We start from the raw sequence: 113,392 nt of genomic DNA, 5'->3' as shown, positions 1-113,392 counted from the left end.
GCGAATCAGTTCTCTCGCTAAATTCGCTAAAAAGACATGCACGCGAAAAAGACATGTTTTACAGTATTGTACTGATTAGAAAAGTAATTGTCTTTTTACTTTCAAGTAACCCATATGGATAAAAAAATGAAGAAAAAAAATTCATTTTTTGAGTAGCGTAAAATGTTAAAAGTGTAAAATTTGTAAGAATGGAAGAACAATTCTTTTCTCAACTACTTATTACCCCATCAACATAGGTTAAGTAAGACAACATGTATCAGATCAGAATGTACGTGTGTGCCACAGAATAAAACAAATTGTTTTGAAGTAGGTTAAATTCACAAGATTGAGATGACAGAATATTTGGCACTTTGTAGTTGCATGTAGTCTAGACTGGATTTACCTGAGAATAAGCAACATTCTAACATTTCATATATTACGCACTTTAAGTGTAATCCTACTTTTTCTAATACTTGTAATCACCAGAAAAGTTCACTCTGATTCAAAATTTAAAGGCATTTTGGACAATAATGAATCATCCCCACTAGTAATAATCGTATGCCATGTTTAAAATTAAGAGAAACTGGATTCAGAATTCCCCTTGATAGTTAGTATATGCCTTAAAAAGGGGCAACGATGTGGGCATTGGCGCATCTTCCGAATCCGAATTGAAAATTACTTGTGGGTTAGTGAATGAAGACCATGGAATGTTTAAATATTTGTGCAAACTGTGTTTTAGTAAACTGACAAAACTGTCAAAACTGATAACATATCGACTTGCCCGATCCGGTCGTCGTTGCCAAACAGTCCATATGGACTGGTTTTAACAAACACACCATTTTCCCCAGATATAGCACTAAGCGCTTTCCTTTGATGGTCAGTAAGCTCGTTCACAGAGACAAACCTAGCAACGGTTCATTTATTCCACCATTTTAATTTTACCAAGTAATATGTCGTTTCTTTCGTGAGTTCTGATTGGGTAATGCAAATGAGCCCAAGTGAATCGTATAATCGTTTGAGCGCGTGCGACATGGCACTGACGCTGCAGGTTGCCGTCCTTTCTACACCGATCTGACGAATATATCGTGCAAGGCGTTTGCTCAAATCATAGATCATGTCAAAGCCAATCGCTGGTCAGCACGTTTTTTACGGTTATAATAAATCGTTTTAGTGATTACTTTACTAAATAATGATAAATGAAATATTGTAGAAACAAAGTTGCGTAAAAATGCAATCAGTTTATGCTGTTAGTTCCTGGTTCGAAAGGTTCTATGCGTTCAAGGACGCTCTATTTCAAGCTAGTTGAAACTTGAAATTACGCGGGAAATTTCAAACTCAAATTTTATTATCGTTATTGTGTATTAGTTTATGCTGTTTAAAAAATTAATTGTATGACATAAATATTTCACTCACTAAACAATATAAGGCCTTTTAGCATGATTCTACCTTGACGAATCACTGCTATAATAAACCTCTGAGCACAGAACAGTATACTGTTAGTATTGAGTATTTGAAGGAAGATCTAAGATGATAAATCATGTAAATGTATTATATAGTATGAAGTTATTATGAGAATTCCACAAAATATAAATGAAGACAGTATGGAAATCATATCAATCAATTATACCGTAATATTAGCCTTGGGAAGATAATTTAGAGAGATAAGTGCAACATTTCATGTCATATTACCATGGCATGTCATTAAGTTAATTGAATTGTATGTGTAAATGTCTCACTGGTGATTAGACTTTTCATCACCAGACATTCTCGCCCAAATTATTCTGTACTTTTTTTTTTATAATTGTTCAATATTTCTGGAAATGAACCCTAATTTTGAACCAACAGGAATTTGGGTCAATTTTCAGTTTTTACTCAAAACATTGTGCTATTTTCTTTTCTAATCTTATGAAGGAAAGTGCGTACTATAAACAGGACTGAGTGGTGAAAAAGTTAAAATGCGGTTTTAAAAAAAAAAAAAAATTATGTGAACCTACTAAATTAGTTTTCAGTGAACACTCTTGTATGTTTTCCTTCAAGCCCCTCTCTAAAATTGTTATGTCAACTCTTAAACACGTGTTGTCACTACATCCAAGTGAAATCATGTAACAATTCATACTTCGTAGGTTAGTTAAGTGTTCAGAAGCAGAAATCAAAACCACATTGCATGTTGTTGTTTTAGGATGTGTTAGATTAAAGTTATGATGGGCATATTGTACAGTCCAAGCGTAACCTAACTTTTAGTTAGCTCAGTTTACTTTTAAAACAGCCACCTAACTAATCTGCATAAATATTTTACTATGTGTATAAAATATATCATTTTAACATGATAATACGCCCAGGAACATAGGTTAGGACGGAAGTATGAGGAGGGGGAATATGGCGGACAGAAAAATATGCTTAAATGAAAAATATAACATGCATGAAGAAAAAATAAGGTCAACTGAAATTCTTTTTGAAAAAATAAGAGTGTGAATCTGGAAAATGATATGACTTATCGATATTTCTCCTATTTTATCTGGGCGTATCCCTTTGACGGTTATAGGGAGATTACTGTCTCGTTTTCCTGCCTGGTCTCAGATTAGCTCCCCAAACTTAGTTTTAGACACTATTCAATTCGGGTATAAGATTTCCTTTTTAACTACACCTACAGGAATAATCAGAATAATCTGTCGGCAAAGCGTAATGCCGGTTTTGTTCAGCAGTCTATTGCAGATTTGCTTGTTTTCACTGCTATTGAGAAGAGTATTGTGCTTTCGTTGTGTGTGACCCACTTTTGGTAGCAACGAGCAGCAAAGGCAAGATGCGTTTAATTCTGTAATAAATTATCTGTAATTTTGTTTAATTTGCTATGCCTTTGTTCCTAGAGCAGGTCGCCCCCTAGAGTCCACTTTATATTTATCTTGTTTTTTCACAGCACCATCAGCCATTTTGTTGTTTCCTCCGTGCTCTCATCAGTCACAATTCTGATTTTACACAACATAAATTATCCTCCAATGTCTCAACGTCCAAAAAGAGTTTGCAAGTCTTGTCAAATTCCACTGGTGCAACACATCGGACCTTCAGGAAGAAATTGCAAACAAAACGCTGGTAATCCTTTCAATTATCAAGTCGACAACACGGCAAGTTACTCGAGCAAGTCACGTGATACCCATGACGTCACACCAGCTACTCTTTCCAAAGAGCCAATTCTTTCCCAGACTCGGAAACGAATAAGTTGTTGCTATGCTACAGACCATCGCTGCAATTGTGTTTAATTTGCTATGGCTTTGTTCCTAGAGCAGGACGCCCCCTACAGTTCATTTTTTTGTGTTTTCATGTACAGCGCCCACAGCGGGCTTGTACAACATCAGTCAGCCATTTTGCTGTTTCCTCCACGCTCTCGTCAGTCACATTTATTTTACACAACACAAATTATCCTCCAATGTCTCAACGTCCACAAAAGAGTTTGCAAGTCTAGTCAAATTCCAACACATCAGACTTTCAGGAAGAAATTGCCAACAAAACGCATGTAATCCATTCGATTATCAAGTCGACAACATGCCAAGTTACTCGAACAAGTCACGTGATACCCACGACGCCACACCAGCTACTCGTCCCAAAGAGCCAATTCTTTCACAGACTCTTCTGATTCAGACAAAGATCAACATGCTATGCTATAGACCGTCAGATTGGAAAATGACAGGTTACAGTTAGAAATAGAGCTAAATGCAGAAATTCAACTTGAACTAAACATGTTACTGGACAAATCGTGTTCATGCAGGTAAGTGTAGATAATATTGCTCTACTGAAAACGTGGGCTCTTTACACAGCAATGGAACAGTGACTGCTTAGTACTTTGAGCCTGTCGAAAGCCGCCACTGGCGAACTTCGGTTTTGGAATGCAAATGCACGTAGCTTGCAAGGTGGCACATACGTCACGCAACAAGGTATATTTAGACGCCTCAAGCGTCGCATTCGGGGTTATGTTGTCGAGTATGGTGATTCTGTCATCCACAGTATGTGAGACACAGGTGAGAAAGTTTGCAGTTGAACTTGCAGGCCGTATTCAGAGATGTGATCAGCGGCAATACACACCTGTTGTCAGATCACATTATTAAGTGGTTTCACAGACAACCAGAATGTCGTGTCTATTGTACACAATGAGAGTATGAAACCTAATTTCCAAGATATCGCGCCCGTTTTGCCATTCCCGTCTAATTGGAATGGATACCGAGGGAGGCTAATGCAAGTGCAGACTATATTAGTGAAACTATCGACTCGGATAATTGGTCAATTAATGTAGATCTATTTAATGATTTAAACATTCCTTTACCATCGACAGGTTCGCCTCTTCATACAATTTAATTCTCACTTTCGGCGCCCTCATACGGAGGGAGTAGACACATTTACACAAAATTGGTCACGGAAAACAGTTGGTTACTCCCTCTCGTTCATCTTATTTGACCGACCCTTAGGTATATGCAAATGTTTGGGACCAGGGTTTACCTGGTAATTCCGCCATGGAGATTGGCTTATTTCTGGTCGCTACTGTGTCCAGATGGTTCACATTTTCTAAGCTTCGTTACTGACCCACTGGACCTGCCAACATGGTACAGTACTTTCGTTGCTAGCAGAGGGGCTTACACCGTCTTCGGTGGTAAGCCGTTATTTTTCTACATGCTGTCACTTCTTTGATTTTGGATCTAAAGTGAGATACGGCCCACTGGGTTTTGTTCCAGCTAGGCAGGGCGTTGTTCTGAATGCGTCCGAGCTACATAGGTAACATTCCGGTATACGCGAGAAGCGACCGACCAGATTTCGTATTCTATGCTTGTGTTAAGAAGAACCATTCGTTCTCGGCTCGATCTGCCTGTTGGATCCACAGTAGCCTTTAAATGATTCACGATACTGAATAAGCCACTAGTGCAGTCCGGAGTTTGTCAGTAGTTAAAGGGCGGCAGTCGTCGTGCTTCGTCTTGTTCGATATGGGACTCATAGCGACGTATACAACGCGTGTAAAATACATTGTTTATTTACATTAAATTCGAACACGCGCTGCGCGACGACCACCGCGCTTTAAGGAAATTTGACCACCCAGAGGCTGTATACCTGGCGTCCACGTTAAAGAGTGGGATACTGACCGCCAGAGCGGACTCCACGGTGTCACCAAGTTGCATTGATGTTGTCATGACGATGCTATGGGGCGACGCCCTCAGTGGTGGAATTCACATGCCGTCATGACAACGCATGCAAAGTATTAAGACTATTGGTTGAACTATTAACGCTGTCGATTATAAAAATGGGGGGTTCTAGCGTAATAGGAGAAAAGAGGAACGGGGGCATATGGTGACAATTGAAGTTGTAATAAATATCTGGCTGTACTATACTACTCATGTCCTTATGACTGAATGGTTCGTATAAGTGTCGAGCGATCCTACTGTACCACTCACTGCCTTGCGAGTTACCCATTCCCCATTACAACCACTTCCCGTATTTTCAACCTGACGAGCCATCCACCTATAACAACCCTGATAGACAAAACCCGCATTGTTTACAACGGTTAAAAGTTACACGTATGCATTCAGGTGGGCTAAGTTTGCTCAGGGCAACGATTTTCCAGTGTTTTCTGTTCAGCTCGTCCACTTTCTGCTGTATCTGTAGAGTTTTAATTGAGGGCGCCCTTCTCAGTGCTAAAACGTACCAGGCAGTGTGTCGAAGCATACAACGTTCAATGCATACATAGCCTGGTTAGGGTCCCACAACCACCACCAATGAAAGCATTGTCGAGTCCGCAAAGCGACTGCTCGGCAAACCAGTTAAGAAGAAGTTGCCTGTATTAGATTCAATGATTGACAGCCTTGTCGAACTCATTAAAACGTGCCTTTGCTTGACATCAGAGATTTGTGTATATTTTTACTCGCATTTGCGGGTTTCTTTCGATACAGTGACCTCGTGACCATTAAGTAATCCGATATTGTTTTTATTGAATCGCATATTCGTATTACGATTAGAGCTAGTTAGAATGTTAAGTATAAACAGGGCAGCGTGGTAAATATTGCTAGCATTGGTAATTCTACTTGCCCAGTAGTAAAGTTGATCTAGTATCTCAGTGTCGCGGGTATCCCTGACGTGTCAGATTATTTTATCTTTAGACCGTTATTTTTAGGGTTGTTACTCTTTAGTTCATACAAACAAAATGATTAGCTATTCACGAGTAAGGGAAATTATTAGAAGCAGACTGTCATTCGTCAGGTTTCTGCACGCAATTAACTAATTATTATTATTTATTAATTAATAATTCACAAATTATTTACAAATTTAAAATGACCATCAGACACCCGATTAGCCAATCGACAGTAATATGACGTCATAGTAAATTGAAATTAATATTCATGAGTTGGTTCATCGCCATCTGATCGACCATTACGTCTTTGTACCATTTTATGAAAAGACAAAATTAATTCTTGTTTCAACAATCAGACGTTCCCATACTCAGGTCGGTTCACAACCCATTAACAAAATATTGAGCGGGGTAGATGCACCAATTTCCAAATCGTTGCATATAAAATCATGGACTATGATGATTTCATTTTCATCCAAAAATGCGACATTGGTGACGTCATGCTAGGAATGCCGGGTAAATAACTTATATCGCTTCTTCGCTTTAGAATTCATGGTTATTTTCAACTTCGTGGACGTTCTACGCGTAACTACAATACGATGCATTTACTACACTGTCGATGTCTTTCCTCTCAGGCTACCACTGCACATATATTCAATTGTTCGTCATTTCCGGGTATCATAATTGATATGAGTTATTATTACGCGATAACAGGGCTTGGATGTACACTTTATTATTGCACACATTCCGTCTTGCACTGTTATCATGTAGACGTTGACAGCGAGTCGTAATTCATTCCCTAAATATAGTTATACTGTTGATTTTCCCTGGCAGTGTTAGCAAAGCCATGTTGTAAACACAACACACTTAAAAACGTTTCATCTTATCGTTTGAACCAACAGCAATAGACCCCAATTATATTTGTGTGTGCTGGATCGGCTGTGTCATTTCATTATATACAATGTACAACAATGAGGCTGATGTTCTTGTCAGTCCATTTAACCTTGCATCAATGGTGCAAGTATCAAGTATACTATATTAAGGTATGGGTGTGTGTCACAGGGTCATTTCTCAATAACTTCACTTCACTAATTGTTGGAGTGTACATTTTTACAGTTTAATTAAGTTTAATTAGTTTGGCCAGAGATGGCGCTGTATTTGACACTGGGTGTAACTAACCCATCCGAAAATGAAACCTTCCTGAATAAATTAACTTGTCACATGGCGTGAAACAAAAGGATCACTTCTCCCTGCTGCCTGTCACAGTTAACATCCTGAGAAGTTTGTTGCCAGTTCCTCATACTTTTGGCTGGAAACCCCATGGTCAACTACATGTGCTTCTACCAACTATAGTATTCTACATGGTGAAGTCGCCATGTCTCCATAGCTGTGCTGCAACTTGTTTGTAAAACCGTCATCGAGACAAAATTCCTAGGAGATTGTCAAACCACCATCAATACATTAAATCGTGTGATTCAACGAACACTGTGCATGGAACTGAGTCACTACAAAAGCTAAGTAGCCTCTGACGTTGCACTGTTATTTCTACGTTACTGCGTTCGTAGTTATGGTACAGTGACTGATGTTAACAATCTACAAGTGACGGCATAAAACGTTATTTACTTGTATTTTCAGATTATGTACTGATTAAGTTATTTAGAGCATTAACCATGGTTATTTGCGTTTAAATGATAATGTAATTGTTGCTTTAATTATTCGTGTTCAAACTTGATGATTTGCATTACAAATATTATTTGAGATTATTCTATATTAAATATTTCGTTGACCACATATACTTGTGTTTCTTGAAGTGCGTTCATGTTTGTTGCGGGTGTGCGTGTTCTATCCCAAAGTTCTACCCTGGCATTACTGTGTATGATCATATATCAGTATCAATATATCTTTACATTGTGTATTTTGGGGTAAAGAACCCAACCACAAGGTCGGCGACTGTACTTTATTTTGGCCATTGTATTTCTGTATTACGTTTGGCGATTCTACCACACCATAATACTTCACCGTATAATTTACCTTGTGACACTGTGATACCAGCTAGACAATCATTTGCATATTATTATATGATTTATCAGCGCAGAACCGTAAAATCACGTTTTTTTCATTACTAAAAAAAAAGTGAAATAGCGGACTAAAAGGTTGTCATTCGTCCCTATATCTAGTTAATACCCAAGGTGTCATGTAATGTATGTATAATTCAGCTCACGACGACACTTGTATCAAATCCCTCAACGATCAGGATCTAATGTTGACTTGACTAGAAGCTTATACAAAACAGACTTTGATAAAACTGTCAAACAAATTGGTGACTAATTGAACTGACTGTTAGTGTTAGGGTTGGATAGTGAATCAGACATAATTAAGTAAGTAGATTTGTATATTCGTCCAAGGGTTAATAAACAATCGTGGCCAGTGTTTTGACAGTAGATATGTATTTGCGTACATACCGTATATGGAAGTGAAAGTTGTCGGTGTTATATTTTACTAAATCAGCTGGTAGCTGACGTGTGGACTGGAATATACATTGTAGTGTGGACCTCGGTATTTGAATACAGGCGTTTCTGTGTGATAAGATAAAAAGTACATACATACTACTCTTTCGCTTTCGCTTACGGCAGCTTTGTTACGCGTTAATGTTATATGCAAATTTTAACGCGCGATGTAGACACGCCCTATTATAGTAAAATATCCCAATGGTTGAAACGTGCCAGGATAACATCAACCCGTAACAAAGTTGTGATAAAGGAAAGAGTGGTATAAACTAAGATAAGTGATTACTTCAAATCGATATCAGGAGGGGGGGGTGGTAAAAGAGAAATTATATAACATTTTATTATTTAATAATTTATTAAAATACACAAGTTTGTCCAACTCCCTGTGGTTGAAACAATACTTTCTCAATCTTTGTATAAATTACATTGTAGACATGTGTCTAGACTAGTAATGCCGTGTGTATGCGAGTAAATTTTATGTCCCACACACGAAACTTTGCTATTTAGAGACTGCCGGTCCTAATAGCGGAAACACGAAACAATATTAATACATCTTCACGCACGTGTGACATGAATAACAACCAATAGAATTGCAACAATTCTTTGGATACACAACGTCTATAAATGTCTGATGAAGTGCCTTGTTTGTCAGTCAAAAAACGCTGCACATCGAATTCTACTCCGATTTCTCTGAGCAAGACGACTGCATCAACGATACGAATAATGTTAGGCTTACTGGTGATACTCATTGTTGGTGGTTTTGCCGTAGCAGATCCAATAAAGGTAAGTTTACAATAAGTATTTTGGTCTACTAGTAGTTATCACCGCATCACATCAGTTATCGCAGTTATCACAGTCGTGTTGCCGCGTCCTGTTCGATGTGGGACTCGTAGCGACGTATACAACGCTAGTAAAATATATTGTTTATTTACATGAAATTCGAACACGCGCTGCGCGACGACCACCGCCGCGCCTTAAGTTCCGCTGTTACATTTGAAATGTGCGCGCTTCATGGATTTTGCCGTAAATGTTCGATAGCACATAACTCCGCCGGTAACCAGGGAAATTAGTGTATAAATTCACACCCACCCATTCTCGCAAAGATATTATACTACGCCAGCTCGAGTGTTGTTTCGATCATGTTTATTTAGTGATGGGTGTATCGATGTTGCGTTTTGAAGTTCGTGAAATGTAAAATTTGAGAAACCGCGTTTTTTTCATCTGTACGCCAGTAAGTTAGACACAGTATATTGGATAACATATTCTTACCCGTACGTAATGTGTCGGATACTTCCAGAAAGATCATACAATTACTTTGTTCAACTGTTCAAGTCTGTTCAACTTATGGGTAGTGCCCACATTATTAAGTCTAGTATTTTGAAGTGCGTGCGTGCGTGCGTGCGTGCGTGCGTGCGTGCGTGCGTGCTTCTCCGTCTGTATCTCAGACATGCCTGGACCAATCGCATTCAAACTTCACAAACACACCCCGTATCTTGGATATACCGGTATATGCACGTTCAATTTTCGATACGATTCAAGAAGGCCGGACGGCAGCCATTTTAATGTAACAAAAATGATCCAAATTCAGTATTCTGGCAATTTCGGAACTGGATCTTGTCGAGCGTGGAGGGATTTTGCTCAAATTTCGTACATACATTGGGCATCATGAGGCCCACTCTCCCTTGCAGAGTCTTCGAGCTTATGTCCGTAGGAGCCACAGGTAGCCTCAACTAGACTCTGCCACAGCGAAAATTTTACACCAAAATTGTTGTTACATAATGAATTCATTTATTTTTACTTATATCCTAAGCTTCCGTTGAAAAAATAGTGTGTTATTTAAAATAAATATAATCAAATATTTTGACATTCAGTGCTAAAATCTTTTCAACATGTTGATATATTGAAAAAGTAAATCCTGCAGTAGGAGACGTACACGTGAATCGTCAATTAAACATAGAGTGCGTTCACGCCGTCGCCTCAGTGACGCGGGTACCCCGCGCCTGCCCACTTTTCGTTGGCATGCTATGTGACGTCACAGCTGAGGCGACTCGGGGCAGTTCTTACTACCCGTGCTTGCAGAGCCGGGGAAGTTTAGACAAAAAAGATAGCGAACGACGAAATCGATAGGTAAAAAGGTGCAACTGGGCGTGGTTTCAGAATAAATTTAATAAATTTTACATGAGTTTCGCTCGCATAACAACGGACAAATACAAACACCCTTTCGTTGCCACGGTCACTATTGCCACGTTGCTTAGTGCATTCACAGGTAGCGACGAGAACGCACTCATTGCCTAACAAAAAGTAGATCCGGTAATTAATATTTAAATTAACCTGTGGCACAGACGAGTGGGGCGTTCCCTGCCGACTACCTAGCTTAGTGATAAAAGGCCCATAGTCAATGCGAAGGAGAATGCATGGGGCCTTGACGCACATCTTCAGATTGGATTCGAATTGGCCGATTGACGGCCATTTCGTTTTAAGAAATTCTGTTCCGGGATCATATCTGGCATGCCCTGGCCGATCAAGTTCGGCATTTCTATAAACATTATGTCACACGTATATTCGTTTGAAATGGTAGCAACTATTATATAGTTAAAAATCATCAAAAATCGAGCATTTTTTAGCTTGTAGTTTTTTAATATATACAAGTAATATTCATGTTCTTGACCATTCACGTTTAAACTCGACTATATTGATTTAAACACAACTATTTGTTTTGATAATTAATGTAGAGTGTAATGCAATTACTTGTTCTTAATGGAATTGATATTGTCTATAGTCTAAAAGCTAATATGTGAAGTCATTGTGAAACATTACTAAAACAGTGTGTATATTGGATTGTAAGGTACAGCATGAAAAGCCCCACCGAGCAACATGTTTGTGTGAATTTAGTATGTAAGACAGATTTACATATAATTGTATGAATTTAGTATGCAAGACAGATTTACATATATTCATGTGAATTTAGTATGTAAGACAGATTTACATATATTTGTGTGAATTTAGTATGTACGACAGATTTACATATATTCATGTGAATTTAGTATGTAAGACAGATTTACATATATTTGTGTGAATTTAGTATGTAAGACAGATTTACATATAATTGTATGAATTTAGTATGCAAGACAGATTTACATATATTCATGTGAATTTAGTATGTAAGACAGATTTACATATATTTGTGTGAATTTAGTATGTAAGACAGATTTACATTTATTTGAGTGAATTTAGTATGCAAGACAGATTTACATATATTTGTGTGAATTTAGTATGTAAGACAGATTTACATATATTCATGTGAATTTAGTATGCAAGACAGATTTACATTTATTTGAGTGAATTTAGTATGTAAGACAGATTTACATATATTTGTGTGAATTTAGTATGTAAGACAGATTTACATATATTCATGTGAATTTAGTATGTAAGACAGATTTACATATATTTGTGTGAATTTAGTATGTAAGACAGATTTACATTTATTTGAGTGAATTTAGTATGTAAGACAGATTTACATATATTTGTGTGAATTTAGTATGTAAGACAGATTTACATATATTCATGTGAATTTAGTATGTAAGACAGATTTACATATATTTGTGTGAATTTAGTATGTAAGACAGATTTACATATAATTGTATGAATTTAGTATGCAAGACAGATTTACATATATTCATGTGAATTTAGTATGTAAGACAGATTTACATATATTTGTGTGAATTTAGTATGTAAGACAGATTTACATTTATTTGAGTGAATTTAGTATGCAAGACAGATTTACATATATTTATGTGTATTTAGTATGCGCAAAAGGTTTACATACATTTGTGTGAATTTAGTATGTAAGACATCTTTACATATACTTGTGTGAATTTGGTATGTACAACAGATTTACATATATTTGTGTGAATTTAGTATGTAAGACAGATTTACATATATATGTGTGAATTTAGTATGTAAGACAGATTTACATATATTTGTGTGAATTTAGTATGTAAGACAGATTTACATATATTTGTGTGAATTTATTATGCAAGACAGATTTACATATATTTGTATGAATTTAGTATGCAAGACAGATTTACATATATTCATGTGAATTTAGTATGTAAGACGGATTTACACATGTTCATGTGAATTTAGTATGTAAGACGGATTTACATATGTTCATGTGAATTTAGTATGTAAGACGGATTTACATATGTTCATGTGAATTTAGTATGTAAGACAGATTTACATATATTCATGTAAATTTAGTATGTAAGACAGATTTACAAATATTTGTGTGGATTTAGTATGCGCAAAAGGTTTACATACATTTGTGTGAATTTAGTATGTAAGACAGATTTACATATATTTGTGTGAATTTAGTATGTACGACATCTTTACATATATTTGTGTGAATTTAGTATGTACAACAGATTTACATATATTTGTGTGAATTTAGTATGTAAGACAGATTTACATATATATGTGTGAATTTAGTATGTAAGACAGATTTACATATATTTGTGTGAATTTAGTATGTAAGACAGATTTACATATGTTCATGTGAATTTAGTATGTAAGACGGATTTACACATGTTCATGTGAATTTAGTATGTAAGACGGATTTACATATGTTCATGTGAATTTAGTATGTAAGACAGATTTACATATATTCATGTGAATTTAGTATGTAAGACAGATTTACATATATTTGTGTGGATTTAGTATGCGCAAAAGGTTTACATACATTTGTGTGAATTTAGTATGTAAGACAGATTTACATATATTTGTGTGAATTTAGTATGTACGACATCTTTACATATATTTGTGTGAATTTAGTATGTACAACAGATTTACATATATTTGTGTGAATTTAGTATGTAAGACAGATTTACATATATATGTGTGAATTTAGTATGTAAGACAGATTTACATATATTTGTGTGAATTTAGTATGTAAGACAGATTTACATATATTTGTGTGAATTTAGTATGTAAGACAGATTTACATATATTTGTATGAATTTAGTATGTACGACATCTTTACATATATTTGTGTGAATTTAGTATGTACAACAGATTTACATATATTTGTGTGAATTTAGTATGTAAGACAGATTTACATATATATGTGTGAATTTAGTATGTAAGACAGATTTACATATATTTGTGTGAATTTAGTATGTAAGACAGATTTACATATATTTGTGTGAATTTAGTATGTAAGACAGATTTACATATATTTGTATGAATTTAGTGTGCAAGACAGATTTACATATGTTCATGTGAATTTAGTATGTAAGACGGATTTACACATGTTCATGTGAATTTAGTATGTAAGACGGATTTACATATGTTCATGTGAATTTAGTATGTAAGATAGATTTACATATGTTCATGTGAATTTAGTATGTGAGACAGATTTACATATACTTGTGTGGATTTAGTATGCGCAAAAGGTTTACATACATTTGTGTGAATTTAGTATGTAAGACAGATTTACATATATTTGTGTGAATTTAGTATGTACGATATCTTTACATATATTTGTGTGAATTTAGTATGTACAACAGATTTACATATATTTGTGTGAATTTAGTATGTAAGACAGATTTACATATATATGTGTGAATTTAGTATGTAAGACAGATTTACATATATTTGTGTGAATTTAGTATGTAAGACAGATTTACATATATTTGTGTGAATTTAGTATGTAAGACAGATTTACATATATTTGTGTGAATTTAGTATGTAAAACAGATTTACATTTATTTGTGTGAATTTAGTATGTAAGACAGATTTACATATATTACATATATTTGTGTGAATTTAGTATGTAAGACATATTTACACATATGTATGTGAATTTAGTATGTGTAACAGATTGACATATGTTCATGTGAATTTAGTATGTAAGACGGATTTACACATGTTCATGTGAATTTAGTATGTAAGACGGATTTACATATGTTCATGTGAATTTAGTATGTAAGATAGATTTACATATGTTCATGTGACTTTAGTATGTGAGACAGATTTACATATATTTGTGTGGATTTAGTATGCGCAAAAGATTTACATATATTTGTGTGAATTTAGTATGTAAGACAGATTTACATATATTTGTGTGAATTTAGTATGTAAGACAGATTTACATATATTTGTCTGAATTTAGTATGTAAGACAGATTTACATATATTTGTGTGAATTTAGTATGTAAAACAGATTTACATTTATTTGTGTGAATTTAGTATGTAAGACAGATTTACATATATTACATATATTTGTGTGAATTTAGTATGTAAGACATATTTACACATATGTATGTGAATTTAGTATGTGTAACAGATTGACATATGTTTGTGTGAATTTATTATGTAAGACAGATTTACATATATTTGTGTGAATTTAGTATGTAAGACATATTTACATATATTTGTCTGAATTTAGTATGTAAGACAGATTTACATATATTTGTGTGAATTTAGTATGTAAAACAGATTTACATATATTTGTGTGAATTTAGTATGTAAAACAGATTTACATTTATTTGTGTGAATTTAGTATGTAAGACAGATTTACATTTATATGTGTGAATTTAGTATGTAAGACAGATTTACATATATTTGTGTGAATTTAGTATGTAAGACAGATTTACATATATTTGTATGAATTTAGTGTGCAAGACAGATTTACATATGTTCATGTGAATTTAGTATGTAAGACGGATTTACACATGTTCATGTGAATTTAGTATGTAAGACGGATTTACATTTATTTGTGTGAATTTAGTATGTAAGACAGATTTACATATATTTGTGTGAATTTAGTATGTAAGACATATTTACATATATTTGTCTGAATTTAGTATGTAAGACAGATTTACATATATTTGTGTGAATTTAGTATGTAAAACAGATTTACATTTATTTGTGTGAATTTAGTATGTAAGACAGATTTACATATATTACATATATTTGTGTGAATTTAGTATGTAAGACAGATTTACACATATGTATGTGAATTTAGTATGTTAGACAGATTTACACATATGTATGTGAATTTAGTATGTAAGACAGATTTACATATGTTCATGTGAATTTAGTATGTAAGATAGATTTACATATGTTCATGTGAATTTAGTATGTGAGACAGATTTACATATACTTGTGTGGATTTAGTATGCGCAAAAGGTTTACACACATTTGTGTGAATTTAGTATGTAAGACAGATTTACATATATTTGTGTGAATTTAGTATGTACCATATCTTTACATATATTTGTGTGAATTTAGTATGTACAACAGATTTACATATATTTGTGTGAATTTAGTATGTAAGACAGATTTACATTTATATGTGTGAATTTAGTATGTAAGACAGATTTACATATATTTGTGTGAATTTAGTATGTAAGACAGATTTACATATATTTGTATGAATTTAGTGTGCAAGACAGATTTACATATGTTCATGTGAATTTAGTATGTAAGACGGATTTACACATGTTCATGTGAATTTAGTATGTAAGACGGATTTACATATGTTCATGTGAATTTAGTGTGCAAGACAGATTTACATATGTTCATGTGAATTTAGTATGTAAGACGGATTTACACATGTTCATGTGAATTTAGTATGTAAGACGGATTTACATATGTTCATGTGAATTTAGTATGTAAGATAGATTTAAATATGTTCATGTGAATTTAGTATGTGAGACAGATTTACATATATTTGTGTGGATTTAGTATGCGCTAAAGATTTACATATATTTGTGTGAATTTAGTATGTAAGACAGATTTACATATATTTGTGTGAATTTAGTATGTAAGACAGATTTACATATATTTGTCTGAATTTAGTATGTAAGACAGATTTACATATATTTGTGTGAATTTAGTATGTAAAACAGATTTACATATATTTGTGTGAATTTAGTATGTAAAACAGATTTACATATATTTGTGTGAATTTAGTATGTAAGACATATTTACACATATGTATGTGAATTTAGTATGTGTAACAGATTTACATATGTTTGTGTGAATTTATTATGTAAGACAGATTTACATATATTTGTGTGAATTTAGTATGTAATACATATTTACATATATTTGTCTGAATTTAGTATGTAAGACAGATTTACATATATTTGTGTGAATTTAGTATGTAAAACAGATTTACATTTATTTGTGTGAATTTAGTATGTAAGACAGATTTACATATATTACATATATTTGTGTGAATTTAGTATGTAAGACATATTTACACATATGTATGTGAATTTAGTATGTAAGACATATTTACACATATGTATGTGAATTTAGTATGTAAGACATATTTACACATATGTATGTGAATTTAGTATGTAAGACAGATTTACATATATTCATGTGAATTTAGTATGTGTAACAGATTTACATATGTTTGTGTGAATTTAGTATGTGTAACAGATTTACATATATTTGTGTGAATTTATTATGTAAGACAGATTTACATATATTACATATATTTGTGTGAATTTAGTATGTAAGACAGATTTACATATATTCATGTGAATTTAGTATGTGTAACAGATTTACATATGTTTGTGTGAATTTAGTATGTGTAACTGATTTACATATATTTGTGTGAATTTATTATGTAAGACAGATTTACATATATTACATATATTTGTGTGAATTTAGTATGTAAGACATATTTACATATATTCATGTGAATTTAGTATGTGTAACAGATTTGCATATGTTTGTGTGAATTTATTATGTAAGACATATTTAGATTTACATATATTTTATTTTCACAGAGATCTACTGGGGGAATAACAGCATGTGAGTATGGGTATTATAGCTAGTCATAATGTAATCACAATAAATAGATTGTGATTGATTTCTATTGATTTTACAATATTTTACAAATAATTTTACATATTATTACAAGTAGACTGTCGAATAGGTGACTTTCGTTTCACTGAACTAGAATTTTGTTTAAATATTGAAATCTTAAGATACCCTAACTTCAACGAAATTGACCACCATCAAATGTGTATAGCATATTATGAAGCATGGGACTACCCTCAGCAAACTTTTACGTTTGTCGAATTACACACGAAGTTTTGACTGAGACGTTTGTTTCTTCTGTTTTTACTTTCAATTTCACGCATAACGAGGGATCTCACAATAAATTGAAAATGGTATATTATCTCGTCTGATCTGTTTAGTATTATCTTCTGAAAACAGTCTGATTTATTATAAAATGAATATCATTTCAAGGTATTCCTGAGTATCAAGTTCTCACTGATAAAATGACATGGGATGACGCGAAGGCTGCATGTGAATCTTCTGCTTCTTGGAAACTTGCTGAGATCCGTTCCCAGGCACAACAAGATGCAATCAAGGCCATTTTACCAGCAGGAGACGGTAAGTTTAAACACCATAAACTCCGGGATATAAATCATAACTAGGAGAAGTGAAACACAGATTAAGATTATGTGTTTAATTTGTGATCGACGTAGTTGGTAATATCTAATCTTACATATCGTAGTTTCTATTGCACAGTGATTAAGTTGTCAGTTTTAATCTTGATCATATGTTTAGGAATAATGGCCGATCCGCGGCCAATTATTGTTATAAATCCCCATTACCAGAATATCATATAGATTGTTAGGATATCATAATGTAAACCTTAATGCGCAAGTTATCCTCCTAAATGTAACTGAATTTGTTTATTTTTGATGGTGGTGATTTATCACAATAATGATTCCTACAGCATCATATTGAATTCATAGAAGGTTTTTTTTAACACAATTTTCTCGCCAAACCAGCAAAGACTTGATTGCCGATTATGATGGCTATTCAGTTGGCAGAGTAGCATAACACTGATAATGTGTAGGGATATTGCACAGTTTACATGTACAACTACCGTAGAATTGACGAATGAGATCTTTTAGCTTGTTCACTTGTAAATGTTCGAACACTGTCGTCTTCTCTTAACCAACCTAAAATGAAAAACAAAATACTGTTTTGTAAAACCCAGTAAGATGCACGTTAGGAATCGCACGAATCGTATTTCAGGGATGGCACCAGATAGAATACTGTAAATAATGTAATCTACTTTATAACCTAGCCCATTTTATCTGCTTCATCTTTCCCAATCATTGCGTTATCGTTCGATGCCGCCGTGCTCGTCCTCTGAGAGTAACCAGAACCGTTTCGGTGGCGCTGGCGTTCTCAGATTCGTCAAGTTTTCAGTAGTAAAACAAGATCAGAGTTTTCTTTGCTTACTTTTCTTCCGTCCTCACGTGATATCGTTTGACGGACAAGAACCCGATGTACAAAAATGCACGACATTATAATCCTTGAATAAACATCATCTTTGTATGTTTTTATTCCCAAACAGATCATTATTGGATTGGTGTTAAAGATGTAGTCGGTGACAATAAAAACTATGAGTATGCTACTGGTGGTTCAGTGATTTACACAGACTGGTCGTCAAATGAGCCAAATAATTATAAGGGTACTGCTGAGGATTGTGTAGAGTTACGGTAAGTAAATTATATTTCATTTAATGTGTAAGATATGTTCAATAAAAACAAAACATAAATACGTCCAATAGACCATTTCCCGTACATTGCGAGAATCACGCGTTATGCGTGAAATCGAACGTAAAAACAGGACAAACAAAGGTCATAGCGTCGTAGTCGCGTCAAACATCGCGTGGGATTCGACAAACGCGAAAGTATTTCGGGGACATTTCCATGCTTAATAATGTGCTGTCCACATTTGATGATAGGCAATTTCGATTAAGTAAGGGTATTCGGAAGCAATATTCTTCTGTCGAAGATTGGCCGGTCGGTGTGAGCTACGAAATAAGGAAATTCGAGTTCAAAATCAAATCGTTCAATTTTTGCGGCAGACGTTCGACGCGCGTCTTTCATGCATCTCGCGAGATCTCGCAATTGTACGGAAAATCACCTATTGTGATCATGTTGGCTGATATATGTAGGCATGTAATGTACTAATAGATCAATGATCAACATTGTGTAAGCGGACTGTACGAAACATTTTCCTATTCATCACTCGTACAATTTTATGACAACACTCTTAAGATAGAGATGCAGTTTACCTGACAGGTATTTTAATTAGATGACCAAGATGACCTCCCTTGTCCACAAAACTATATATTTTCGGAAAGCTTATTGTATGAATTTTAAGATTTTGTTACTATTTTTCTTTTATGGACACTGTAGTTTGAAATATGCACAAAAATGTGCTTTTTTGGTCAAAAGTGATTTTTAAAAAATTAGCTCCTAAACCATGCTTTTGTTTTCTGTCAAAATTGGCTTATGGGTACATCTGTTTACTATGAAGAAAGTGCCGTTTTGAAAACTGTCTACCAGTTGTCAATTTTGCAGGCCAGCAGCCCACTACTTCAAGTTTATGCATAAATTAACACCCAGGCTAGTTGTAGTGTTCGATTGTTGTAACACTGTTCAACCAAAAACAATGCCCGACGGAGTTTTGAAGATAAAAACATTGTAAATTATTTGTGAAAATTTCAAAACAAAAGGTAAAAGCGTCTAGGAGCTATTTTTTTAAAGTTCTGGGATGTGCACTAAAAAGAAGCTGAGATAATTGCTAATTTGCATAACCATTCACTCAGTAAGAAGTTTGCTAATGCTCATAATTAAAATGGCTGTAACAGTTACAAATTTAAATGTATTATCGTTTTGTTAAAAGTTAAATACAGTGCATAATATGATAACGCTGATGCATTGGCGAACTCGTAGCTCGTACAACGTTTCGAACGAATGCAAATTCTTTGTTATTCAACAGATGTACAAAGATTCTTTTCAATTATCTTCTCCGTTTTTAAAACTACCAACCTAAAGTATTCTGGAGACAGCCACAATTATAATGTTTTGAAAGAAACAGGATTGGATTTGACAATTAATATTTTGAAATAAATCATTTTGCCAAAATAATATTTAGTCACACAATGACCAAAATAATATAGTGGATCAGTGGATTTCTGTTGTTTTATTGTCACACTACATTATATGTGTTGACCCCGAGTGTGACCCGGAGTCAAAAATAACTCCAGAAAAAGAACAACTCAGATATTACATAATTTGTTCTCAAACTATCGAGTGTGAATCATTATTGATATTGACAACGAAACAAATTAATTTTCCGAATGTTGCCCCCCAAAACGCTAAGAAAATCAGAGGACGGTTTTCTTGATCGTATAAAGTTATATGATAACAGACTCGAACGGTTTCATTCACTGATATGAATAAAACAGTTGCGTGCTCATTCAACATTGAGTTCGAAAGTCTAACGTAACAATTCAAAATTTCTCATCTATAATGCATCAGTAATAGACCATTTTCCGTTCACTGCGAGAATCACGCGTTATGCGTGAAATCGAACGTAAAAACAGGACAAAAAAAGGTCATAGCGTCATAATGGCGTCAAACATCGTGTGGGATTCGACAAACGCGAAAGTATTATCGAAACAACAACTATACTGAACGACAGAGAAACCAAGAAATTAAGTTTGGAAGTTAAAAAAATATATCAATTACACTGGAAAAGGGAAATTAACATAGGGACTGATGTTAACCAAAATAACAATAACAGAAGGAATAAACTGAATTTACTTTAGAAAATTGTGTGATCAAAATAAAGTGAATGTCTAAGTAGGTTCCGTCTGAGCAATCGTAAACTAAGAATTTAAACAGGATGGTACACCAAACCAAAATAGGAAATAGGAAAAAGAATCTGCGAGCTGTGTTTCAATAACAAAATAGAAGATGAGTGCCATTTTATGATTAAATTTATGATTAAAGCACTATTTGAAGAGACTACTAAGCACATTATAAACTTCACGAATATGACGACTACAACAAATTTTTAAAATTAATGGGTGATACAAACCCGAATGTACAAATACCAGTTACCCAATTTATCAAAAATAACACGAACCTTAGACAGCAACATAAATACTTTTCTCCTTTAATACGTTTTTTTTCTCATTTCCATGTTTCATTGATTTACTGTATATTGCCTTTTTATTATTATTTCATCTATTTTTTTTTTCAATATTATTACCTACATATATCAATAGTTTTTTTAATTGTAGTTTGTTGGGTTTTTTTAAACCATTGTCGCGCTTTAGATAGTATTTTTTGTAAAATTTGTATGTTTTATATTTGTGTTTTAGCAGTTAGTGTAACCATTTTAATTCTTTCTGAAGAATGTTAAGTGTTTCTATAAATTATTGTAAAATAAACTCTTTTAAATTTACAGAGGTAACCATGACTATGAGTGGAATGACATACCGTGTAGCAATAAAATTGCTGCTGTTTGCGAGTTTAAGCGTAAGTTTATTGTTATTTATGTCAATTAGGTTATTACATGTAAATGGTTGCTACGGAAGATCATTGTATAATCATTTCCAAGCTAATATACATATGCAAATTAAGTCTCGAGATTAGCACCATATGCACTAAACTCAGATTTTTGTTTTTATTGAAAACCACTTATTTCAAAAACACAAGTTGGCTCACAGTAGTTGCCACCCAAACATTCGTTTCCAATACATCATCTGACCACATCATCGAAGGGCTTATTTACATGTGGCATTATAATTATGTTTTTATTTGTTGTGTCTAAAATTTACTTCAAGCGGGAGGGTCGTCACCTGTGCACGCGCGGGAATTGAGTCCCAATCAACGATAACAAACGCTAAAAACGTAAAGGCTCATAGGTAGACGCTCGTTTGTAAACAATAACACGCTATGGCCATCTGACGCATGCGCAGGTGACGACTCTCCCGCTGTAATGTAATGTCACGTGACATAGCCTAGTCTGTGGACCTACTTTTTGTGTTTTTGTTCTGCGTTTGTACAATTATGAATCTTGCAAAGAGTTCTATGCCATTAAAATCGAGTGCAACACGCCAGTATCTCAGCTTTTTGTTTGTAAATTATCACCTCTACAGAAGCAACAAAGGACCACGTTACAATAGTAACACTAAGTGTAAAATTCGAGCATTTTAGCGTGTGAACCTTTGTAATATCTTTCTGTTTCTCTTTCATACATGGATTCTGTGCAACATTTTAACATATAAATCTGTATAACTAGCTCCTGTTTTTCTTTCATACATAGATTCTATGTAACATTTTAACATATGAACCTGTGTAATAACTTCCTGTTTCTCTTTCATACATAGATTCTATGTAACATTTTAGCATATGAACCTGTGTAATAACTTCCTGTTTCTCTTTCATACATAGATTCTATGTAACATTTTAGCATATGAACCTGTGTAATAACTTCCTGTTTCTCTTTCATACATAGATTCTATGTAACATTTTAGCATATGAACCTGTGTAATAACTTCCTGTTAGTTCCTGCACCTCCATCCATTGAATGCCAACTGTTATGCAACCGCCATTACCTTTCACTAATCAACAATGTTGAGTAGTGGTCACTTGGCTACAACAATATAATTAAAGTGACTCAGCTGACTATATTCTTATGTTAACAGTTTGCTAGGATTTATGGTGATTGTCTAACATACTTTTTTCCACAGGATGCTTACCTACAAATTCTTCAAATTGAGAATTACCTGCGTTAGTTTACAGGTCACATTTTTCAATAAGGGTGACTATAGCAGTAAGTGATTAGCGACAGATAACATTCCGAAATTCAATAAGTAGTCCAAGTCATTTCAAATCACAAGTAGTTCCCCCATCCCCCTATCAATGAGATAACTGTCGTATTATAACCATCACGTTGGAATGAAAAGCTAGACACCTAGAATAGCTCAATAACACAGACTGGGGAAATTTCTTTCTGTAATAATCAAGAAAGTGAGCTTGGCCTCTAGTCTATACCAGGGCACTGGTGAAGTTATACAAAATACTGCATTGAACGGTATCACCATTGGCCTCATTGAATTAGAATGTTTGTTTGTTTGTTTGTTCGGTCCATACGTGTCTGACTACCAGTTGACATAGCTTCAACATAATAAATCTCTAAACGACCAGCTTCCTTGTAACCCCATCACGTGACATATTTACTGAACAGCACACACACACCTCGGCCTATGAATATCTTCCAACAGTGTCCCAGTGAGGGCGCTGCATTACTATAAGATTATGTGTTCATTTAATTGTTTTTAGTCATATTTTTCAAATTGTGTTTATACATATATATTTTTATATTTTGTGACTTCGAACATCCAACGACCTAAACAACCTTCTTAAACGATCTCGCTCATGAGATCCGATCCCGATGTCTTTCTTCTTCTCGAGAGTTGAACGAAATACTATGTCCAGATTTTTAAGATATTTGTGCTTTCGCAATCGGGCAATTATACGAAAAAATGAAAATAATTATATATAAAATATATAAAATTATTATAAAATCAAACACCAAAAAAAAAAAAAAAAAAAAAAAATATTCAAATAAAAAAACACACTCAATTAGATTTCAATCACATTTCTAGGGGATTAGATTAGATTATGGTCTAAGTACTTTTGATATGAGAAAGTATAATTTATATCCCTGTTTGTATATCTCTGATGTGAAACCATCTTTTGACAAGAATGAATCTACCCAACTAATGAATACATATATGAGTCTTTGTCACTAAACTTTGAGTTGTCACATACAGGTATTCCTGAGTATTTAATTTTAACTGATAAAATAACATGGCAAGACGCAAAGGCTGAATGTGAATTACAATGTGGCAGACTTGCAGAGATCTGCTCCCAAGCAGAACAGGATGCAGTAACTGATTTCTTACCAGAGGGAGAAGGTAATTTGAAAAAAAATATATTACACTATAATGACAGTGATATCAATGATATAAATCATAAGTCAGAACTGATACTTAGATGAATTACGTAGGTTATTACGAAGATATCGCAAAGTATGCACAAAAACAGTACTGCCGGAGTGTCTGAGTATATACTTTGTGGTAACCTCGTAATAACATTATTATTTGACATCTTTCCTCCCAAGAATACATAATGGGAATGCCGAAATCCAAAAAAATTAAAACAATTTCAGCAAACTTCTTTGTGTAGGATTCCAGTTAAATTTCGCGCTGGGGGCTGCCATGTTAGTTTTTTACTATTGGGGATAGCTCACGCACGTTGTCGTTCCATATTTGGAATTCGCATTTCCTGATATAGCAATATGCAAATACTCGCACAAATACGCCACGCTGTAACTTGCGGTGTTACGATAACAGATGTATATCAATAATCATACAAGTCATTGAAAATGACACAGTCCCCGTTAAATTTTTGAAAGTTCTCTTTGTGCTCGTCATATTAAAGCGGAAGGGTTGTCACGAGCGTGTCCTTGAAACTTGAGTCCAAGTGGCGTATACAACAAATTGTTTATTAACATCAAAACACGTGTTCCATGTAGTAGTAATATGGCCAAAAATAAAAACAGCCGTTATTCCGCCATCTTTGATCTGATTATGAAACACACTGATATGTATGATGTATGTGCCAAATACGAATGAAAATGGTACATACATTTTGGAAATATAGTAGTAAGGCCAAAAAGTCAGATGGCTGTCAATCGGCCATCCTTGACCAGATTTTGAAACAAATTGTCATGAACATGCATCCTAAGATGTATATAAAGTACATGTATGTGCCAAATTTGAATGAAAACTGACAGAGCACGTCCAAGATACCGCATAAAAAAACAAGATGCCTGCCAGTCGACCATCTTTGATCCAATTGCGAAATAAATCATGGACATGTATCCTAACATGTATAATCTATGTACCAAGTATGAATGAAAACTGACAAAGCATGTCCAAAATACAACATTTTCAAAAAACAAGATGGCTGCCAGTTGGCCATTTTGAATTGAATCGCTAAACCACTGCATGTGCATATGTCCCACATAAAGTACTAGGCACATGCAAAGAATGAACGGAATCGGTCCAAGGGATTCTGAGATATGACTCCGGACGGACGCACGGACGGAGACCGAATTATAAGTCCCCGTTTTCGAACTTCGTCTGAACGGGGACTAATAATCTGACATATCTATGTCTCATTTTAAACTGCGGTGTAAATTGTTCTATAATTTCTCAATTATGTTTTTATTCTCTAACAGACAATTATTGGATTGGTGTGAGCGATGTAGTCGGTGACAAGGAAAACTTTGAGTATGTTACTGGTGGACCAGTGATTTACACAGGTTGGTTGCCGCATGAGCCAAACAATCATAATGATCATGTTGAGGATTGTGTAGAGTTACGGTAAGACATATGACAAAAAATTTGAAATTTAATGGAAACTATTAAATATGTCGGTAGATATAGAGCTATGTGCGTGTAAAGCTGACGAACTGTTTTTTATACGAGTGCGTGAATAACAATAACGGTTTTATAGTAGTTCTATTTTATTATGTTTTCCGTATCGGAGGCAATTCTTAGTCACCTACTCGACGATTCATCTTTATTAATTACAGTGGGAAGAAAGGGTATGGATGGAATGATGCGCCTTGTAATGTAAAACGATTTCCTCTTTGTGAGTTTTAGGTAAGTGTTTTATTTATAACATTCTAGAAGCCCCCGTTTTATGCCTAAAAACGTGAATCAATGACATGCAATCCAATTATATCTATCTAGTTAAACAAGCTTTTAATTCAAGTGGCAATTATTAAGTGTTTAATTACACATTCAATGTCGTTTATTTGTTATGTGTTTTGTCACTAGACGAGGCAAGTAGATGGAACAGTTGGAAAATAAAGATAGACATGTAAGTTGGGGAACCAATTCTTTCATCAGTTTCATGTCGTAACATTTTAGCAGTCAATATAAATATTTGCGTATAGATATATACAAGAAACAAATAACAATGCAATTGGACATTGAACGCCATCTATGACTATTAAGAAATGCAAATGTTTTGTGTTTGCTTTCAGATGTGACTCTCAACGCAGTGGTCATGGTCGTAATTATTTAGTAACCTTCTCATTAAGGATCGTATAAGCTATCATTTCATATCTTTTTGGGGTTTTGGTTTTTGGATTTATCTTTTGTCAATCTTTGAATTGATGTTCAGCCAGTTCATGCCGAAGCTGAAAAACGGTAATAAGCTAGTCATTGTTCTGTTTGGAAACATCAGTCTGATAATAAAGAGTTATAATATGGTGTTTTGGGTTGCATTCATAATACACGTTAATTACATGAGTAGCCGGACATCGTTTAAGGTAGAGATGAAGTTTACCTGACATGTACTTTAATTAGGCAACCAAGATGACCTCCCTTGTCCACGAAACTATATATTTTCGGAAAGCTTATTGTATTTTTTTATGGACACTGTAGTTTGAACTATGTACAAAAATGTGTTTAAAAAAAATAGCCTTTAAACCATGCCTCTGTTTCCTGTCAAAATTGGTTTACGGGTACATCTGTTTATTATGAAAAAAAGTGCCGTCTTGAAAACTGTCTACCAGTTGCAATTTTGCTGGGCAGCAGCTCAAATTTCATTAATTCAAGTTTATGCATAAATTAACACCCAGGGTACTTGTCTGTGTGAAACAAACAGTGTACGATAAAACCTACAATCTTATAGGTTTGTACAGATATTAGTTGGTAAGCGTTTGATAAATCCAGCCAGTGTACAGCCATCAGTATCTGTATGTACCTGTTTCATGCCTTGTCACCACCTCTTTCACCAGCATTTGAAATAATTTTGACATTCCGATCACACATTGCAAAACGTACTTTTGAAAAATAAATACAACAGACTCCTTAGAAATTCAGTAGAGCACAGAAAAATAAATAAGAGCTTTAGAGAAATCAATGCTGAATGGCACAAATTATAGAAAATTCTACATAATTTGTAGTACTGCGTGCATGACGACACAGAAGAAGTATTATTTTTACATTAATTACCGTGCAGTTTAGTGACATGAACCGCGCAAAGTAGGTAATGATAATGACAACTAGTTTAGGCTAGAACAACCAAACAGGTAGCATGTGATAATGATACTATATTAAGCATATATTGATATGTCATACATGTTAAAACGAACTCACGATATACACGTAAAAAGTTATCACAAACTCGTTATTGGGACAGGCTGTGCAAATGACTGGATACTTAGTATTACAAACTCATATGGGATTAGACTGTGTCTACCTGTGTTCTATAAAAAAAATTATGTTTCCAAAACCCAGAGCATTCCAATATTACAAACAGTTCATATTGTGTAATGCACGTGTCAAAATTCCAGAATGACGTCATTTTGAAGTTAAACCCCTGATGACACCTGGTTTAGTCCCGGTGATTGTTGCCCGAGAGCTTCACTTGGATGTCCTGCTTTAGAATGTACCCTGCTGACAGCCTTCGCTGGTTCCCGGCGTCCTTTGCGAATGGCAGGTAGGACGCAGGTAACTAGTAATCGCCATATTGTTCCATTTGGGCCGGTTTTCAGGCCGGAAGGAACGCGACTGGGTGACGTAATTTGAAAACATTCCAAGTTCCGTTTTGCGTAAACGTGTCTGTAATGCTACAATAAAGCCATGTTCATACATACTGCCTGCTTAGATTTACAGATTTGATATGTTCTGTGCTAATTTATAACAAAAGAAACAATTCTTTTTATTCGCCCAACTTTCGAAAGCAAAAGGAAACCCCTGAACGGCCACGAGCGTAAGCGCTGACGTCAGGTAACTAAGGGAAATGGAACAAGCAACGAGAAAGTGATGTACCAATCAGAATGCCGGAACCGTTACTAGTTACCGGCCTCCTGTGGCTTGGTACGCCATGACACTTGAGGCGGGAACCAGCCAACTGACAGCCGAACTAGTCTTCTCCAATCGTTGGGCAGGTTACCTGCTGCAGCTAGTTCAAGTGCTTCTCAAAACTTACCATGCAGCTATACCAATGGAGACTGCCACTGATAATGATCTATATTTTATGCAGGACTCTAACCATCAGCTCCTGCATACTGTGGACAGTTATGCGCATAGCCACGGTACAAAGCATTTGTTTAGCCGACTTGTTCTGCTTCTTTTGCCATCTCAGATTCTATTCTCAGAATAGCGACCACAATGTTGTTTTAGACTGTCGTTGGGATGGTAAATGTGTTCCGCGTGTCTTTGGAACATCAGCTTATGGTCTCTGTCCCTCACTTTTCTGCAGGTATCAGTTGATTATGATTCGTGTGTTTATGGCGGGTGTACCAATAGGTGATTTTCCGTACAATCGCGAGATCTCGCGAGATGTATGAAAGACGCGCGTCGAACGTCTGCCGCAAAAATCGAACGATTTGATTTTGAACTCGAATTTCTTTATTTCGTAGCTCACATCGACCGGCCGATCTTCGACAGGGGAATATTGCTTCCGAATACCCTCACTTAATCGAAATTGCCTATCATGAAATGTGGACAGCACATTATTAAGCATGGAAATGTCCCCGAAAGTACTTCGCGTTTGTCAAAATCCCACGCGATGTTTGACGCGACTACGACCTTTGTTTGTCCTGTTTTTACGTTCGATTTCACGCATAACGCGTGATTCTCGCAGTGAACGGAAAATGGTCTATTATGATTCGTGTGTTTAGGGCGGGTGTACCAATAGTGAAGCATGAAATGGCATAATCGCTTGGTTATATGCATCTTTATGGTCCATGCATCTTCTTTCACTGAATTGTAGAGCACTTTACAAGTCATTTGGTTAATAATCTTTAATAATAATAATCTATGGTTTAATTTTCTGGCTTAGCTGGTAAGAGTTTTGTCACCTGCCTACTGCTTCATAAACCAGTCACAGTTGGCAAGATAATTATGTCAAGTTACTTATGTAAGTCAGGAAACCTTTGTGAGGAAGGTTACTGGATGGAGGTAGACATATACATGTGTTAGCAGGTTGACACGAGAAATATGTCCACCTGTAATGTGCAAATTTGATTGGCAGTCATGGTCATGACGTATAATAATTAGCATTATCAGGGTTGGTGAGCCTTGGTCGCCACGCCAGGCAACAACTTATGTCATATGCATATTTCACTACAGAGTGTGACAATTATATGTTAATACAATACCTTCGCTGTATGATGCACCAAGACGTAAATTCCAGTATTTTGTGAATAAACTATTACACTTGATGGTTTTAATATTTAAGGAACAAGCAGCCTCTCGGCTGAGATAGCTACGCTGTTAGCATGCACATTTCAATTAAGAACTGAACAAATCTAAGAGAGGTCTACCTGAGGTTCTTATATGTATAGTATCAAAGCAATCGGACTTGCTGTTTTCAACAAGTCGAAAATATCACTTTTTACCAATTTTCATCAAAATTGAAGATATCATCACGAAATAAACACATCTGAGGGAGGTCCACATGTAGTACCTATATACGTAATATCAAAGTAATCGGACTTGCCGTTTTTAACAAGAAGTCGAAAATATAAAATTTTACCAAAAATATTCACGAAAATTAGGGAATTGAAGATATCATCATGAAATAAACAAATCTAAGAGAGGTTTACCCAAGGTACATACACACCAAGTATCGAAGCATTCAGACTTGTGGTTTTCAAGAAGTCGAAAAAGTACAAAGTTGACATGAACAACCACTCGTATGATAAGATCCACTCGACTAAGTCGACAGCGAAGCTAATACAAATATATACAAGTTGAGTTGTTCCGTAAAACACCAGGGTAAGATTAGTCAAACAGTATGCCCATTTCTGAAGAAAATACCATATAATGTCTGAGTTGATCAAAGAAGTTCTCGCGCATGTTAGAAGTAGAAATATAGGTAAATTTTACCATACACACACTGTCAACGTGTTATTATACTTTGCAAGGTAACTTCAGATGGCTTAGTATTTTATTATTACACCAAAATGTACCTTGACAATACAATTTACGCACCAAATGCAACAAAATCTCTGAGGGGAGAATTTGAACTCATTTGCATATTAGTAATCGACAATACCAATATTTTTCACTAAATATGCAATACTCGTTCATAATGATCAATATATTACACAGCACGTATCCTATAGACCATTCATTCATTCACAAACTCAAACACTACTCTTCATTTTATTGTGCTCTTTTGTAACCTAATAAAAATTGCAAGGTATCGGTAACCGACATGCGTATACAAACCAGAATTTTAATAAATAAATATATAACTTAAGAGATTTTCTCAAATTGTGACTGGTCATAACAAAAAAACAAATGAAAAACTCAACTTTGCACAAAATTATAATCCCGTTTTTTTTTTTTGGCAAGAACATGATTATAAATTGGCTTACAAACATTAGTGACTTAAAAAATAAGGGTACTGAATAGACAGGTTATGAATATGTATCAACAATTCTCTGTTGTCCTTCAATGCAAATAAAACATGCATATAACATGTAGTACTGGTAAACAAAATATTGAATATTTTGCATAATATTACACAGAATGAAATCAATTAGAAAATATGTAATGATTAGAAAAGTTATTTTCTTCTTACATTCAAGTAACCCATATGAATAGAAAAAAATGGAGAAATAAATAAGTTATTTTTGAGGAGCAAGTGTAAAATTCTTGAGATGGAAAGAACAATTCTTTTCACGTCATGTCTTACTCAAACTATGTTGATGGAGATATTGATACTGTATATCCTTTTATTTTCACTGACATTCAATTTCACTATTTTGATGTTTTGAGCATCTTCACCGTGTTTTAATTTCACAAACTTGGCAGAGAAACAGTGTGTTCATGGTTATTTTACATGTTTAGGTAGATTTAATTTAGCGGATTTTACTTAACGAAATTAAAAACCCAGTGAATAATTAATGCTATTACAGTACCCAATCAACATAGGTTGAGTAAGACATGCCGCCAATGACCAAATAATTAAATATCAGATCAGAATGTACGTGTGTGCCACAGAATAAAACAAATTGTTTTGAAGTAGGCTAAATGCACAAGATTGAGATGACAGAATATTTGGCACTTTGTAGTTACATGTAGTCTAGACTGGATTTACCTGAGAATAAGCAACATCCTAACATTTCATATACTGTAAAATACTTTATTTTCGCAGGAATGACTTTTTATGTGTTATATGGAATTTATTTTCACTGTTTTTTAGTGAGTTGAATGTAAAAGATAGGAAAAAAAGTATATTCACTGGATTTTATTTCCACTGAATTATTCCTTCCGCAAAAATAAAGTATTCCACAGTATTACACACTTTAAGTGTAATTCACTCTGAGATTCAAAATTTAATGGCATTTTTGGACAATTATAAATCATCCCTACTAGTAATACAAATTGTGGAACACATACTAATACACACAGAAAGACAGGAGTTGTTTACTGCTACTGTAATATACTCAATGAGTTAACACAAAATGAAATACAAACACTTAAACTATTGACAACATTGACTGTGATTATACATAAAAATTATGCATTATTTTATGCCATGTTGAATGTTAAGAGAAACTGTTAAAATAAAATAACTCAGCATTCCCCTTGATAGTTGATGTATACCGGTACCTCCAGAAAGTACAATGGTGTGTGCACGAACACTGCAGGTCTGCATTCTTTCTACACTGATCTGACGAATATATCGTGCAAGGAGTTTGCTCAAAACTTTGATCATTTCGAAGTCAATCGTCAGTCAGCTAGTATTTTACTGATATAATAAATTGTTTCAGTGATTACTTTACTAAATTGTAGGAATAAAATTGCTTAAATTTGCAGTTATGCTGCTAGTTGCTGGTTCGAAAGGAGTTCTACGCATGATTTTATTATGTTCACGGACATTCTATTTCAGGCTAGTTAAAACTATACAGGAAATTTTGAACTCAAATTTTATTATCATTATTGTGTGTTTACTTCTGCTGTTTCAAAGATTGAATTATGTATGACATTAATATTTCACTAAAATATGCAATTAAAAAGCAACTTAATTTGGAAAAATAAGTACTGGGTATCAAGTTTCGTGTATAACACTAATGCGAAGGGGCAGTTATTTTAGCCAAAATAGGAATTCTATATACCGTAAAATCTGTATTAGAAGCCGCATCCCTAATAGAAGCCGCACATATTCTTTTTGAAGAATTTAGACCCAAAAATTCACCATTTCTCATATGTGTAGATGCTCTAATAGAAGCCGCATCCCCTGTGTTGTATTGTACCATTTTAATAGAAGCCGCAGCTTTTAATACAGAGTTTACAGTAACACAGGTCTGCGGCTGATCTGCACTGGCTCGGAAGATGAATTCTGATTGGCTAAAAAAACAAAAAAACTTGTGGCGTTGAATGCACGTTCATTGTCAGTATTGTTATGCAAATTCAAACTAGCTAATCATTTACAACCTTCCAAGCCAGTGCAGATTAGCCCCAGGTCTGTGCTGAGACAGGATGTCATAAAGTTGCATGTGTAAATGTCTGACTGCCGATCAAAATGCAGTCTTTTATAAAACTAAATACTGTAAAATGACTAATTTTCACTGGGTTTAAATTTCACTGATTTACTATTTCAGGCATATTCAGTGGGTTTTAATTTCACGGTTTGGTCATTTAGATAATGTGTTTTATGATAAATTGTACATATTCACTGTGTTTTAATTTAGCGCATTTTTCCAGTCAGCGAAATAAGCTAAATTAAAACCCAGTGAATAATTACCCCCTTTACAGTATGATGTGAAGCATTACCTACAAAACTGGTTTTCAGTTAACACCTCTCTCGACTAAGTTTTCCTTTAGGCCCCTCCCGACAATTGTTATGTCTTCTCACTACATCGTAATAGGATACTGTGGAATACTTTATTTTCGCTGGAATTAATTTTCGCTGAAAAGACATTTTGGGTGTTTTGCTTGGAATTTATTTTCACTGATTTTTCATGAGTTTAATGTGAAATATAGGAAAAAAAGTATATTCACTGGATTTTATTTTCACGGAATCATCCCTTCAGCGAAAATAGCGAAAATAAATTCCAAGCGAAAATAAAGTATTCTACAGTAGTAGTGTTCCAAAAAGTGAAATCAAAATCACATTGCATGATGTTATTTTAGGTTGTTAAGATTAAAGTCATGATGTGCATATTGTACAGTCCAAGTGTAACCTAACTTTTAGCTAGCATAGCTTGCTTTTAAAAACAACCACGTAACTAAATTGCGTAGAGTAATCTCCCTAAATGTTTTACTTATATACGTATAGATTATAGAATTTTACTGTAATAACAAGCTCAGGAACATGAGGGTTGGGACGGAGGGATATGGCGGACGGAAAAATGTTTAAATAAAAAACATGATATATAACAAAAATAAGGTCACGAAAATGGCAATTTTTTATGATTTCTATGGTGATTTTTTTTAAAGATTTCATCATGGAATAGAACAGATTTGAATAATTTGTGAAACATTGGATTTATTATTCTATTATCGATAGAACAGATTTGAATAATTTGTGAAACATTGGATTTATTATTCTATTATCGATAGAACAGATTTGAATAATTTGTGAAACATTGGATTTATTATTCTATTATCGATAGAACAGATTTGAATAATTTGTGAAACATTGGATTTATTATTCTATTATCGATAAATTTTTATTCTTTAGACCCCATATAACAAAGGTACTTTGATGGTATAATTAATTCTGATTTTGTTTCTTTGGTCTTTGGAGCATAACATAGTCAATAGGTAATTTTTCGTTCAACTGCGAGATCTCGCAAATTGCATGAAAGATGTGCGCCGAATGTCTGCCGCAAAAATCGAACGATTTGATTTTGAACTTGAATTTCTTCATTTTGTAGCTCACATCAACCAACCGAACTTCAACAATGGAAAATTACTTTTGAATACCCTTATCTTAGTTCATTGAAATTGCCTATCATCAAATGTGTAAAGCACATTATTAACCATAGAAATATCCCCAAAAATTCTTTCGCGATTGTCGAATCCCACGGGTTATTAGAGGCCACTACGACCCTATGACCTTTGTTTGTCCTGTTTTTACGTTCAATTCCACGCATAACGTGCGATTCTCACAGCGAATAGAAAATAGTCAATTACTCAAAAGTCACATACTCCATAGGAAACCATGCGATCCGATCACTTGAGAGGGTACATAATAGAAGCAGTCTCATCTGCTATATTAAACATTGTACCAAAATAATTAGACTCATAAATGTTCTGCAGATTATCAGTCATTCTATGACACAAGTATTAGTGATATGAATCCTAATATTGATATAAAATTCATTGATAAATTCATTCATAAATCCAGTGTATTATTTTTCGATTACCGGTATATACAATGCATTAAACATCCAGTGACACAAAATTATAAGTTGGCACCCAACTGCATTAAAACCTAAACATTCCACATTGCTAAGGGACGACGTCAAAAGATCGATGTCGGATAAGAAACTTAATTCCTTTAGTTTTTTTCCAAACCACCCTACCCCCCACTGAAACTTAATTGATAAATATTGGTCATGGCGTCAGACTACATTCAACATTAAATACAAATTGATAATCGGACAGTAGTATAGCATAGCAGTTGGTTGTCGGGTGGGTGTAAAAATATTTTACAAATGCACCTCATTTGACACAGATTTACACTCGAACCAAACCATTTTTCTGTTTTTTTCCCCTTTTCGGTTATTTCTGTCCATGATTGGATAGAAAAAAAAAACGAACTACAAATACTCCAAGATTTTTTTGACTTCATTAAAAAATATAATCGTTTTTGTAGGATGGAAACTTTTTGAGGTCAAAACCCCCCACCCCCAAACTAAAGGAAATAAGTTTTTTATCCGACATCGATCTTTTGACGTCGTCCCTAAGAAGCGCACCACTGTACCATGTATTTCAATGGGCTCTGTGCAATGTCAGTCAAAGAGCTGTTTAAAATAGCTAAGTAGAATAGAGAAAACGGTACAACCTCAGTCTTAAAGTAATCCTGAGCAACCAAATTTATACATGTTGCACACGTGGGGCTAATCTTGTTACACTTTTCAGGAGAGTCTCAACAACTACACCAATATACCTTTGTGACATCGAATGAATGCACACTGGCAAGCTATGCATATACAAACACCTAGACAGCTCAAAATGTAACTATACAAACACCTAGACAGCTCAAAATGTAACTATACAAACACCTAGACAGCTCAAAATGTAACTATACAAACACCTAGACAGCTCAAAATGTAACTATACAAACACCTAGACAGCTCAAAATGTAACTATACAAACACCTAGACAGCTCAAAATGTAACTATACAAACACCTAGACAGCTCAAAATGTAATTATACAAACACCTAGACAGCTCAAAATGTAACTATACAAACACCTAGACAGCTCAAAATGTAACTATACAAACACCTAGACAGCTCAAAATGTAACTATACAAACACCTAGACAGCTCAAAATGTAATTATACAAACACCTAGACAGCTCAAAATGTAATTATACAAACACCTAGACAGCTCAAAATGTAACTATACAAACACCTAGACAGCTCAAAATGTAACTATACAAACACCTAGACAGCTCAAAATGTAACTATACAAACACCTAGACAGCTCAAAATGTAATTATACAAACACCTAGACAGCTCAAAATGTAATTATACAAACACCTAGACAGCTCAAAATGTAACTATACAAACACCTAGACAGCTCAAAATGTAACTATACAAACACCTAGACAGCTCAAAATGTAACTATACAAACACCTAGACAGCTCAAAATGTAACTACACCAACAGTAATCCAGTGCTATTGTTCATCTGGCAACCATCATGGTGAAAACTAAGGTTGAAAACTCTCAGAAAACTGTACTTTGGGATAGTTTTTGAGAATCTCCTGAACAGCGTAACAAGATTACCCCTGTGTATGCAACATATAATAATTTGGTTGCTCAGGATTGCTTCAAGATTGAGACTGTACTGTTGTTTTCAATGGTTCTTTGATCGGCATTCCACAGCAGCTCGCACAGAACCCTTAGAAATACATGGTACAGTGGTGCCAATCATAGAATGTTCTGTGACGTAGCTCCGCCCGAGAATATATGCAATCTGACACGATATATTAACATGCACCTACTTTTTTTGGTACCACAGTAAGAACATAGAATACAAAATATGAAAAAATAAATAAAATTAATTATGTTCAACATTTGTGGCAACAATGGCAGTAATGTAGACTGGTAAATATAAAAAAAAAAATTGTATATTGGTAGAAAAATGGCAGTGTGTTTATGGCAGTGTGTAAAACAAACGTATTTCCTGGAGTTTGCTCTATACAAGGAAGCAGTGTTAAGTCAGATCACACACAATATGGGGAAAAAATCACCCTCTGAGTGTCGAGTACATCTTTCAAAAGTATTCTGTTCCCAGCCGACTTTGGGATGTTCCATTTACCCGAGGAAAATCGTCTGAATTACCATGGGCACCATCACCATTGAAGAGTGGAAAAGGTTGGTACTATAACACAATACAAAAAATAATGATAAGTTATAACAATATTTTATTGTGGAATACATGCTGATGCATGTATGATATGATAAAGACTCAAGTTAAATGCAATGATTTTAGCTAATTATCATGCAAATTAGGTAATTAATAGGCATGGATTTCAACCAAAAGCATATATGCATCAAGTTTCATCATGAACCAACTGCACTAACTGCAAAGACTCCCATTGTGTCCTTTGCACATGGGAGTCAAAAACAACGCAGAGCCAGATATAGAAAATTGAAGATTTTGTCTTTAGGGGAAGCAAGTTTAATTTACCATTCAAACTGTGAACAAAATCAGTTCAGAAATGATAATGAATGGATTGAAAGACAAACCCATTTTGGACTTTGTCTGATGGGAACAAAATCAAACATAGTTGAACTCTGGTGACCTTGCCCTTTGTTATATAATATAATTCCCTTTATCATAGTTTGTTTCAATATAAATATGCATTGTCATATTTAATTTTTAATACAAACAAGTTTTGGGGTTGAACCTGTGGGGAATCAGTCTATCGAATGTCCTTGATAGATGTAAATATCTTACAAAAACATTGGTGCCTAATTTGTTTAATTATTTTAAGGGACATAATTTCCAGATTTATTCAAAGTAATTTAAGATATTTTAGTATAACAAGTCATTGTCAATGACACATCCCCATTCCGTTCATATTTGAGTGACATATACATTCAAAGCAGATCATGACCGAAAAGCACCTGCATATGTACAACACATTGTTCTAAATCTGAACAAAATCCATCCATGCATGACTGAGATCAGGTTCCGGAATTGTGAAAATACGTGATTTTGATGCATTTTTGGCCTTAAAATGGCCATCATTCAGCTATTGTTAAGCGAATCATGAAACAAATGCACATATCTATTTGTGACATGATGTACCATGTGTGTGTGAAGTTTGAACTTGATCAATCCAGACATGTCTTGGATACTGATCCAGAACTGAATTTATTAAAACAAAATGGCCGCCAGTCGGCTATTTCGAACTTGATCCGACAAAAAAATGACGTGCATCAAGGTCCTATTATGTTTAATGTATGTACCAAATTTGAACAAAATCCGTCCATGTATAACTGAGATCCGGGTTCGGAATGGTGAAAATGTGCGATTTCAATGCATTTTCGACCTTAAAGAGGCCGCCATTTGGCTATCGTTAATGAGATCATAAAACAAATGCACATACATATTTGTGACATGATGTACCTTGTGTGTGTGAAGTTTGAACTCGATCAATCCAAGCATGTCTCAGATACGGATCCAGAACTGAATTCTTTAAAACAAAATGGCCGCCAGTCGGCTATTTCAAACCCGATGCAAAAAAAAAATGACGTGCATCAAGGTCATATTATGTTTAATGTATGTACCAAATTTGAACGAAATCCGTCCATGCATAACTGAGATCCGGGTCCGGAATGGTGAAAATGTGTGATTTTGATGCATTTTCGGCCTTAAAATGGCCGCTATTCGGCTATCGTTAATCGGATCATGAACAAAATGCATGTGCATATGTCCCATATAATGTGTGATGTATGAGTGAAGTTTGAACTTAATCGGTCCATGCATGTTCGAGATACAGGTGATCACGGACGCACGCACGGACGCACACAGGGCAAAACATAAGTCCTCGTTTTCGGACTACGTCCGAACGGGGACTAAAAACAAATGCCTCGCAGACAAAAAAATTGCTGCACTCAAAAATTAATGATTCTTCACTGAGACAAATATTAAATTCATTGTGTGACTACTGTATTATATGAAAAGAAAGAAAAAAAAACCTCTATGAATAGCTATCATGTTGCAAGCTCTGCTTTGTATGCAAATCAACTTAAATAGTTAGTTGGTGACCAGTGGAGAGAGAAGTCAACAGTACTGTTGCCTCCTGAGAATGTACATCTTTAAACACTGCAATCTTTGTTTTTGAAGTGCGTTTTTAAATTAGTATTATAAAAGCTCTATCATTCTGTTCTAATAGCTGAAACAAATTTCTGTGAATTTTCATTTGTCGAATGAACTGTTTGTCAAATACAGAATACATATATTTTGGTACAATTTTCTTTTCAAAATGTCGATGCAACGTTTTTCTTTTTATGTATTGCTTTTGATTTGATAACTTTGAACTAAACAGACTTTCTATTAGCTTCAGATCTTGATCAAAGTTTGGCACCCAGTTCATAGGAGTGCTTATATTGATTTTCTGACATCTTGTTTTCTGTAAAGATTTTATTGGTAGACTGTGCAAAAAATCTCTCCATGATTTGGTTTTGAAACCCAGTATAGTATTCCCATGGGACTTGGGAGATACATTACCAAAGATATTATTACAAGATAAATGGTTTGCTTCATTGAACACAGACAACAATGCATATTTCCACTGAGATCAGTGACCTTTGATGCATATCACCAGTGATCAGTCAAGTAATAACAGTCAAAATATTTTATCATATTTTCTCAATTTGTGCATGATATTTTCATACAGGACATCGGTTGTTCAAACTCAGGGAAGACTTTATACTGATGAATAAGGTGACCAAGTTTGATGAAGTTTGGAATAGAATTACCGTAAAAACCCTCAAATAAGAGCCACTTTGTAACACTTTCATTTCTGGGTGGTGCTTATTTGAGGTAACATTTTGACAACTTTGTAGCCAGTGGCTCTTAAACCAGGGTGATCAAACTTTTTCATTGTGAAATGGGGAAGGGATAATTGCAATTAATTTATTCTGTAAAAATACTGTTATGGGAATAACAAATGTCAAATAAATAAGAACGGCTGCTCGCTGACCGTGCTGCTTAGCGTACACGACGATTCGACGTTTCACCGACAATGTGTAGCGACGCCTGAAGTCATGTTTCACTGACAATGCGTAGTGATGCCTGAAGTCGGATTTGGTAGCACTCTCAGGGTCTGACCCACACTTGTACTTCCGTTGTACAATTGTTTACCAAGTCTGGTACGGCAAACTCCAATTTTTTTCTTGAAAACTGGGAATAACTTGCGTGGCTGTGGCTGGCGTGGTGGTTGATTTGGTGACGATATAAAATAGTTTCGATAGAATTTATCTGACCAGCAGCGACAGGAGCATGGAACGAATGAAAAAAATGATGCCCAATCATTTGTATTTATGGCAAAGACAATAAAGAAAAACACGTTTTTCTATAGATTTTTACAGCTTGGGTACTTGGGCATTGTTTTAATTGCGCTAGACGTCTGAAAGTACAGCTTTGGTTTATATATTTCCTGTTTCATAATCAAGCCAGCTTATAATGATATGTTAATGATATTCACGTACTTCACTGTCCAGGCAAACGGGGTCAAACTATAGCCCCACCCCTATATAACCAAATACGAAACGATACCGAGAAAGTAACAATTACATGTATTAAAAATAATTTCCTGTGACCAATCGGAGAGACTAAATCATTTACGAAAGCCCAGGCCTGTTACAAGGCATTTTCTAATTGGTCCATTCCAGATTATTTTCAATTCTCACAAATAGCTAATTTAAATATTTGGGTCAGGCGGGTCACGTCGACTTCGCTTTGCTGTAAGACAAGTTGATCGCGCAAGTTTGTGGAACTAATCCATTCGACTTCAATTTTGATTATTTTCGGCAAGAGAGTCCTCTCCAAACTAATGCCAGTTATTTTGTCACTTCCCTGAACATTTTGTCTCGAATCACCCCAAAACGAACGTCTCAAATGAAATGCCAAAAATAACCCAAAATCACGATCAGCGAGAGTGGGCTGCGTAATCATTACATTCTCACAGTCGGAGCTAAGTCACGATCCCTCAAACGTTGCCAGGACCGGATTAACACCTCTGTTTCCCCCCACGCTAACCAAATTTCCCCCACGCTAAGGAGAAAATCTTTTGTTTTCTATTGACTTCCTGTTCCGGTCCGTCTGTGTATTTTCGATACCTCCGATTTTCCGATAAAGGCGTTCTAAAATCGTGACGTTTTTTACTTGGTTATAAAGACAACATTGGCAATGAATATCTCAACGTGTCCTTCGGTGTTTCGACAAAAAACATAGTTACTACTAAATAGTTTGTGAATTGGTCGATTGTGTGTCAGAAATTTAAAATAGACAAGTTGACAGTCACATTCACGCTCTCAGTGTATTTCTTTCGTCTGTCATTCTTCCGTTCTCAATTATACTGGACATCAGGCAAGCTATGGGGATAATCTGTATTTGTCTCACACCTTCTGTGGGGCAATAAACAATGCAGGGTGGAAGTGAGGCACGACAAGCTTGTGTCTGCCTGATTGTAAACAACCGGGCGGCTGGCGCTTATTTCTGGTTTCTTATTGACAAAACCACTCAAATCTTGGTGGCTCTTAATGGAGGGTCAAATGTAACAAATTTTCACTGAGTGGCTCTTAATTGAGGGTGGCGCTTATTTGCGGATTTTTACGGTAGTAAAGTTATTGTGCACTCAATAACAATTATTAACGACAACGACGACGACAACAACGCCAGACAAAAATTGTTCTCTTAATATATACATTTCCCTTCCATCTTTGATGGTACGGGCAAGGTAAAAAAATAAAATAATACACTTAATACCTGAATATCATCATCTTCTAGGTTATCATCAATGGTAAATATTCCCATATTATCATTATGTTCTTCTAATTCTAACCCTTCAAAATCATCCCTATGGTGTAGAGTAGCCCTTAGCATACCAGGTTTGTATCCTGATGACCACAGTAAATCATCTATGTCTTCTTCCCTAGGAGGTGGCACATGAACTTTTTTCCTGCAAAAAAAGTACTTGATAGTCACCCTTCAAAAATCAACATTAAATTGGATACCATAGGATAACTGTTTCAAAAACAATGTTGCTCACATGAAAAAACAATGGAAAGCTGCTCACATGAAAATAAGGTTGTCCACATGAAAACAAGTTGACCCACATGAAAATAAGGATGACCACATGAAAACAAGGTTGCCCACATGAAAACAACGTTACCCACATGAAAATAAAGTTGTCTACATGAAAATAAAGATGACCACATGAAAACAAGGTTGTCCACATAAAAATAAGATTTGTTAATGTTTTACATCCTCTTTGCATCCGTAAGTGCAGTGAGACCGGGCCTTTAAGTTAGAAGGCTTTGTTTGATCATGAAGGTCAGTTACACTGTAGATGTTTGTTAGAGGCATATTTAGGTATCATATTTTTTTTAAGCTAAATTAACAAATTTTTAGCTTATTCTTGGAGTGTTGCTTTACATATGTATAAATACCACTTTAAGCCATACCAATAATGAGAACTATGTTTATTTAAAAAGTAGAATGAATATATAGAATTGAGTTTATTGTAGCTATTACTTACTTTTTACAACACACCACAATAAGTGATACACACAGTGCAATCAAGAGAAGTCCAGCAACAGCTCCAACAATTATTGATATCAATTTTAACTCTGAAAACAGAGAGATGGTATCTGTTAATAACAAACTTCACAATGGTTTATATACATTACAACACTGATGCCCAGACTTGAAAACAGAGAGATGGTATCTGTTAATAACAAACTATACCATGGTATATATATTTTACAGCACTGATGGCCAGACGTATCTGTTAATAACAAACTTCACAATGGTATATATATTTTACAGCACTGATGCCCAGACTTGAAAACAGAGAGATGGTATCAGTTAATAACAAGTCATTGTCAATGACACGTCCCCGTTCAGTTCATATTTGAGTGACATATACATTCAAAGCAGATCATGACCGAAATGCACCTGCATATGTACAACACATTGTGCTAAATCTGAACAAAATCCATCCATGCATGACTGAGATCCGGTTCTGGAATTGTGAAAATACGTGATTTTGATGCATTTTCGGCCTTAAAATGGCCATCATTCCGCTATTGTTAAGCAGATCATGAAACAAATGCACATATCTATTTGTGACATGATGTACCATGTGTGTGTGAAGTTTGAACTTGATCAATCCAGACATGTCTTGGATACGAATCCAGAACTGAATTCTTTAACAAAATGGCCGCCAGTCGGCCATTTCGAACTTGATCCGAAAAAAAAAAGACGTGCATCAAGGTCCTATTATGTTTAATGTATGTACCAAATTTGAACAAAATCCATCCATGCATAACTGAGATACGGGTCCAGAATGGTGAAAATGTGCGATTTCAATGCATTTTGGGCCTTAAAGCGGCCCCCATTTGGCTATCGTTAATGAGATCATGAAACAAATGCACATACATATTTGTGACATGATGTACCTTGTGTGTGTGAAGTTTGAACTTGATCAATCCAGACATGTCTTGGATACGGATCCAGAACTGAATTTATTAAAACAAAATGGCCGCCAGTCGGCTATTTCGAACTTGATCCGGAAAAAAAAATGACGTGCATCAAGGTCCTATTATGTTTAATGTATGTACCAAATTTGAATGAAATCCGTCCATGCATAACTGAGATCCGGGTCCGGAATGGTGAAAATGTGCGATTTCAATGCATTTTCGGCCTTAAAGTGGCCGCCATTTGGCTATCGTTAATGAGATCATGAAACAAATGCACATACATATTTGTGACATGATGTACCTTGTGTGTGTGAAGTTTGAACTCGATCAATCCAAGCATGTCTCAGATACGGATCCAGAACTGAATTCTTTAAAACAAAATGGCCGCCAGTCGGCTATTTCAAACCCGATGCAAAAAAAAAATGACGTGCATCAAGGTCATATTATGTTTAATGTATGTACCAAATTTGAACGAAATCCGTCCATGCATAACTGAGATCCGGGTCCGGAATGGTGAAAATGTGTGATTTTGATGCATTTTCGGCCTTAAAATGGCCGCTATTCGGCTATCGTTAATCAGATCATGAAAAAAATGCATGTGCATATGTCCCATATAATGTGTGATGTATGAGTGAAGTTTGAACTTAATCGGTCCATGCATGTTCGAGATACAGGTGATCACGGACGCACGGACGAACGCACACAGGGCAAAACATAAGTCCCCGTTTTCGGACTGCGTCCGAACGGGGACTAACAAACTATACCATGGTATATGTATTTTACAGCTCTGATGGCCAGACGTATCTGTTAATAACAAACTTCACAATGGTATATATACTTTACAGCACTGATGCCCAGACTTGAAAACAGAAAGATGGTATCAGTTAATAACAAACTATACCATGGTATATGTATTTTACATCACTGATGGCCAGACGTATCTGTTAATAACAAACTTCACAATGGTATATATACTTTACAGCACTGATTCCCAGACTTGAAAACAGAAAGTTGGTATCTGTTAATAACAAGACAAGTCATTGTCAATGACACGTCCCCGTTCCGTTCATATTTGAGTGACATATACATTCAAAGCAGATCATGACCGAAATGCACCTGCATATGTACAACACATTGTGCTAAATCTGAACAAAATCCATCCATGCATGACTGAGATCCGGTTCTGGAATTGTGAAAATATGTGATTTTGATGCATTTTCGGCCTTAAAATGGCCATCATTCCGCTATTGTTAAGCAGATCATGAAACAAATGCACATATCTATTTGTGACATGATGTACCATGTGTGTGTGAAGTTTGAACTTGATCAATCCTGACATGTCTTGGATACGGATCCAGAACTGAATTCTTTAACAAAATGGCCGCCAGTCGGCCATTTCGAACTTGATCCGAAAAAAAAAAAGACGTGCATCAAGGTCCTATTATGTTTAATGTATGTACCAAATTTGAACAAAATCCATCCATGCATAACTGAGATCCGGGTTCGGAATGGTGAAAATGTGCGATTTCAATGCATTTTCGGCCTTAAAGTGGCCGCCATTTGGCTATCGTTAATGAGATCATGAAACAAATGCACATATCTATTTGTGACATGATGTACCTTGTGTGTGTGAAGTTTGAACTTAATCAATCCAAGCATGTCTCAGATACGGATCCAGAACTGAATTCTTTAAAACAAAATGGCCGCCAGTCGGCCATTTCGAACCCGATCCAAAAAAAAAAATGACGTGCATCAAGGTCCTATTATGTTTAATGTATGTACCAAATTTGAACAAAATCCGTCCATGCATAACTGAGATCCGGGTCCGGAATGGTGAAAATGTGCGATTTTGATGCATTTTCGGCCTTAAAATGGCCGCTATTCGGCTATCGTTAATGAGATCATGAAACAAATGCACATACATATTTGTGACATGATGTACCTTGTGTGTGTGAAGTTTGAACTTGATCAATCCAGACATGTCTTGGATACGGATCCAGAACTGAATTTATTAAAACAAAATGGCCGCCAGTCGGCTATTTCGAACTTGATCCGAAAAAAAAAATGACGTGCATCAAGGTCCTATTATGTTTAATGTATGTACCAAATTTGAATGAAATCCGTCCATGCATAACTGAGATCCGGGTCCGGAATGGTGAAAATGTGCGATTTCAATGCATTTTCGGCCTTAAAGCGGCCGCCATTTGGCTATCGTTAATGAGATCATGAAACAAATGCACATACATATTTGTGACATGATGTACCTTGTGTGTGTGAAGTTTGAACTCGATCAATCCAAGCATGTCTCAGATACGGATCCAGAACTGAATTCTTTAAAACAAAATGGCCGCCAGTCGACCATTTCGAACCCGATCCCCCCAAAAAAATGACGTGCATCAAGGTCCTATTATGTTTAATGTATGTACCAAATTTGAACAAAATCCGTCCATGCATAACTGAGATCCGGGTCCGGAATGGTGAAAATGTGCGATTTTGATGCATTTTCGGCCTTAAAATGGCCGCTATTCGGCTATCGTTAATCGGATCATGAAAAAAATGCATGTGCATATGTCCCATATAAGGTGTGATGTATGAGTGAAGTTTGAACTTAATCGGTCCATGCATGTTCGAGATACAGGTGATCACGAACGGACGGACGGACGGACGGACGGACGCACACAGGGCAAAACATAAGTCCCCGTTTTCGGACTGCGTCCGAACGGGGACTAACAAACTATACCATGGTATATGTATTTTACATCACTGATGGCCAGACGTATCTGTTAATAACAAACTTCACAATGGTATATATACATTACAACACTGATGTCCAGACTTGAAAACAGAGAGATGGTATCTGTTAATAACAAACTATACCATGGTATATGTATTTTACAGCTCTGATGGCCAGACGTATCCGTTACTAACAAACTTCACAATGGTTTATATACTTTAATACAGCACTGATGCCCAGACTTGAAAACAGAGAGATGGTATCAGTTAATAACAAACTATACCATGGTATATGTATTTTACATCACTGATGGCCAGACGTATCTGTTAATAACAAACTTCACAATGGTATATATACTTTACAGCACTGATGCCCAGACTTGAAAACAGAAAGATGGTATCAGTTAATAACAAACTATACCATGGTATATGTATTTTACATCACTGATGGCCAGACGTATCTGTTAATAACAGACTTCACAATGGTATATATAATTTACAGCACGATAGTATCTGTCAATAACAAACTATACCATGGTATATATATTTTACAGCACTGATGGCCAGACCTATCGGTTAATAACAGACTTCACAATGGTTTATTAATAACAATGGTGATGAATTGAAATGTTTTGAACCAGCCACGGAGGATGAAATAATTAAAATTATAAAAAAATCGTCGTCGGCTTCGTGCGATTTGGACTGTTTACCCACTAATATATTAAAAGATGAAAAGATCCTTTCTATCCTGCTTTCACCTATAACAGATATCATAAATGAATCACTTCGCACTGGAAGTGTTCCCGAGAAAATGAAATGTGCGCTGATTAAACCTCTGCTCAAGAAAGCATCGTTGGATTCAAACATGCTGAAAAATTATCGACCGATTTCTAATTTGTCTTTTATATCTAAAGTCCTTGAACGTGTCGTTGCATCCAGAGTGAAACAACATTTAGAGAATTATTCGTTGTATGAAGAGTTTCAATCAGCGTATCGGACCGCACATAGCACTGAAACGGCTCTTTTGCGGGTCGCTAACGATGTACTATGCAGTATTGATAATTCTAAGAATTCAGTTGCTCTCGTACTTTTGGATCTTTCAGCCGCTTTTGATACTGTGAATCACAGGATTCTCATCGATAGGTTGAGATCAAATTTTGGTTTAAATGGTCTCGTCATCAAATGGTTTGAGTCGTATTTGAGTAACCGCATTCAAAAAGTGAAAATTGGAAATGTATTTTCTGATATGACGTCTATATTAGTAACCGGTGTTCCACAGGGCTCCGTCTTAGGGCCATTATTGTTCTCAATGTACATGCGTCCATTGGGCGAGTTATTGCGACGTCACGGCGTAAAATATCATTTTTACGCCGATGACACACAGATTTATTTATCGGTTTCTGAAGATGATCAAATTCGCGCCCGGGTGATACTTCAGACATGTATTCAAGATGTTAGCGATTGGATGTCTTGTAATTTCCTACTTTTGAATGTGTCGAAAACTGAATTTGTGTGCATGTCGTCTCGGAGATTCTCACAAGACTCGTGTCCTTTGTCTAGTATCGCAATTGGTGAAGAATTGGTTAGTGCTTCGTCAAGTGCTAGAAACTTAGGTGTCTTGTTTGATTCGCAGCTATCTATGGAAACACACATTTCTACTATTTGTAGATCTGGATATTCCCATCTAAGAAATATTAATCGTATTCGTAAATCATTATCCCAATCTGATACTGAAAAGTTGGTACATGCTTTCATATCTTCTCGCTTAGACAGCTGTAATTCATTATTGTCTGGTCTCCCTGTAACTAAAATAAAACCTCTTATTCGTGTACAAAATGCAGCAGCCCGCCTTGTCACTCGTGCTCGAAAATATGACCACATTACAGACATTTTTATTAAACTTCATTGGTTACCAGTTGTACAAAGAATCAATTTCAAATTACTTTTACTAGTGTATAAATCTTTGTATGGTTTTGCCCCAAATTATCTATGTGAATTAATCGAATTTTATGTACCGAGTCGTAGTTTAAGATCTGAATCGAAGTTTCTTATTAAAACTCGTCAGATGTGTAGTAAAAAGTCCAAGGTGTTATACAAAGACCGTGCTTTTGAAAATTTAGGTCCTAAACTTTTTAATGAATTACCTCTGTCTGTTCGTTCTAGTCCTTCAGTAGACATTTTTAAATCCAGACTGAAAACGCACTTATTTAAATGTGCTTTTAATATTTGACTGATTGTTTATTGTATCAGCGCCTTTGATCTTCATATGTTGGAATTGTTGCGCTTAATTAAATAGAGTTATTATTATTATTATTATTATTTATATACTTTACAGCACTGATGCCCAGACTTGAAAACAGAGAGATGGTATCTGTTAATAACAAACTATACCATGGTATATATATTTTACAGCACTGATGGTTAATAACAGACTTCACAATGGTTTATATACTTTACAGCACTGATGTCCAGACTTGAAAACAGAGAGATGGTATCTGTTAATAACAAACTATACCATGGTATATGTATTTTACATCACTGTCGGCCAGACGTATCTGTTAATAACAAACTTCACAATGGTATATATACATTACAACACTGATGCCCAGACTTGAAAACAGAAAGATGGTATCTGTTAATAACAAACTACACCATGATATACATCTTTTACACCACCACTGTTCAGACTTATTATTACTATCTTGATTGGGCAAAAGCTAAACAGAGGAAGTCTTTTCAACTATCCTTACAGAATACATAGGGCTAAATATCAAAAATCATTATTTCAAATCATTGGTCCTTGCCACTATTGATAGCAAAAGTGCACATTCACTAACAGTTCAGTATTTTCATTTCGTTGACCCATAAATAAAATTATTGACTAATGATACACAGTGAAGTGCTAGTTTTAGTAAAGTAAATTAAATTAAAGCAAATGTTTACAGTGCAAACAAATCTTACAAAGAGTCACACATCTTGGTATTTTCTAGGAGTACAAATTTATCAATGAGAATTTCTAAATTTATTTTAACGAACAAAATAAGGGTGTGGTCATCGGGCAGCAAGTCTTTGAATTACATGGGACCAATGTGTTTTACATGCGTTGTATATGCCACTACATGTACGAGTCTTATATCGAACAGGACATGGTGGGACGACCACCGCCTTTAAGTTAAAAACAGTGAAACATGGGGAAAATTGAAGTATAATGTTAGAAAATTAAGTCTGTCATAGGACAATACCCCTAGATAGTACCAGGATGTGTGACCTTCAGGGGTCATACATAGGGTCTATTAAAACAAAGAAAATAGGTAGTCTAATCCAACTTACTTTGCACTTCCGGGTCGTTCTGTGCACATGTTAAGCCAGTATATCCACTTGGACACCTAAAATGAATGTGAAAATCAGGGTAAAAGCATGAGAAATAGACCACGGATCAGGTTCCGTTAGAAGAACTAAATCAGCCAAGACTGCAGCTTGTTTTCTGATTTTTCAGACACCCCCAGTGCAATAATTGTAGTGTATTGTGGGATAGTTTTGTCAGCTTGCATTATCAGGTGTGATTGGTGGTGTTTAAATCAGCCAAAACTACTCCATAATTCACTATAATTTAGAATTGTGATATATTGCATATCACATGGCTAAATTACATGTTTTACATCGATTGTACATGTTGCATGGGACCCACAACATACTATGTTGGCTGTGACATTTTAAAGGCAGTGACATATAAAATGTTGAAAAAAATAATACGACTTGACCATTAGAAACTTTTAGACTGGGGGTGTCTGAAAACAAGCACCCATGGCTGATTTAGTTCTTCTGTTTGTAAACAAAGCAATCTGATCCGTAGTATAAATATCATAACAAAATGAACAAATCTGTAAAAGAAACTACTCATGCTACCTAATAATAAAGAAACTGGTTTTAGAAAAATCAAAAATAGCCATTTCAATAAAAATAACCATAATACTAAAATTAAAGAATGGAAGTTAATGTCATATACATGTAATAAATAAATCTGAGAGAAATCCATTCGAAGTATTTCTACATTAAAAATATCAAAGTAATTGGGATTGCAGTTTTCAAAAAGATATCGAAAATGACAATTTTTTACCTAAAATATTCCCCAAAATTTGAGAATTGACTATCGTCTAAATATAAACCTTTTGAGAGATGTCCAGTCAAAGTAATTCCCATCAAAGCCATTAAGCTATCTGTTTTCAAGAAGTCGACAAAAATAGTACTGTGGAATACTTTATTTTCGCTGGAATTAATTTTCGCTGAAAAGGCTTTTTGGGCGTTTTGCTTGAAATTTATTTTCATTGATTTTTCATGAGTTTAATGTGAAATATAGGAAAAAAAATATATTCGCTGGATTTTATTTTCAGGGAATAATCCCTTCAGCGAAAATAGCAAAAATAAATTCCAAGCAAAAATAAAGTATTCTACAGTATTTGACACTAAAATGTATGTTGCATTGAATGATATGATGTAAGAGTGTGTGTAAAGTTTGAATGTAACCAGGGCATGCCTGAAATACAGTTGAGGATGGATGGGCGGGTAACAGATGCACGTAGTTGAAACCATTTTCTGACTACATCTAAATGGGGATAGAAAATATTGCACAGGATTGAGTGGAGAAAAGCAAATGAAAAGAATTTAAACCAGCATTCACATTGTCCTGGAAATAAAAATCTAGTTCCAATAAAAAAAAAAAAGTTTGTCTACCAGCTTTATACACAACCAAACTTCTAAACATATAAACCCAAACTTCATCGAAACAGGTTAGGTTCAACAACAGGTGATTTTCTGTTTACCATGAGATTTCGCGTATTGCAGACTGCCACACTGATTGAATGATTTAATATTGAACTTGAATTTTTTTATAGCTCAATTTTGATATACAGACCTTTGAGAAGGAAATTTTGCGCTGAGATACCCTTATTTATCAAAATTAACCATCATTAAATGTATATAGCACATTATTTAAGTGTGAAATACCCCAAAATTACTTTCTCATTGCGACATGTTGATGCCACTACAAACTTTTTTTGTTCTTTATAGTTTAATAGTTTATGTATAACGCAGAATCTCACAGTGAGCAAAAAATGATTTATTGTGGGTCAACTTACAGACAACTGAATCCATTCTTAACTGCAGTACATATGCCTCCATGACGACATGGGTTAGAATTACAAATATCTAGGAAGGAAAAAGAATAACTGAAAATGATGAATCTATTGCAACAAATATATACCGTAAAAACTGGATTAATTCGCGGTAGTAAAAATAATTATTATAAGTGCACGAATTAATAGCGTAAAAATTATTGGTTTTTGGTGCGTGAATTAAAAGAGTACTTTTCGATAGATTCAAAAAGGAGCTGTTTTCATAAATTTATTAGTGATTTGTTGTGTTTTCCAATGAACACGATTACAGGACGTTTTTTTAGTGCCTCTGAGACTCGTGGCTAGCGACATTCATGGCGTATAGTCGGGCAGAGAACACGCACTGCGTCAAGGACCACGCATCATGTTACACTTAAAATGAAACAATGAAATGGCAAAGGTCACTCTGTACACAAACAAACAATGAACACGTTGCTACAAAGTAGCCGTCTGGCTGCACTGCCTTTTTTTATTTTTCTAGGCATCGCCCGGGCGATGTTATGGCAGATATTACGAAGAAAAATAACCCTGCGTTGATAGAAATGGTCTCAGAAAATGTTTAGAAAAAATAATGTTTCGCGTTGACCAAATATAATCATGCAAAGAATAAATTCAAAGTGTTTTAATACATTGGTGAGAGGTCGCATCACTAAGAAGGAAAAGCAAGTCAAAGTCGAAACGGGGTGCATCATGGACATGACACAACACACGCTGCGACAACGTAGTGATCAGCGACATCATTTTGGGATGCAATTGAACTTCAAGTACTTTTTTGCGAAACTTGTTGCGTAGTGATGCTGACATCAAGTGTGTGTTGACCGAAGTTTGACCCCAAGTCACGCACTGAACTGACGCGTTACCTTAGCAACCTTTTTTTCTTTCGTGCCTTGTGCGTCAAACTAGTAAAATTGTTATTATATCCGAAGGTACTGTAATTATGCAACTTGTATGCAACTCTGTACTGGCTTGAATATATCAACTTGAACGTCGTTTACTTAGTGCACTGCTTTTCTAATTATGCAAATTTGTTTACAATATTGTACCGGCTCTGTACTTCGTTATGTATTGCTTTCATGATAATTATTTATTTTTAAAACTATTGTTAGGGCACTGACCCGGGGTATTGGGTCTGTGAATATTTCAATATCATCGACTTGATAATGCGTTGCATTCATAATAATTATGCATCATAAACATACCATACGTCAAATTAAATTCTGGGCAGCGGACTTCGATCGCATTATTCACGTACATTTCGACTGAACTCTAATAACCACGCGTTTGAATTACGTGCGGCACTAGGCAATGACATCCAGAGTTAATGCACTGATATTTAAATTCGGGCCACCCAGCTTTACGCAAATCAATATAGTTACTTGTCATTTGTTCGAAAAATCTATAAACTCTCACAAATACCATGGACGCGAAGAGTTAACTGGGGGTTAAATGAAAGGGAACGTCTTTCTTGGACAAAAAACACATCAGTACAAGATTATGTGTGCAAGGTTAGATTTATAGAAGGTACATAATGTACATGACGGCTTAACCATGTTTTTTACCGAATCAGGTATAATGAAAATGTGACACGAGGTCAATCGCCCGACCAATCAAAAATGTCAATTTACGCACCATAGGGCGGTTCACTTAAATGACGTAATAGAATAATGGCGGGCACATGGTCGATGCAACCCTGTGGACCAGAGACGAAAAAGCCCTGTACTAAGCTTTCCATCACGGAAATTCTTAATCGATGTGCTGACCGATGGATATTTATCGACTAAGTAATAATCTTGCTCAATATCTGTAGTGTTGTGGGGGAATGATTTTTTTCACGTCAAATCTTTACCGAACCTAAACTGCTTGCTAACTGAAAGGCTGTGATGACGGAGATCATCTGCAATTGTGGCAACACCAAGTACTGATAACATAAAATTATATGTATATTTTTAATGTCTTCATGCAATTTATTCTGAGTTATCCACTTTATTCTGGCACGCGAATTAATAGGATACAATTTTAAACATGTTCTTGAACGCCGCGAATTAAAAGGATACATTTAAAAATTAGCGTTCAAAAATAAAATGGGTGCGCGAACTAATAGAGACCGCAAATTAATCAAGTTTTTACGGTAATGGTAGGCAGAATATATTTCTTGCAACCAAAGTCAAAACAACAATTTCACAAATTATCCAACAATGGACTAAAACTGTCAATTTAATCACAAACAGAGAAAATGGTATCTATTACAAATATGATGTTGGGAGTATGGTAGATGTGACAAATGCTTTTTACAAACAGTTTTCCATTACACATTTTTTTTTTAATTTTTAGTATGCTAATGCATTAACCTAATAATAAAAACATGAAGAGTGACATCAAATCCTAAATTTAGGTCTGAGACTATCACTATGACAACAATTACTTACTTATACATCCAAGTTCACTGAACTGATCTCCAATGTGTCCATCTTGACAAGTACAGGTAAATGTACCAGGTTGATTTATACATGCCGTATTTGGAGATGTACAATTTATACTCTCTTTACATTCATCAATGTCTACGGAAAATAAAAAAATATTGCAATTGATTAATAAATTAAAAGTCATTCACTGAATAGACAAGTTTCTAATTCCACCATTACCTTAGAAACATTCTGATGAAAAAACATTTCAATTTTGTCGATCTGGGTTTGATTTCATTAGCTCTTTGGAACATGGGAAATCAGTAAAACCAGCAAAAAAATTTGGCAAGCAAGAAATCAACCCTCTATTCTCACATAGAACTTATCTCGAAACATTGAGGTAGGTAGGATACAGGTGGGAAGTATTCAGGTAGGTGGGATACAAGTGGCAGTATTCAGGTAGGTGGGATACAAGTGGGCAGTATTCAGGTAGGTTGGGTACAGGTGGGCAGTATTCAGGTAGGTGGAATACATGTGGGCAGTATTCAGGTAGGTGGGATACAGGTGGGCAGTATTCAGGTAGGTGGAATACATGTGGGCAGTATTCAGGTAAGTGGAATACATGTGGGCAGTATTCAGGTAGGTGGAATACATGTGGGCAGTATTCAGGTAAGTGGAATACATGTGGGCAGTATTCAGGTAGGTGGGATACATGTGGGCAGTATTCAGGTAGGTGGGATACATGTGGGCAGTATTCAGGTAAGTGGAATACATGTGGGCAGTATTCAGGTAGGTGGAATACATGTGGGCAGTATTCAGGTAGGTGGGATACATGTGGGCAGTATTCAGGTAGGTGGAATACATGTGGGCAGTATTCAGGTAAGTGGGATACAGGTGGGCAGTATTCAGGTAGGTGGAATACATGTGGGCAGTATTCAGGTAAGTGGAATACATGTGGGCAGTATTCAGGTAGGTGGGATACATGTAGGCAGTATTCAGGTAGGTGGGATACATGTAGGCAGTATTCAGGTAGGTGGGATACATGTAGGCAGTATTCAGGTAGGTGGGATACATGTAGGCAGTATTCAGGTAGGTGGGATACATGTAGGCAGTATTCAGGTAGGTGGGATACATGTAGGCAGTATTCAGGTAGGTGGAATACATGTGGGCAGTATTCAGGTAAGTGGGATACAGGTGGGCAGTATTCAGGTAGGTGGGATACATGTAGGCAGTAATCAGGTAGGTGGAATACATGTAGGCAGTATTCAGGTAGGTGAAATACATGTGGGCAGTATTCAGGTAGATTGGGTACAGGTGGGCAGTATTCAGGTAGGTGGAATACATGTGGGCAGTATTCAGGTAGGTGGAATACATGTGGGCAGTATTCAGGTAAGTGGAATACATGTGGGCAGTATTCAGGTAAGTGGAATACATGTGGGCAGTATTCAGGTAGTAGGTGGAATACATGTGGGCAGTATTCAGGTAGGTGGGGTACAGGTGGGCAATATTCAGGTATGTGGGATACAGGTGGGCAGTATTCAGGTAGGTGGGATACAGGTGGGCAGTATTCAGGTAGGCGGGATACAGGTGGGCAGTATTCAGGTAGGTGGGGTACAGGTGGGCAGTATTCAGGTAGGTGGGGTACAGGTGGGCAGTATTCAGGTAGGTGGGGTACAGATGGGCAGTATTCAGGTAGGTTGGGTACAGGTGGGCAGTATTCAGGTAGGTTGGGTACAGGTGGGCAGTATTCAGGTAGGTGGAATACATGTGGGCAGTATTCAGGTAAGTGGAATACATGTGGGCAGTATTCAGGTAGGTGGGATACATGTGGGCAGTATTCAGGTAGGTGGGATACATGTGGGCAGTATTCAGGTAGGTGGGGTACAGGTGGGCAGTATTCAGGTAGGTGGGGTACAGGTGGGCAGTATTCAGGTAGGTGTGATAAGGTGGGCAGTATTCAGGTTGGTGGGGTACATGTGGGCAGTATTCAGGTAGGTGGGATACATGTGGGCAGTATTCAGGTAGGTGGGATACATGTGGGCAGTATTCAGGTAGGTGGGATACATGTGGGCAGTATTCAGGTAGGTGGGATACATGTGGGCAGTATTCAGGTAAGTGGGATACATGTGGGCAGTATTCAGGTAAGTGGGGTACAGGTGGGCAGTATTCAGGTAGGTGGGGTACAGGTGGGCAGTATTCAGGTAGGTGGGGTACAGATGGGCAGTATTCAGGTAGGTTGGGTACAGGTGGGCAGTATTCAGGTAGGTTGGGTACAGGTGGGCAGTATTCAGGTAAGTGGAATACATGTGGGCAGTATTCAGGTAGGTGGGATACAGGTGGGCAGTATTCAGGTAGGTGGGATACATGTGGGCAGTATTCAGGTAAATGGAATACATGTGGGCAGTATTCAGGTAGGTGTGATAAGGTGCGCAGTATTCAGGTTGGTGGAATACATGTGGGCAGTATTCAGGTAGGTGGGATACATGTGGGCAGTATTCAGGTAGGTGGGATACATGTGGGCAGTATTCAGGTAAGTGGGATACATGTGGGCAGTATTCAGGTAAGTGGGATACATGTGGGCAGTATTCAGGTAGGTGGAATACATGTGGGCAGTATTCAGGTAAGTGGAATACATGTGGGCAGTATTCAGGTAGGTGGGATACATGTGGGCAGTATTCAGGTAGGTGGGATACATGCGGGCAGTATTCAGGTAAATGGAATACATGTGGGCAGTATCCAGGTAGGTGGAATACATGTGGGCAGTATTCAGGTAAGTGGAATACATGTGGGCAGTATTCAGGTAGGTGGGATACATGTGGGCAGTATTCAGGTAGGTGGGATACATGTGAGCAGTATTCAGGTAGGTGGGATACATGTGTGCAGTATTCAGGTAGGTGGAATACATGTGGGCAGTATTCAGGTAGGTGGAATACATGTGGGCAGTATTCAGGTAGGTGGGGTACAGGTGGGCAGTATTCAGGTAGGCGGGATACAGGTGGGCAGTATTCAGGTAGGTGGGGTACAGGTGAGTAATATTCAGGTAGGTGTGATAAGGTGTGCAGTATTCAGGTAGATGGAATACATGTGGGCAGTATTCAGATAGGTGTGGGTACAGGTGGGTAATATTTAGGTAGGTGGGGTACAGGTGGGCAGTATTCAGGTAGGTGGGGTACAGGTAGGCAGTATTCAGGTAGGTGGAATACATGTGGGCAGTATTCAGGTAGGTGGGATACAGGTGGGCAGTATTCAGGTAGGTGGGATAAAGATGGGCAGTATTCAGCTAAGTGGGGTACAGGTGGGCAGTATTCAGGTAGGTGGGGTACAGGTGGGCAGTATTCAGGTAGGTGTGATAAGGTGCGCAGTATTCAGGTTGGTGGGGTACATGTGGGCAGTATTCAGGTAGGTGGGATACATGTGGGCAGTATTCAGGTAGGTGGGATACATGTGGGCAGTATTCAGGTAGGTGGGATACATGTGGGCAGTATTCAGGTAAGTGGGATACATGTGGGCAGTATTCAGGTAAGTGGGGTACAGGTGGGCAGTATTCAGGTAGTTGGGGTACAGGTGGGCAGTATTCAGGTAGGTGGGGTACAGATGGGCAGTATTCAGGTAGGTTGGGTACAGGTGGGCAGTATTCAGGTAGGTTGGGTACAGGTGGGCAGTATTCAGGTAAGTGGAATACATGTGGGCAGTATTCAGGTAGGTGGGATACAGGTGGGCAGTATTCAGGTAGGTGGGATACATGTGGGCAGTATTCAGGTAAATGGAATACATGTGGGCAGTATTCAGGTAGGTGTGATAAGGTGCGCAGTATTCAGGTTGGTGGAATACATGTGGGCAGTATTCAGGTAGGTGGGATACATGTGGGCAGTATTCAGGTAGGTGGGATACATGTGGGCAGTATTCAGGTAAGTGGGATACATGTGGGCAGTATTCAGGTAAGTGGGATACATGTGGGCAGTATTCAGGTAGGTGGAATACATGTGGGCAGTATTCAGGTAAGTGGAATACATGTGGGCAGTATTCAGGTAGGTGGGATACATGTGGGCAGTATTCAGGTAGGTGGGATACATGCGGGCAGTATTCAGGTAAATGGAATACATGTGGGCAGTATCCAGGTAGGTGGAATACATGTGGGCAGTATTCAGGTAAGTGGAATACATGTGGGCAGTATTCAGGTAGGTGGGGTACAGGTGGGCAGTATTCAGGTAGGTGGGATACATGTGAGCAGTATTCAGGTAGGTGGGATACATGTGTGCAGTATTCAGGTAGGTGGAATACATGTGGGCAGTATTCAGGTAGGTGGAATACATGTGGGCAGTATTCAGGTAGGTGGGGTACAGGTGGGCAGTATTCAGGTAGGCGGGATACAGGTGGGCAGTATTCAGGTAGGTGGGGTACAGGTGAGTAATATTCAGGTAGGTGTGATAAGGTGTGCAGTATTCAGGTAGATGGAATACATGTGGGCAGTATTCAGGTAGGTGTGGGTACAGGTGGGTAATATTTAGGTAGGTGGGGTACAGGTGGGCAGTATTCAGGTAGGTGGGGTACAGGTAGGCAGTATTCAGGTAGGTGGAATACATGTGGGCAGTATTCAGGTAGGTGGGATACAGGTGGGCAGTATTCAGGTAGGTGGGATACAGGTGGGCAGTATTCAGGTAGGTGGTATACAGGTGGGCAGTATTCAGGTAGGTGGGATAAAGATGGGCAGTATTCAGCTAAGTGGGGTACAGGTGGGCAGTATTCAGGTAGGTGGGGTACAGGTAGGCAGTATTCAGGTAGGTGGAATACATGTGGGCAGTATTCAGGTAAGTGGAATACATGTGGGCAGTATTCAGGTAGGTGGGATACAGGTGGGCAGTATTAAAGTAGGTGTGATACAGGTGGGCAGTATTCAGGTAAGTGGGATACATGTGGGCAGTATTCAGGTAGGTGGAATACATGTGGGCAGTATTCAGGTAGGTGGGATACATGCGGGCAGTATTCAGGTAAATGGAATACATGTGGGCAGTATCCAGGTAGGTGGAATACATGTGGGCAGTATTCAGGTAAGTGGAATACATGTGGGCAGTATTCAGGTAGGTGGGGTACAGGTGGGCAGTATTCAGGTAGGTGGGATACATGTGAGCAGTATTCAGGTAGGTGGGATACATGTGTGCAGTATTCAGGTAGGTGGAATACATGTGGGCAGTATTCAGGTAGGTGGAATACATGTGGGCAGTATTCAGGTAGGTGGGGTACAGGTGGGCAGTATTCAGGTAGGCGGGATACAGGTGGGCAGTATTCAAGTAGGTGGGGTACAGGTGAGTAATATTCAGGTAGGTGTGATAAGGTGTGCAGTATTCAGGTAGATGGAATACATGTGGGCAGTATTCAGGTAGGTGTGGGTACAGGTGGGTAATAATTAGGTAGGTGGGGTACAGGTGGGCAGTATTCAGGTAGGTGGGGTACAGGTAGGCAGTATTCAGGTAGGTGGAATACATGTGGGCAGTATTCAGGTAGGTGGGATACAGGTGGGCAGTATTCAGGTAGGTGGGGTACAGGTAGGCAGTATTCAGGTAGGTGGAATACATGTGGGCAGTATTCAGGTAGGTGGGATACAGGTGGGCAGTATTCAGGTAGGTGGGATACAGGTGGGCAGTATTCAGGTAGGTGGTATACAGGTGGGCAGTATTCAGGTAGGTGGGATAAAGATGGGCAGTATTCAGCTAAGTGGGGTACAGGTGGGCAGTATTCAGGTAGGTGGGGTACAGGTAGGCAGTATTCAGGTAGGTGGAATACATGTGGGCAGTATTCAGGTAAGTGGAATACATGTGGGCAGTATTCAGGTAGGTGGGATACAGGTGGGCAGTATTAAAGTAGGTGTGATACAGGTGGGCAGTATTCAGGTAAGTGGGATACATGTGGGCAGTATTCAGGTAGGTGGAATACATGTGGGCAGTATTCAGGTAGGTGGGATACATGCGGGCAGTATTCAGGTAAATGGAATACATGTGGGCAGTATCCAGGTAGGTGGAATACATGTGGGCAGTATTCAGGTAAGTGGAATACATGTGGGCAGTATTCAGGTAGGTGGGGTACAGGTGGGCAGTATTCAGGTAGGTGGGATACATGTGAGCAGTATTCAGGTAGGTGGGATACATGTGTGCAGTATTCAGGTAGGTGGAATACATGTGGGCAGTATTCAGGTAGGTGGAATACATGTGGGCAGTATTCAGGTAGGTGGGGTACAGGTGGGCAGTATTCAGGTAGGCGGGATACAGGTGGGCAGTATTCAAGTAGGTGGGGTACAGGTGAGTAATATTCAGGTAGGTGTGATAAGGTGTGCAGTATTCAGGTAGATGGAATACATGTGGGCAGTATTCAGGTAGGTGTGGGTACAGGTGGGTAATATTTAGGTAGGTGGGGTACAGGTGGGCAGTATTCAGGTAGGTGGGGTACAGGTAGGCAGTATTCAGGTAGGTGGGATACATGTGGGCAGTATTCAGGTAGGTGGGATACAGGTGGGCAGTATTCAGGTAGGTGGGATACAGGTGGGCAGTATTCAGGTAGGTGGGATACAGGTGGGCAGTATTCAGGTAGGTGGGATAAAGATGGGCAGTATTCAGCTAAGTGGGGTACAGGTGGGCAGTATTCAGGTAGGTGGGTTACAGGTGGGCAGTATTCAGGTAGGTGTGATAAGGTGCGCAGTATTCAGGTTGGTGGGGTACATGTGGGCAGTATTCAGGTAGGTGGGATACATGTGGGCAGTATTCAGGTAGGTGGGATACATGTGGGCAGTATTCAGGTAGGTGGGATACATGTGGGCAGTATTCAGGTAAGTGGGATACATGTGGGCAGTATTCAGGTAAGTGGGGTACAAGTGGGCAGTATTCAGGTAGGTGGGGTACAGGTGGGCAGTATTCAGGTAGGTGGGGTACAGATGGGCAGTATTCAGGTAGGTTGGGTACAGGTGGGCAGTATTCAGGTAGGTTGGGTACAGGTGGGCAGTATTCAGGTAAGTGGAATACATGTGGGCAGTATTCAGGTAGGTGGGATACAGGTGGGCAGTATTCAGGTAGGTGGGATACATGTGGGCAGTATTCAGGTAAATGGAATACATGTGGGCAGTATTCAGGTAGGTGTGATAAGGTGCGCAGTATTCAGGTTGGTGGAATACATGTGGGCAGTATTCAGGTAGGTGGGATACATGTGGGCAGTATTCAGGTAGGTGGGATACATGTGGGCAGTATTCAGGTAAGTGGGATACATGTGGGCAGTATTCAGGTGAGTGGGATACATGTGGGCAGTATTCAGGTAGGTGGAATACATGTGGGCAGTATTCAGGTAAGTGGAATACATGTGGGCAGTATTCAGGTAGGTGGGATACATGTGGGCAGTATTCAGGTAGGTGGGATACATGCGGGCAGTATTCAGGTAAATGAAATACATGTGGGCAGTATCCAGGTAGGTGGAATACATGTGGGCAGTATTCAGGTAAGTGGAATACATGTGGGCAGTATTCAGGTAGGTGGGGTACAGGTGGGCAGTATTCAGGTAGGTGGGATACATGTGAGCAGTATTCAGGTAGGTGGGATACATGTGTGCAGTATTCAGGTAGGTGGAATACATGTGGGCAGTATTCAGGTAGGTGGAATACATGTGGGCAGTATTCAGGTAGGTGGGGTACAGGTGGGCAGTATTCAGGTAGGTGGGGTACAGGTGGGCAGTATTCAGGTAGGCGGGATACAGGTGGGCAGTATTCAGGTAGGTGGGGTACAGGTGAGTAATATTCAGGTAGGTGTGATAAGGTGTGCAGTATTCAGGTAGATGGAATACATGTGGGCAGTATTCAGGTAGGTGTGGGTACAGGTGGGTAATATTTAGGTAGGTGGGGTACAGGTGGGCAGTATTCAGGTAGATGGGGTACAGGTAGGCAGTATTCAGGTAGGTGGAATACATGTGGGCAGTATTCAGGTAGGTGGGATACAGGTGGGCAGTATTCAGGTAGGTGGGATACAGGTGGGCAGTATTCAGGTAGGTGGTATACAGGTGGGCAGTATTCAGGTAGGTGGGATAAAGATGGGCAGTATTCAGCTAAGTGGGGTACAGGTGGGCAGTATTCAGGTAGGTGGGGTACAGGTAGGCAGTATTCAGGTAGGTGGAATACATGTGGGCAGTATTCAGGTAAGTGGAATACATGTGGGCAGTATTCAGGTAGGTGGGATACATGTGGGCAGTATTAAAGTAGGTGGGATACAGGTGGGCAGTATTAAAGTAGGTGTGATACAGGTGGGCAGTATTCAGGTAAGTGGGATACATGTGGGCAGTATTCAGGTAGGTGGAATACATGTGGGCAGTATTCAGGTAAGTGGAATACATGTGGGCAGTATTCAGGTAGGTGGGATACATGTGGGCAGTATTCAGGTAAGTGGAATACATGTGGGCAGTATTCAGGTAGGTGGAATACATGTGGGCAGTATTCAGGTAGGTGGGGTACAGGTGGGCAGTATTCAGGTAGGCGGGATACAGGTGGGCAGTATTCAGGTAGGTGGGGTACAGGTGAGTAATATTCAGGTAGGTGGGGTACAGGTGGGCAGTATTCAGGTAGGTGGAATACATGTGGGCAGTATTCAGGTAGGTGGAATACATGTGGGCAGTATTCAGGTAGGTGGAATACATGTGGGCAGTATTCAGGTAGGTGGGTACAGGTGGGCAGTATTCAGGTAGGTGGGGTACAGGTGGGCAGTATTCAGGTAAGTGGGGTACAGGTGGGCAGTATTCAGGTAGGTGTGGGTACAGGTGGGTAATATTCAGGTAGGTGGGATACATGTGGGCAGTATTCAAGTAGGTGGGATACATGTGGGCAGTATTCAGGTAGGTGGGATACAGGTAGGCAGTATTCAGGTAGGTGGGGTACAGGTGAGTAATATTCAGGTAGGTGGGATACATGTGGGCAGTATTCAGGTAAGTGGAATACATGTGGGCAGTATTCAGGTAGGTGGGGTAAAGATGGGCAGTATTCAGGTAGGTGGGGTACAGGTGGGCAGTATTCAGGTAAGTGGGGTACAGGTGGGCAGTATTCAGGTAGGTGTGGGTACAGGTGGGTAATATTCAGGTAGGTGGAATACATGTGGGCAGTATTCAGGTAGGTGGGATACAGGTAGGCAGTATTCAGGTAGGTGGGGTACAGGTGAGTAATATTCAGGTAGGTGGGATACATGTGGGCAGTATTCAGGTAAGTGGAATACATGTGGGCAGTATTCAGGTAGGTGGAATACATGTGGGCAGTATTCAGGTAGGTGGGGTACAGGTGGGCAGTATTCAGGTAGGCGGGATACAGGTGGGCAGTATTCAGGTAGGTGGGGTACAGGTGAGTAATATTCAGGTAGGTGGGGTACAGGTGGGCAGTATTCAGGTAGGTGTGATAAGGTGTGCAGTATTCAGGTAGGTGGAATACATGTGGGCAGTATTCAGGTAGGTTGGGTACAGGTGGGCAGTTTTCAGGTAGGTGGGATACAGGTAGGCAGTATTCAGGTAGGTGGGATACAGGTAGGCAGTATTCAGGTAGGTGGAATAGAGATGGGCAGTATTCAGGTGGGTTGGATACAGGTGGGCAGTATTCAGGTAAGTGGAATAGAGATGGGCAGTATTCAGGTAAGTGGAATAGAGATGGGCAGTATTCAGGTGGGTGGAATAGAGATGGGCAGTATTCAGGTAGGTGGGATAAAGATGGGCAGTATTCAGGTAGGTGGGATAGATACAAGTAGGTGTGTGAGTAAAATACAGGAGAAAACACTGGGTTAAAAAACCTACCTTCACACATTTTAGGTATGCTGTATGCTCTCCAACCTTGTCTACATTGACATGTAAATGTTCCATTTAAATTGATACATGTAGTAGACTCTGGATGACAATCATTTACACCAAGTACACATTCATTTAAATCTATTATGCAAAGAAAGTGAATAAAATTATAAAATCATCTGGTGACAAGGTGATAAATTTGAATTGCTTTTATCATACATTGCTGTAAAATACTGGAATTAATTTTCGCTGAAAAGCGTTTTATTTTCACTGATTTTTGAAGTTGAATGTAAAATTTAGAAAAAAATGTATATTTCAGTGAAAATAATGAAAAATAATTTCAAACGAAAATGAAGTATTTTACAGTATTTGCTGGTTCTCTCGTAAATTAGTTTATAGCAGCAAAAAAATCAAGAAATTATAGATTCAGCATTTGCTAAATCATGGGTAAACAAGAAATATTAAATAAACCCTGTTTAATTAAGCAACATGTCTAATGCAAGTTCTGTGGAAAGAAAAAGTCTTCGTAAACTGAACCCTGCATAATCAGAAATCTGTTCAAACCAGCAAGTTGTTTAATAAAAGAAAATCCTGTGTTAGATTAAAAACTATTATTATACATCTGTTATTGTAACGCCATAAGTTACGGGGTATTTTCATCCTACCATATTAGGAAATGCGAATTACAAATATGTAATGCTTACGCGCGTAAGCGTCCTCTAATAATAAAAACAAACATGGCTGCCACCAAGGTTTGACCAGACTCCACACAAAGACGTTCGCAGATTCCTTGGAATGGAAACGATGTAATATAATTAGGTTATTAGGAGGATACCTCAAAGTATGCACTCAGACAGTACATAGTCGCATCAACCGACGTGCATACTCCGGTTGTACTGTCTTCATGCATACTTTAAGGTATTCTCGTAATAACCTCATAGTAATCTTTATATAAAACACATACCTGATGCATATGATGATGCTTTATTAATTTCATATCCTGGCATCTGTGTATTATTCATGTAACAAACACTACCGTCACATTCTATGGTATCTTGCAAAATGACATTCACATCATCTATGGTTACCATGGTTTCCAGATCAAAAGATAACTCACTATAACTCACCAAGCTACCACTCCTGGAATAAAGAAAAGTTCAATTGTATACTTTCAGTTATACTCATTATCACCTTAACAAAAGACTCAAATAAACAAATATTAGATAAACTCAAACTTCAATGTATTGGATAATTAACAAAAATTATAATTACATCAGATCTACATTTACATAAACATTGCAAATGAAAAAAAAAACTTCACATCACACAACACCTATTATACTATGGAATACAAATAAGTACAAAATAAAAAACTTACTGGAATTTGATGACTTTGGATCCAATGAAACTGTCAAGTATCTGATAGGTTTCATTCAGCTGTGAAAACAGAACAATGATAAATTTGAAACAACTTTGTATCCAACCATATATTCACATCACGGATGAAATCAGTCACACAGGTCGGCATGGTCTCACCAAGTACAAATGATGAGAATTTCGATTTTTCCCATAAAATGGAGAAAATTCTGATTCATGCCAATGAAACTGAGAGAATCTTATTCATGTCAATAAAATGATGAGAATTTTGATTATTCAAATGAAATGATGAGAATTTTGATTATTCAAATGAAATGATGAGAATTTTGATTCTCGCCAATGAGAGAATTCTGATTCATGCTAATGAAATTGAGATAATTCCGATTTAAATCAATGAAATGATGCAAATTTTGATTCTTCCAATGAAATGGAGTACATTTTGATTCTCGGCAATGAAATGGAGTACATTTTGATTCTCGGCAATGAAATGGAGAATTTTGATTTTCAGCAATAAATTGAAATGAAGAGATTAAATTTTGATTCTCGCCAATGAAATGGAGAGAATTTTGATTTTCGCCAATGAAATGGAGAGAATTTTATTTCTGGGCAACGAAACTGAGAGAATTTTGAATCTCGCAAATGAAATGGTGAGATCTTTGATTCACGCAAATGAAATGGAGACTATTATTAGTCCTCGTTCGAACAAAGTCCGAAAACAGGGACTATTAATTTGGGTTCCTTTCGTCCGTACGTATGTACGTACGTCCGGAACTATATCTCGGACACCCATTGACGGATTTCATTCAAACTTTACATGAAGACAATACATAATGTCTTACATATGCGCGTCAAGTTACTCTATGATCGAAGCAAAAATGGCCGACTGATACCTAAACGTGTCCGAAGCAGTTTCTCAGATGACGAGGCCAATTTGGATCAAAGTTGGTATGGTGATCATACATATTGGGTTATAGGTGCACGTCATATTTTGTGTGTGATTGGAACAAATATGGCCGACTGGTGGCTATTTTGTTTTTCATTATACTCATGCCTACTTTCCCATGAATGCAATGAACTTTTCTGTTTAAATTTTGTACAAAGACAGTATACCAAGATACATCAACATGAACATTATTTTTGTAATTGGATTCAATATGACTGCCCAATGTCCAATTCTCGTGTAAAAGCACTAAATCATAATTTTTTACAAATCCATCGGCTATTAATGGTTTCAATCTAATCTCAATGACTTCATCAACATCAAATTGATATGTCAGATCACATAATTAAAGCCTTGGCAAACTGCAAGTGTCAGTTACACTCTTCAGTCCTTTTTGTTTTTTACAGACAATGATTTTAGATTCATACATACAACTGCTGAAGATGTATAGTATTATTTAGTGAACAGAATGTACAGACATAACTTAAATATTTTGAACAAATTGGTTTCTATGGATACTTACACTCTTTTCAATCTGAGCTGCCAGATTTCTGTATCTCATACTGGCTGGGTTCTCCAACTCTTTTGAAAACTCTAAATAATCGTAAACCAATACTGCTCCATATTTCACAGCTACAACACATAGAATATAAAACACTAAGAATACAATATGTGTATATTGTGTAAAGTTTAGCATTTTCACCACCAGACTTTCTCACCAAAATTTTTCTGAATACTGCCCACCTGTATCCCACCTACTTGAATACTGCCCACCTGTATCCCACCTACTTGAATACTGCCCACCTGTATCCCACCTACTTGAATCCTGCCCATCTGTATCCCACCTACGTGAATACTGCCCACCTGTATCCCACCTATTTGAATACTGCCCACCTGTATCCCACCTACTTGAATACTGCCCACCTGTATCCCACCTACTTGAATACTGCTCACCAGTATCACACCTACTTGAATACTGCCCACCTACTTGAATACTGCCCACCTGTATCACACCTACTTGAATATTGCCCATCTGTATCCCACCTACGTGAATACTGCCCACCTGTATCCCACCTACTTGAATACTGCCCACCTGTATCCCACCTACTTGAATACTGCTCACCAGTATCACACCTACTTGAATACTGCCCACCTGTATCCCACCTACTTGAATACTGCCCATCTTTATCCCACCTACTTGAATACTGCCCACCTGTATCCCACCTACTTGAATACTGCCCACCTGTATCACACCTACTTGAATACTGCCCATCTGTATCCCACCTACGTGAATACTGCCCACCTGTATCCCACCTATTTGAATACTGCCCACCTGTATCCCACCTACTTGAATACTGCCCACCTGTATCCCACCTACTTGAATACTGCCCACCTGTATCCCACCTACTTGAATACTGCTCACCAGTATCACACCTACTTGAATACTGCCCACCTGTATCCCACCCCTACTTGAATACTGCCCACCTGTATCCCACCTACTTGAATACTGCCCACCTGTATCCCACCTACTTGAATACTGCCCACCTGTATCACGCCTACTTGAATACTGCCCACCTGTATCACGCCTACTTGAATACTGCCCACCTGTATCACGCCTGCCTGTATCCCACCCACCTTGGAGTCAACAGACAGAATTTTAGTAATTTTTCAGTTTTTATTCAATGTGTAAAGTTCAGAGACAGACACAGGATAACAAATACCATACTTACTCTATTAGTAATGTATGTGTTTATTATGTAATTTCATACTCCTATGGTCAAAATAATATTTTAATGATTTAGTATACAACAAATATAATTTTTGGTTTATATGCACTTCCGGCTGAGATAGCTCAGCTGCAATGCGCATTTTAATTAAAGAATTGAAGATATAATAATGATTAGAAAATGAACAAATCTGAGAGAGGTCTACCTGAGGTCCCTATATGTATAGTTTTTATCAAAACAATCAGACTTGCTGTTATACTTTTTACCAAAAATATTCATCAAAATCAGAAAATTGAAGATATCATCATGAAATGAACAAATCTGAGAGAGGTCTACCCAAGGTACATATACACCAAGTATCAAAGCTTTCAGACTTGTAATTTTCAAGAAGAAGTCGAAAATGTAAAACATTGACACGGACGGCTGACACCGGACGACGACGGACAATCACTCATATGATAAGCTCCGCTCGACAAAGTCGACAGCGGAGCTAAAAACAATTCGATGCCTAATTACCAATTTATAATACCCTTATTTCTAATATTTTCCCTGCTGTCCTCTATAAAAAACCATTAGATACAGTGTATACTATCAAATTCAACCATAAATCTGCCCATGTATCTATCCCAGGTCTCCAAGTGTTGAGAAACGCCAGAAATCAAAATAATTCTTTTTGTGGGAATGAATATCATCCAATATTAGAATGATTATAATGTGAGATGAAAGTTTGTTGTTTGCTTACCTTCAGTACATTTGATAAATCCACAGATGTAAGTTTGTTGTTTGCTTACCTTCAGTACATTTGATAAATCCACAGATGAAAGTTTGTTGTTTGCTTACCTTCAGTACATTTGATAAATCCACAGATGTAAGTTTGTTGTTTGCTTACCTTCAGTACATTTGATAAATCCACAGATGTAAGTTTGTAATTTGCTTACCTTCAGTACATTTGATAAATCCACAGATGTAAGTTTGTAATTTGCTTACCTTCAGTACATTTGATAAATCCACAGATGTAAGTTTGTAATTTGCTTACCTTCAGTACACTTGATAAATCCACAGATGTAAGTTTGTAATTTGCTTACCTTCAGTACACTTGATAAATCCACAGATGTAAGTTTGTAATTTGCTTACCTTCAGTACACTTGATAAATCCACAGATGTAAGTTTGTAATTTGCTTACCTTCAGTACACTTGATAAATCCACAGATGTAAGTTTGTAATTTGCTTACCTTCAGTACATTTGATAAATCCACAGATCTAAGTTTGTAATTTGCTTACCTTCAGTACACTTGATAAATCCACAGATGTAAGTTTGTAATTTGCTTACCTTCAGTACACTTGATAAATCCACAGATGTAAGTTTGTAATTTGCTTACCTTCAGTACACTTGATAAATCCACAGATGTAAGTTTGTAATTTGCTTACCTTCAGTACACTTGATAAATCCACAGATGTAAGTTTGTAATTTGCTTACCTTCAGTACATTTGATAAATCCACAGATGTAAGTTTGTAATTTGCTTACCTTCAGTACATTTGATAAATCCACAGATGTAAGTTTGTAATTTGCTTACCTTCAGTACATTTGATAAATCCACAGATGTAAGTTTGTTGTTTGCTTACCTTCAGTACATTTGATAAATCCACAGATGTAAGTTTGTTGTTTGCTTACCTTCAGTACACTTGATAAATCCACAGATGTAAGTTTGTTGTTTGCTTACCTTCAGTACATTTGATAAATCCACAGATGTAAGTTTGTAATTTGCTTACCTTCAGTACATTTGATAAATCCACAGACGTAAGTTTGTAATTTGCTTACCTTCAGTACATTTGATAAATCCACAGATGTAAGTTTGTAATTTGCTTACCTTCAGTACACTTGATAAATCCACAGATGTAAGTTTGTAATTTTCTTACCTTCAGTACATTTGATAAATCCACAGATGTAAGTTTGTAATTTGCTTACCTTCAGTACATTTGATAAATCCACAGATGTAAGTTTGTAATTTGCTTACCTTCAGTACATTTGATAAATCCACAGATGTAAGTTTGTAATTTGCTTACCTTCAGTACACTTGATAAATCCACAGATGTAAGTTTGTAATTTGCTTACCTTCAGTACACTTGATAAATCCACAGATGTAAGTTTGTAATTTGCTTACCTTCAGTACATTTGATAAATCCACAGATGTAAGTTTGTAATTTGCTTACCTTCAGTACATTTGATAAATCCACAGATGTAAGTTTGTAATTTGCTTACCTTCAGTACACTTGATAAATCCACAGATGTAAGTTTGTAATTTGCTTACCTTCAGTACACTTGATAAATCCACAGATGTAAGTTTGTAATTTGCTTACCTTCAGTACATTTGATAAATCCACAGATGTAAGTTTGTAATTTGCTTACCTTCAGTACATTTGATAAATCCACAGATGTAAGTTTGTAATTTGCTTACCTTCAGTACACTTGATAAATCCACAGATGTAAGTTTGTAATTTGCTTACCTTCAGTACATTTGATAAATCCACAGATGTAAGTTTGTAATTTGCTTACCTTCAGTACACTTGATAAATCCACAGATGTAAGTTTGTAATTTGCTTACCTTCAGTACACTTGATAAATCCACATATGTAAGTTTGTAATTTGCTTACCTTCAGTACACTTGATAAATCCACAGATGTAAGTTTGTAATTTGCTTACCTTCAGTACACTTGATAAATCCACAGATGTAAGTTTGTAATTTTCTTACCTTCAGTACATTTGATAAATCCACAGATGTAAGTTTGTAATTTGCTTACCTTCAGTACATTTGATAAATCCACAGATGTAAGTTTGTAATTTGCTTACCTTCAGTACATTTGATAAATCCACAGATGTAAGTTTGTAATTTGCTTACCTTCAGTACACTTGATAAATCCATTGCCATAATACCCAGGAGAACACTGACAATCATAGTAACCAGGTTGGTTAGTACACCTAGCATATCGTGTACAGTCATTCTCCTGTTTGCATTCATCTATGTCTGTAATATCAAATACAACTCTTTATTATACATCTGTCATCGTAACGCCACTAGTTACAGCATGCCGTAATTTTGTGGTATTTTACGGGGTATTTTCATACTACCATATTAGGAAATGCGAATTCCAAATATGGTTATGTGCATAAGCGTCCTCTAATAATAAAAACAAACATGGCTGCTACCAGGATTTGACTGGTCTCCAAAGCAGTTCGCTGATTCTGTTCTAAACTTTTTAGATTTCGGCATTCCCATGATGTATCCTTGGAAGGGAAAGATGTATAATATTAATAAGGTTATTAAAAAGATACCTCAAAGTATGCACTCAGACAGTAGGCTGTCGCATCGACCTCCGCTGCGCGTCGGTCAATACTGCTGATGTACTGCCTTCGTTGTGTGCTTGAACAGCATGCAGTAATAAACAAATCCTGTGTAAGTGATGCCATTTTTATTGCAGCAATAAAAGTAATTCAGTTTGGATACCAACTCCTGAATAATATTGACTAAAGCATATAATTTGCATGCTGAGTTCCATAAATTTATGAATCCTTTGTCTTTTAGAAAGTCATTGGTCATGTTTTTTCATTTAATATATATTGGCCATGATGTCACTTGTATCAACCAGCTCGACAAATTGACTTGATTTCCAGTCTCTGGCTTGCACATATGTAGTTGGCGTTCCTGTTTGTCATACTGCCCTTAAAATGATTACATATGTACTGCAGTTTATTTTGATTCGTCCCTAAAATCAAAATCCGTATTTCCACACACCATTTGGAAATAAGGTCTGAGAGCAAACAAAGTAGTCCCTTCAGGAGTACCATTTTTCGAAATATAGCAGAAATAAACAATATTTAGAAGTACAATATTTTTCCCTCGGTGTACATGAATATACTTGTTGAGTGAAATGAAATTTGAACAGTAACGGTACTTTTAGCCAGTCACTTATTTTGACTATAATCAATTTGTATATCACCCATGAAATAATGTTTTCGGTATTTTTACGGTCGATATGCAAATGAACATGGTATTTCCCTTGGCAATCGAACTTCACTTGTGAAATCACGTCCGAAAAATACACCACATCACTCGTGAAAATAACTCCCATCCATATTCTGGATTGATAAATAAATGTTTATCTCTGTTGCTTTGTGTCATGATTGGAGGTATGTCCTTCAGAGCTATCTCGCAAATATCAAATCTTGTGTGGGCAGCTCAATAGAAATATTATAATTTTCCAGTTCTGAAACAATAGTTGTCTTGGTGTCCATAAAAAAGAGCCACCTTCTCTTGAAAGATATTTTTTTCTATTCTACTCGATTGTACTTACCATCACATGAGTGTTTATCTTGATTCAATACATATCCATCATTGCATTGACAGTAATAAGATCCCAGCGTATTCACACAAGTATGATTACACAGTGTACTTGATATAATGCATTCATTCTCATCTACAATTAAAACAAATTAAAAAGCAATTGACTGTCTGTATATTGACCGTGCTGTAGTACATATACAAATGAGTGTCTAATCACCGACTATTGCCAAATTGTGTGATACATCCATTTATTTACAGATACCTCAAAAGCTTATCTGCGGGTGAGTTGTACAGGCATGCATAAGCCACAATACTGTTATGTGCGTGTTGATCTGCATGTGTGTTCTGATGGCACGTGTACATTAGTGTGCCCTTATTGGAGACACTATAGACAGATAAACAGGCTACATTTGGTCAAAAAAGGTAAATCTACTCGGATCTAATAATAATACAAATTTTCTTAAGCGATGTTCACTGCGTAACGTACCGCTGTACAAAACATGAATACAAATCAAATTTAGAGAAAAATTAACAGTATTATAAAAAACAGTTAACCAAGTCACATATATTAAATAATTTATAGACTGTAAACAATACTTTAAAATTTATTCTTTCACGAATGTGTAGTCAATGCAAATCATAAAGTGTAGATGTATTGAGATCCGATTTTGTTTTTTACAATTTATAAGTCTGGCTGCTGCATTTTGAACATTGGATCTGTTTGAGTTTACGTATTAATCGCTGAGGTCATTTTTTTCCCAGGATGATGAATCCAGATGTTCATGGCATGAGTCACAGTGCGGCTTGTGGGTAAGAAAACAAAATATCATTGACCTTGTGATTATTTTTGACAACTATTGAGATGAACTAAATATCGCGTAGTGTAGTGTTTTAAAAAATATAACACTTGTTCCTCATCTTGCGTACTCTACAACAACAAAAGATTACTTTTTGACATGGATCTTTAGTTGAAAGAGCAGCATTACTCATTGATGTAAGACAACGCTGCCAGTAGAAGGTTTGAACAGTGGTTTTGTTCTTTGAAATCGGCTGTGTCTGCAGCTCACTTGTCATTTTCATACCTCGCTGCTGTTCTGACTACCCATTTTATAACTACATGTAACTACCTACATGTATTTATTAACACCAGTAAAGTATATATTAAAGTAACATTTACCATTCATCATTTAGTCATCAATGCAGCCAATAAAGTTCACCTTTATTATTATACTGGTAAAGAGTAATTCAAAATTGTTGTACAGTTCTCGCGGAAGCTTTGGCTTCACTTCAGCGTCAGCTTCGCATCATTATGGCATTGTTATGGCTTCAGCGTCACTTCAATGTCGCGACATAAAAAGTTGAGGCAGTCATCGCTTCACTTCATTGTGGTCTCATTATGGCGACAATGTGGCATCAGCATCGCTTCATCAAACAAAGAAGTACAGAACTCATTTCGCCCAACCTCTCGCTCGCTTCAGCTTTTCAATCGCTCGCTTTTGGGACCTCTTGTTGAATTTCCGTTTTATTTTCGACTGTGCAAAAATTCGGACTACTAACAATTTTCTGGTTTTCATAGATCACGGTTACTACATGTAGTTTAGTAACCGTGCATAGATGTTGAACAACCGTCAAAAGTTCAAATACTTTTTGTTTTAACTATCTATAATTATATGCATGCAATCTGACCCTTTGACCTAGATTTGGCTGGGATTGACTATTTTATTTTAAACAACTTATTCTGACGTGACGCACTGCTACAAAATGTATTTCAACAGAAGTACGACATGGTTGTCTGGGTTTCTTTTCCTGACTGTGTTGAGTTTACAATTTGTATAATTATTGTTATTTCCCCCAAGGAGAAGACAAGCCGAAGGACCATGAAGCTAAATAGAAGTCCCACGCATGGACTGAGTGAAAGAAAATATTTCTAAGGCTAAAATAAAACCTAATATCTCTTTGTGTATTTGTCAATTTTGCATATATTTAGTATGACAGTATGTTCGTAAATATCTGGAAAAATCTCGTCTTTCGTTAATAATTTCATTTGTTTGAAATGTCTACCGACCGTGTCCCAATAATTTGTTTGGAATATCCCCGTTGGTTTCTCCAAACGGTCCCGACGTCCGTCATTCAACACAATCAGCATTTATTTATCGTAATTCATGGGGATCATGTCCCGTAATATGCGGGCTGTAAAACCAAATAATTAAACAAGTACTATTTATTATATTTTTGTTTTACCTCACAAAACTACAACACGGCATAGAATTGTCGCGGTGAAACAGTCGCCTTGAAATCGATGGAACTTCAATTATCTATTTCTGACCTTGAAATAAAATTTAAAAAAATCGAAGAGCATCGGGGGATATATTATTAACCAGTCTCACCAATCGCTAGCTTTATTTTATTCAAATTCATAAAATTCACGAGTTTTTCGACATTTGTTGGCCACTTCCGCGCTAAAAATGGTTGAAAGTGTGGGTGTGGTTCTCTCGCAAAGTCCCGTTGATAATACGGACAAATATGGTTCTGTGACCTAGGTTGTGTACTCCGATCAGGTGACTCCCGGCCAATCAATGATGTTGTAACAAAGCATATTTGACGCTAATTTAAGGGTCGTCGTACCATCCAATCTCCTGCGTCAGGCTTCGCAATTATTCACTAAAAAACATCGGTATATTTTGACAAACGGCCGAGATTTGACTGGGCTGAGATACAAATCAGTTTTGCAAGTTGGGGTCGATGATACATGTATTCAGTATCAAATCAAATGACTTCCATGTGTATCACAAGTTTCAAATTGTTCATCGACTGGGCACCACTGGACACGTTTTTTTCTGAAGCCCAATAAATTAATTCTGCATGTCAAGTGCTATTCAATTTTTTACAGGGCATGTGGCTCGTTTTTATCGTTGAGAATACTTTTAAAGTACGTATAGGTCGAGCTTAGGTCACTGATCGTGACTTAATTTTGAAAATTGGATGTAAAATTTTACCAGACCGACTCCACCAAAACCATCCAATCATAGTTAGAAATGTACGCACTTGTTTTGGAACTTTGTATCAAGATGGCAGGCGACAACGCCGACGCACCAGGCGGCGTATGTGTGTTTTGCATGTATTAGTAGTCCGGGCATGGCGAAACTAAACGGCGAAACACAGAAAAATACCACCGAAATGAGGAATCTGAATCTGTTCTCTTACCAGCAAATAAAATGAACGAAAATAAGGTAATTTTATAACAAGAACAGTTTCATTTCGTATAGCAAATTGCGTTGTATCCGAACGAAGATTGCATCGTGTGATTTAAATTTATCACGATTTTCCTTGCAGTCAATATGACACTCGTCACCTTGCAGATTGCAATGTACTTCACAAAGTTTTTGGTACCCAATACTCGCAACATTAAATAATTAAACAAGATATCTTTTTAAAATGTCATTTTACTCTTGGTCATATTATTTTATTCCCCTTACCGCCTTGAATTTCGAATCGATTACATATCGAACTTCTGTTTTTCTCTACTGCCTTTCCGTGTGAAAATAATGAGGTCATACTCATGTCGCAATACTTTGAAGCTGATGCCATGTTGATGCCATGAGACTGCGAAGCTGAGGCCACGATGATGCCACAGAATAAGCGAGGCGAACACAGCTTCAATTTTCAATGACGCGAAGCTGATGCTACAATGATGCGATGCTGAGGCGACAATGAAGCCATGCGTAGGCGACAATGATGCCACAAAAACCAAAGCTTTCGCGAGAACTGTACTGTATGTAACCAATTTTATATTCATTCATTAATAAATTCAGGTTTCATATGAAAATTTGTATAATTTTATAACTTTTAAATAATCCAATGAAACTGAGATGAATTAGTTGAGAATAATATATACAAAGATTTGTATCAAAAAATGATCAGGTCTTGAGCTCTTTATATCAGCGTACCTAGATAGATTACAATTCAGTCAGTGATTTTTGGAAGAACCAGATTTGACAGGCAGACATCAGTGAGAAATACTTCCCATTCAGAGCCAAAAAGGTTTTAACTGAACTTAAAATTGACATGTGGCTCAATTCAACATTTTCACATCAGCATTCAATGGCAAGGCAGCAATGGGTTAAAACATTACTAAATTGGCCATGCTGATGAAAGCTGTCAATAATGTATGGAACAAAGTGTCTGTGGCTTTCAGAGTGTTAAACTTACCATGGCATTTTTCACCATCCCCTACCATACCATGTGGACAGGACTCGCATATATATTCCCTATTATCCCCAGCTGGCAAGTCTGTACAGTTAACACCTGGATAACATGGATTGCTTTCACATCCATCTTTTTCTTCCTGACAATGTCTTCCTGTCCAGCCACTGCTACAGACACAGTCAGCCACATAGCAACCATCTGTGGAAGACAAGAGAACAAACATTATATTTGACAATGTCTTCCTGTACAGCCACTGTTACAGACACAGTCAGGCACATAGCAACCATCTGTGGAAGACAACAGAACAAACATGATATCTGACAATGTCTTCATGTCCATTCACTGCTACAGACAGATTAAGCAACATAGAAATCATCTTTACAATAAACAAAAATAATAATGGGCTATATTACTTTATATCAACATTTTTCAAGTGTACTAATCTGGGTCATGTGGTTCACATCCAACCAGGAATAAAACAATGGAAATCAAAGTTTGTCATGAAATTCATGCACACTATTGGTAACTTAGAATTCATGGACTACATCCTCATAAGCTGGTGTAGTGTCTGGATTACCAGGGTACTTCAACATCAGGAAAGAGATGCAGATATGAAAAGAAAAGAAATCGTCCAAAGATGATCTAAGCACCAAATCATAGTATATTTACCAGGATTGGATTCTTGATAAGTGACTTCATTTATTCTACTATAAAAACAAGTTGCATTATTGCTACAATCACATAGCCATATCTCAGGTTTGTATGTAGTAACAGCACCCTTCACATCACTAGCAGTAAAGTATAATGACATTGAATCAGACACAGCATGTGGAGTCCAACTGAAGATATTACCAACTAATAAGAAAAGAAAGAATGAAGTTAACAAGACAAATACTCACATGTTAAAATAATACATGTACATGGAACATCTGCAAACAATTGGTAATGGTATGACCCATCTGTCACTGATTCAAATCAAGGATCAAAGCATGCTCAGTTATTCTCTCAGTGGTGTTGGGAGAGGTAGTTTTGGATGAAAATCATGAAAGACCCACTTAAGATTTTCAGATCTAGAAAAAAAAATTATGTGCATATTCGGCAGAGACTTGTTCATCAACCTGCATGCTCCCCCTTAAAAATTTTGAAATATAGACCCTCTGAAATGCTATTTCCTGCATTTTGAGGGTCAAATTTTGCTGACACAAAGGTTTCAGCTTGATTATGGAGGGGTGACGCTGCCCCAACATTTTTTCGAGGGGACGATCGCCCCCTCTGCCCTCATAGCATGTTGGGGGTCCAGAATCACTCTCTGCTACAGATGACATTTTACATCTCAATCAGAAAGATAACAGGTTTTTTTTTTGTTCAAATACACCGTATTGTTATAAATCTGTCACTGTAACGCAATAAATTACAAGGTGCCGTGATTTTGTGGAATTGCACTGGGCATTTTCATCCTACCATATTAGGAAATGCGAATTTCAAATATCGAAAAATTGTGTGCATGTGTGTCCTCTAATAATGAAAACAAACATGGCAGCCCCCCAGGGCTTGACCAGACTCCACACAAAGAAGTTTGCTAAATGTGTTCTAAACTTTTTGGATTTCGGCATTCCCATGATGTATCCTTGGGAACAAAAGATGTATAATAATGAGGTTATTACGAGGATACTGCAAAGTATGCACTCAGACAGTACGCCGTCACATTAACCTCCGATGCACATTGGTCGATACTCTCGCTGTACTTTCTTCGTCCATACTTTTCGGTATCCTCATAATAACCTCATATTACTCATAGTTTTCAATTTCAATTATTTATATATTTTATATAAAAACATTTCATAATGCCAAATTCAGCAAACTTGATAAATATTCATGGAAATGTTGCAAACACAAAATACAATGGTGTGAAGTAGCCTTACCAACACTTTGAATTGAATGTTCAACCTAAGAAATGAGTGAGTGCTGCTAGCAGTGAATTCTATTCAAATGATCCTAATAAATCCACAAGTGACATCATAATCCTTTTTTGTTTTTGTTTCTGTACCCAGCGACACTTCTGAATGTCACTGTTGTCTCTCCTGACTTTTTTTTGTATGTGCAAGTTGCATGTGCGAGTGCTGACACATAGTGCACTTTTGCCACAGAAGCCATATTCTTGTTTGGGACTACATGACAGGGCTGTGTGGCCATCTCCCTATTTAATGTGCAACCATTTAATGCGCTATCCTGGCGTCAACCAGGCTTGGTCGAACACAAGCACCTGCTGACCCTAACCAAGACTATTGGATGAATCTCTGCCAGTACGATTTGAGCTTGGGTCTACTGATCATGGGTCTGATGCAACAACCACTATGGTACCAGTGACTGGTTTTACATCATAATGCTTTGTTCATCCTACTTTTTTAAGAATCACTGGAGTGTGCGTTCAGAATACAAGATTGTTTGCATATTCAAATTCACCTGTCGCGGAATCTGAATCAGAGCATCAAGTTGATGCTTGGAGAATATGCATGTACAGGAAAAAGACGAAAAACAGTCATTACATCAATTGCAAAGATTGTTACATACCTAGAGTAGATATAGGTACTGTATCACTGATGACAGAATATGTGATATCGTCTTCATTGGGGTCAAAGGCTTCTATTTCAAGTGTAAATAATTCATTCGCTGTAAGTATTAAATGCCATGGCATCGTCTCAATGAACACTGGAGGATAGTTTTCTATTGACAAAAAATAATTAGAGATTATTACAAATCAATCCTTGTGATATCATGTCTTTTTTACAAGTAGTCTTGATAATTTTGGGGTTTTAAGGTAGTTCGCTTCCATTAACAAGGAGCCTCTCGGCTGAGATAGCTCTGCTGTGCAATGCACATTTCAATTAAAGAACTGAAGATATCATTAGAAAATGAACAAATCTGAGAGGGCTCTACTAGAAGTACCTATATGTATAGTATCAAAGCAATCAAACTTGCTGTATTCAACAAGAAGTCAAAAATATAATTTTTTACCAAAAATGACAAAAATATTCACCAAAATTAAAGAATTAAAGATATCATCATGAAATGAACAAATCTAAGAGAGGTTTACCCAAGGTACATATACACCAAGTATCAAAGCATTCAGGCTTGTAGTTTTAAAGAAGAAGTCAAAGAGTAAAAGTCGCCGACGGACAATCGCTCATATAATAAGCTCCACTCGACGAAGTCGACAGCGAAGCTAAAAATATACATGTAGAGTAATGGTTGTAAACAGTTGTAAAAACAACACTGAAACAAGTGTATGTTGGGATTACAAGTAATTATTCAGTTTTTGAGTATGCCATTAGAGTAGAGTCTTTGAACACATTCTTCTAAACAGATGTCAAAATTATCTTGATGTTTCAGACAATCAATTCGGTTTTAAAAAGAAACACTCGACTGACTTGTGTATTTTTACTCTGAAAGAAATTATTAAGCACTACAATTCCCGTGGAAGTCATGCATTTGTTTGCTTTCTCGATGCATCTAAGGCCTTTGACAGGGTCAATCATTGGACCTTGTTTAATAAGCTCACAGAACGCATGGTGCCGGGTTACATTATTCGGTTTCTTATCAACTGGTATGAAAATCAAATGTACTGCGTAAGATGGGGAAGTTCTATTTCCCGCTCATTCAGTGTATCCAATGGAGTTAGACAAGGTGGTGTTTTGTCACCTTCCCTGTTCAATGTGTATATAGATGACCTAAATGTGAAGTTAAATGTGAAGTTAAATAAACTTTCATGTGGCTGTCTTGTTGGCAACAAAGTGATTAATAATATCAGTTATGCGGATGACATGTGTATAATAGCGCCCTCTATAAAAGGGCTACGAAAACTGCTGAAAACTTGTGAATTATTTGCTACTGATCATGATATGCTCTATAACGTGTTGAAAACGAAGTGTATGTACTTTCCATCCAAGCTTAAACTGAACATTCTGCCACAGATTAGACTGATGGGCCAGAACATAGAATTTGTCTCGCAGATTACGTATCTGGGTCATAGGGTCACGTGCGACATGAAGGATAATGCAGACATTGACCACCAACGTCGCTTGTTTTGTGTGAGAGCAAACCTACTTTTTAGAAAATTCGTTAAGTGCAGCTATGATGTTAAATGTATCTTGTTCAAAACATATTGTTATGATATTTATTGTTCACAGTTGTGGTGCTTTTTTAACAAAGCGACCCTTAATTCTTAGAAGGTTTCTTATAACAACCTATTCCGTAGACTTTTTGACTATCCATATGACCACAGTGCCAGATCCATGTTTGTTGCTAACCGTGTCAAATCATTTTATGAAACTTACAGGAATATTGTATATAAATTTAGAGAGCGTGCATGCTCGTCCAACAACAGTATATTGACAAATTTATGGAACAGTGATTAGAGATGGAAGTCAGCCTTGTTGCAGCGTTGTAATGAAATGCTATACTGAGATGCTATGTGCAATTACGTAATAGCAAGCGAACTATCATTTCCTGTTTATATTTCTTATTCTTTCTAGTATTTATTTACTATTATTATTACCTCTAGCTTCCTTCTCAATATGGTAAGTATGTTCTGCATGTAATGTAACTTCCCCAATACTGACATCCCCAGTGATACCAATATCATACAAACATTGTACATTGTCAGCACAGAGAAGTATGGAATCATTGAGTAGACTGTCTTGACCAATGAATAGGTCCTCAATGGAGTTCATGAACACTGGTATAAAGTCATCATGTCGTTGATCAGTGTAGGATGATCCCTCCGAGTAGGTGAAAAGTGAGTTTTCTTCTTCGATTTGCCCTGTCAATGGAAAAGATATAAATAAAATTTTTCCTTATATTCTTTAATATTTCTGGGAATGAATCCTTATTTTGGAGCCAACAAAATTTGAGTAAATTTTCAGTTTTTACTCCAAAATTTTGGCTATTTTTGTTCCAATCTACTGATGGAAAATTCTTAGTCAAAATTGAATCCTCAAAAACTAAGTTGAGTCAGGTCAGTCTTCAGGAAAATATAAAATTGTATGTGAATATATAAGTGACTTGAATCGCATACAAAAATTCTGTGGCCCCTGATTTCCTTCGTTTTGACACTTTTTTTGTTTAAAAAATGATAATTTCTCTCTGAATTACAAATTTCAAAAATATTGCAAAATGTTTTTCAAGACCACTATAATATAAATGTACGACTTTCTGATGCATCAATGACAGGCTAGCAAATCTTCGTGCATCATAGCCTAGAGAACACACTGTCTGTTACTTAAAGCATGGTGGTCATCACGCTGCACATGTGCGACATTTGAGTTGATAAACAATGCGCTCTTCAAATGGAAATCACAAGTATGGGGTTTGACCGGGACGTTTCTTGCACTGAATACCACCTGTGACTTCCAATCACGTAAAATTACCGAATTAAAGCTTGGTAACGTCTCAGTTTGTACTCGTTGATCTGCGCAACGGTAAAAGTCACTATCTTTGTTTATATGAGACCCATATATCTCAGGGTTTTTTCTAGAAAAAAAAATGCAATTCAGCGGTGCCACCAAGTGGGGGAGATAGGATTTCCCTACCAGGGTATGGATTTTTTGATAATTCTAAGTTAAAATGGAACATTCTATGGCTTCCTTGGGGCCAAAATTACTATCAGACAGGTCACAGTTGAAGACCGTGGTCACATGTGATCCCTGGTCAATCAGAATTTGTTGGTTGCCAGAGGATCTGCTCCCCAGGGTAAGGGGGCGCATGGCCATAGCATGAGAGCGCTGCGCCCCTGTTCCCTTGTTTAAAAAAAAATCCTTGTATTTTGCGCATGCGTGGCACGACGACTACCGCCCTTTAAATAAGCACATATTCTACTAATAGAGCAGATACAATATACAACTTGTCTTACATGATTGTCCAAACATGAATATTTCTTCATCTGTCCAATTCCCTTCACTTGGTTGTAGCAGTGTACCATTAGAAAGCAGGATGTCATTAGTCTGGTCATCGTCCCATTGCCCTAACAGGCCAACTGTTGTACCTTTGTATTCCTCTGGTAAACTAACTACAGATGTTAACATATTCATATTAGCACTCACCTGAAAACAAACATAGAGAAACTATCTAAGCCTTGCCTGTGAATGTAATTTTTACCAGTATTGTACTTCAACAATCACCCTCAGTTAATGAACATGCATGTTAACACATTGTCTGCTAAAAATTTAATGCATATACTTTCGAGTATCATGAATATTATGAGGTTATTATGAGGATACCTCAAAGTATGCATGAAGACAGTACAAGACAGTACACCGTCGCATCGACCTCCACTGCGCATCGGTCAATACTCCCGCTATACTGTCTTTGTGAATATTTTGCAGTATCCTCATAATAACCTCATATTATTACACATCAATTCGTGTGATATCATGTAATTTTTACGAGTAGTCTATCAAGTAGGTATCCTTGTAATAACCTTATTATTATAAATCTTTTCCTTCCAAGGATACATCATGGGAATGCCGAACTCCAAAAAGTTTAGAGCAGAATCAGCGAACTTCTTTGTGTGGAGTCCGGTCAAACCCTTCTGGCAGCCATGTTTGTTTTTATTATTAGAAGACGCTTACACATGTAATCATTCCATATTTGGAATTCACGTTTCCTAATATGGTAGGATGAAAATACCGTGTAAAATACCACAAAATTACAACACGCTGTAACTTATGGTGACAGATGTATAATATAGGAATTTAACAACATTATAAAACCATTGAAATGACACTGTTTTGGATGTAGCAAACAAAGCTGAAACAAGTCGGCCATTTGGAATCAGAACTTGACATGATCTATAACATATGTATAAAGTTTGAATTGACTTGGTTCCGGAATAGCAGAAATTTTGACCCATTTTTAGCTTTAAAATAGGCACCTTGAATCAGATTTTTAAACGAATACATGTGCATATCATTTATATACAGATATCTCTAAAGGCACTTTGCACTTTGAGTCGCCAAATGTCGAATGAAGGCATACTGCGTGTCAAGTCAAGCCACTTTGCAAGTTTTCCAGCATGTTAATTAGTAGGACCATAATAGAGGGACTGTGGTTTTGAGATTCCTTCGTAGAAAACAATGTCATAATCAATTTATTAATTTCATCATATTTTGATAACGTCTCACAAACTTTACAAGTATTTTCTCTGACTTATGAACTGACATGGACACTAAACTGACTACTTGTTGCAGACAAAATGTACCACTTAGCGTACCATTTATATAGAACTGCCGACTCGTAGGAAAACTTGCAAAGTAGCATGACTCAACTCGCAGAATGGAAAACCCCGCAGAATGCCTTCATTCAAATTTTAGCGACTCGTAAGATAACTCGCAAAGTGCCTCTAGAGATACCCATAAATACCTTGCATATGTATTCCAAAAATCTAATATACATGTGTGAAATTTGAATGTGATTGGTCCAGACAGGCATGTCTGAAATAAAAGTACAGTAACACACGCACAAATACTGTAAAACATGTATTTTTAGCTATCATGTATTTTAGCAAATTTAACTAATCTGTAATTTCGCTAATTCAAGATGCAGCTAATTTAACAGAAAGTCTATTCTCACAGGAAGATAGTTGACACTTTAGCTAAATTAAGATTCTGTTAATTCATGCCAAGAGTCAAATCCGCTAAAATTACATGCAGCTATTTCAACGTGTTTTACAGAACATACATACAAAGCCTCAAAAACCAAATCATGTTTTTTTGAATGTTAAAGGATTTTAGTAAATGGAAACTATTGGTACCAACCTGCAGTGCAATTCCAGATGCAAATGTACATAGTATACTCTCATTAACCATTCTGACAGACACATTGTCAAACATGTAAGTAGGAACATCCATTGATATATCCCTCACTTCACCATTGATTATAACTTGTATTCCTCCTTCATCAGTAAGTAGAATTTCTATTGTATCCGAACTGTTTTCTTTGGCAACAAATGATGTAAATACAGTGGCCGTGCTATTAACTGTCTCAACTCCCTCTGTTCTTCCTTGTAATATGAAGAATCTAAGAAATTATAAACAAACATAGCTCAACTATCACCACCTTGCTCATTGAAATTGGATAATAAATAGCCAATAAGAATTCAGGATGGAAACTGTTATGTGTTTAACACATTGGTGATTATTTGACTCCATGAGAATATATATTCACTAAATGCTGGGATATATTAATCATATCTGGGTTACTGCTCTGTTTGTATGTCTGTCTGTGTGTGTGTCTGTGTGTGTGTGTGTGTGTTTGTTTGTGTGTGTGTATGTTTGTGTGTGCGCGTTTGTTTGTGTATTTGTCTGTGTGTCTGTCTGTCTGTCCATGTGTCTGTCTGTCTGCGTGTCCGTCTTTCTGTCTGTCTGTCTATGTGTGCGTGTGTCTGTGTGTGTGTCTGTCTGTCTGACTACAGTACAGATCTGGCGTAACTTAACTTCTAATCTGGCTATCAGCTTTGCCTTTTCATACTAAATTATAATTTTTAAAACAAGTATCACTGTCACTAATATGAGGCCAATCTGAATAAAATCTGATGTAGGTATGAGGCTCCAATTTTTAAAAAAAAAAATTTTATGACCCTTTATATAATATTAATAACAAAAAAAAATTAAAAAAAAAAAAAATTGGAGCCTCATACCTACATTTGATTTAAATCAGAATAATATGAGGCATACTTATGTAGATTACTCTGCACAATGTAGATATGTGTCAGTTTTAAAAGCAGTCCGAGTTAACTTTAAGCTGGATTAAAACTAGCTACCGGTAAATGTTAGCTTATGCTCATACTGTACTGTACTGTATTTATTTACCTATAATTAATATACTACTAACATCTGATTCACATAAACAGCACTCCAAATGTTTTCTTTCTCAGAACTTAATTCTATGTTTGCATTTGATAAATGAAACATACACGTCTTACCAACAAACGTATCCAAGAATAAGACTTTTAAAATTTTGAAGTTAAAGAAATGTGACTTATTTAATAATATTATTATCATTACTTACTGTTGACCAACATCCACTACTGTATACTCTCCCATTCCATTAAAAGTATATTTAAAGTTATCCAATGTAATAATATGTGGATCTCCCCAGGATAAAGCTGTTGGAAGAGAGATGGAAAAAAAGGTACAAGTTTAAGACAGATATTGATATTCAATTGTACCTCATAGAACCTAGTTCCAGCGAAATCTGACCAATGTAGTCAAAGAGCATTGTTCCCTAGGGCTATTTGGTGGATTGTGTGAAGGAGAATTTGAGAAGACAAAAACGGTATGAGTTCAGAGGCAGATAACAATATTCAATTGAAACTCGTGGAACCTAGTTCCAGCAAAATCTGACGATTATAGTCAAAGAGCATTGTCCTCTAGGGCTATTTGGTGGATTGTGTGAAGAAGAATTTGAGATGGCAAGAACGGTATGAGTTCAGAGGCAGATAACAATATTCAATTGAAACTCATAGTACAAGTTCCTGTGAAATCAGACCATGATATTGAAAGTACATAGTCCACTAGGGCTATTTTGTGGATTGCATGGAGGAGGAAGATTTAGTATAATTACATTTAATTTATCCATCAAGATCCATGCAGCATTCTCCCAACAATAAATATCCAGAGTTGTAGGTAATTAACATAACAATGTAATATGTTACATATCTCTATTGTGTTCATAATTATCATGTGAAAATTTTGATCTATTATTTTTCTACATTACCTAATAAGGAGCCATTACTCTGATATGCTCTGAGAAGAACCCTGTACCAAAACAGACACCCTTTATAAAATCAAGTAGTGTCATGCAATTTCCAAATATGGACAAATGTCCAAATATGGACGAGACAATGCAGTGATGTGGAAATCAGTGGATATCCAGTGAATGAAAATGACCCCTTATCTTTAAAAAAAATACACGTTAGTTGCTCACAGTAAAACATAACAAATATATATACCGTACTCGACCGCGTTAGCGCCCATGCCCGGGCAAGTGCCCACCCCCCACTTTTGCGCAATTTTTATATTTGGGGTCAAATTCGGCAAAGCGCCCACCCCTTCAAAATGCAACTAATTTAAAACTTGGTCTTGTGTAACGAATCATGGTAATCGTTTTTATATGATACAGCGTGGATATCGATCGCTGTGAACATGTTGTGAATGCGTAGAACACGGTAACCGTGCGTAAACTACACTTCGACAATGACCTGTTAATACAAGTAAAATGCGATAAATATTTCATGCCGTATTCAGTTTACCTCTCAAAAATAGCTAGTTACTAGTTTTTTGGAAAAACCATGTTGTTTATTCGCTGAAATCAATTCCAACAGATCGTACTTCGACATCGATAATTCACTTCCGCATTGCGTTATTGGAAAGTCTTTGGGAATTTCCGAAGAATTGCGTCAGTACAACACAGCATTCTGATTAGTTAATAACCAACTTGACCCATTAGGTCAAAGGACGCTGCTGTAGGTCAAATCTGCAATTGCATCATGGCGGAAAGGGGTTTTCATCGAGAGTTTGTGTACGATCCAACAACTTCGTCAGTGGCAATAATATGACAATTTTGACTTCGACTGTGTTCCAACAGACTCAAATGTTTTTAATTCCGTAAATTATGGTGGTACGTAATTAATATTGTAATAAAATGTGCGTATTTTTTGTGATCATTTCTGTTTCTTCATTGTGAAAATCAATGACGACGCAACTAATTTAGTAATTTGATTTTCCCTCAAAGACGTAATCTGTCACTTGATGAATCAAAATTTTCATTTGCACTCTTTTTTGAGGGGGGTGCTTGGGTAAGCGCCCACCCCTACAAAATCGTGATTTTCTGGGTTGAGGCCCCTGGGCGCTAACGCGGTCGAGTACGGTATAAACAGACAGGCTTTTCAATATATTTTGGGATCTTCTACATTTTAAAGTTTAAACATGTACCTGTACTTACATGTCATCATTGGCTTATACCGTTCACAAGTGTCTGATGGATATTTATCATAATAAAGATGACATAGACTGGTTTTATTACAACATAAGTTGTAACCATCTTTTTGTGACTCAGATAAATTGCCTATTTCAATAACACCACTGTCTGGAGAACCTAAAAAAACAGAATGTAGAAATTAAAGAGTGGTGGTCATCGTGTGTGCGCATTTGTGTTGATAAACATTGGTTTTCCCACAATCCAGTGCGCTCTTCTATTAAATGGAAATCACAAGTATGAGGTTTGACCTGGGCACAACTTGCACTAATTATCACCTAAACATACCTAATTAAAGCTTGGTAACGTCTCAGCTTTCACTCGTTGATCTGCGCAACAGTCAAAGTCACCATCTTTGTTTATATGAGATCTATAAATCTTGCACATGTGTGGTGTGACGACTACCACCCTTTAATAACCCATTGAATGCCAAAGTCAAATTTTATCACGATCAAATATTGAAACCAGTTGAATTTTTTCCCTATTTTGATCAAGAACAGTAGCTACCGTTAAAGTCCTATTATAAACCGCAGTTTATATTACAATGTATCAATTTAAAAATTGGGATCAAAAGCTCAAGTTCGGGGTGCGGTTTCTATTACGTACATATTGCAATCACTAAATGGGCGTGGTCATGTTTTGTCCACAACACATGCACAAAACAAACAATACACCGTACAATCTCTTGAATAGGCGTCGGGGAAGAGTGAAAGGCCTTATTTTGGTTCTAAAATAGGCGTTACGAAATGTTGAAAAATTACAGTCAATCAAAAAAAAATTCCACATGATACAAAAAATACTCAGTATTTTTAATGTAATATGCATTTATTTTTTTAATTTTCTTGGTAACGAAAAGTATATTCTAACAAAAGTTTCAAATAAAAACACGAATGCACTGCTTAGTAGCAAATGATCACATAACGGTAGCTCGATCCGGCCATGCTGCGGGTCACAAGTGAATAACTTACTTGTTTTCGAAGTGTTGATATTGGTGATTATTATTTAGTAGTGATTACAATAACGCACGAAAAATAAATTCGTTGAATTGTTATAAAATGCAAGTAAAATTCAATTTAGTTAATAGTTTCCCCATAAGCGAATGATTTCAGTCACATGTAAACAGCCGATACGATATCCGCCATGCTTTTGAATGCTCACGTGACGTATTATTGACCGGATAGGTCAAGTCGCTAATTAACCAATCAAAATGCTGGATGGTGCCCACGTGTCTAAATTACATAGCTCATTTAAATATGTTAATGACAGTTCAGCGACCTCATGGTGAACGCAACACGGAAGAGATTTACCGACAATGTAGTGCGATCTTTTGCCTTTGATTTCCATGGGAAAACGGCATGATTTTTTTTTTAAATCAAGAAATTATTTGTTTTCGAAAGATAAATTATTCTTCAATGGTCAGTTTAACACTTTTACGGTGATAAAAGCTCATTGTCTAAAACTTATGAAACACAGACGTATTCAGAAAGAGTATTGACAGAGGTCGCCGCCAGAACAAAAGCAGTTTCATTGCCTGTCTGACATCTTATCACCGCTGAACAATAAATAGGTGTGAATATTTTTAGGCATGTTGTCGAAACAAATGAATAGGATTAGGAACAATGTCGTTTTGGAACAGCTGGTTGAAACAATGAAGTCAGTCACGGTCTTGTTGAATTGGGGGTGCGGTTAGTAATAGGTACTTTTCAAGTTTTCAATTTATGTTAAGAACTCTTTAACCCCGAAGCCGGAATTGGGGGTGCGGTTACTATTACATATGCGGTTTATATTAGGACTTTAACGGTAGTAGGAAATTGTGTCAATTTGGTTCAAAATTATCAACAAACTTACCAAACAATACCTTAAAATAGGAAAAATGTTGCACCAAAATTTGAGAGGAAAATTATGGTGTTCAAAGGTTTAAATCAAGGTTCATTCCTAGGGTAAATTTACTGCTCTCACAATCAGGGTGTTAGCCAACCACCAGTCCACCCACCAAACGGACTGGCAACTTTGATTTTGGATTGGCAACTTTTCCCCATTTTTCTGTTTTTTCCTATTGTTCTTTGATAATTTTACCAAAATATATCCAAAACCATCTACATTTTCATGAAGTTGAATTTTTTTGGACTAGCAGTTGCAAATTCCTGTCCAATAGCCTGCTGGTCACAATGGCCTAGAGAAGACTATAGAAAACACTCAGTATTTATAATATTATATTTGCCACATCACTAATATAAATACAGTACAGAATGAGCTTAATTCAACATTCATCTCTTTTTCAGTTTTTGTAGTCTTCATTCAAAAAAAATTCTAATCTGGAAAAGCTCTGCAACAATTTGACATTTGAGGTGACAAAATGATTTGTTATCTGTATGAATATTCATCTCTTTTAATAAGCCTACAAAGATTACCATCCATAACTTTGAATAATTTTTGTTTTCAATTTTTATTATTGCCTCGACTTTCTGGAAATATGGTGCAGTTATCTATATTACAGGTTTTTTTCAGGAAAAAATGAACAAGAGGGAGCACACACAGGCGAGTGAGCGGATCAACCTGAAAACGCCATATTAGAAGGTTTCTGCGTCGCTTTAACGGTGTATCTCTCGCCATTGAAATATTTTTTGAGTAATTTTAGTGTATTTGGTGTCCAGACATATTGTCAGCTGGTGTTTTCTTGATGAAAAATATAGTTGAGAAAGATTTCATGTTGTATGGCAGCACGGAAGTGTGCGCATCAAGAAATATATTTATGACTTGTAGTTCAATCGGCAATTTGGTAATAGAGTGCCAGCCGAGAGTATCAGGCCGCTATGCCCCTAAACCGGGGGTTTAGAGAAACCCTGATATTATAATAATAATTAAAAATAATTTTGTTCTTACCTTTAATCAACGCACCATACATAGCATTATGTTTACCACTACTATAACAACATTGTTGTTTACTTCCTTGTTTACTAAACAAGCTGGAAGCGCAGTATGTGATGTCATCAAATTTAAACCTAGCGTCTAGTAGTGCTTGATTCATTGTACATGGACACGGCTGTGATGCAGCGATGTATGACGACGTATCAGGATGGCTATCATGCCACTGAATACAGGCTTTCTGTGGATTTACTTGGTTGGCTACATTTACATCAAATGCCCATCTCCCAAATTTATCTGCAAAAATATGAAATTTGAGTACATATTAAAGCAGGGGAGTCGTCACCTGTGCATGTGTCAGATAGCCATAGTGTATCATTGTTTACAAACAAGCATCTACCCATGAGCTTATGCGTTTTTAGTGTGTGTTGTTATCGTCACTTGGGATTCAATTTCCGTGCATGCGCAGGTGAAGACCCTCCCGCTTTAATCAAATCTTTGGATACCGTCCTATTCATGAGACCTCTCCAAAACTTTCTAATGTTTACTAGGTTTCACTTCACACGAAATTGCCATTTTCTCTCAATTTAGCAACAAATTTTGACATTATCATGCTTTATTGGCAAGATTCTTGCTGCTTTATTAGGGGCTGCATAGTAATTACATATTTTGCATCACACATTGATCGAGTTTAAGTTGCGCATTTGTAGTGACTCAATCACACTTGTATTGCATATTTGCATTGTACATTTTTATTTTTGAAGAGAAATTGAAACTTTATATCAGAAACAATAAACAAGATTTCTATGATTGCTAATGTCTGCCAGAATATTTCTTCAAACAAGCTGATACAGCTTGGCTGTACAGTTGAAAATAGCACTTTTTACAAAAAATATTCACTAAAATTAGAGAAGTGAATGTATGATCCCAAACAGAACAAATCTGACTAAGGTCTACTTGAGGTGTCCACATGTAAAATATTGACACATTCGGGCTACCAGTTTTCAAGAATAAGTTGAAAATAGCACTTTGGGCTGTTGTGCACAACAACAATCAAGGCACATGCATAATTATGGTTTTGATTTTACCTATTCAACACAAGTTTCATCACAAATTCAAAAATAGTCCAGTTTATAGTCTGCACTTCTCTTCAGAAGAATGGAACAAAAATAGCCAAATTTGACTATAAATTGACTACAATTTTGTCTGTTTGATCCAAAATTAGGGTTCATTTTCAGAAATATTGAAGAATATAAGAAAAAAAAGTGCAGAAAAATTTGGACGGGAAAGTCCGATAGTGTAAATATTAAGGTTAAATTTCTATGAATATATAAATCATAGCCTGATCGGTCAATAGTAAGGAGTATCGAACAACAATATCAACAGGGTCCATAGCACCAAGAGCCAAATGATTTCCAAGACTTTTCCAGACTTTTCCAAAACTTTCTTGCATTTTGACCCCTAATTCAGGCCAACATCATCACCAAAGCTCATCAAAGTTCTAAGGATATGGTAGTTCCCTCGAGAAAACGGGCCTTTCTAAAATAAATTAATAACTATGAAGACTTTAAAGACTTTTCAAAGATTTTTTTGTTTTTCCTGTAATTTAAAGACAACTCAAAGACTTTGCAGACCTCGAAAAATCCAAAAACCTTCAAAGTGTTTTTACAATGCTATGGACCCTGATCAAATACAAATTTCCATCCATATTGGATTTTTAAAGTGTTAAAAAATAGATCAATACTTACTTGTGTTGTATCCAAGAAATTTATCAATTTCATGAATTTCACTTATAAAGGATTCATCCACAACATAGAAGTGATCCACACCATCAGAACAACCAACTTCTATTTTCCTATTAGACATAATCATATTTAATGTTATCTTGCAATATACAACAATGCTAACAAAGTATTATTATGATCTGAAAGTCAGGATTTCAAGATTTACTGTAAAACATGTTGAAAATGTAATTTTAGCGAATTGTGGTAAAATGACGTATTAGCGAAATGTTGATTTAGCGAATCTCTCGTCATTGTTGATTTTTTTGTTTGGCGGCCATTTTGAATTGATAATAAAGTCATTAGCGACATCTTAAATTAGGGAATCAGTTCTCTCGCTAAATTCGCATAAAGACATGCTCGCGAAAAAGACATGTTTTACAGTATATGCTGTCTGTCAACAATGGGTTGGCGAAAAATAATTTGTGATCGTTGTAAACTGAGAATAGACGTCTCAAGGTAGAGTGAACCAAATGAGTATTGGCCACCAAATACGGGAGGAGAATAACGCACTGGAGAGGAGCACTTGTAACTAAGATGTTTATTGCTCAACTGCTAGGCCTGGAACTGAGTCTAAGTACTCACAAGATGTTTCATACAATGATCAATATCATTATGCAAATAACTAAACTAAACGTCATAGCCTTAAATCATAACAATCGCACACTTATCAGTTTAATTTCAGAATTTTTAAGTCACTTCATAAATCAGCTGAAATTTAAAAAAAAAATCCTAGCACAATGGAGCGAATATCACAAAATAAATAATCTTACATCATATTCAAGGCATTCACATGCAATAAAACCTGAATATTGAAGATAAAAAGCAAATGCAGCATCCTTATATTGGATACGAGTACAATTTATTGCAAAATTGACAATATTTTCAAAAAAGTATTTTCATTTATGATTAGGTGTCTACTTTCATCTTTAAATATACCTTTGGTCAACATTATCTTTTTTCCATTGCATTTCACCAAGACCATAATTAAACAAAACATAGGAGGAATCACCATCTGTTGCCATGACAACTTGAAAAGTGGATGTCTGAAAAGCAAAAAAAACAAGACAATAGAAAACTATATTATTCAAAAAACATATTTAGACAGAATATTATGTATAATAGGTGATTTTCTGTTCAACTGCGAGATCTCGTGAGTTGCGTGAAAGATTTTGAACTCAAATTTCTTTATTTCATAGGTCATATCGAAAAGCCAATCTTTGACAGGGGAATATTACGTTTGAATACAATTACTTCATTGAAATTGACCATCAAATGTGTACAGCACATTATGAAGCATGGAAATATCCCCCACGATGAATCCCACGTTATGTTTGTCACCACTACGACGCTATGACCTTGGTTTGTCCTGTTTTTACGTTCGATTTCATGCATAACGCATGATCTCGCAGTGAACATAAAATGGTCTATTTAAAAATGTGAATATGTGGCAGTTTTGAAAACAAGATAAGGTGACTTTAAACTACCTAGCCGAGTTAGCTCAATGTTAAGTTATTCACGCTCGGACAATACTGTGAATATTAAATTAGCTTTTAAGCCTGTAAAAAACCAGTAAATGGTTACACTCATATTATACATTCACTTTAAATGAAAAAGTGCAATTAATAATTAGAATTATTATATATTATATTATTATTATTATACATATGTCACCGTAATGCCATAAGTTACAAGGTGCCGTAATTTTGCGGTATTTTATGGGGTATTTTCATCCTACCATATAAGGAAATTCGAATTCCAAATATGGAATAAATATTTAATAATAAAAACAAACATGGCTGCCACCAGGGTTTGACCGGACTCCACACAAGAATTTAGGATTTTGACATTCCCATGTATCGTTGGAAGGTAAAGATGTATAATAATAAGGTTATTACAAGGATACCTCAAAGTATGCACTCAGACAGTACGCCATCGCATCGATCTCTGCTGCGCGTCGGTCGATCGATACTCTGGCTGTACTGTCTTTGTGCATACCTAGGGACATCCTCGTAATAACCTTATTATTATGACATATTTGTTACTCCTATACAAGCACTGTGTTTACACTCAACTGTAGTTGTATTAAATGAGTTAGGGATATACTAGTATATTATTATCAGTACTCACCTCTGCATCAGCATAAATCCTGGCAGGATAGGGTGCAACTTTATACCAAGTTGCAATAAATACAAACGTTGACTGGAAATCTGATAAGTTAAAATATTTCTGTACATGTTGTGAAGATAAATCTAATACTGTATTTGAATACACATCTACTATACTGGAAGACTTGATATATGATTTGTAATATAATACACCATCACCTAATGAAGTATCTATATCAGTCCAATATGGAGCAATAATCACCCGACCAGCAGGGGAAGGAAATGGACTTTGTGGTATAGATTGTTTATAAGGTTCTGTAAACGAAATATATCCATTCATACTGAGCTGGAATAAAGAAGAAATAAAGTGGTGAATTTTTCTAAAAGACTGCAGTGCAAGAAATTTTCCCCGCATTGAATTTTAGCAGATTTTATGCTACCGAAACAAGTCAGTAGGCTGATTAGAGATCTACTGAAGGAATGTAAACAAGTTTTTTTTTAGGCCATTGCCATGGCAATGGTGGGATGGGATTTTTTTGACAAGTTTTTTACCTAAGGGAAGAGTAGGAAATCAAACTCGCGGTTTACCGCGGTCATTACCGCGGTGGTGGTGGGTGCTCGCCGGTCGACCGCATTTTATGCAAATTTATGCATAGATTCTATGACCCCGGTTTACCGCGGTCGTGTGCGGTAGGCTCGCATGGCAATTTACACCCTATTGTTAAGACTATGAATGGAAACAATAGACTGGGAAACTAAAGGTTACTTGCCGCCAAGTTCAAATAATAAAATCGAGTGGTACCAGAAGATTGGAAAAATCGTCTCTATTAGTTCGCAGAAGAACACTATTTTATTTTCACGAGTCTTGGTATAACATCGCAAAGCAACCCAGAATAATGTAGACCCCACATAATGTAAAATATTATCACATTATTTTGAATTTACATCATGTATAGTCTCAGGATTTATTTTAAAAGATTAATGTTTCGCGTATACCAGTATAATCGGGCGAAGTATAAATTCCGAGTGTAAAACACTCGATGAGAGGCCGCAGTTTACGCTACCTCGAGACCATGCACTAAGTAGGAAAAGCAAGCCGAAGTCGAAGAGGGAGTGTCACACACTTGGTGCTACAATATATACTACAATAACTGGGTGATCAGCGAAAAAAATAGCGCACTTCTTGGCGAAACTGACTAATCTAATAAACCTTGGCCCAAGTTTAACCCCAAGTCACGCGCTGAACAAGTGGGTTGTTACCTTGGTGACCATTCGCGCTCCGCGCGTTGACCTTTTTATTATACACATCCCATTACGCAAATTTTTACTGGCTCTGCGTTGCCTACGTAAAAATTGTTACCGTTCTGGTTGTGAATATTTCACCATTGCCGACGTGATAATGCGTTGCCTATCTATTTCAGTAATTGACGGTCTGTAGGTGTTAAGTTGTCACCTCCAACTGATTGAGCGGGCAATTAAATACGCGATAATACCAGACTTAGTTTTTCTACTTTAAAACTGACGGCAAAACACAATACAATCGTCCGGAGCCATCGCACTACGCGACTTAGTCGAAACCGCGACTTACTGCCTCAGAGACGGGGCCACTGAATAACTGTTGTTGATAATGATATTGTAAACAAACACGCACACACAAAACATTAAAGCCAGAAAAGTCAAGTCAAGAAACAACATTTCAAATAATAATTATGGTTTGACATCTATATCATTTTGAAATAAACTAAATTTCATGTAAATAAAATCCATGCGTTACAATTTACTGTAATTTCAAACTCTGGGCAGCGTACTTTGAACGCTGAGTATTCGATCGCTTACATTTCCAGTGAAAACAAAACAACGTCAGGTGCTTTTGAACTACGTGCGGTTGGCACAGTAACGGGCAATGACCTCAGCGGTTCACACGCAATGAAATTCTAATCAAGCCAGCTAGCGTTATCGTACGGTATCATAAACTCAATAATTATTCATTCAAAATGCCTTTCACACTCACGAGTACCATGGAACACGAACATGTAACAGAAAAATAACGTCTTTTGTTTAAAAAAGATTCTGTCAACCAAGAATACATGCGCAAGGCAAGATTTGTGAAACGAAACAGAAAATAAATAATCGTGTCAGTGCAATGCAGACAGCCTGATCTGTTTTGATTAGTTCGCCCGTTTCTCGTTTGCTGGCCATTTTTTCTGGCGTGTGACACAAATGGTGAACATGATACTGCCAAATCAATCAAGAACCAGGATACGGCTTGGATACGCTGAAACTTTGTAAATCGTCCTCTTTTCAATTGTAAACTTTATTCCAGTGTTACGCTAAATACATGTACTAAATACTAAACAAGCGCACATATCGTATTCATTTACAGCATTGGATGTTAAAACAACGACTCGTGGAATCACAAAGAAACTGTTAAGTACGTATTTCACACATTACCGAGGACCGCGGTAGAGACCGGTACAGCGGTAGAGACCCCTAATTATAAGCAGTCCGCGGCTCTCCCCAGCGTTCTGCGGTACATCGCGGTAATGACCGCGGTGCACCGCCCGTTTGATTTCCTACTCTTCCCTAACTGGAATGAAGGTGTGACCAGCCTAACACGTATTTCAAAGTCAGTCCAGATAAAAACAAGCAATTGTCAAGTACTCGTCCAGTTATTAGTGACTGTCAAAAGTACTGTCCATAAGGTTATTAAAACAGGGACTAAAAAATTGGCCAATGTGTCTGTCGCATACGACTTATGTACCACTTCCGTGTCACTGAGAATGTTCCAGAACCGTACTGTGTCTGGGTGGAATATTCTAGATTTTGTTTAGAAACTGGTTGAATAGGTAATAGAACACTGTAGGAGGCAATAGAAGGTAATGGAACATTCTAGAAATTTGTAGTAAGTTCCAGACTCATTATGTATGCTGATGTAATGGTCTATTTATAGACAGTGTGGGTATATATAGGGGAGTTGTTCAGCACTGAGTTCAGATCGGAGATCTCGTTGAATTGTATTGGAGTTTAAGTGTCTAATTATTGGAGTAGTGGAGTTTTACCACGTTATTGTACTTGATGTTTGCAGAGTATAATAATACCAGTACCAGTTGAAACCTCATCTGTTGGCTCCGTGTTCGTATTTTATCATCGCCGCCAGGGAAGTCTTTCTGTTACTGTTGCCATTTTGGTATTTGAACCATCACACCTGTACTATACCAATTACGGTAATATTACGTTGCGTGTGACAGTGCCTTTATATGCGTAAATACGTGGATGGTTTCAAAAATTTGTTCAATCGCAGCAGATCAATTGTCCACAACATACGTTCAAAGAGAATCATCAATGTATGCAAATGAAAGTATGCACTAAGAATATTAGGATGCACTGCACAAATTGTTTTATTTTCATTACAGAAATGCTGATAACTTATAGAATGACTGGGGGAGGGGTTATTTTCATTACAGAAATGATGATAACTTATAGAATGACTGGGGGAGGGTTTATTTCATTACAGAAATGATGATAACTTATAGAATGACTCGGGGAGGGTTTATTTCATTACAGAAATGATGATAACTTATAGAATGACTCGGGGAGGGTTTATTTTCATTACAGAAATGACGATAACTTATAGAATGACTCGGGGAGGGTTTATTTTCATTACAGAAATGACGATAACTTATAGAATGACTCGGGGAGGGTTTATTTTCATTACAGAAATGACGATAACTTATAGAATGACTCGGGGAGGGTTTATTTTCATTACAGAAATGACGATAACTTATAGAATGACTGGGGGAGGGTTTATTTTCATTACAGAAATGACGATAACTTATAGAATGACTGGGGGAGGGTTTATTTTCATTACAGAAATGAGGATAACTTATAGAATGACTGGGGGAGGGTTTATTTTCATTACAGAAATGCCGATAACTTATAGAATGACTGGGGGAGGGTTTATTTTCATTACAGAAATGCCGATAACTTATAGAATGACTGGGGGAGGGTTTATTTTCATTACAGAAATGCTGATAACTTATAGAATGACTGGGGGAGGGTTTATTTTCATTACAGAAATGATGATAACTTATAGAATGACTGGGGGAGGGTTTATTTTCATTACAGAAATGACGATAACTTATAGAATGACTGGGGGAGGGTTTATTTCATTACAGAAATGATGATAACTTATAGAATGACTGGGGGAGGGTCTATTTTCATTACAGAAATGCCGTTAACTTATAGAATGACTGGGGGAGGGTTTATTTTCATTACAGAAATGCCGATAACTTATAGAATGACTAGGGGAGGGTTTATTTTCATTACAGAAATGCCGATAACTTATAGAATGACTAGGGGAGGGTTTATTTTCATTACAGAAATGCCGATAACTTATAGAATGACTGGGGGAGGGTTTATTTTCATTACAGAAATGCCGATAACTTATAGAATGACTAGGGGAGGGTTTATTTTCATTACAGAAATGACGATAACTTATAGAATGACTGGGGGAGGGTTTATTTCATTACAGAAATGCCGATAACTTATAGAATGACTGGGGGAGGGTTTATTTTCATTACAGAAATGACGATAACTTATAGAATGACTGGGGGAGGGTTTATTTCATTACAGAAATGCCGATAACTTATAGAATGACTGGGGGAGGGTTTATTTTCATTACAGAAATGACGATAACTTATAGAATGACTGGGGGAGGGTTTATTTTCATTACAGAAATGCCGATAACTTATAGAATGACTGGGGGAGGGTTTATTTTTATTACAGAAATGCCGATAACTTATAGAATGACTAGGGGAGGGTTTATTTTCATTACAGAAATGCCGATAACTTATAGAATGACTAAGGGAGGGTTTATTTTCATTACAGAAATGCCGATAACTTATAGAATGACTAGGGGAGGGTTTATTTTCATTACAGAAATGCCGATAACTTATAGAATGACTGGGGGAGGGTTTATTTTCATTACAGAAATGCCGATAACTTATAGAATGACTAGGGGAGGGTTTATTTTCATTACAGAAATGACGATAACTTATAGAATGACTGGGGGAGGGTTTATTTCATTACAGAAATGCCGATAACTTATAGAATGACTGGGGGAGGGTTTATTTTCATTACAGAAATGACGATAACTTATAGAATGACTGGGGGAGGGTTTATTTTCATTACAGAAATGACGATAACTTATAGAATGACTAGGAGAGGGTTTATTTATTTTCAAGAATATTAAATATTGTACATGTAAGACCCATGGCCTATAGTACTGAATATAGATATATAACAGTGTTCGGATTACTTTCGGAAATTCCGTCGCGTTTCTGAAAGTTTTAATTTTCAAAGCTTTTGAATATGTATTTGTACTTTTAGGTTAGTGAGGAGGTTATAATAATTTGTCATTTCACTTTAACTCTGTTTTTTACACCCCTCAGACCCCTTTAAAAAGTCACTTTCTGAATGGCCAGAATATTAACCACTGTTTTTACAACGGTGGTTTTAATGACCCATGTTTTTTATACTGGTCAGAATAATTGCAATTTCTTTTTAAATGATCATATCGTGTTTATTGAAATAGAAATACAAGTTGGTAATTCAAACTGTGGATTTCAAAATCTAAGTATACTTACATAAAATTTTAAGTAGAATTTCCCAAAGAATGGAAATCCTTCACGGAAATATATTGCTTCTGAGAAAACATCATCACCTTTCAATGACTGACCATCTTGATAATATGGGTATAACATAATTTCTGGAAAAGATGAAAAACAGTATTAAAAAATTTGGTAACAGTAAAAAATCTATTCATGCTCAGTAGAAGATGTTTATCCCACTGTAATTCTAATTTTTTTTGTAAAGCAATTGGTACATTTATATTTCCACAAATATAATATGTCTGTATTTGTCTTACCTGTACAAGTATAGCCATCACCTCTATATCCCTGAATACACTTGTATGTATATGACCTGTCTGTATTTGTCTTACCTGTACAAGTATAGCCATCACCTCTATATCCCTGAATACACTTGTATGTATATGACCAGTCTGTATTTGTCTTACCTGTACAAGTATAGCCATCACCTCTATATCCCTGAATACACTTGTATGTATATAACCTGTCTGTATTTGTCTTACCTGTACAAGTATAGCCATCACCTCTATATCCCTGAATACACTTGCATGTATATGACCAGTCTGTATTTGTCTTACCTGTACAAGTATAGCATCACCTCTATATCCCTGAATACACTTGTATGTATATAACCTGTCTGTATTTGTCTTACCTGTACAAGTATAGCCATCACCTCTATATTCCTGAATACACTTGTATGTATATGACCTGTCTGTATTTGTCTTACCTGTACAAGTATAGCCATCACCTCTATATCCCTGAATACACTTGCATGTATATGACCTGTCTGTATTTGTCTTACCTGTACAAGTATAGCCATCACCTCTATATTCCTGAATACACTTGTATGTATATGACCTGTCTGTATTTGTCTTACCTGTACAAGTATAGCATCACCTCTATATCCCTGAATACACTTGTATGTATATGACCTGTCTGTATTTGTCTTACCTGTACAAGTATAGCCATCACCTCTATATCCCTGAATACACTTGCATGTATATGACCAGTCTGTATTTGTCTTACCTGTACAAGTATAGCATCACCTCTATATCCCTGAATACACTTGTATGTATATAACCTGTCTGTATTTGTCTTACCTGTACAAGTATAGCCATCACCTCTATATCCCTGAATACACTTGCATGTATATGACCAGTCTGTATTTGTCTTACCTGTACAAGTATAGCCATCACCTCTATATCCCTGAATACACTTGTATGTATATGACCTGTCTGTATTTGTCTTACCTGTACAAGTATAGCCATCACCTCTATATCCCTGAATACACTTGTATGTATATGACCAGTCTGTATTTGTCTTACCTGTACAAGTATAGCCATCACCTCTATATTCCTGAATACACTTGTATGTATATGACCTGTCTGTATTTGTCTTACCTGTACAAGTATAGCCATCACCTCTATATCCCTGAATACACTTGCATGTATATGACCCATCTGTATTTGTACAATTAGCATTATAATCACAATCTGCTATATTCATTGTACACTCATCTATGTCTACAGAAAAATAAAATTAAACTTATTATATTTCCCCTCTTAATTCCTGAATACACCGACATGTATAGGACCTGTCAGTGTTTTCAGCATTATGATCACTTTGTTCATTGCTTATTCATCTGTCTACAGAAAAAGAAGTAGAAAGTTATAGATGTAATTTAATTATGCTGAATGTTAAGTAATGCAGAAATAAATGTGAGAACAATTATCTAAATATTGAGTTTCCGAGAGATATTGGATAGAAGTTCACTGAATGCTGAGTTAGGGAAGAATACAGGTTAGCAGATTTAACTACAACTTTAGTTAGGGAAGAATACGGGTTAGCTAATTTAGTTACAACTTGAGTTTGGGAAGAATACAAATTAGCTGACTTAGCTACAACTTGAGTTTAATAGGGAAGAATACGAGTTAACTGATTTAGCTAGTACTTAAAATTAGTATCTTGAATCAGATATTAGTTTACTAAGCTAAAGTAACATATTGAATACAAAGAAATATTAGACATACCATCTTGACAGTGTGTTGACATCCATCCAGGAGTACATCTACATTCATATTTATTTAATTTATTGAGACAAATAGCACTATTCTGACAAGGATTAGAAACACATTCATCAATATCTAAAATATAAAAATGAATGAAAACATGAATTCTACGACCTGAGACCGCCCACTTTAACCTTTTCACCACCAGATTCTCGTCAAGATTTTTCTGCACTTTTTTTTATTATATTCTCTATTAAATGTTTCTGGAAATGAACCTTAATTTTGGAAACAACAGACAAAAATTGAGTCAATTTTCAGCTTTTACCCAAAAAATTTGACTATTTTTGTACCAATATTAAGAAGGAAAGTGCAGACTATAAACGGGACTATTTTGTGAATTTGTGGTGAAAAGAGGGAACTGGTGGTGAAAAGATTAATAGTATTTGCTCAACAAATTACAACAATATTCTTTAAAAATATAGAATAGAAAGTTATCGTCTAAAAATAATCAAATCTCATAAAGGTCCACAAGTACAAAAGCAATAGAGCTGTGCGAATCCCCCTTGATTCTGGCTGCTGGCCATTTTCGTTCATGAAATCGTCTGATATCATCAGAAAACGCAAGATTTGTGCAGTTTTGAATAAAACCAAGTTAGCGATTATGAACAATGGTTATTAACGTAACACCTGATCCCCTCTAAAATTTAGTTTATTTATATACGTATAGCGGATGATTTTTTTTTTTTTAAATTAGTATTTATTGATTTTCAGCCCCCAAGTGACTGTGGTCTACGCATTCACAACATATTCAAGGCAGTCGATATCACGCTGTATCATGATACAAAAACGATTACCAGTATTCGTTAAGCAATGATCAAAGACCAAGTTTTAAATTATTGGCATTTAGAAGGGGTGGGAGCTTTGCCGAATGTGACCCCGAATATAAAAATTGTGCAAAAGTAGGGGGTGGGCGTTTGACCCGGGCATGGGCGCTAACGCGGACGAGTACGGTACAAACAAATGGCAATATTAGTGAATTTTATAATCTTTCGAAATGTTAATAAACTACCTGCGCCTGAAACGGGGACTAAATACGTCGTTTTATACATGCAGTGTTTCACCTAAGCAAATTAGTTAAATGAAATTTCAGTGAAAATAATATTAACAGTAATATTAACATGCATCAGCTTTGACCATGGCTGTATGTGTGAAGTAGCATACCTGTACATAGTATTCCATCTCCTTGGTAACCAGTAGTACAATAACATGTATAACTACCATTGTTATCAATACAATCAGCAAACTCACTACAATCATTTAAATTTATATCTTCACATTCATTAATATCTGAATAATAAAGGAAAAATAATTATTTTATTTCTAAATGAAAACAATGGCACTGTTTTCACCAGATATTGATATGAAACCTTTTCCCTCATGGTTTAATTTTTATCTCAGGTTTTTTTTACTTTCATGAGACAAATTGTTTCACAAAAATGTAAGAAAATTCACAAGTGTAAAATAAAATTCAAAATAATATATATTATTATACATCTGTCACCGTAACGCCATAAGTTACAGCAAGCCGTAATTTTGCGGTATTTTACGGGGTATTTTCATACTACCATATTTGGAAAGGCGAATTCCAAATATAGAATTATTACACGCGTAAGCGTCCTCTAATAATAAAAACAAACATGGCTGCCACCAGGATTTGACCGGACTCCATACAAAGAAGTTCGCTGATTCTGTTCTAAACTTTTTAGATTTTGGCATTCCCATGATGTATCCTTGGTAGGAAAAGATGTATAATAATAAGGTTATTACGAAGATATCTCAAAGTATGCACTCAGACAGTACGCTGTCGCATCGACCTCCGCTGTGCGTCGGTCGATACTGCCGCTGTACTGTCTTCGTGCATACTTTGAGGTATCTTTGTAATAACCTTATAATATCAGAGGTACATTACTTGGGGTTTGCAACTACGGTGACATGATACCAAAATCCTGTTACAATCTCGCTCTCGCATAAGCGTTCCTACTCAGAAAAATGCGAATGCGCATGCCCGCGGTAACTAGGATACTAGGATGTCCAGGTGGATCAAAAATAGCTGCCCACGATATGACGGATTACGAGAACTATATTTTCTGTACATTTTCGATGTATTACATTTTTCACTACGATAGTGGCAAGAAAAGTTTTATTTTTTCATTACAAACCTTGAACATTGATATGTGTCATGTCAGAAGGTTGTAGCCTCAGTCTCGCTATCTACGAGAAGAGACTTGAATGGGATCTTGACAAGATGTCACCATACAGTACTATGCGAGTTGCAAACCCCAAGTAATGTACCTCTGATAATATACTGTAAAAAAGTTCATTTTAGCTGGACTTAATTCATGTTGAAAAGACTTTTGGATGATTTGTATGGAGAGAATTGGATGTAAAAATATTGGGAAAAAATGTATATTCGCTGGATTTTATATTCACTGAATCATCCCTATAGCGAAAATAAATTTCAAGAGGAAAATATTTTACAGTATATACAGTATATATAACAAACTTTTGAGTACACTGTCTCAATTATACGGGAAACAAAATACCTCATTTATGTCTGTAGTTCCACATACTGTAAAAGGATTAATTATTCACTGGGTTTTAATTTTGCTTATTTCGCTGACTGGAAAATGCACTAAATTAAAACCCAGCGAATAAGTAAAATTTAGCATAGAACGCATTATCTAAATGATAAAACCGTGAATTTGAAACCCACTGAATAAGCTTAAAATGGTAAATCAGCGAAATTTAAACCCAGTGAAAATTTTACAGTTTTACAGTAGATGGGTAATTGGCTCATACTTTCTAATCTAATGGAACAATGCCACCAAATATTTAATTCCTGATAAGACTACATCAGTGGGATATGACTTGTTATAAAACATATCCATCAAAGCTGTATTATTGAATATATTTTCTTTGAAGTATTTGTCGTATGAAGTAGTATGTGCTGTATACGAATGCAACAACTATAGTATCCGTAATATAATGGGGTCAGAAAAAGCTGAAAGTCGCATTTATGTAGATTCTGCTGTGATCCAATTTTTAGCAGCATAGGGCATCAACAAGTCCAACAAATCTCATGTGACTGACGTCTCTCCAATGCGGCCCACATGGTAACTCAAAATTTGAGAATCAAGTCAAGGGATTTGTTTACTTGGCACCAACTTACAGTACACAGTTGTCACCATCTCAACTAGCAGAATAGTGACAAATTTAGCCGGAACACAGCCAAGCGTTTTGACTGGTATTGGGCACGATTATTAGATTTGAGTAGCGCCACATTTTTTTAATGAAAATACATTTTCATTTTCTGTTTTGACTAGGACAAAAAATATGTTTGAATTCATAATATGAAAAGATCACTGCTACACTTAGAGGGCGTTGCAATTTAGAACTTTGCACTGACAAGCGACTTTCTATCTACTGATGGTGTTGGCGTAGCATGACATGTTTATCGAGCGGCCTCTGAATCTTCAGTGTTTGGATGTCTTTTGGCCGAATTTAATCCGAACCTTTTACGAAAGAGACCAGTATTGCTTACTAATCGTATTGTGGTGTTTTGAGGTCATGTTGAGGGTTTCAATGTATTTTGTTTTATTCATCCTCATCTATGGGTTAACATACACGATGATGTGTGTACACGTTTATTTTCTTGAGTCAGAATTATATGGTGGATGTGTTTACAAACGTTTACAATTACAAGAACACAAAACAAACGACTGAAAACAATCGACAATACAATACAAGTACAACACATCATAGTCAAATCAGTAAAAAAGAGATATATGAACTTCATGGTATTTATCAAGTAAAAGTACACTATAGCGTGAAATCATGGATCATTAGTAAAAAAATCAAAATCTAGAGTACAAGTAAATGAAGAAACATTCTACCATTTTACTCTTGTAGATTCGGTAGTGTCGGATTTTTTTATAATTTTTAAGAAAATTTCTGAGCTTAAAGTGGACATATTTAGCTTTCTAGCGATATCTTGCTTATCGTGCTACACCGTCTACATGAGAAGATATACCGGAAGTACTATGAATAAAACCCATGATCCACTTTTCCCTCGCTAGCGACGAGGAAAAATGATGTGTGGCGATTCTAAAAATACTATTTAGCACATAAGAGCTAGATTTCATTATAAATGGCAGAAAATTTCAAATTTTCAAAGACTATGGTGTTCAAAATAACAGTTTTGCTGGCCTATCGGAAATACGTAATTCTATAATCGACATTTGAAATTTTTCACGTGACCTATGTCTAATAAACGCCCTCTATGACAGTGAGTTGCGTTCCGGCTGTATATATATATACTAATCTATTCTATCTATACAATTATACTGTACCTAAGTTGGTGAAACATGTATAGAATAATTGGATACTTACTTTGTGTACAGTTGTCACCATTCCATCCAGCAGAACAGTGACATATATACCCATCTATTCTATCTATACAAGTACTGTTATTACTACAGGGTTCACTGCTACATTCATTTATATCTATGGAGAAAGCAAATATCAAATTTATAAATTGTTAAATTGTTTAAAGGGCAGTGGTCATCGTGCCGCACACGTGCAACATTTGTGTTGATAAACATTGATTTTCCCACAATCCAATGCGCTCTTCTAATGTTAATCACAAGTATGAGATTTGACCTCGGCGCGATTTGCACTAATTACCACAGATGACTTCTTTGCTACCTTCCAATCACCTGAAAAAATACCTAATTAAACTTTGGTAGTGTCTCAGTTTGTACTCGTTGATCTGCGCAACAGTCAAAACTAGCCGCCATCTTTGTTTATATGAGACCCATAAATCTTGCATATGCGTGGCGCAACAACTATCGCACTTTAGAAGGTGTACTCTGAGATCATTGATATATAGTAAGTTCTAGCGTAACTTAAGGCTTAGCTAGATTAAGAATCTGCATCTGTACTCACCAATATCACATATTTCTCCATCAAATCCATTGGCACACTCACATGTAAAATTATCCCCACTCAGACTACATAATCCCTCATTTTGGCACGGAGAGGACGAACATGGATCTAAAAAACAGAAATAAAATACATTTTAAGAATTAATATGCACCAAGGACAAAACACTTTTTTCTCTATGAACAAAGAGTTAGTAACAAGAGTATTTTGACATTTTAGTGAACTACCCCCTCTATTGATGGTTGTGAAAAAACATCATAGACGGCGCTGTCTATGCTTGTCAGACAGTTGGACACTACAAACAAATGGCAATATTAGTAAATTTTAAAATCTTTTGAAATGATAATAAACTACTCCCTCTATTGATGGTTGTGAAAACACATTATAGAGGGCGCTGTCTATGCTCGTCAGCCAGTGAGAGCTACAAACAAACAGCAATATTAGTAAATTTTAAAATCTTTTGAAATGATAATAAACTACCCCCTCTATTGATGGTTGTTAAAACACATCATAGAGGGCGCTGTCCATGCTTGTCAGATAGTTGGATGCTACAAACAAACAGCAATATTAGTAAATTATACGTTATAGTAAACATATCTTGCAATAACTAGAAATGGAAAAGTTAGAATGCAGAATGGATTATTATGACAACTACAGTACTGTCCAAGTTCAACTTAACTTCTCAGCTACTGTAAAATACTTTATTTTCGCTTGAAATTAATTTTCGCCGAAGGAGTGATTCAGTAAAAATAAAATCCATCGAATATACTTTTTTTCCTATATTTCACATTCAACTCATCAAAAATCAGTGAAAATAAGTTTCATACAAAATACCCAAAAAGTCTTTTCAGCGAAAAATAATTCCAGCGAAAATAAAGTATTTCACAGTAGCTATCAGCTGGCTTTGTATTTTCAGAAAATTACTTGCAAGTACAGATAATTTTTCATCAATAATTTCAACTTATTCAGTGTAGTAGTATTTACAAAATGTTTCTAAGACATATTTAAAAAGATTGCTCTGTTGTACACCTGGTATATGTTAAGTAATGCTTGGACTGTAACAGTGATATTATACATCAATGGCAATTGGCTGTTCCAGTTTATACCTGCACTCCCTGCTGATGGGTTTGAACTTTGACATCACACCTTGTAAACAATCACTTAAAGTAATAGAATAATTTCAGCAATTTTCAAAGACATTTTGTAGAAGTGAACAACATATGAACTCCTGTCAAATTGTTGGACCACAACTTTACATGTATATGTAGATTTGGGGCAAAATGTTACATTTTTCTTACTTATTTCAAAGTGTTTCCTTTCTGGTGTTTTTTTCACTCATTAAATATGAACTTTTGACATCAGTACAAAAATTACAGCTACTTAAAAAGACAGCACAAACATTTTTGGTGGAAAACAATAATACAGGTTGGAATGAATTTCTAGTGTATTAAAAATACATGCAAGTTGCACATGACAAGCATGGTTAGTTTTACAACATACATGTACACATTTAAAAAATTAAAGTTATAAATTATAACAAACCAATAACAGATGCAGCAGTACTATTGATTGATGGAGATGGGAATGTAGATTTAGAACTGCCTGATGCCATAGTTACAACTGATGTGGAAGATGAGGATGATAACGCTGTGTTCAGTCGTTGGATTGCATCAGTATTAGAAATGAACTCAGGTGTCTGCTCTGCAGGCGTTGGTACTGAAGATTTTCCAGTTTTCATTGTCATGGTAACTGGAATCTTGTTTGCATAAGCAGGGGATTGATTCTCAAGAGTGGTGATATTCACCTCATCATTTGAGTCTTTACTGGTTACCATAGAAACAAGTCTTTGCAGAGTGTCATCGGTAGACTGTGAGCCATTAGACAAAGAGGAAGTGGTAACCATGGAAACAATATTGTCAGGAATTGTAGCAGTAGCCTGATGATTGTCTAAGAAAGATGAGTTCAGGAACGGCGTTTGTATTAGTTTTGAAGTTCTATCAGATTTTGACTGGATAGATGTCAGTTCTACTTCCTGATCTAGTATTTTACTTGAGTTTGTGGATGGGTTTAGCACAGTGCTGACATTTGGTAAGCTCCCTGTATGGCTAACATCATGCATATCACCACTTCCAGTTATGGATGATGACATAATGGCATGTGTTTGCACTTTGTTACGTCCAGTAATCAAAGGACTATTAGGTGTCGTTTGTAGAACTTTACCAGATTCCTGAGTTGTATTCAAAGCCATAGTGACTGTGTTTACCTGGTTACCTCCATTACTCTGAACACTATTATTAAATGTGGTTTGCAGATCTTTACCCGATTCCTGAGTTGTATCCGAAGCCACTGTGACTGTGTTAACTTGGTTACTTCCATTTATCTGAACACTATTATTAAACATGATCTGCAGATTTTTACTTGATTCTGGAGTTGAAGCTGTAGAGACTGTGTCCACCTGGATACCTCCATTACTCCGGACACTATTATTAAACCGGGTCAGCAGATCTTTACCCGATTCTGGAGTTGTATCAGAAGCCATAGTTACTGTGTTTGAGGTATCTGTTCTCTGTTGATTACGTCTGCCAATCCAGGGAATATCATTATCAACTGCAGTTAGCAGATCTAGAGTTGTGTCAGGCATCATAGTTGCTGTGTATGGGGTGTCTGACCCTGTTTCATCATAATTATCAAGAGAATCAAGATTGATAGTGAATATTTCAGTTTGTCCATGAGTGGACGACTCATCTCTCACTTCCAATGACCCTGTCTTACTCACATCTGAATAGAAAGAATAATTACAATTCACATCATAACTCAAATTAAAATAGTTTTCTTGGAAGCTTGACTGCACATCTTGGATAAAACATAAATATTGTAGTTAATGAGGTGTGTGTGGAGGGGGATGGGAGGGGGGGGGGGGTTATATCATTAAATGGATTCCAATGTACATTAGTCATTCACCCCTTCAATGCACCAGACGATACACACTTTATGACCCGTAAAAGTAATTTTAAGAGATACTCAACAAATGAGTATGCAGTCTGCATTAATTTTAAAATTACACAATATTTCTAGAAACCACGCCACATTGTATGATTTCAGAATATTAAGAGATCCAATAATGTGAATGGCATTGCGGGTGTAGCATTTTGTTCATTTAAAATTAAAATTAAAATTAAAATTAAAATTACACAAGGCACAAAATATACACACTATTTAGCTTCTCGTTCTAAGAAAAACAAAAAAAAAATATTTTTTTTTTTAGTTTTAATTTGTATTAAAATTATTTACTTTACCTACAGCAAGATACGACTTTTATCAAATATTGCTTTCAAATACAAGCATTAAAATTTAATTTGCAGCAACAAAATATCATCTTTGATAGAAAATAAAAAAATTCCCCATTCTACAGCACATGTATGTAGCACACATTACGGGTATGCAAACAAATTAATGAGATGCATTTTTCAAAATGACACTCATGATGACAAGAGGTGAAACTGAATTTTTGACTAATCAGTATGCAGGCCTTGTCTTTTGAAAATGACCTTGGGGCTTAAAATCACTCTTCTGAACAAAGTAACATTAAGTAATTAGGGGAGTTACAATGTACACTAATAAAATCTCATCAAATTGGTATGGATTGGGAGAGAGATTTTTTTTTTTTTTTTAATATTTTTTGTCCCAGGTGACAGTTCCGGACATTGAATATCACTGTTGTCTCTCCGGACATTTTTTTGTATGTGCAAATTGGCAATTTAATGCGCTATCCTGGCATCAACCAGGCTCGATCGAACACAAGCACCTGTGGACCTTAACTAAGGTTCCCCCGAAGTCGCATTCATTAGTGAATCAATCTCAGCCAGTGGAATTGGCCTTTCCATTGAGTCTGTGGCACACTAACCCAGGGTAAGGGTTGACCTTTTTGATGTTCAGCCTGAGGTAGGATTTGAACTTGGGTCTACCGATCATGAGTCTGATGTGACAACCACTATGCTACCAGTGACCAGGAGATAGATAATAAGCGTTTCAGGATCTTGATTCAAGCTAGTGATAGGTGTGGGAAGCAGTGTTTGTCACTAACTTCAAAAAGTTGACCTACAGATCAAAATAGTTGTTGGCTCTGCTTGAACAGTGTTGGCTCAAAATAGATTGAACTCAAAATAAAACCTCTCAATTGTGAAACGCAGCATGATCAGATTGTGCTACCACAATCATTTGCTACTAAGCAATGCAGTTGCGTTAGCTTTTATTTGAAACTTCTTTTAGAATTTACTTCTGCTACTAATAAAATTGAACAAGAGCCTCTTGGCTGAGATAGCTCCGATGTTAGCAAAGCACATTTCAATTAGAACTGAAGATATCATTAGAATATGAACAAATCTAAAAGAGGTATGTATATATGTATGCATAACATCAAAGCAATCGGATTTGCGATTTTAACAAGTAGTCGAAAATATCATGAGAGAATTGAAGATATCATAATAAAATGAACAAATCTAAGAGATATGCATATATATACCAAGTATCAGAGCAGTAAGGCTTGTAGTTTTCAAGAAGAAGTTGAATAAGTAAAAAGATGACACAGGCGACGACTGCAATCACTCATACATGTATGATAAACTCCGCTCGACAAAGTCAACAGCGGAGCTAAAAAAATAGAATGAACTCAAAATAAAAGCCAATATCATTTTTGAAATGACAGAGTGGTGAATTAATATGCAGTTTTGATGACCAAAAGAAATACACTGTCACTATGTAAAGTTTTGAACAGTATTTATTGAGATACAATCATCAAGAGACCGATGAGGAGTAGGCCCAACCCAGGCCGTTATACTGTAAAATGACTAATTTTCACTGGGTTTAAATTTCACTGATTTACGATTTCAGGCATATTCAGTGGGTTTTAAATTCACGGTTTTGTCATTTAGATAATGTGTTCTATGCTAAATTTTACATATTCACTGGGTTTTAATTTAGCGCATTTTCCAGTCAGCGAAATAAGCTAAATTTAAACCCAGTGAATAATTACCCCCTTTACAGTATTCTGAAACTTGTTATCTCTGGGCCAAGGGGTCTGCCTTAGTTTTGAATACTGGTGTGGAGTGACCACTCTCTAGAAACTAAGGTCTGGGCATATATATGTATAAGCAAAACTGAAATTTGAAGACAATGGTGAAACTGTGAATTCTTCCAATTTGTATACAAAATGTTGAAATAAAAAAAAACAGTTTTGGTCAGTTTGTTTCCATACAACTTTGACCATAGAGTATATTCCAAGTATATATCATAATATATATTTAGCTGGCACCAAGCTAGTAAAAAAGCTTGATTTTTTTTAAAACGGCCTGAATTGAACAGACTAATCTGCCTACTGTAAATATGTCTCGCATTAATATTTAAGAATTATTCAGTACATTTTAGGCGTAACTTAACTTCTAAGCTGGCTCTAAGTTGACTTTTCATTTTCATAAAGAGCTTGTAATTTTAAAAGTGAGTACACATGTACAATTTGTAATTTATTTTTTATAATAAAATGTTACAAATATGAGACACATATTTAAGCAGATTACACTACATAATTTAGTTGTGTGAGGGAAAACTAAGCCAGCTTCTACCAAGCCTAAATGTTAAAGCGAGCGGGTCGTCATCTGCGCATGCACAGGAATTGAGTCTCAAGTGATGATAACAACACACGCTAAAAACGCAAAGGCTCACTGGTAGATATTTGTTTGCAAACAATGACACGCTATGGCCATCTGACGCATGCGCAGGTGTTGATTCCTCCTCTTTAAGTTCACTCAGACCATACTGTAAATTTCAGCTAGCCAGCTTGGGATCAAGTTATGTTTAGATTGTACTGCACATGACAGTACATTGTACAAACAAGAAAAACATACGATTTATTACGAAAATGGCACTGTAGGAGTTAATTTTTAAAAACAACATCTGGTACTCTAATTGGGCTACCATATCCGGGAAATAATATCCCTGATATGAGATTTGGTAGTCTACAAATTCACATGTATGTCAGGATGTGTCTGGTTCACTGGTTTGAGTAGAGTACAGTCAGGGTATACATGCAATGTAACTTTCAATCTTGTTATCAGCCGACTTAGTTTTTTCAATAAAACTTGAAAGCAATTTTTGTTGTTATTAATAATTTAGATATAAAAACTTTCAAACTTGTTATAAGCCGACGTAGCTTTTTCATTAAAACTTGAAAGCAATTTTGTTGTTATCAATAATTTAGATATAAAAACTTTCAAACTTGTTACATGTATAACGTAGCTTTTTCAAAAAAACTTGAAAGCAATTTTTGTTGTTATCAATAATTTAGATATAAAAACTTTCAAACTTGTTATAAGCCAACTTAGTTTTTTCAATAAAACTTGAAAGCAATTTTTGTTGTTATTAATAATTTAGATATAAAAACTTTCAAACTTGTTATAAGCCGACGACGTAGCTTTTTCATAGAAACTTATAAATTTGAAAGCAATTTTTGTTATCAATAATTTCAACTTATTCTTTGTAGTATTTAAAATGTTTAAAAGATGAGACACATCTAGACAGATTGCTCTGTACAATTTAGATATGTGGCAGTTTTGAAGCAAGCTAATCTTGTCTTGAGCCAGACTAACCGTATAAACGCCATAATTTTTCTTGAGCAAATTTGGTGCAGTATTTTGCCTGTTTAATGTATTTTTCTATAATTTTTTTTCCTAATTTGTGACCAAATGGACATAGTTTTGTATTGGCTGCAGGTCTTGATGAAAATGTCGGTAAAATATGAAAAAAAATTACTGTAAAATCTGTATTAGAAACCACAGCTTCTATT

General features: G+C 36.3%; 2 protein-coding genes across 2 annotated transcripts; one reads left to right on the top strand and one right to left on the bottom strand.

The window, feature by feature from the left end:
• The first annotated feature begins 9,242 nt into the window (after positions 1 to 9,242).
• On the top strand, positions 9,243 to 26,783 carry LOC102800688 (C-type mannose receptor 2-like). Its single transcript, XM_006824383.3, has 10 exons — positions 9,243 to 9,369; positions 17,390 to 17,414; positions 17,856 to 18,002; positions 18,982 to 19,126; positions 21,894 to 21,964; positions 24,268 to 24,411; positions 25,740 to 25,884; positions 26,097 to 26,166; positions 26,344 to 26,386; positions 26,553 to 26,783. Exons 1-8 carry the CDS (start codon positions 9,310 to 9,312, stop codon positions 26,164 to 26,166), a joined length of 807 nt encoding a protein of 268 aa, XP_006824446.2. The 5' UTR covers positions 9,243 to 9,309; the 3' UTR covers positions 26,344 to 26,386; positions 26,553 to 26,783.
• Positions 26,784 to 36,764: 9,981 nt separating this feature from the next.
• On the bottom strand, positions 36,765 to 100,887 carry LOC102800804 (uncharacterized). Its single transcript, XM_085494459.1, has 29 exons — positions 100,645 to 100,887; positions 100,048 to 100,122; positions 99,823 to 99,928; positions 99,542 to 99,663; positions 93,919 to 94,242; positions 92,728 to 92,834; positions 91,756 to 91,862; positions 90,026 to 90,304; positions 87,110 to 87,262; positions 85,175 to 85,271; positions 83,923 to 84,184; positions 82,020 to 82,209; positions 80,667 to 80,930; positions 78,683 to 78,835; positions 76,781 to 76,966; positions 76,115 to 76,309; positions 71,916 to 72,038; positions 70,463 to 70,588; positions 66,597 to 67,472; positions 66,361 to 66,470; positions 64,899 to 64,957; positions 64,485 to 64,660; positions 63,530 to 63,661; positions 53,759 to 53,890; positions 51,297 to 51,366; positions 49,492 to 49,547; positions 42,486 to 42,576; positions 41,714 to 41,906; positions 36,765 to 37,093 (listed from the first exon to the last, which is right to left on the bottom strand). Exons 1-29 carry the CDS (start codon positions 100,885 to 100,887, stop codon positions 36,986 to 36,988), a joined length of 5,115 nt encoding a protein of 1,704 aa, XP_085350585.1. The 3' UTR covers positions 36,765 to 36,985.
• Positions 100,888 to 113,392: the final 12,505 nt, after the last annotated feature.

The sequence above is a fragment of the Saccoglossus kowalevskii genome, chromosome 20, assembly GCF_978046115.1.
Source record: "Saccoglossus kowalevskii chromosome 20, keSacKowa6.1, whole genome shotgun sequence".
In the NCBI taxonomy this organism is placed as follows: domain Eukaryota; kingdom Metazoa; phylum Hemichordata; class Enteropneusta; family Harrimaniidae; genus Saccoglossus; species Saccoglossus kowalevskii.
The sequence above is the reverse complement of the archived record's forward strand: the minus strand, read 5'-3'. Positions and strand labels throughout refer to the sequence as shown.

Coding starts and splice junctions, on each gene's coding strand:
- LOC102800688 (XM_006824383.3), top strand. CDS start 9,310: ATGTTAGGCTTACTGGTGATACTCATTGTTGGTGGTTTTGCCGTAGCA. Junction 18,003..18,981: donor CATTTTACCAGCAGGAGACG/GTAAGTTTAAAC, acceptor ATTCCCAAACAG/ATCATTATTGGATTGGTGTT. Junction 19,127..21,893: donor GAGGATTGTGTAGAGTTACG/GTAAGTAAATTA, acceptor TTAAATTTACAG/AGGTAACCATGACTATGAGT.
- LOC102800804 (XM_085494459.1), bottom strand. CDS start 100,887: ATGGCTATACTTGTACAGGTAAGACAAATACAGACTGGTCATATACAT. Junction 76,310..76,780: donor TTATCAAGAATCCAATCCTG/GTAAATATACTA, acceptor TGTCTTCCACAG/ATGGTTGCTATGTGGCTGAC. Junction 41,907..42,485: donor ATTGTGGTGTGTTGTAAAAA/GTAAGTAATAGC, acceptor CTTTTTTTGCAG/GAAAAAAGTTCATGTGCCAC.